Below are 144,179 nucleotides of genomic sequence, written 5' to 3' on the forward strand. Positions count from 1 at the left end.
TTTTCCGGGGCTATCAGACGCCGTTTGAATTTTGACGATCGGCCCAGTAGTTTCGGAGTTAGGAGGGGGGGGCTATGAATAGCCCCCCCCCCCCCAGTAGGGCGTGTTATACGCAGACCCCAGTGGGGCGCGGGTTAAGTTTCAGTGTTTGTGTTCTCGATGGTCATCTCCTTGTCAGTGCCATGCTCCTGGATTACTGGCGGGGGGAGGGGGGGGGGGTAATCAGCATCTTACGAAGATCTCAAGGTCAACCGAACCGACTTTCAATATTCAAACGCCCATCGACAGCTTTCATACCTTATCAACAAGATGGAAAAACCAGTCTGGTTTTTAGCAGTGTGCCAAATTCCCGACTTCTGGGTCATTGACCTGACCTGGAAGGCCAGCCGATGACTTAGGACCTTAAAATTGGGAAGAATCGGCTTCCTCTCGTCACAGGCAGCACGCTCGTTTTTTTCCGCGAAGCTCTAGCTCGATCAGGGGCCAAACGCGAATGGGGGGGGGGTGTCGGTACAACCCCCTTGTGCTGTTGAAGGACGTGAAATGGCCTGTGCCGGCGAGGGTTAAGACTTAAGCTGTACTTTATTTGTACTTAACTTCTAAGTACACTTAGGCAAGCAAAAAAGTATATCATTCGACGCGCCTTGACGTGCTAAGCACGGTGGTGTTTTTATTTATTTTTTCGCTGCCTTAATCAGAAAAAAAGTTTAAGCCAAAAACCATGGAGCCGTCACGGTAATTTTTTTACAATTTAACCCCACAACCTTCCTAAATATTGGTCTACAATTATTAATTAAGGGCTGAATTAGAATCACCAAATGTGCACAGGGGCAAAAATTCCCGGGGGGGGGGGGCACCTACCTACCAAATTTAGTGTTTCTAGGTGTCATAGGAGCCAATCGCGAGGGGGAGGGTCGTATCAATTCCCCCCCCCCCTCTTCCAGGCCGCGTTATGAAAAATGCACTGCCAGGGCAAGGGTTAACGCACAGTATCTCCTAAATTCGATAACGGTTAACGGTCTGTAAATGAACAAAAAAAACATGTATTGATTTTAGGTAAACATTGCCTTCAGGGTCACCGCAAGATCATGATCGAGTGAGCGCTTCTGCCCATGGTCATTATACATAACATTGTGCAAGTTCCTCAGCATGACATCACGACTGTTCTTATGCCTAGTTCTAAAATGCATGTATGAAATTAATCGGGAATAAATCCCATGCTGACATTATAAGCGCTGGCCCTTTTCGCTGCCTAAACTGGGCGATACTCGTAAGACGAATGCCTAGTGTATACTTGGAGCGGAACCACTTTTGAAAAAAACGAACTAAGGTACCTAAGTTTATCCTCATAATGATGATGACGATGATGATATTCTTATTATGTCAGTAAGTACGATTATCTAAACCACTGCAGCGTAACCAATACTGTTCGAGTTCGGAGTGACGCTGCCCGTGCGGTGGCGGAGCTGCCGCGTTTGCACTTCTCTCCTGTGTTACATAACGCTGCCAGAGTCTGTAAATCCCAATCAGTTGTGTAACTTCGACAAGATATCATTTACATAAGTGCGGGGGCTTGTTCGAATAGATAAATTAGTTCAAACGAATTGAGGTGTGAACTGAGATGGTGCGACTCCTAAACAAATACGACAAGCATAAAAAATTACAGCATTTAGGCGCTGGAGGAAAGAATTTAAGCCAAGTATAGATTTGTCTTTAGAGAAAAACCGTATGTTACCTGCCTATGGGCTTGAAAATATTTAATCCGATAACGGAATCTTCGAGCCACAGAAAGCTTAACATTTCCAGCACTTTTGCCACAGATTCATGCTGCTTAGCAATTAAATGCCTCGGCAGTCAAATAGTACGACAGCATATCGATGCATTAACCCTCGCCGGACCTATTGGTTTTCTACATACGCGCTGGCCGAGGGGGGGGGGGCGGGTACGGGGACCCGCAGTTGCTACTGTACACGAACCCCAACTCTAGCCGTCTGTCCTGTCCAGTAACAACCGATAACATTGATATCGACTGCCAGTCCCTGTACAAGAGCAGCTGAGGTTTTCTGTGCGTGCCCTCTGACAGCTTATCGTTGTTCCCTGTGAGGATGCTGGGACAATTTGCTCAGGGTCGCTGTACAGTCTGTCTTAAAAGTACCGCGCAAAGTGGCGGTGGATCCATCGAGCCTGACTGAGGAAGGGCCTGCTAAATTTGGGTCACCGAAGCAATGGACATCCTCGTCCATTCCCCAGCTCAATTGGTTCGGTGACTTTCAAATTAAAGCAGACCTTTCTCGGTCAGGCTTGATGGATCCACCGCCACTTTGCGCGGTACTTTTAAGACAGACTGTACAGTAGCAACTGCGGGTCCCCGTACGACCCCCCCCTCGCCGTTTCGCCCCTGGTGGAGCTAGCGCGTCGCGGAAAAAACGAGCGTGTGCGCCGTTACGAGACGCAGAGATTGGTACCCGATTTTAAGGTCCTAGGTCAACCGGTGACCTCTGAGGTCAGGTCAAGTGCCCCAGGGTACGGTTCAGTTTTTGGTGAATAACTTCGCAAAAAACGGCCGCAGAGCCGCAATTTTGGCAGCATCGTGTTCGCCTCGCTCAGGCGCGTCGAATGATATACTTTTTGTTCGGGTCAGGTCAACTTAGGGTGTTGACCTCAGGTCAAGGTCAGGTCAGCACCCCCAGGTCACGAAGTTGGTCGAAAGAGGTCATGTCGCATATCATTCGATTCGGCAGGTCTTCCTGAGTCCATTGGTGGCTTTTTTGACTCGCTAGCTCAATTTGGTCGGGAGTTATTGACGAAAAACTAATATGACCTTGATGACGTCATAAATGACGTCACGGAAGGTCAACATTGCAAAAGTGACGGATCTAACCTTGCAAGGAGTGCATCAAATCACGATTCTGTGTGCTTGAGATAGTTGGAGATCGTTCCCGGCGCCAGAATAGCAGTTTTCATTTTTCCCCATTGACTTATAATGGTGAGGTCACGAAAATGACCTGACCTCATATGACCTTTAGGAAAAATCCGAGATATACAAGTTGTGAGACTCATAATGGATACTAGATCCTGCAAGTTTCATTTCCCTGTGACATCTCCTCTGGCAGTGAGGGCGTTGCGAAGTTGCGACATCTGAAGACCGTGCAGAGGTTCACTTATGACGTCATAGGTCAGTGACCTGACCTGACCCAAAAATGCGGTTGGTGTCAAAAGATGCGGCTTGGATCAAAGGTCAGGTATGCCAAGTTTCAGCTCTCTATCGCCAGCGTGTTCGGAGCTATCGCGAAAAATCCCTATGGGGGGGGGCGGCACCCGCCCCCCCCCCCCTCGGCCGGCGAGGGTTAACCCTCACCCGTATGGAGGAGGGAGGGAGGGGGGTCGAACGGACCCCTTGGTTCTTTGTGGATAGCTCGCGTAAAAAAGCGGTCGATCGCGACGAAACTTTCAGTACCCTCGCGATAATCCATTTTCACCTACCCTGAACATTTCATGACCCTGACCCAAATCACCTGTGACCTGTGACCTACTTTTCGAGACCATGTTTGGCCGCAATCGCGATTCGTCGTATGTCGGCTCGCATTAGCCGCGCGTTTGCAGTCTTTTCGTGGTTGCAAACGTTCCAATATGTGATATGATGCTGCTCCCATACATTAGGGTGGGTGTCGAGGTCACCTGAAGGTCTGACCTTTGATGATTTCGGTTCACTCCTTCGAGTTCTAATGTTTCTACTTTCTAGGCTATTTTTTGGGGCTGAATTCGAATTTAGCAACCATTTGAACGTCAACGAAGTAGTTTTGGTGCCTTCGGAACATGTTAGGAAGCTGTCAGAGGCGGTTGACACCTACTTCGAATACCCGGCAGGACCCCTACTGGTTGACCTGACCTGACCTGATCCGACCTTGCCTAAATGCATAAAGACTTCATCAGTGACTAAAACGAACATGGTATCCGTGATCAGCACCACGAAAAGTCCCATAGCAGCCACACTTTGCGACGTTCTAACAGGTCCCGATTTTCCCGACTTTTGGGTCATTTACTTGACCTGGAAGGTCAACCAATGACGTAGGACCTTAAAATTGGGTATCATCGGCTTCCTCTCGTCACGGGCAGCACGCTCGTTGTATCCACGAAGTCCTAGCTCGTTCAGTGACCAAACGGCAAGGGGGGTCCAACGTCCCCCCCCTATACGTTCGCGGCTGGCAATACACCAATATGGGCGAGGGTTAAAGTCATTTATGTGAAACAGTATGCAAATTATATTCACGAAAATAGATTACCAATCAGATTCAATGTGCCGGTAAAAATATGAAAGAGATAGATAGAGAGAGAGAGAGAGAGAGAGAGAGAGAGAGAGAGAGAGAGAGAGAGAGAGAGAGAGAGAGAGAGAGAGAGAGAGAGAGAGAGAGAGAGAGAGAGAGAGAGAGAGAGAGAGAGAGAGAGAGAGAGAGAGAGAGAGAGAGAGAGAGAGAGAGAGAGAGAGAGAGAGAGAGAGAGAGAGAGAGAGTGGTGCTAGAGCACCGCGGAAAAACGGGCGTGTGCGCCGTTACGAGACGCAGCGATTGGTACCTGATTTTAAGATTTCAGGTCAACCGGTGACCTGTGAGGTCAGGTCAAGTGACCCAAGAACAAGATGCGGCTTGAAGGAAAGGCCATTGCGGGCGTGTTCGGGGCTCTCACAAAAACCCATGGGGGTGGGGATGGGGGGGGGGTGGTACCCACCCTCGACCGGCCAGGGTTAGACCAGGTAACTAGACCAATAATATTATTTCTGGTTCAGTAAAGAAATGATTTGAAAAAGAGAAAATGACGCTTTAGTGACGCCAAGTCATCACGGACGTATAAATCACATCATGCAATTTCCGCTTCCAAAGCGGCATAACTTTAAACCCCTGTAACATCTTCAGTTTTTAAGGAAACAATCCGTAACAAAGTTCTTACGTTATTTTTGTTCGTCATTTAAATTTTTCTCGATTTCTTTTAATGTTTTGGATTTCGACCAAAAGTTGAAAAAAACTTTTTCGGAGGGGGCGGAGAAATCGTTATAAAATCCAAATTTTGAGCATTTCGAAAAAAATTGGAGTATTTGTCAGAGGAAGCACGGTTTGTGAACCTACATTTGTTTTGTTAAGAATCGAATGAAAACGAAGCAAATATTCAAATTTTAGTGAGGGCTGACGACTAAAAACAACTATTTTTTAGAAGTTTTAGAACTCGAATGTGAATGAAAATAGCACAAATCGTTTTGTCATAAAAAACTGCATCCTACACACTTGTCTAAAACCCTAATTCAAATATTTGACCTCACTTGACCTGACCTTGCGCTGAACTTGACCAAATAAGGTCTAACTGATCTTGGTAAACTCAAAAGCCTCCCTCCCGGATTGTGACGGTAGGAAGTGTAATGTAAATGACCCGGCCCTGACCGGGTCTAGGAGTAGGAACCATTCAGTGTCAGCGGGCACAGTCATGCAAGTACGCCTACAGGTACAGCCAATCACCTGCGGTACTGCCCCCCCCCCCCCCTCTGCTGGGACGCCTACAGCGAGTCACCTACCCCCCCCCCCCCCCCTCCCCCCGGCGCAGCTGCTCAGAGTCGAAGTGGGCCGGGCACGACGCTATCTCGGGATTTCCTCCATTTAAACAGTTTGAACGGCACCCCCGGCCCGTGGAAGCGGCTCGGCCATTCGTGACCTCGACTCAGACGGGGACACAGGTCCGGCCCGCAGCGCCCGCTCGTCCCCCGCTCCCCGCCCCTCTCTCCAGCTCCCCGCCCCCTCTCTCCAGCTCGGCGGCGCCATGGTGGCTGCTCTCCGTCCGTGCGCGCTGCTGGCGGCGCTGGCCGTCAGCGGCGCGCTGGCCGCCTTCGACCCGTACGTGGCGGGCCCGTACACGGCCGGCCACCTGCTCATCGGCGCCGCCTCGCAGACCGGGCTGCCGACGGACGTCAGCGTCTACGTGCCGGACGGCGCGGCCGGCGCCTTCCCCGTCATCATATTCCTCACAGAGTTCCAGGGTAAGTAGCTGACGACTCCGCCACCCGAGGCGCGGCCGGTGAGCTCACCTGCGGCCGCCTGGTCACGGTAGCAGCTGGTCTGTCACCGTCTGGTCACGGTAGCAGCTGGTCTGTCACCGTCTGGTCACGGTAGCAGCTGGTTTGTCACCGTCTGGTCACGGTAGCAGCTGGTTTGTCACCGTCTGGTCACGGTAGCAGCTGGTCTGTCACCGTCTGGTCACGGTAGCAGCTGGTTTGTCACCGTCTGGTCACGGTAGCAGCTGGTTTGTCACCGTCTGGTCACGGTAGCAGCTGGTCTGTCACCGTCTGGTCACGGTAGCAGCTGGTTTGTCACCGTCTGGTCACGGTAGCAGCTGGTTTGTCACCGTCTGGTCACGGTAGCAGCTGGTCTGTCACCGTCTGGTCACGGTAGCAGCTGGTTTGTCACCGTCTGGTCACGGTAGCAGCTGGTTTGTCACCGTCTGGTCACGGTCATTGTTTGAGTTCAGCACAGCAGACTGTCTGAAGTCTGACCTCAGCAGCGTGTGCTGTGCTGACCTCAGACGGTCTGGTGTGCTGAACTCAGTAGCGTGTGCTGTGCTGAACTCAGTAGCGTCCATGCTGTGCTGAGTTGACCCAAGGCTTGTTTTATGCGTTACCAACGGAAATTTAGGATACATCTGAAAGTGCATAATGTCGACTTTCAGCAATCAGAATCTGAATGACCAGAGCGACATTAAAAACATTGTCGTTTGTGCATGGAAGCCGGGGGAAGCCCGGCATAGTAAGCTCTTTTTCATTTTTATTACATACCATACGTGCTGTATAAAATGTTGATATCCTGTTAGCTAGATAAGTTAATTGGCCGTGTTTTCCCAAAAATTCGGTTTCGTGGAAATAGTATAATGTTGAGAAAATCGAGTTTTAAAAAGTGTTGAATTTTCTGGGGTAAGCCCGGCATAGGGGTAACGCCGGCCACCTCCCCAGTGCTTTACAACGAGTTGATGAAACCATTATGTGTCTTCCAAATATTGACGGAAAGTAAAATATTAAGGTACTGATTAGCTCTGGACATCTTATAGTTTATGTCACTACTGGTATTTTAGCTAGCGTCTACCACATATACAGTACAGGTCGATGAAAATTGTGATGCAAAATTGACAAAAAATGTGTAATACAGAATTCCTTAAAATTATTTTTTTTTTATTTTCCTAAATGCATCATATTGCATATAATTCGACTCGGCTGATGAAGAAGAACACAACGACGCCATTTTTGAAGCTCTAGCTTCATTGTCTGTCGCGTTATCCACAAAAAACGTAATTTGACCCTAGTTGACCTCAAGTGACATGACTGTTCCTGTAGCATACAAACATAAACTTAGTCACTTATTGATATAAACTGATGGAGGGTAACTAAAAACCGTTAAAATGGAGTGGATATCTCCCATATTTTACAGTAAAAACCAGGCAAGCAATCGCCCTTCATCAATACCTGATCCAGAATTGGAGGATCAAAAGCATGCGATAGCATGTTTTTGCATCCGGAAATTCCCATTGGTGGGTCGCTGAAGAAAAGTTCGGCCCAAGTTCGGCCAAGCCTGTTTGTCAGTGAGTATGTGAGTATGTGAGTACATATGTGAGTGAGTTTGTCCAAGCATTTTTGGACCTGGAGTCAAAATGGGAGGACCAATCGGGACGAAAGTGGGACCGTTCGACTCGTCTCCGGCGAGGTAAACTTTTGGTGCTGGTCTCGGTTCGCTCGGTGCTTCGTGGCACACGCTATTCCGCTTCAAAGTTTCGGTGACACGATTTTTTTTTTGTCAAGGCTACAGGTCAACCCGAGGTCACGGGCAAAGCCATACTGGCGGGACACATCGGTAACACCTTGAACCAGTTTCCAGGGGGGTCACCGTTTGCGAGGGGTGCAGGCTGCACGTGCTGGGGTCGGAAAACCGTTTTGACGTGAGGTCCTCTGGCTCAAAGAAATTTTAAGCTATCAACCTCAAAATCGGTTCAATGGTAGTCCCAGGCAAGGCCTCCAGAATAATGCAAATTTGGTTGAGCTAAACTCTGTGGTGCATGAGCTATGCACGTGCAAGCCGATTGCACCCCTTCGTACGTTGCCACGCCTGCAGGGTAAACGGCAGCTCTAACTGGTTCAAAACTTGCAGGTCATAAGAAGAATACATTTGATCACGACATTCCGGCGAGATAATATCCGAGGGGTGCAAGCTGCGCGTGCGGGGGGCGGATAACGGTTTTGACGATGGATCCTCTGATCCCGGGAAACGTCGAGCTAGCGACACAAAAGTCGGTACACTGATACACACGCTACAGGGTGTCGCCACACGCTACAGGGTGTAATGAAAATGACTGCACTGGGGTACCTGGGACATGAACTACGCACGCGCAGTTAATTAATATCTTACTGTAGGTAGATATCCACACCAATCTCACGTGCTTCCAAGCATTTTTGGGATGTTTTCGGTTGGTTTCAGGTTCAGTCCAAGCTCAGTCCAAGCTCAGTCTGGGTTTCGGTGGTTTGGCCCGGTGTGTGCCCTCAGTCCGTTCCTCCAATTCTGGCCCAAGGCAACGCAAGAGCGCTGCCGGCATCTAGTATTTACAGGCACTGGAATAGAGCGACAGGCCGAAGAGGCTTTGTCTATGATAACATGTTTATTTTCGAAATTTATCTTTGATCTAGGTGTAAACTAAACCTACTCAGTACCTATTATCTCATGGAAAACACTGGTTTAGTGGCATTGCTCTCGGTCGGGGGTAAGCTTGGCCACTCGCCCGGGGTTACCCCAATGTGCTTGTTTTTATTTTAAAACAGCGATGTTAAAAAAGTCATACTTAAGCCAGCCTGCCTCGTCACCTCTCAGTACAAACACTTAAACGGTCCTTACATAACATTCGTATAAATATTAGGACTGTATAGTGTATGGTATAACATTAACAGTGCAACATATCTCACTTTTTAGCTAAAAACCCTTAAAATATCATTTTTGCTCTATAACTTTAACAATATGCAATTTTTGTTAGCGTTAACTTTTTTGCTTGCGTTACCTTGGCTGCCACGCTGAAAGGACAAACAGTTGAGCATTTTATTGTGAATAATTTAGCCGGAAACGGGGTGGCCGGGCTTCCCCGCGCCCGGGCTTCCCCCGGCTTCCCCTACATATAGTAACTATATCTGGCCTACCTTTTTCCATCTAAGACTTAATCACTGCAATAACTCGCCTCCCTTTCTATATACATAGACAAAGTAACTGACTGTCCTGCTCGGCGCAGACACAGTAACTGAGCTTCCTATACGCCGAGATATAGAGGATTCTTCATGGCTCCGAGTGGAAGATCAGGATATCTTTTCCAAGCGGGTTACTGAAAAACCGAGCGACGAAGGAGCGAAGTTTTTCTGGAACACGCGAGGAAAAGATATCCGATCTTCCACGAGTGAGCCATGAGGAATCCTATATCTTTCTATGTTGAGGTTTAATGAATTAACACGCGCACTGCAGCGGGTCTGAGCCGAACACGAACTGCAGGGGGGGGGGGGGGGGGTTGAAAACAACCCCCCCTGAGATCTCGAAAACGGCGCAACGTAGCGACAAGCGGTAAACGGCGTTGGATAGGTTGAGATGAGATCTACAAGAAATACAAAGATCATTTTTGGGTCAGGTCAAAAACGAGGTCAGCAGAGGTCACCAAACTCAAAATGTTGTGATTTTTTTTAGCGATCTCGACATCCCTCCATATTTCCCGCTTTATCTCGGGAACTAGATGAGCTAGAAAGTTGCAAAAAAAAAACATTCGATAGCTGTTGAAACGCTCTTTCGTTAAGCTGTCATCAGATTTGACCTAAGGTCAACGGTTCAGCCTATAGAGGTCATGTAATGTCAGATCAATATTGCAAATTTTCCGGAAATGCTTTTTCTGCAATAACTTTTCTTCCCAAAGAGATAGAGAAATAATTCCCACACCATCGTTTTTAGCTCGTCAAGGCGCATCGAATGGTAAAAATATGACCTCGAAAGGTCAAATTCAAAAGTTGACCTCACGTCAAGGTCATGACCTGACCGAAATAGGTCATGTCGCTTATCATTCGATCCGCATTGACGAGAAAAACACGATAAACGTCGAACGGAGTCTCTATCTCTATTCAATTAAAAGTTATTGAAGAAAAATCGTTGGTGACCGTTGAATTGCATGCCGGGCCCAAAAAGTGACCTGACCTAAGGTCACAGAAATAAAAATTTCGAAATATACAAAATGTTCCTTATGGTCTTGTTGTGATGCGTGCTACTGAGCCGGCACGAACTATACCGGCGCAGTCAGCTGACAGCTGTTGCCAGCCGCCGCGGCGCCGGCCGGCGCCTGATGGTAGGCTGTGCCGCCCGGCAGCTTCCGGCGTCCTTGAGTAAAGAGTATTGTTGGGCCAGGGGTAGCCAGTAACAGTTGGTAGCATTAGGCCAAATGGGCGCTCAAAAACTACTACCCCATAGGGTTTCCATGTTAAATCGACCTTTTTCAAGCGAGCCTCACACGTAAGCTAAAAGATAAAGTGCCAATATTATTGTGGGGAAAGGTAGCCTCAAGCTTCCTCTACAACCTTTTTATCTAGCATTTTTCGATGCGGAGGCCATAACAGGCCCAAAAAGCATTGGGCGCTGCCCGAGGTACCAAAAGCCCCTCCATGAGAGCATAAGTTCCTGCGCATGCGCACATTGCTTCAACTCTGTACTGGCGTACATTAGTGATACTGCTCACGGACTCGGTCAGCCAATCAGCGTCCCCAATTACATTAATAGATGTCGCTAGCATCACGTGAATCCTGCTTGCGAACACATTTTAAGAATGAAACAGCTGCGCCATTTCCGCCTTCCATTGATTCCTTCCATCTTAGTATCAACTATACGCTTTTCAACTAACTTTAGACTAAGTTTTAAACTATGGTCAGTATGTTATTTCTGGTACATTTAATTTAAAAATAACTGCTTTATGAATTTGGCTTTACTCGTCAGAATGGAATACTGTATTTTTTCCATATTCAAAAAATATATCACCTACCATGTAACTCATCCAGGTAAAATGGGCGCTTTCCGCGTCGTTGGTGTACCCGTTGTTCTATATACCCTGTTGTTGGGCAGTCGTCAGCCGGACTCAATACAGTTAACATCGGGAGTGTGCGTGTGCATCTGGGGCGGTGGAATCGCGACGATAATTAATTTGCTATCGAACCATTATTAACGTAGACTTAAATGTAAAACCATAACATGGCGCGATCGGTATAATTTACTTTTTATCATTAAATATAGCATTTTTTCGTCGGTTTTCGCGCGCGTTTCTCGCAATGACGGAGGAAGGCAAGCCGGTAGACCTGGGAGCCCTCACCCAACTCCTCGCCCAGCAACTGGAGCTGGCTCAAGAAGCTCAGCGACAAAGCCAGCAGCGGGAGGATCGTATGGTGGCCGTAATGGAACGGATATGGGCCGGGCCGGCGGCAGGGGCCGGCGCTGCAGCCGCGGCGGCTACTGCAGCGGCCACCCCAGCCGATACGAACGCAGCCGTCAATCTACCGCCCAGACTGCCGGCATCAGCGACTCCCGCTCCACAGCTGTCGTCATCGGCGTCACTGAAGGAGTTTGAATCCTGGCGACAGAAATTTCACGGCTACAGTCTGCTGACTGGCGTCAACAGGCTAGCCCAGCCCGAGCAGAAGGCAGCCCTACTCGCTCTACTTGATGACGATTGGACCAGGGTGGTCAGGTACGGCCTGCCGATCCCCGAAGACGCTGACATGAACACCATCATCACGGCGATGCAGACGCATCTGCGCCGCCAGCGTAACGTCATCATTGATCGGAGAGATTTTTACATGCGAGTACAGGAAGCGGGCGAAACAGTGGACGATTTTCTCTGTGGACTGAAAGAGATTGCATCGTTCTGTGATTTCTGTCACCACTGCCAGGACAACAGGTTCAGAGATCGAGTCGTTGTCGGCACGCGAGACGAAGAAGCACGCCGCAGAATGTTGGAAGAGCCGGATCTCACGCTTCAGAAGGCAGTGGATATCGCCCGAGCGTCAGAAAATGCCGCCTCCAACAGCTCAGTCATTCGTGAGCCAGCTGGCTCGACCCTGGCGAGGGTCTCTCAGTACCAGCGCAGCCGCGGTCGCCCGAGAGACCGGTCGACAGAGAAGACGTGCCCCCGCTGCGGTGGTGAAGTTCAACGTAGCGCCGGCGACTGCAGGGCCGTCAAGAGGACCTGCCGAGCCTGTGGCAAGGTAGGCCACTTCGCGTCTGTCTGCCGCGGTCGCAGCGCCAGTCGCTCGCGCGCTCCGGCGGCGAGCACAGACCGGACCCAGCGGAGGTCCGATGGAGGCAGACGTGTGTCGCTCGTCACAATGAAGGCGCGAGCGGCATCTGCACCTGCCAGACAGACAGTGGACCAGCAGCACCGAGACTGCATGATCCAAGGCCTGCACACGACGCGTGCTCCGCAGATCCAGATTCTGCTGCATCGGAGTGACGGTCGCAGGCAGCAAACGACATGGACGCCAGATACAGGCGCTGAGGTGTCTGTTATCTCTCTGGAGGCAGCGAAGCAGATGGACATCAACGTCAAGAAGCTGACGCCGCCCTCTGGAAGCATGTTCGCAGCGGACGGACGAGAACTTCCCTGCCTGGGAGCGTGCCAAGTCGCACTGCAGCTGGGAAGCATCAAGAGGACGATAGCCGTCTCTGTGGTGAAGAAGCTGCACAGCTCGCTGCTGTCGTGGCACGACGCTGTTCGACTGGGAATACTGCACAAGGAGTTCCCACAGCAGATCCGTTCTGCCATCTCAGACGAGGAGGAGACCTCCCGACCAGCTCCAGCGGTCTGCTCCCTGAAGACCATGCCAGGGAAGAGCAAGATACCCCGCAGAGTGGTCAAACGAGGCTCTGCTCCTGCACTTGAAGACGCCGGGAAGGCGCAGAAGTGCACCCGCTGAAGCCGACGTGGGATGCAAGCAAAGGCGTGCCATCGGCTGAAGAACGACGGAAGCACTTCTCAGCGATGAAGGAAGCCTTCCCACGAGTGTTTGACGTCACCTCGAAGCTGCGCAAGATGTCCGGAGGCTCAATGGCCATCGAGTTGACTGAAGACGCCACACCAGTTGCCGTCTCCACAGCTCGCAGTGTACCGTTCTGCTGGCGTGACGACATTCGGCGCCAGCTGGATGAGCTGCTGGAGAGTGACGTGATCGAGCCGGTGGAGCATCCGACCGAGTGGTGCCACCCTATCGTGCCGGTGGCAAAGCGGTCGCCGGACGGCACGGTCTCTGGCTGCCGTCTGACGGTCGACCTCACCAAGCTGAACCGATTCGTCAAGAGGCCAGCGTACCCAGTCAGGTCGCCGCACGACGCTGTGGCCTCGATCGGCAGCGGGACAAACTTCTACACGAAGCTGGATAGCAAGTCTGGCTACCACCAGATCCCCATCCGCGAGGAGGACCAGGACAAAACGTGCTTCATCACGCCATGGGGCCGTTTCCGCTACAAACGTGCCGTCATGGGTCTGATCTTGTCAGGAGACGAGTACAACCGAAGAGGCGACGCTGCTCTCGGTGACATCCCTCAGACATGCAAAGTCGTAGACGATATTCTGGCGTACGACTCGAGCTACTCAGCTCACCTGGAGCACGTGTGGAACATCCTGCAGAGATGTGATGACCACGGTATGACTCTGAACCCAGACAAGTGCTCCTTCGCCGGGAATGAGGTGGAGTTCTGTGGATTCAAGATTGACCAGACAGGCTACACCGCAGACAACAAGAAGGTGCGAGCCATCGCGGAGTTTCCGCAGCCGGCGTGCCTCACGGACCTCAGATCGTTTCTCGGTCTCGTGAACCAGCTGGGTGACTTCTCACCAGACGTCTCGGCCGCCGCCGAGCCTCTGAGACACCTTCTGCGACCGAAGAACGATTGGGTGTGGACGCCGCTGCACTCCAAAGCCTTCAGTGATGTGAAGAAGGCGCTGGTCTCGCCACCAGTCCTCGACTTCTTTGACCCGCGGCGCCGGACAGTCCTGGAGACCGACGCCGCTCGCCTACGAGGGCTGGGTTTCTGTCTGCGGCAACAGGATGCAGATGGACGATGGAAACTGATCCAGTGTGGGTCTCGTTTCCTGAACGATGTGGAGTCCCGCTACGCCGTCTGCGAGGTTGAGATGCTGGCAGTTGCATGGGCTTGTCGGAAGTGCAGCCTGTACCTCTCGGGCATGCAGCAGTTCGAGGTGGTCACAGACCACCGACCGCTCGTTCCAGTGCTGAACTCCAAGAGCTTCATCGACATCGACAACCCGCGACTGCAACGGCTACGGCAACGTCTCACGCCGTTCAACTTCGTCGCTGTCTGGCGGCAAGGGAAACTGCACGCGATCCCGGATGCGCTCTCCCGGGCACCGGTGGATACTCCGACTCCAGACGACGAAGAGGCGGAGAAGGAGGAAGCCCACCAGATCGCAAGCCTGATCGCCAGAATCGCCACGGCTGATCCGACCGAGGAAGACTCACTGTTCCCGGACGCTACTCTGCAGAGGGTCCGGGCGGCGTCTGCGCGTGATGCAGAGCTCAGCGCCCTCCGAGACGTGGTCTTGGCTGGCTTTCCAGTCCACAAGTCGCAGCTGGAGCCGACGCTGCGGCCCTACTGGACAGATAGAGACCGTCTCGCCGTGGACGGCAGCCTGTTGGTATGCGGGCAGCGACTCCTGATTCCTCAGAGTCTGCGTCGGGAGACGCTCGAGCGGCTTCACGCCAGCCATCAGGTGTGGAGCGCACCAAGCGTCGGGCTAGACAAGTTGTCTACTGGCCCGGGCTTGACCAGGACATCGCTAACCTCGTCGCAGCGTGCAAGTCCTGCCAGATGTATCTTCCGAGCCAGCAAAAGGAGCCGCTAGTCTCCGAGGCGGTGCCAACTCGAGTCTTCGAGGCCGTCTCAGCGGACTACTTTTCGTGGGCTGGTCGAACGTATCTCGTATACGTAGACCGCCTCTCTGGATGGCCGTTCGTCTTTCATTGCTCTGGAGAGACGTCGGCGAAGGACCTGGTGTCCAGCCTGAGGGTCGCCTTTGCGGCCACTGGGGCACCCAAGACTCTGCGAACGGACGGAGGGCCGCAGTTCGCAGCCCGTCACACCCGCGACTTTCTGCGACGGTGGGGAGTGACCCACGAGATATCCACTCCGCATTTTCCTCAGTCGAACGGACATGCGGAATCTGCAGTGAAGGCAGTGAAGAGGCTCGTGCAGAAGGTCAGCGACCGAGGCAACCTGGACAATGACGCGTTCGCGCACGGCCTCTTGGAGCTGCGGAACGCGCCTCGGGCCGATGGTCGCTCGCCGGCCCAGATTCTGTACGGTCACCCGCTGCGCTCTACCGTGCCAGCCCACCACCGAGCGTTTGCCGAGGTGTGGCAGCGCGCGGCGGAGGAGTGTGATGAGAGGGCAGCCGCTCTGAAGTCCCAGACTGCGGAGCGCTACGACGCGAGCGCCCGCTCGCTGAGACCTCTGCGCATCGGTCAACAGGTTCTCCTGCAACATCCGAAGACTGGTTTGTGGGACCGGACAGGCGTCGTCGTTGGCATCGGCAGCCGCCGAGACTACCTCGCTCGCCTGCCAAGCGGCCGCACCTACTGGCGGAATCGACGATACCTCCGCCCGCTGCGGCCGATGGTGACCACGTCACCCGATGGCAGCCGCGACGCCATCACCGAAGACGGCGACAGCGCCCGAACTAGGACCGCCGACAGCGGGACCCCAGTCGCTGACGAAGTCCCCCGCAGCCGTCCGGGCGGAGCGACCCCCGCGCCTGAGGTCTCTGTCAGGCGCAGCAAACGACTTCGTCGACAGCCTAAGAGGCTGACTGTGACTTGGTCGGACCCAGTGTACGAGTTTGTGTAGCCATCGTGCGCTGGCACGCGTTGGTGCGTTTGTGTTTGTCGGAGGCACCATTTTTGTTCTTGAGACGTGTTGTCTCCCCCACGTCTGGGGGGAGGTGTTGTGATGCGTGCTACTGAGCCGGCACGAACTATACCGGCGCAGTCAGCTGACAGCTGTTGCCAGCCGCCGCGGCGCCGGCCGGCGCCTGATGGTAGGCTGTGCCGCCCGGCAGCTTCCGGCGTCCTTGAGTAAAGAGTATTGTTGGGCAGTCGTCAGCCGGACTCAATACAGTTAACATCGGGAGTGCGCGTGTGCATCTGGGGCGGTGGAATCGCGAAGATAATTAATTTGCTATCGAGCCATTATTAACGTAGACTTAAATGTAAAACCACAACAGGTCTCCTAATATGTTTCTGAAAGTTTCATAGCATTCAGTCAAATGGTGTGGATGTAGCACAGCGTCAAACTTTTTATGAGGTGAGGTCACTTATCGTGACCTGGTGACCTGACCTTGCATGACCTAACACTAATTTTTTCAGAAGTGATGTAAAATTGCTTGATGAACAGCTATACAAAGTTTCAAAGTCGTAGCTTTACTCCTTTTTGAGTTACAGCGAAAAAACCAGAGGGGGGGTTGAAACCCCCCCCTGCAGTGCGCGTGTTAAAGTAATCAATTGAATTTAATTAGTTAAATATTATATTCAAATATATTCATCTAAGCAAACAAAGATTCAGAGAAGTTTGCTTTTTTTCTTAAGTTTCATGCACAAACAACCATCAAAAATTGTTCGGTTATTAACCCATCATCACTTGAACTCTTGATTTTTGGTGGTGAACCCTCGAGACCTTATCTTTGCATCTCAGAGGGATGCATGGATAGCATATTCTATTTGCATCTCAGAGGAGTGCGAGATAGAAATATCCCTGCATAGAAATGACCCAATGGCAAATAAACCTCTACTAGAAAGATATCCCATTAGCATTTTCCCATACATGCAACATTGCACGCTTAAATCGAGAAAGCCAGGCATTAAAATGGCACGTGCATTATACTGCACTTTTGAAACATACGAGAAGTCAATGCTGATTGGTTTCCGAGACATGCAGGAAAATATGTTTTCCTGCACCTTTCGACATTTTCCTGCACCCCTCGACGTTTTCCTGCACCTCTCAAATATATGACGTCATTATGAATGACGTCACATCATTAAGTTGAAGAGCATCATTTTGCTCCTTATAACTTCATTTTATCTATCGTCCATTTTATTTGATTGGCTTATGATATACCTACCTACATTGTGTTTGATGGAAGGATTTTATTATTTGTCATGAATAAAGTGAAATATCACCATATAAAACTTAAACTTTGACGCTAATTCGCAACAAACCATAGCCACGAAAGATTTAACAAGGTTGAAATTGGGGCGTTTTGGTTCCTCCAAAACATTTGCAACGCTCCCATGGTACGCATGTATGGGAAATAGCTTCCTGCCCTGAGCTGGGAAAATTTAATGGTGTCACCTCGTATTTTAATCGAAAGTACCTCGGGCCTACCGGCCCTCGGTACTTTCAATTAAAAAACTCGGTGACACCATTAAATTTTCCCAGCCCCGGGCAGGAATGTATTACCCTAGCCGTGCAGGAAACATTGCACAATGCATGTGATCTTTCCTGCACTGTTTTCCAGCACGGGTTGATGACCTGCAGTTTTGGTGATTTTATGATAACACACTTTTAAAAAGGTGATGTAAATAATGAAATTGCGAGTTTGTTAATGGATAGCGAAACGACGTATATAGGAAATATCTTACTGAACTTGCTCGGAAGAAAAATGGAAACCTCGATCTTCTGATTGTCCTGCCCCTGCCCCCCGGCGCAGACACGGTGCCGGCCGAGATTCAGGAGGTGATGCTGCAGCGGGTGGCCTCTCACGGGTTCCTGGTGATCACGCCCTGGTCGCTGACCGAGTCCGGCGGGCCCACCGAGCGAGCCATCCAGCTAGTAGATGTCATGGCCTGGATCCACAGCACGCTGCCCGACTACATCACCCAGAACGGCTTCCCGGGCGCGGTGCCCGACTTCGAGGTCAGTGGGTTACGGGTGGGAGGTCAGTGGGTCAGCGGGTCAGTGGGTGACGGGTCAGTGGGTGACGGGTAACGGGTGGGGGTCAGTGGGTGACGAGGCACTGGTGGGGGTCAGAAGGTGACGGGGCTCCGGTGGGGGTCAGTAGGTGACGGGTCACTGGGTGGCGTGTCAGTGGGTGACGGGTCAGTGGGTGACGGGTCACCGGTGGGGTTCAGTGGGTGATCGGCCACTAAAATGGCACGGTGGGAAGCTTTTGGACAGTGCATGCAGTGTCCACTACATAGGTTAAGATTTTTGATATTGGTGGTATAGTCTGTCTCCTTACAATACAGCTTAAGAATATAGACCAATGTGAGTGTTTCTCCAATCTCCATAGTATCGGTGAGAAACTGGTCCATCTCCCTTTGGGGAGATGAGGGGGGGGGAACGGCATTCTTCTTTGTTTACGTCTGTATCTCCAAACGTATTGCAGGTATCGTCACCACTCACCACACTTTTAGGACACTTCCGAGCACCAATTTTACACCTTATGACCATTTTTTTCAGAGGCAATACTTTGGCCACAAATGACGTAAGAGTGACGTCATGTTCTGCCATTTTCGACCCCAAAAAGTGTTGCGGGAAAAGCTTGCACACCTGCAGATTTGAGGAACCATATTTTTTTTTTTACCGAAACGTGTATAATTTTCAGAGCTTCCAAACTGCTTTCTTGGATACAAAAAAGGTAATTTGAACCCGAAATGTCGAAAAATCAATTTGAGATATAAACCTTCTGAATGCTCATTTTTTTCTCCAAATTTCGAAAAACTGAATGAAAAATCAAATATGATGACGTCAAAATTTTGAAGCTCAATTTTAAGGCGTTCTATGTAGATCACGTAGCATATAGAACAATGAGCACTATTAGATTCCCCGTGACGAGTTACATCAAAATAAAAATACCGTTTTATGCAAAATATCAATTTTTAGATTGGATCTTTTTTTACCCGGTCTTGACCTGACCTTGCCCTCGACCGACTCCCCCCCCCCCCGAACGGGTGGTAAGGTCTCGGAATAGCCCAACGGTGTGAGAGATAAGTTTAAAGTATCCACTTAGGTCAGGGGCTTTGATGAATCATTTTTGAAAAGACGGATCACTGTAAAGGCGACGTAGCTGCTCTAGCAGCTCGGGGTGTGACTTACTAAAAACAGCCTGTTTGCCGAGATGACTTGCCGCCATTTACCCAAACCACCTAATCACACCCTCCCACCCAAACACACGCGGAATTCCCGATAGCTATCAATGCGAACAGGCTTCGGTCACGTGAATACGCACTGATAAGAGTGTGTGAACTGACGAGTCACCTCGACTCCTTACAGCGGTGCACTGAAAACAAATCGACACAGTGAGGGCATGTTCTGTACTGGTAACACATCAGGCATGTGTTAATCGCACCCAAAACACAATAATGCTGAGTATTCTCACGCTGGGCGGGACCTTCGACACGTTTGATAACACATAAAACAGAAAAATGACACAGTTTTCTCGTGCCAAGCACGCTGGACGAATGTAATGCATCAGTGTATCGAAATCATGTGTTGTCGGGGATGGTAGACGTGTACCCTTGCACAAATACACCGTGTCATCCACCAGTCAGCGACCTCTGAACCTTAACTTCAGATGGGGATAATAGAGGGCGTTTTTCGAGCACCGACTTTTATGCTGGGTTTTTGTAAAAATTTGCCAAAGTGTTTTGAGAAAGGTCAAAATGCACAATACAGCCGAGGGAGTCGATACATGATAAATTGTTTAGAGCAATATGCGCTGATTACATCAAGGGCAAGCTGAAGCATAGCTAATTAACGTCTGCTTGGAGGAAGAAACTCCTCAGTCTATATCAGGGGGAAGCACTCGCCTTGGCCGTATATGGGCCAGAATGTCTAACGATTTCCGCCATGTTGTGTATACCAAAGTCTTGAAAAGTTGATCGCTGCAGTCAAATTGCAAATATGAAGCAGCAGCACTTTTGAGAAGTGTACCTCTCACTAAACTGCACCTCTGCTACCGTAATGCAATTTATATATCTGGTATACACAACATGGCGGAAATCGACAGACAAAAACAAGCCACCAATGCTCCTTCCAGTATATATTAGAGTTCAGTGGTCTATATAGGATATATTTGAAAAATCGGTGGCCGTAAGTTTATCCCGGATGTCTGGACAACTGTATTGTACAGTAGTCACTTGGGGCACCGTCACTTGGCGCTCTGATTGAGCCGTCCACGTGACGCGTTCACCCTTCGGCTGTGAAGTGGCCGACTGGGCGCTGTTCCAGCTCGTGTATGGGTCGGCGGCCTCGTATGGGTCGGCCGGCCGCGTGCTCAGCCCTGACCGCGCCCTGACCATGGGGCATTCCACGTCAAGTGAGACAAAAAATGATCATTTTGAACCTCACCTCTTCCGATTTTTGCGAAACTTTGTGAAACTACTCATCTATACAAGGGCTCCGCCACGGACTTTTGGTTGGGGGGGACGGTCTGCTCTTCGCCCATCGCCCTAGTGTCTCCTCTAAACCTAGGGTACCCCCAAATCCAGTTTTCTCATCGGATTTAGGCCACTTGTTTTTCGTCATAGCCCTGATACGATGATTTTTTAACTAGAAAAATAAAAAATAGAGAAATGGTAGGCCACCTGACCCATGCAATATTACCCAATATTAGATTGTAGTCATTGTACCTTCATCATATTGACACACCAGACAGAAAAAAAAACTTGAAAGACCAGCTTCATTTTTTAATGGTATCTGGCTCATAGTTTTGCGCTGAATCTGAATCCATTTTTAGCATTTGGCGAAGGTCGGATCAGGTTAGGTGAGATCAACAAGTGCGTGTCCCTCCGGCTAGCCAAAGTAGGTGTCAACCACAGACAGCTTCGTAACATGTTGCATTGGTACCAAAACTACTTCTCAATGTTATATGCTTAATTCGACATCATCTCCAAAAAGTTTCCTAGTAACATGCCTAGCTCGAAAAAGTGAACCAAATTCATCTAACGGTAATGACCTTGACCTGATATTCACGTGACCTTGACACCTACTAGAATGCATGTGTCTAATTCACGTGACCTTGACACCTACCAGAATGCATGTGTCTACCGTCATTTCACATGTTGGCTCGGTTTTATGACATAACAAGTCTGGAAACGTACAGATAATGTGCGCTAACATACACCGAATCGGTGGTTCGGCCTGACATGGTCTCCAGAAATAGGCCACAGGCTCAAAAGTCATGGCCCATGGGGTTAGGACTTAGGATCATGAAATTTTCAGAGGATGTGCAAAATTCCCGGGAAATACTAATAGTTTCGTCACGATAAACCACTTTTTACGCGAGTTACTTGTGAAAAACTGAGGGGTGGGTCAATCCGACCCACCATAGTCCATATAAGAACGAGGGTTAACCTCTCAAACACTTTAAACAAACAGTTTCTCTCATCCTACAGTTCTGCGATATTCTTACTTGACCGATGGAAGCTTCCTCTTAAAGAACGACAGCGTTTACCCGAAAAAATAATCTCCGTATTGATTGTTTAATTGATTGAATTTGAGAGATCCTTATTTGATATACCTACTGGATTACCTACTGGATATACCTACTGGATTCATCATCGGACTGGGACGTATGATTGCGAACATTCGTCAGTAGACTCACGTTGATATACCTAACGCGAAAATGCCTGTCGATATTGTCTACTAAAAAATTGAAATCCGTGGCCCCCATAACAGAAAAAGACTTAAAGCACAGGGCGACAATTAGGTTGTCGACGACAGGTTAATTAGACTCTCATCACGTTTTTTTCTTCGGAGATTCTTTGCACTTATGTTCCAAGTTATGTTCTGTATTCGGTGTCAGGAACAAGAGTCGATTTATCTATCAGCGGAGGAGCCGATTATTGGGGGGGACAAAAGATAGTATGTCCCACCCAACATTTTGGTTGGGGGGGACATGTCCCACCCGTCCCCCCCGGTGGCGGAGCCCTTGCATCTATATGTGAAAAGAAGGGAGACATATTTTTGTCCAGATATGACGTCACGTTTCCGAGATTCACGTCATCAAACATTGACTTAGGCAAGGCACATTATCATCTTTAAAGCGTCATAACCATTGAAGTTTTAGACATATCACCACGAGACAAAGTGTGAAATGGAGGGAATAGGTCAGGCTTTAATTTGAGGATAACAATACTGACGTAATTAACTAATTAGTGAACTTAATTAAAATTCAAAAAATAAATTTTGATTTTCTGAAAAATGGGTACCCTTCGATTTTGCTGATTTTTACATATTTTATTCTCCTATACATAAGCTACATCATACAAAAAATCCAGAATGGGCCGACGTCTACGTAACTGTCTTTTGGACTTCGTAATGTCTGACACTCGCGTGTTTCGTTTTAGCAACCAAGGAGAGGCGCTACCCGGAGATGCTTCTTTCTACCCGAAGGCCGAAACCAAAGCAAACCTAACCTGACCTGACGTGACCTGACCTAATCTAACACGCGTAAATATGTACAGCCCTCACGGCAGTTGCCGACTGGCCAAATGCTACCTAGATACGAACATAAGCCCTCACGACAGTTGCCGGCTGGCCAGGCGTGTTTAACACTTCAGGCTGACCCGCTGCGAGCCAGCGACCTTTTGATTTCGAGGTGGGTACACTCGGCACACTTACTACTAATCCACGAAGATAGCTGGTCATCGTAAGCCAGTTTTTAACCCGCGCCCCACTGGGGTCTGCGTATAACACGCCCTACTGGGGGGGGGGCTATTCATAGCCCCCCCTCCTAACTCCGAAACTACTGGGCCGATCGTCAAAATTCAAACGGCGTCTGATAGCCCCGGAAAAACTGTCGAGCGAAACCTAATTTCATTGACCTCGAGGTCACCGATGACGTCACAGGTCAGGTCAAAGTAAAAATTATTAGCATTTTGGTTTGTTCACGTTTTGGGCTCTGGCCGCCGTCCTACAAGTCAGATCAGGCTCATTTTTGGTTCACACACTCGTGAACAGATGCTCTAGATACCCTGAGGGTACCAAACTTGTACTTTGATTTTCAGGTCAAGGTCAGGTCATCACAGGTCACGAAAATATTATATCATGCGTCGGTCACGTGACACATGTTTTATGGTCCATTTAGGCCAAAGATTTCGAATTTGATGTCGTCTGTGTCATTCGAGGTCATTTTGAGTCAAATTTAGCTTAGGTCAGGTCACTTTCAGGTCAAAAAAGGTCAAATTTTGAAGTTATAATTTTTCAACAGAAAAGGTGTCTATTGGATGCAGTTTGAGCTCAGGAACACGATGGTGCTATTTATATTGGCGTACGATGTCAAATACGTGGTGAAAAATTGATTTGAAAAATTAATAATTGTGAATTTTTTGCAATAATGCGTATAACTTGGCCATTTTTGAAGATATTTAGCTGAAACTTGCTAGAGTTAGTCATAATAACGCGTTCTATCACATATATTCCGGTTTTTTTCGAAAAGTCAAAAACTTTTTGGAAAAAATGTAAAAATGTAAATTTTGAATTTTATTGTATAAAATTTTCGAAATTTTCAAAATTTCGAAAATCCGAGATAGCAGTTTGATAGCGCAGTCAATTCTGAGTCCTCTCATGCAAAGAAATTGGATCTAGCTTAAAAACTGAGCCCTTGGGAGCGATTGCCGTGGTTCGATGTTTTGCGTCGAAATCGGCCGAACATGACGTCACTCTGACGTCATTTCCGGCCGACCTATGGTAGCTACGAAGTTCAAATTTTGACACAAGGTGTCAAATTGATGCAGCCGAAGGTACTGAAAGTTTGGCGTCGATACGTCAAGCGGTTTGGAAGTTATTGCAGAAAAACGGGAGGGGGGGCTATAAATAGCCCCCCCCCAGTGGGGCGCGGGTTAATAATGAAATTGGCCATTCTCCGGGCAGCGCCTCTCTTTGGTTGCAAAAAGAAAATACGCCTGACTCTCCCAGCGCTAGGGGAGAAAAGCCTGGTTTAGCCAAAAAAGGGAATTAAAAAAAAAACGGAATTTGAATTGTATGTGGGGCGGTGGGGAACTTAATCGTGTGCCAATTTCATGGCCCTAGATCAATATACCTTTTCAAGACCAAATGAGGTTAAACGTGATCAAAGTTGCTATAGTGACTATTTTGCGTTTATACGCCCATAGCTCTAAGAGATACTGGCCGATTTTCCTATTTCTTCCTTTATGCGACATTCCTAGTGTTATGAGAATCTCCAGTTAATCTTACCATAAATTTGGCAGTTGGTGGCTTGCTAAGAGTAAGATGTCGCCGGTAGAGGCGGGGATCGGCCGACGCGGGAAACGTCATAGTCATATATTGTGTTTGCACCCTGATAATTTAATTTTACCAGTTGATTTTCGTATTTATTTGAACATTAGATTGCCTGTACATTTTTAAGCCTTCACACAAAATTTGACACGAATCGATCATGATCAGCGGTAAGAAGCGCGGTGCAAAGATGGAACCGTCCCGCGCCGGCACAGTCTACCATTCAGGCGGCAACGGCCGGCGCCGGCCGCCGAGCCGCTCCGGCAGGAATGTTTGACTTTACACCGCTATTACTAGAAAAGTTGTGGACCGATTTACCTATTTCTTGCACGGGAGGATTTGCAATTCAATTCTGGACAGATACTGAAAGTTTGACATTAATATAATAATTATGGCGTGAGTTATTGGCGATAAACAGGTGGAGTTAGCGAAATCGGCCCCTTCCGCCGCCCGTGCTACGTTGCACTACTTGTTGCTATATCATCCAAAGTTATCGTTGGCCCATTCTAATTTTCTCGGCACGTGTGCCTTACGTGTAGTGAAAGACAATATCTAAATTTGAGCAAAATGGAAGGGTACCCATTTTTCACAAATTACATTTTAAGAAATTAATTCAAAATAAAATAAATTCAAATTCACCAAAAAAAGTAAAAATTGTCAAATTTTACTAGCATAACTCCTTATGTACACGTTTCAGTTTGTTTGACATCGATAGCTTCAAAAATGTTGAAGCTATAGATCTTTGAAGATTGCAATACACGTCCAATTCTGCTCAAAAAGCAGAAGTTTAGCGACTTGTATCTCTGTAGCCCGAGGGCATATGACAAAATCCTTTCACCCTCAGAGGTTTCACCCAATAGCCAATAAGTATACCAAGTTTGAACAAAATCGCAGAGGTGGCCGATTTTGGCTGTCCCGGTTGACATGGAATGCCCCACCATATGGGTCGGCCGGCCGGGTGCCCAGCCCTGACCGCACCCGAGCGCCCGATTCCACTCGGGGCCCGGCTTTGGCAGTCAGCCTGTCCAGCCCAAGCCAAAGTCCCTTCAACTGCGCCCCGGCAACAAACTACATAATCACCACGTGTTTCCTTCTTTCACTTGCGATTTGTGTTAAATTTAGTAACACATTTACCTTTTATTCTGCAAATGTATTCACACAAGCCTTATGTGTTGAAGACACAATGATATTGTGTTTAAGGACACAACACGACTGGGTTAACACATTTGTAAATTGACACGTCTGCGACGGGTCAAAAAATGCATGATGCAGGGTACACAAGAAAGCCTAGTTAACACGATCTGCCTGTGCGTTTTTAGTCGTTTTTTGTGTCATTTTGTTTTCAGTGTGCGGAGCGGGTGGCTAGGAAATTCGAGCGTTTATCTCGTTCAACCGCATTACTAAAACAAATATGGTCAATACTACACTTTATCGCTAGAAAGAAAAGGGACCGGAGTATGCTTGCATCCTTTGCCAATGCAACATATTAGCCGTTTGCAAGACGGCTAATCTGGCGAATGCACCTAATTTGACCAAATCTGCACCTAATCTCTTTTACAACAAATAGCCTCATATCATTAATTTATTTCTGTGTTTTAATTAAAAATAATGAAAAATAAATTATGTAGCATCTGTGCACCATAACTGACGACTTTTAAGAAACACATTGAACCTCATTTCACCAAATCTACACCAAATCTGCACCTAATCTGCCCCAAATGGCCGTCGTAAAACGGCTATTATGAAGTTGGAATTGAATAACAATGGCAAATGGCACTGAGCTATGCAAGTTACTTCCTTCACAACATATGAGCAGAAAAATACGGTAATACAGGTGCGAATAAATAGATATGCTACCAACACCTGCTTTCATTTACAATTAGGTGTGCTTAATCTTATCGCTGTCCAATACGAATCATTTCATGCATATCTCACTGTTTTGTTTGTGCATGTATGTAGGTGTCGTCATCTAACTATTTCTGAAAAGTAAATTCCAAGCGGAATTTTGTGTTATTCTACGGGGAGAGAGGGCGTCATTTTGAGAGCTCACACCACAACCATGCAACGCTCTCTCGGCCAGGAACGTTTCGAATCAACAAATGATATACCAAGAAATTTCTGAAGGAAGGCAGGTAGCTGTATGTGTGGAAAGCTCCGTGCTGCCGATAGTGGGCCCGCTCTGCTGACGCTGGGCGCCGGCCGCTGACGCCGCCGATGCTCGACCCGCTCCGCTGACGCCGGCCGCTGACGCCGCCGATGCTCGGCCCGCTCCGCTGACGCCGGCCGCTGACGCTGCTGATAGTGGGCCCGCTCTGCTGACGCCGGCCGCTGACGCCGCCGATGGTCGGCCCGCTCTGCTGACGCTGTTGATAGTGGGCCCGCTCTGCTGACGCCGCCGATGGTCGGCCCGCTGGCCGCTGACGCCGCCGATGGTCGGCCCGCTCCGCTGACGCTGCCTCCCCGGCGTGTGTTCCCAGCGCACCACGCTGCTGGCCCACTCGGCCGGCTCACACGTGGCCGTCAGCTACCTGGAGGGCTTCTGCGAGCAGGAGACCAGCGTCAAAAGCCTCATCCTGATGAGTCCCGTAGACGGCTTCGATCCGTTCGGCATCGTGGACGAGTTCTGCATCGTGCCTGGTCAGCGAGTCAACTTCACACTGCCTGCGCTGGTGCTCACCGCCGGACTGGACGCCGAAAAAGGTCAGCGAACGAACCCAGAGCCGGCTGCAGGTGGGAGGGGGGGGGGCGGGAGAGCGAGAGAGAGAGAGAGAGAGAGAGAGAGAGAGAGAGAGAGAGAGAGAGAGAGAGAGAGAGAGGGGGGGGGTCGTGTCAAGTTTACTGATGCTGGAGATAAATGGACGACAAGACTTAGCAATGCTGGGCTTTGACGGAGGGAAGGATGGTTTTACCGCTCGCGTATTCTCCAAGTGTGTTACACGAGTATCCCGACCAACTAGCGCCATCTCTCGGGTGAAGTCACAATGATGTCACATGCTGAACTGTATGGTACAAGCAGAAAGGTTTTAGCCCCCCAAAATCCCCGCCCAGGATCCGCCCCTGCTATGACGTCACTCGAGAGGCCGCGCTAATGGTCGGGATACTCGTGTTATACACTGATCGGGAATACGCTACCCGTTCGGGGCCGGTGCTGGACGCGACCTGGGCCTCGTTTCATAAAAGGAATTACTTACGGCGTTCCGTCAATTATGCCAGATTTGGCGTATTTGATGCCAATTCGGTTTCATAAAGCCGGAGACCGGAGTAATTCACGCCATCGAAAGTACGGAGCTTCATTTACGGCAAATGCTCGATTCCGGACCAATTGATGTCATTTGGGTTTCATAAAACGACGTAATTAACGCCAAATATTTTATCAAGCTCTTGATATCAGTGGTGTAAACTACGCACAAAAATGTTGCGTGATTTTGAATTAATGTGAAGATTCGAAGCTAATTTTTAATATATTTCATAATGTTTAGCCCGGTGAGGAAGAAAGAACAGCCAAATTGAGAAAAACAAACTGCAAATCTTCTGTACCAGTCGCTTTTTGTGGCCACTATCGGAATTTTGTTTATTCGCCGCGCCGCGCCACTTTCGTAGTTAGGCACTTCTGCTTAGCTGGCTTTCTGCTGTTTTTAATATATTGTTTTAATAAAGGATGGTCATCAATATCAATTTTGTTTTTCATACATGATTTTTAAGATTTAAATTCAACATAATTGTTTTATAAATTCTCGTAAAAAATAAGTGTTGATATAAAATTGTAATTTGTAGGACGCTTGATAAATTACGGTAACTACGCAAATGTGCTTAGTTACGGAGGTGTAAACAATTCCAGTTGTGGCTTTGTGAAACGGATTTATTTGCGCTCCGTAGTTCGAAAGGGTGTGTATGGGGTTGGGAACTCGATTTTTGAAGAATGTATAGAAATGATCAGACTATTTTTGCAGAATTTATGGTGCATACAGTTTCCTCATAAAAGCATTATGCTGAGAGAAATGGGGGAAGACAGATAGAAAACATATTTTTTAAAGTTCTTGAAAAAGACGCTCTTGATGCTGTTACGTCACATGTCACCTTCTGCGGTTGACAAATAATGGCACATCTGGCGCACCACCGATTACATGTTATTTCTATATGTGAAAGAGGTTGTTTGTTTCACTCTGCCATTCGCGCTGTTTTTAGCTTTAAATTATGCTAAAGCATTCACGAATGAAAGGTTCAGTGTCAAAAATTGATGCGTCTGCCGTGTACTGTTCCCATTTAACATTGAGCGCGTGGTAAACATTTTGTGAACCTCGAATTTTCTAATGAAAAACATGATGAATCGGAAGATGCTGAAGGGCAAAAGCCTTTCCAATACGCATTTGGCCTAATTTACAATTAAAATTTTAACATTTCTCTAATCTTATTCATAATTGCTTTTTTCTTTTTCATAAAAATAAATTAAGGCGTTGAGAACCGAGGTAATTTCTATCTACCGTGCCTTAACTTACCAGCAACAGCAACCTATCTACGCCCTACGGTGGCAAGGGAGACTGTGAAAGAAGCGTAAGATGGATTCTAAACAATTATTTTGTGATATACTGAAGGGCAAAGTGCAGAGAAAAGCGTACAAGTCCTGTTTTGTGCCAGGCTGTTGCAGTAGCACTTATGAAACTCCGAAAACGATCTTCGTTTATGTCCCGAACAACATCACCCTGAGGAGATGATCGTCTGCAATAGCAAGAAGAGCTGATGGAAGTACTTTGAAATCCACTATCAAGTCGGAGATATTGTAATGATCACTGTGAGGTGAGATATTTTGTGCAAGGGCTGAGTGTAATGCCCAGGAGATGACCTCCATTCGCCCCCTGACCGGTCAGGGTTATAAAATTTGAGTGGATGGCGGTCCGTTTGGGGTTCAGATGTCATTGTATTTTGTTACTGTCAAACAATACATGTTATGCTGGCAGCGAATGTGTGTAACGTCGGTTTTCGAAACAGAAGTTTGAACTGTAACGGCAGAGTGCTTGCTGGTCTCATCGTAAGTATTGTAACAGCATTGTAAGCATTGTCAATATTGTAAGTATTGTCAGCATTGATGTATGGTAATTAGTAGATATCACCTCGCATGATCTCGCCCTCAGATAACCCTCTCCGGTGTCCCTGTCAGTAAATGGCACCTGGATCATTACAGATTAGATAATTTGTCATAATTCTTAAAGAATTGGGCGGTTTTGACTCGTTTACTCGAGGCAGGTCGCATTTCAATATTTTTTTCATAGGCTTGCAATGTAAAGGTCACGACTCTGACCTAACCTCAGGTATTTTAAGGAATTGAATGCTGTAACTGAGCATGATTAAGATTATGTTGAAGTTAGATAAATATAGTAGTCTGATGCTCATGAGTAAGCTATATGAAATATATACTTTAGAGAAGAGTTGTATAATATTTCGAGCACGGCTCGTCTTCAGATACATAGGCCGAATAGGCCGAATAGGCCGAATTCGGCCTATGTATCTGAAGACGAGCCGTGCTCGAAATATCATACAACTCTTCTCTAAAATATATATTTCATATAGCTTACTCATGAGCATCAGACTACTATATATATCTAACTTCACCATAATCCTAACCTCAGGTCACAGATAAAAAATTCTGAGATATACAAACGACACATACTGCAGGTACTGTTTTGAAGACTTGATGAGAGGAAATAACTTCGGGAAAAACTCAAGCTCTGACGTGATTGCAAACTTTTCTGAGGTGGGGTCAACAAACCCGCTCTGGTTACCTGACCTGACCTGACCCGGCTTTTTTCTGAGATGTGCGCAATGAGCATTTAGGAAAAGTCACCAAATATGAGCTGAATGTCTCGCGGCGTTTGAAAATTGTACAAGAAAATCCTGAAAGGCCTCCCCCGTCCGAAATAGGGTTAATGTGTATATGAAGAGTTGCAGATGCCAAACCTACCCAGATCTAAGACTGCAGTTCCCAGCGCCGCTGCAACGTTTTTAAAACAAACATACATACATATAACATACAAACATGTTTATTTGCATCTGTTTTGGATAATAGCAACTCATGGAGCCATCACCCGCGAGAACTGTTAGGATTTGAGATATATTTTTAGTTAGACCATTAGTTTGGCTGTAATGTTTATTAATATTAGTTGGGCGGAGTTTGGTAGTTTTTTTTTATTTAACTTGTGGTATGTTGTGCTGATTGCGGGTTGTTCAAACCTTTCAAATGTAAGGACCTTATTGAGCTCAACCCTACCCCTACACTACCCTCTGGACATTTTCCAAGCCCACAAGCATCACGACGCCGAGATGGCATGTAGCCGGGAAATCACCCTCGCCATCTGCTCTAGAGCTAATCGGTGTGGGGCGGCGTGTGGGGCGCCGCTTAGCCTATGGAGGTGCACTTCTAGTGGATGGGGGACGGGGGTGCACCTGCACCCCTTTCATATGGAAAGTTACTTCCCTGATTACAGCTCCCCGTATTGCACCTAATCAGGGAACGGCCAGCAAACGAAGGAACTATTTCTGGATGACAGGCGAATAGCCGCTCACGCAAAGAGCGGAGCTCCGCCCCGTCCAAAGTGGCCAACAAAGCAGAGACAGAGGCAGCATCACATCTTCCATCAAAGAACTGGTTTCTGGCTTGGAAGATCAGCTCCATCTTTGCATCCGAGTCGGTGCTGTCAGGGATCAGCTGGTCTAATGGAGTGAGACGACTAGCCATCGTATCAGAGCTGCCTGGTCCTCGTAGCATTTGCACCGATTCTTCTCGATCGGACTCTGAATTCTGTCCCTCCTGTGTATTACTTGAGGCATTGCTATGTAGCTAAGTCTTTGGCACAGTTTCATTATCCATGCTTTGCAAACAGTGCCATAACAACGCAGTTAATTAATCACTAAGCTTCTTTGCAAGTTCCAATACAGTTGAATCGCACGCGATTTGAGTGCAAAAATCAAGAGAAGTGCCAACTTGTTCCCGTAAAATATTTTGAATATTGACCTAGAAAATGAGTAATTTCCAGATAAAATAACAGCGAAATCAGTTTTCGCTTGCCAATAAAACTCACAGATATTGAAGCTCCACTATTAAAGGAACATTTTAGTATATGTCATTCTTGATAAAACTTCTTAGCCACGCAATACCAGCGCAAAATAAAGAGACACTGAATAAACGACCAATCACTCCGATTTACCATAGGGAAATACATAGAAAATGTATGCCTCAACTGCGCCAAATATACAGACAGCTATATACCTACATGTGACGTCATGATTAGCCCGACCAATCAGATGCAAGTTGTTTTCAGTCACAATTAATCAATTTTTGAGCTAACTAGGCATTTTTTTAACCCGCGCACCGACGGGGGGGGGGGCGGATATCCGCCCCCCCCTGAGGTTTTTCGCGAATAGCGGGAAAACCGCGGCGCGTAGCGCCGCGAAATTTAGTATGACTATAACCTCATCAATTTTACACATGGTGTGCAAGTTTGAGCCTCCTACCTTTCAAGGTCAGGTCACCAGGTCACTTTGAATGACCCAACCTCAAGTCACTTTTTTGCAACTTTGTCACCGTGCCAGAGCTACAGTAGATGTCGGAGGCCTTTGAAAGTCGCAGGATGTTATTAGGTCATTAGTAGCTACAATTTGTATATCTCGGAATTTTGATATCGGTGACCTAAGGTCAGGTCAATTTCGCGACCTCCCCATTATAAGTCAATGGGGGAAAAATCAACTCCCTGTTTTTACCACTAAAACGGGTCGGAATGGCCCCATATACCATACATGACTTCATATACGATCAACCTTCACTACCTTGAGGTCTGTTTTGCTGTTGGGCAGCTGTGAGGTCATGTGACGTCATCAAAGGTCACCAAAGGTTTTTGGCCAATAACTCCGTACAGGAACAAGATACAGACGCGTGGATGGTCTCATTGTGTTCAGCTCGTCAAGACGCATCGAATGATATACATGATGACCTCGAGGTCACGTGACCTGAGGTCAACCTTTGACCTTGACCTTTCGAGGTCAACATATATATCATTCGATGCGGATTGACGAGGGGGGATCACGATGATGCCCTGAGTTTGTTTCTATCTTGACTAATTCGAGAGTTATTCGAGAAAAACTCTCTCCATATCTAGCGCCGCCATTTTGACTTTTTCGACCCCTGTGACGTCATCTTTGACCTGACCTGAAAATGACCTTAGTAAAAATTGTAGATCTTGACCGTGCGTATCCGATGCCGTTTACCGCTTGTCGCTATCTTGCTTCGTTCTCGAGATCTCAGGGGGGGGGGCGGTCATCCGCCCCCCCCGTCGGTGCGAAGGTGGCGCAGACCCCCGTCGGTGCGCGGGTTAACAAATTTATTTTAAATTAAATCATTAAAAATTCTGAGCTTTCTTATTTTACCAAAACATACAGAGCATGCAGATAGGTCCCAACCCTATTACGGAAAGGTGTAAGTTACGGCAGAGTTTTATGAAACGAGGCCCTGGCCGCGGGGTTTTCAAACACCCCCCCCACTCCTTCTAACTCGGCTCCTGTGCCTCGTTACCGAAGGGTTGTGGTCAGAAAGTAAAACGCTATTTGTTAGAATTGTATTTTTCTAGTGAAAAACAAACCAGAGTTCTCTGACAATGTCGGTGGCACACGGGAAGCGGCATTCGAAAGGGCACGGCTCGCTGTGTAGTTGTAAGTACTTAGATTGCTCTGATCCTCAGGCTCGCTGTGAACCTTGGGGCTCTGATGCTCAGGCTCGCTGCTGTACCATGGGGCTCTGATCCTCAGGCGCGCTGCTGTACCCGGCCCGGCTGAACCCCGGGGCTCTGATCCTCAGGCTCGCTGCTGAACCCTGGGGCTCTGATCCTCAGGCTCTCTGCTGTACCCGGCCCGGCTGAACCCTGGGGCTCTGATCCTCAGGCTCGCTGCTGAACCCTGGGGCTCTGATCCTCAGGCTCTCTGCTGTACCCGGCCCGGCTGAACCCTGGGGCTCTGATCCTCAGGCTCGCTGCTGTACCCGGCCTGCGCTCCTGCCGACCTGAGTAACGACCGGTTCTACAACGCCTTCTACGCCCCGCGCTGGCAGATCAACGCCACCCAGTACGGACACGGCGACTTTCTGGACGACGAGTTCTGGGCGCTCATCAAGGTGGGGAGCTGTACACAGAGTTAGGCGGGGAGTCGCACACAGAGTTAGGTGGGGAGCCGCACACAGAGTTAGGTGGGGGGCTGCACACAGAGTTAGGTGGGGAGCCGCACACAAAGTTAGGTGGGAAGCTGCACAGAGGACGTTAAACAATGTTGACTTCTTCATATGCACTACCAGCTAAAGGTCCACAAAGATACTTGAATCTAGTACCTACTGTTGCTGCATCCCATGAGATAAAGAATCGAATCGATGTTCCTTTTGATGCCGTAAAAGCGCTGGATGCCATTGTTATGTCTATGTGACTGCTGACGGACCGATGACGTGGCTCAGGACACCAAATTCTGCGCCTTCTGCTCGGAGGAGGACTGCGCTAACCGCGCCGGCTACCGCGACTACCAGGCCGGCCAGATCGTCTCCTTCGCGATGGGTGAGTTTATGTCTGTCCGTCTGCTTGTCTTTGGAATTGTTGTTTTGCATGAGTCAGCCTGAGCTGTGTCAGCCTGGTGGGTCAGCTTCAGTGTAAACTCAGCGATATACTTTTCTTGATTATCAGTGAATGGGATGGTAGTTTAAAAAAAATCTCTTTCAACCGGGTTTCACCGGTGGTTTATTATAATGTCAGGTAATTTTTTTTTAATTAAACCCATCTAGCAATCTTAAGTTCAATAGCTTACAACCTAGAGATCAGAGATGCATTGAGTAGTCTGATAAATGCAAACAACTGCAATCCGCTACAATGGCAGCAATTGCAATCATTTGACTCAATTGATACTGCTAGAAACAGGCTGCTATGAAGATCTATTGGTACCTACCTTGACGGAGCGAGGACTAGTTGATTGGAAATAGATACATACATATGTAAGCTTTTCATGCTTCGCGGTTTACGTTCCTGACCGAATGTGACCCCAAGTTATTCAAGGGCGTCTTAGTCATCTTGGCTCTCATTCAGGTTCGTCCGTTCATTTTATATTGTACGTTGCTGCAATAACAAAAACACATCCCATCACTCTGTCCTAAGCTCTCTCCAGCTCTCCCTCCGACTCCCTACTCTGAGTCGTTGCCAAGCAACCGTTGGCATGACAACCAATCTGGGCACTCCGATTGGTTAAAGTTTCCCGCCATACCGGGATCACGGATTGTGAAGGATGCTCAGTTGCAATTGCATGCAACTGGCCTCGGGGCACCTCTCCCGAGGTGGATCCACAATCCACCTACACATATACCTACCATGCAAAACTACTAAAATTCCTGAGGAACCAAAGGATCAAACGGGCATCAAATAGATGCCTGCTATTCCGTCGTGAAAACGGCCATTCTGTGACATTGATTCTCCAAAGGCGGCGGACGTGGCTGCCCTCCCAGTTGAGTGTGTCTCTCCCCTGTGGCTGTGTAGTGTGTACCCTGTGCACTGCCGCGGTGTCTGCTGTGATTGCCAGCCTCGACGGACCCGGCCGGCCACTGCGACCAGCTGCAGTACATCGAGGACCCGGCGCTGATGCCCGTGGCCACCGTCATCAGAAACAACCGGCCCGACGACGTGTGCAGCCGGTTCATGGCCGGCTGCGCCCGGCCCTAGGCGGACTGTCCAGTGCAGAGGCCGAGGGCGGCCTGTGTACAGTGCCACGCTGTCCAGGCCCTAAGCGACCCGTGCAGCGGCTACAGGGCGGCCAGACCGCGTCTGCCCCTAGTGATGTTTAACGTGTTATCACTGAATGAAAACAGAAGGGCTCCGTGCCAGCCGAAAGGTCGCCGTCACATGTGACTTGTCGCCAAGTGTGTCTAGCATATTGCACGAGTGCAGTTTCGTTTTCAGCGTTACCATGTGTGAGGAACTGGGAGATAACGAGCGGTCGTCAGTGCGTTTCCCCATTGCATCATAGGGCATTTCTGGCGAGTGGGTGACCATGTCTTCACGGTTGGGGTGGTTGGCCCGTGCAGTTCGGCTGGTTCGCCGGCGCGGTGGTGGAACTCGGCCAGATAGTGACGGTGACGCGTCACTTCCGTCACCTGTGCAGTCACGTGGCAGCCGTATGTCAGGTGACTGGCGCCGCGATGTGGGCGGGGTGGGTGGCGCCTCCCGCACGGCGTCGGCCCGGCCTCAGCTGGCCGGATCCCAGGGCCGATAGCTGCTCTGGGCCGACTGGCGCGTGCCCCCCCCCACCCCTGGCCGGGAGGGGAGGGGCAGCGTGGACAGCCAGGGTGTGGCTGAGAAAGCCGGCACTGCACTGCTGCTGAGTGCTGAGAGTGTGGACACGTGTCACGCGGTGAGCTGTGACACATGTCACAGTTTGTGATATGGCATTTAAGGATATAAAACTCAATAAAAAATGACAATGCGCAGTGTTGTTTATGCAACATGCATGCACACATTGCACAGTCAACTAAAACGAATGTAGATCGATATGATGGGCGGATGTGTATGGGGACGGATAGTAGGTGGGGGCTGCCACTGACACTGGTACAGCACTGGAGCCCGGTGGTACAGGTCTGTGCGGGACAGGCCAGTCCCGAACTATGAAGGACGGAGCGAGCGCGAACATTACGAGTCTCCCTGCAGCGGCCGCGGGTGCACAGCGGCGCGCCAGCCGGCGGCAGTGCCGGGCCGGGCTGCTGACCCACCGAGCGCCGCTCAGACGGCCCGCGCTCCCCGGCCCGGCCGCGGCCGGCGCGGTGCTACGGTCGCTCACTCCCTGTGGCTCATCCGCTCAGTCCTACCAGTCCTCGCTCAGCCCGACACACTCTCTCAGTCCTACCAGTCCTCGCTCAGCCTGACATATTCTCTCAATCCCAATTCGACATTCACATGTCCAAGCGGGCTCGAACATTGAGGACAGTGCAACTTCATGCCTACACTCACTTGCTCAGTGCTGTATTGATCAGGTGTTTCCTGTTCAGATGCTTACAGTCGCGGCTTCAGATAAAAATATCCAGTTTTAGAGACATACTTTTTGTGCATATGTATTTTCTACAAAACCAGTCGCTTTAAACTAGGTACCAGTTTTTGTCTGAGTAGTATGATCTTTGGTAAGCTCAACAACGACTGGCTCGGTATGTGTACAGCGGTGACACTTCAACAAAGTTCAACAAATAGCGCCTTACATACCTACTATACCAGTTTGGTTTAATGACCGAGCGTTTATGGGTGACATTGCACCTCGGGAACGCCTCCCTCTGACTAGTGAAATGTGTCCCGCCACGTCGCTGCAGGCAGCGGAGTGGCGCCGTCAGAGAACCGCCTGCTGCCGGGCCCGCCTCTTCACCTCGGCGTCAGCGTCGAGCACCAGACAGCGCTCTGGCGTCGGCTCGTTCCACGGCTGCCGGCTGGTGGAGCCCAGCACGCAGAACACCGTGTTCCCCAGCGCCAACAGGCCAGCCGCCGTCAGGAACACCGTCCGCCAGTTGGCCAGCGACGGCTGACGGAAACAAACACGGTCACCAGCGCAGCGGAAACGGCTCCGCTGCAGAGGATCACGTGTGCTGTGCGCGAACCTTCCCGTGCCCAGCACCAGAGCCATCTAGCGGCGCTAGTTACCGTGACGTATTGCGGCACAGCATACCACCAGGCGCACCTCGTGCCGCCATCTATGAATGAAAGCCACATCTTTTGTGCATTACGAGGGCAGTCGAAACATTCAGGCACACATAGGCGGCGGAACGGGGGTGGCACCGTGGCACCGTGCCCGCTTTGATGTTGGCACTTTAACATTAGCCCTACGTGCGTTGCATGGAAAGAATGGGACCAAAAGTCGGCAGTGCCCGCCCCCCCCCTTAATTGAAGGTGTTCCGCCGCCACTGCAGGCACACCGTTGTTAAGAAGTCAAGTGTGAGGCTCAAATGCAGCACAATAGTACTTAACTAAAAATAAAAAAGCCAAATCGTCTAATAACAACGCAGAGTTACCACCAAACACTTCTATTTAAAGAGGACAGAGACAATAACACAGGGTTATAGGAAATTGTCAGAAAGATATAGGTATGATGATCCTTTTGGTCACACTCCCCAGTTTTTTTTTTGTGTGTGTAAAAAAGAAACGCGGCGCACAGTGCCCCGAAACTTGGTATAGCTTATAATACATACATACATACATCAATTGCGCATCGCGCGTGAAGAAACATTAACTCGATCAAATATCACGTAACTTCAAAGGAGTGACATCGCTGGTCTCACACGCCTTTACTGCCAATCCGAGAGTGTTTGGACCTACAGGGGCCCGATGTGCAGATTCGCTAGATCAGTAGGCACGCGCGCGGTATACGAATGCCCTTGCCCACCTGTTGGTTGAGGACGTAGCCGGCCTGGAAGGGCGCCAGCACTCCGGCCAGGGTCGCCACGCAGTTGGTGATGCCCATCAGCGTGCCGGCGAAATTCGGCGCCAGGTCCATATGGTTGATGTTATACCCTGTAAAGATATCGATCGAGTGGCTGTCACATTACTTTATCGGTAACAAAAAAGGTAAGATAACTTCGTGCGAAACATTGATTCTTATCTTAGGGTTTGTGTGCAATTAGATGTGTAACTGTACATGTGAATATAACAAAAAGGCATACCTGTGTACAATGGTAAGCAGAGAAAACAGTGTTCGTTATTGTAATGCGCATGACTGGGAAAGGGGGGACTACAGAGCCCTTTCCGTTTTTCTGCAATGTCTTCTAAACCGCTTGACGCATCAACACGAAACTTGCAGTACCTTCAGCAGCATCAATTTAAAACTTTGTGTTCAACTAACAAATTTCTAGCTACCAATAGTCGGCCGAAAATGACGTCAGAGTGACTTCATGTCGGCCGATTTTGATGCAAAACAGCGATCTCAAAGGCTCAGTTGTTAAGGTAGATCCGAGTTCTTTGCATGGCTGGACTGTGAATACACGTGGCTTTTAAACTGCTAGCTCGGATTTTCCAAATTTTGAACATTTTGGAAAATTTACACATACAATACCAAAAAAATATATTTTGATTTTTTTTCCAATTTTTCTGACTTTTCAAAAATCGGAATATAGTTATGTTACAGAACACCCTCCGATGAACTACTCTAGAAAGTTGTAAGCCTAATGTCTTCAAAAAATGACTGAAGTATACGCATTACAGTCACAATTTCGCAAATTTAGATTGTTCAAATCAATTTTCCAGTACCTTTTTGACATCGTACAGCAACATAAATGGCACCATCGTGTTCCTGAGCTCAAAATGCATCTGATAATTACCTTTTGTCTTAACCAAAAAATCAAAATTTGACCTTTTTGACCTGAACGTGACCTGATCTCAGCTACAGGGTGTTTCACAATAAACGTTACTTTTGATAAGCCTTTAAAATGACCTCAGCTATTCGTATGCCCATAAATTCCATATTCATTTTGTTGCAAATTCTTTCGGGTTTTTTATCCTTACAAAAACTATGACGAATCATCAACTGCATTCTTTATGTACGTGCAATGTCCACACCATCAAAACAGGTCAATTCGCTGTTAAGCTTCAGGGTCCTTCACAATGAATGTTGCTTTTCAAACGACGATGTTTCAGTGACATGTATTACAATATGGCTCATGAGTATTACCCAGGGATGCGGAGCCGGAGCCGGAGCCGGAGCCGGAGCCGCCAGAGCCGGCATATTTTGCCCGGAGCCGGAGCCGGAGCCGGAGCCGTGAAACAATATAGCCCGGAGCCGGAGCCGGAGCCGGAGCCGTCAAAAAAGTGGGCGACTCCGGCTCCTTTTCTTAAGAGGAAACAATTATTTACCTAATTCGGTTGGACAGTACAAGGCGTAAAACAATGTGGTATTCAAAATAGCCTTGTTATACAAATACAGAAGCAACGTGTACCAATCCCATCGCCTTTTTTCTTCCACCCGTATTTAATTGATCGCATAGGGGATTTACTGTATGCCTGGCCTATTCAAATACATTAGCCTGAGGGGTGTGGTAATAACTGGTGTAAGCAAAGTGACCACGGTCAAAAACGAATTACCAAGTCAACATTTTGGGATGGCCTCGTTCAAAAAATGGCTAAGAGCTTCGGTCTAGACAATTATTTTATCGTTGGCATACAGTAAAATACATACCAAACTCGGCCGGTGATAAATTTTCAAGACCTCAGTCCTTACTGATTTTTGAACTCGGCCTTCGGCCTCGTTCAAAAATTCAGTAAGGACCTCGGTCTTGAAAATTTATTTACACCGGCCTCGTTCAGTATTGTATAGTACTGAGTAGAAGCCGGAGTCGGAGCCGCCGGAGCCGGAGCCACCGGAGCCGGATCATTTTACTCGGAGCCGGAGCCGGAGCCGCCATGACATCAAGGGCGGCGCCACCGTGGGGGCAGTGGGGTCAGACTGCCCCCACTGGCAGGAGGCCGTGGGGGCAAGACTATGTTTTTGCCCCCACAAAATTTGGCTGATGCATGGGAACAGAAGACCGGTGCAACATTCATTATAGGCGGTTATAATAGTACGCCTGTTTTTGACGGTCCTCGTATCAAGTGCGTCAGCAGAACGTTCGTTCTCGGACCGTCTGTCGCATATCTCCTACTCCCACTCATTCTCCTACTCATTTTCATTCACCAAAAGGCTGCCCTCGAGCTTGATCTCGAGGAGGTTGAGAAGCAGTTTATCAAAAGTCGGCCAGAGAAGAGATCACCCTCTTTTGGGAACCCTTAGACTGAGACTGAGCTCAGAGAGGTATAACAAAATGTGATAGGTATGTATATCCCGGGTTATCTGGAATTGTATGTGGGTCACCCTAATGGAGCTTATTCTCGTACCTATACCTATCAATCGTATGTGAGAGAATCGCACATATATGCGTACTACGGGGAAAAGGAGAAATAGGTACTGACTATAGTTTTGAGGAACACACCATTTTACATCTCAACGAACAACATAACGTTTTCACAGGTTTGTGTCTCGCAATCTAGTTTTATAGTTTTATTTCGACCGGGCCCGGGGGTAATCCTAACCACCGCAGCCCGGGGTAGCCCTCCCCCCTCCCTGTTTAACTCCGTTAATAAGGCAGCTACGGAAACAAAAATGGTACCAAACGAAAAGTATCTATGAGAAGATTCCAAAGCACCTAAACTTTTTGACCTCAGGCCAGTTTTCAAGGTCAGAATTCAAGGTCAAAGGCAAAAACCGGTATTTATGTAGTCAGCAGTTGTCTCAAAGGACGTGTTCCAGAGGACGGCATGGTGCATAAAATCGGCTAAAAGGGATGTTGAACAAAAGACGAGAATCCGTGGATTCCGATGATGTGCATAACATTCAAATTCAAGGTCACGATCATGCTCAAAATTGACCACAAACTTTGCACTTTTTCTTATATCTTGTATACTAAATTCCGAGATGTTTTGATATGTTTTCAAGCTTAGCGGCCCCCTATTTGTACTTTAACTTACGATACAAGGCTGCTACAAGGTCAAAGTCACAACAGAGTATCCTTGCTAGAGGCTATTTCACTATTCAAGTCAGGCATAATAATTAAGACATGTTTTGCCATACTGAGGCTCTAAATGAATTCCTACAGCAAAATGGATGCCAGAGGCCCAGACTCGTGATCAGCGGCTACGAAATCATCACAAATGACCTTCCATGTGTAAAAAATCAACCAAATGTCACTCGAGGTCACATGAGGTCAACATAAAACTTGACCTTTTCCAAACAATATATATGTCATTCGACGCGTCTCGACAAGATTAATGCGAAGGTACCACTGCCGTAGCTCCAGGACCATTTTTGTTGAAGTTATTTGCGAAAAAAGAAACAAGCCCCAGCTCGGGGTCGTTGCCCTGACCTCTGACCTCGGGTCACCAAAGTTACTTAAGTATCTTTTGTAGGTCAAATGCTACACAACCGTGCTCGTAATTTGTCTTTATTTCTAAAACTCAATTTTTGGCAGCTGGTGGAAGTTCACGTCTGTGACACCGAAGTTTGCCGTGCAGGAGTCTAGAAAAAATCGGCCCTGAGACATTATCAAGGAGGCTAGGTCCAAATTTTTTGCTTCAAAAGATGTCAAATTAATGGGGGATAAGGTACAGCAAGTTTCGTCTTTCTATCCCTAAGCGTTCGTGAGGCATCGCAAATATTCGCCAGGGGAGGCGAAAAACGCCCCCCCCCCTTCCGGGCCCGCGAGGGTCAATGGTTAAACTATACGCCTATGCATGAAACCTGAAACCAAAATAATTTTGAATGACAACATCTAGGGACAAGGTGCTCATGGATTTTGCAGATCGGCGTTATCAGACAACACTCGGGTCAGTTTCAAGCTTGCCCCCACTGGCGAAAATTCGTGGCGCCGCCACTGCATGACATTTCACCCGGAGCCGGAGCCGGAGCCGGAGCCGATTTTTTCTCCGGAGCCGGAGCCGGAGCCGTCTGAAATTTCCACGGCTCCGCATCCCTGGTATTACCACATGAGACAGCAGAACAGTAGGACTGATGAACATACTAGATGCCGGCAGCGCTCTTGCGTTGCCTTGGGCCAGAATTGGAGGTACGGTACTGAAGGCACACACCGGGCCAAACCATCGAAACCCAGACTGAGCTTGGACTGAACCTGAAACCAACCGAAACATCCCAAAAATGCTTGGAAGCACGTGATATTGGTGTGGATATCTACCTACAGTAAGATATGCACGTGCATAGTTCATGTCCCAGGCACCCCAGTGCAGTCATTTTCATAGCATCCTGTAGCATGTGTCTAGTTCTATCAGTGTACCGACTTTTGTGTCGCTATCTCGACGTTTCCCGTGATCCATCGTCAAAACCGTTAACCGCCCCCCCCCCCCGCACGCGCAGCTTGCACCCATCGGATATTATCTCGCCAAAATGTCAAGATTCAATGCATTTTTTCTTATGACCTGCAAGTTTTGAACCAGTTAGAGCCGCCGTTTACCCTGCAGGCGTGGCAACGTACGAAGGGGTGCAATCGGCTTGCACGTGCATAGCTCATGCACCACAGAGTTTAGCTCAACCAAATGTGCACTATTTTGGAGGCCTTGCCTGGGACTACAATTGAACCGATTTTGAAGTTGATAGCTCAAAATTTCTTTGAACCAGAGGACCTCACGTCAAAACGGCTTTCCGCCACCAGCACGTGCAGCCTGCACCCCTCGCAGACGGTGACCCCCCTGGAAACTGGTTCAAGGTGTTACCGATGTGTCCCGCCAGTGTGGCTTTGTCCGTGACCTCGGGTTGACCTGTAGCCTTGACAAAAAATTTCGTGTCACCGAAACTTCGAAGTGGAATAGCATGTGCCACGAAGCACTGAGCGAACCGAGGCCAGCACCAAAAGTTTACCTCGCCGGTGACGAGTCGAACGGTACCACGTTGGTCCCGATCGGTCCACACATTTTGACTCCAGGTCCAAAAAAGCTTGGACAAACTCACATACATACATACTGACAAACAGGCTCAGCCGAACTTTTTTTTTCAGCGACCCACCAATGGGAATTTCCGGATGCAAAAGCATGCTATCGCATGCTTTTGATCCTCCAATTCTGGATAACTTTCAGTTCAGCACCCTTCACGGGTTCTCCACTATGCCACCCTTCCGTCTGACTTTTTCAACCAGATTCTCTGGGATCGCCGTCCGGCCAGGAGTCGGGGCTGGTCTCGTGTTTCCAGTCTTCTGGAACCTTTCTACTACCCGTTTGAAAGACATTTTTGACGGAACATCCTTCCTCCTTTTAAATGGCTACCAAAATTCCGTCGCACAGCGGTCAGACTCCGCAAAGCGCCGTAATGCATGACCACCCATACCGCCTCATCATCTGTACACGGCGAATTGACCCGTTTTGACGGTGTTGGCATTGCACGTCCATACTGATGGAACCGTTGACGGTTTGTAGAAAAAAATGTAAGGACTAAAAACCGCTACAAATTTGCAGCAAAATGCATATAAAATTTACGCGCTTAGGAACAAGTAAGATCTTCATTTAAGCTATTCAAAAGTAACATTAATTGTGAAACACCCTGTATGTACATGCAGCTGAAAATGACCTCAAATTTCTCAGACGATACTGTTTTCGAAATCTATGAGTGAAATGGACCATAAAACATGCGTCACGTGACCGACACATGATATAAGACTTTCGTGACCTAGGATGACCTGGCTTTGACCTTAAGAATTCGAAGTAAAAGTTCAGTACCCTCACGGTATCTAGGGCATATATCAAGGAGTGCTTGAACCGAAAATTAGCCTGTTCGGACTTGTTCGCCGGCGCGGCGGTCAGAGCCTTAATTGTGAAAAAGCCAAAATGCTGATAATTTTTATTTGAACTGGTCTGTGACGTTATCGGTGACCTCGAGGTCCATGAAATTTGGTTCCAGTCGACAATTTTTCCAGGGCTATCAAAAGCCGTTTGAATTTTGATGATCGGCCCAGTAGTTTCGGAGAGGGGGGAGGTGGCTTCGTAGAGCCCCCGCCCCCTCAGTCATTCGCCCTATAGGAAATACCCCAGTCATGCGCGCCGCGCGGGTTAACCCTCGCCCCGTTGGGGGGGGGGGGCCATTTTGGCCCCCCCCTGTGGTTTTTCCTGAATAGCAAGAAAACGGCGGCGCGCAGCGCCGCCAAATTTTCAGTACCTTTCCGGGCATCAATTTGACACCTTCACACCAAATTTCAAGTCTTAGGTCACCTTAGGTCAGAAGTTATTGAGGTCAAACTGAGGTCATGTTCGAGCAAAAATGAGCAAAAAACATGCAATCTTGAAACGCTCACCAAATCTACAGTTATCAAGCAATTTCAAAGTTCTTTATATGGTCTAATAGACAAAAAGCGGCGCTACAAAACTGCTATCTCGGATTTTCAAAATTTTGGGTTTTTGACCCAAAAAAATTCAAAAAATTGATTTTTTTAGAAAAACTAAAAAAATATCCAAAATTTTTCCGAATTTCGAAAAAACCGGAATATATGTGATAGTCCCTGCGCTCTTCTATATACATACCAAATTTCAGATCGATATCTCGTTTTTTGGCCAAGTTATAGCGAAAAAACTGTTCAAAAATGATGACGTCAAATTTTTGAACTCAATTTTTAGCGATTCTAGACCTCGTACGGCAAAACAAAGACCACCATTGAACTCCCCGTGACGAGCTGCATCGATTCAATACCCATTTTATGCAAAAATATCAACTTTGAAATTTGACCTTATTTGACCTGACCTTGACCTGACCTTGACCTGACCTTGACCAAAACGTGACCTAAGCTGGCCCCAAAGGCTGCCTGACCCACATAATCGCATTTGTCATGTAAAATGGACCATAAAACATGTATCACACGACACTTTCATATTGTGACCCCCCAGTGACCTGACCTCAGTGACCTGACCTGGTATCAGTGACCTCAACTAGCAAAATATGTGTTTGAAGAACATTTCCCCATCGATGATTTTCAATGAAATGCATTTTACTCGATTTTACAACGCATTTCTTGAAATGCCTGTAAACGGTGAAAATTGGACCTTTGACCTGACCTGTGACGTCATCAGTTTGACCTAGGTCAATAAAATTGGGTCACAAGGTAGTTCCCTGATAGGGCTATCCAACACCGTTTGCCGCTTGTCGCTACGTTGCGTGGTTCTCGAGATCTTAGGGGGGGCCAAAATGGCCCCCCCCCCCCAACGGGGCGCGTTGCTCGGCAGAGCCCAACGGGGCGCGGGTTAAGTGGAAACAAAAATGGGCGTATAGCCGATTTCACGACGGGCTACCTGGCGAATGCACCTAGTTTGACCAAATCTGTACCATCTCTCTTTTACAACAAATATCTTCATTTCATGAATTTGTTTCAGTGTTTTAATCGGCAGTAATGTCTGATAATCTGAAAAATGAGGTATATACGAGCAAGCATCTGTGAAACCCAAACTGATAACTTTTAAGAAACGCAATGTACCTAATTTGACCACATCTGGACCTAATCAGCACCTAATCTGCACCAAATGTGTACCAGATGGCCGTCGTGAAAACGGCTAATAGTTATCTGCTAGATAACTATTCCCTCCACACTGATCAGCATTCACTTGCTAGCACGTAATGTGACAGGCAAAATGTTATTGTAAGTCATTAGCATCCAGAGAAGCAATGGCCTTCGAAGTTTTCTTGGACGGCCGGCCCAAGAAATCGGCACTCAAATTTGCGAAAATATAAAGGCTTCAAAAGCAGTGTCGGTTCGTAGAGAGATATTCACAAAAACTGAATCATTTTATTTTCGAATTACATGAAAGTAATCGCTCTGCCATTAGGGCCGTCACTATTCACTTTAACCCGCGCCCCGTAGGGCTACCGGCGGACCCTACCACCCGTAGGGGGGGGGGGGCGTTTCGGCCCCCCCTAAGATCTCGGAAATTTACCGGCCGATTTTCAAAATTCAAACGGTGTTCGATAGCCCCACCCGGGAACTACCTTGTGACCAAATTTCATTGACCTAGGTCAAGCTGATGACGTCACAGGTCAGGTCAAAGGTAGGATTTTCACCGTTCACAGGCATTTCAAGAAATGCGTTGTGAAATTGAGTAAATTGGTAGTTTATTGAAAACCATCGATGGAACATTGTTCGTCAAACACATACTTTGCTATCTGAGGTCACTGATACCAGGTCAGGTCACAGCGAGGTCAGGTCACCGGGGTCACAATATGAAAGTGTCGTGTGATACATGTTTTATGGTCCATTTTACATGACAAATGCGATTATGTGGGTTAGGCAGCCTTTGGGGCCAGCCTAGGTCACGTTTTGGTGAAGGTCAGGTCAAGGTCAGGCCAAATAAGGTCAAATTTCAAAGTTGATATTTTTGCATAAATTGGGTATCGAATCGATGCAGCTCGTCACGGGGAGTCTAATGGTGGTCTTTGTTTTGCTCTAAGAGGTCTAGAGTCGCCAAAAATTGAGTTTGAAAATTTGACGTCATCATTTTTGAACAGTTTTTTCGCTATAACTTGGCCAAAAGACGAGGTATCGATCTGAAATTTGGTATGTAGATAGAAAACGGTAGGTACTATCACATATATTCCGTTTTTTCGAAACTCAAAACTTTTTTTGATTTTTTGGCTAATATATAAAAAAATGCTTTTTTGATTTTTGGGGGTCAAAACTCAAAAATTTCAAAAATCCGAGATAGCAGTTTTGTAGCCCTGTCAATTCTACACCATTTATATTTAATAATTTTTCTGTATCTTCAAAGCTATAGGCCTGGCAGGTCTTCGCGCGAAGGTCTTTTTTCGGTCGAAAATGACAGAACATGACGTCATTCTGACGTCATTTGTGGCCAACCTATCATTGCCTCTGGAAAAAAATTTTTAATCACAATGTGTAAAATTGATGCCCAGAGGGGTCCTGAAAGTTTGGTGGCGATATCTCCAGCCGTTTAGGAGATATCGACGGAAAAGGACAGGGGGGGGGGGCCGTTTCGGCCCCCCTCCCTACGGGGCGCGGGTTAAAGCGACCCCAGAGGAAAAAGTCCAAGCGGCTGAGGTTGGGGAATTGGCCAGCCCATGGATGAGAGGTGGTGCGCAAACTATGGTGTTCCCCCAGCTGTCCCCACATGAGACCGACTGACGTGGCTTCTGCACGTGGGGCGGCACCAGCCTGCTGCAACCACCACATGGTACAAACTACAACATATGTATGTAGATGTAGACGTCGGTGTCGACGTGTTTCTGTTGGTAGCTCACAAGAGCTTTTGGAGATGGAACGGCACCTCTGCACAGCCACTGGCAGCATTTGGATTTGGTCCATGCCGGCATCACCACTTACGATCTCGCCAATTACAACCTCGCCTTTGTAACCCGCCCTCAGTTAACCAATCGTTTCAAAAGTTAACTCTCGAAAAACAACTTCTTGCTTTATATAACAAGAATTTGTGAACTGGTGTGGTCGTAGTTGTGAAAAAAAGATTAAAAAGTTTCCTTGTGCCTACGTTCATTTTTGTCGGCAAATCAAATTCCCCTATTATGACTGATTATGACTTCTTATCAATCAAATCTCTGTGCTGCCACTCAAGTTTTCTATGCACAGGGCACATGTTCGAACCCGTTAAGCTTACTCTGCACACGTAAAACCCTTTTCCAACAGGCTTTCGAAAGACAGGCAAATAAAGCCTACATTTGTCTTCTCATCAGACACGAAGTCGTCTTTAATGTTTGAATTTTTTGTGAGCGTTCCTGCACTGAAAACAATTTGATCCGAGGCCGGCGAGTAAACCGATCCGTAACCTGTTTGAACCATGCCCTCCTATCCGCTACCAGTTTTCGCCATGCCCTATGGCCTTGCATGCCCTCTCATGTGTACAGTTAGGTCGTATTGCAGGGTAGCCGTAACCGCAGTCAGCGGACATACCCGATGTCAGCGGACATGTCTGCTGAGAGTTTGCAATCATTGGCAAGTTTCATTTGAACAAAATATATTTGTGCCGAAATATTATCACAAAATGGATTATTTTTACCATGGACGCGCGCATGCGTGTACACTGTACACACGCTTAATTAACAAGGACATTTATCCAAAAGTGCCTGGAAAACAAGGCCGGGGCACGCAAGTCACGGACTACCTACTCGAAACTCCAACAGATAGCCGATATGTAGTGGATCGACTGTCGGCCTTCAATAATTTCAGCAAGGTGTTTTGCTCAGCCTCTCTTTGCTTGCACGTTGCGCCAGTGGTGGCTACATTTAGTCAGTGATGTAATTATATAGAAACCACCCAAAACAGAAAGACTTGTTTCACATCTTTGTGACACTGTTTCATCGAATCCGTCCTAAAGCGACAATAGCATCTTGCAGGGCCTTTTCAACATTACGGAATCGGCAGTCCAGCTGTCCAAGTTTGCTCTCCACAGTCCTGAGCTGTTTGGTTTGGGGTGCATAAGGTGGTGAATTACAGCCCCTTCTCACAGGTGACTGGCATCGTGGAGGCGGTGGCTTGCAGCAAGGCTGACAGCACTTTGGCGGCGGTCGATAAAACATTTTACGCGGTCGCGGCGGACAGGGCTTGGACGGCGCGGCAGATGGAGGCGGCGATCTGGTCACAACACATTTTTCGACCTCGTAGCGCTGTCCGCCATTTATCTCAAACGTTTTTGTATACTGTTCCTTCACTGACTCGCCGGTATTGGGATCGATGTATGTGTTGCACCATTCTTCCGGAGGGCAGTCATCGTCCCCCTCTTGGCTGTCGAATAAGTCTGAGTTTCGTAAAGATCGGTTATTTCTATCTCTTATGTATTCTTCCACGCAAACTTTTGTTCTAGGCATCTCATTAATTTAAATGTGATTTTATGCAAAATGTGTAGAATTCAGTTCAAATTTAGTTTCATTGGGCTATATACAACAATAATTTTAGCAAAACACAGTAGTTGACTTTAACAATTTATAAGCAACGCAAAAAGCCGATGTCAGCATGTTTCAATTTGTCGGTGTTCATCATATGCGCGAGCCATTGATTAGAGTCAGCCTCTACGTTGAATATACAATACATGAAACATCGATTCTGGGCACGCGTGATTACAGAGCGAGCGAAGCGAGAGAAGTCTTCGTAGATTAACGAAAATGTCTGAGTATGAGCGGCCGGCCGGCCGTGCGGACGCTTTTGCGAGGCTTATATCTCAGCAACCACTTGACCGATTTACCTACAAGCGGTTATTTTTGTAGGGTAGCTTCATTCCGTCTACTCGAGGGCAGCGCTTTTCGAGGAGCGTTGAGGCCCGAAGGTTTGGACTTTGAATTGTGAAAAACGCCCCCCCCCCCCCCCGCCGCAAAATGCAAACACCGCAAAACGCGCAAAACGCACGCCCGAAACGCCAACGCAAACGTTGCAAACAAAAAACAATAAACCAACGCACGCCAGCCACAAACCGCAAAAAACGCAAGAACACCGCAAAAATAAAACCGCCCGCGTCGTAGCTTCATTCCGTCTACCAAGTATTGGACTATTCCCGATGCATGAAGGTGACCTCTTATGCACGTGCCAGGTGCAAAACAAAGAGGTGTCAGTTTTGCCACAATTGCAATAACCGCAGGTTGTTTGAAATAGACAAACACTTTTCGTTAGAATTGTGTTTTTCTATTGTATCTCGGTAACTATTGGGCCGATTGCGCTGAAGTTGGCATGTAGGTAGGCACCCACTAGGCAATGCATATCCATGTGTCATAGTTGGGGTGCTCCTGCACGTGCGCACGTGCAGGAGCAGGGGTCGATTCTAGATCTCGCGAACGGCTGAACCGATTACGCTAAAATTTGGTATATGGTTTTGGTTAGGGACCGGTTAGTAGGGTCTAGGGTGTAGTGCAAAAGTCAGTTGGGACCCATTTTGCACGTGCGAACGTGCAGGATGCCGCTTCCAGATCTCGAGACCGGCTCGGCCGATTGCGCTCAAATTGGGCACATCGCTACCGGTTAGTAGGGTGCAGTGCACGAGATGGTTGGAGGTTCTCCCTCGCAATTTCGCACCTGCGAGGCCCACCATCTCGGCCGCTCCGTTGGTCGCCCTAAAAGGCGTTTTACTGGTTATTAAAAGATACTTATTGGATGCTGTTTCGTATGCGTGCACACTGTACGTGTGTCTGTGTTTGCGTGTATTCTTATAAAACTGGTGGAGCCTGACTGCTCCTTGATTACGAGCGAGCGAGCGAAGCGAAGTCTTTTCAACATAACGGAAGAATGTCAGTTTGAGCGGCCCGACCCGGCCCGGCCCGGCCTGTAGCGCTTTTGAGAGGCTTACCTATAACTCAGCAACCACTGGGTCGATTGGCATACGGTCTTTTTTGTTGGGTAGCCCCATTCCTTTTATCCCGTGGTTGACTATTCTTGATGCATTTAGGTGTCCGTCGTGGCACGTGCCACGTGAAAAGCCAAGGGTGTTCAAGCAGTTCTACAGAATTAGCGCTTTTGGGAGGTATATATCTTGGTAACTGTTTGGGCGATTGACTTGCGGTAATTTTGTAGGGTAGGTGCATCCTTTCTTCCAAACATCGGACACTCTCGATGCATGTGGGCCACCCCCAGTGCGCGCGCAAAAGGCAACAAAACGAGGTGTCAAATTTGTTCCCGTTACAACTACTCTGAAATAGCTGGGGCGGTTTCGCTGAAACTTCAATACAGATGGGCAGTGGGCACCCACTAAGCAATCCATTCCCATGCGTTACGGTTAGGGTTCTACTGCACGTGGGCACGTGCAGAGGGCGTTTCCAGATTTCGCGAACTGCTGGGTCAAATTTAGTAAGCAGTTAGGGACCGGTTGGTAGAGCCCCGTGCAAAAGGCATTTTGGACCCAGTGCGGTACAAAAGCCAGTTGTAAGTATCCTCTCGCCCTTCCGCAAGTGCAGGGCTCACTTTCTTGCTCGCTCGTTCTCCCCCCAAAAGGCGTTTTACTAGTTTTTAACATGCGATCAAAACATCCTTTGTGCGGGATGAGTTTGAGAACGTTTGAGATTTCATTTAAGGCTATAACAAAGATTCAATTTTAGCCAGCGCCCCACTAGGCTTTTCGTATAACACGCCCTACTGGGGGAGGGGGGGGGCTATTCATAGCCCCCCCCCCTCCTAGCTCCGAAACTGCTGGGCCGATTGTCAAAATTCAAATGGCGTCTGATAGTCCTGGAAAACTGTCGAGAAAATAACTAATTTTATTGACCTTGAGGTCACCGATGACGTCAAAAGTCAGGTAAAAGCAAACATTATCGATGCCTAGCTTGTTCACATTTTGGGCTTACAAGTCAGATAGGGCTCATTTTTTGGTTAACTCGCTTGTGAATAGATGTTTTAGACACCCGGAGTGTATCAAACTTCCTACTTTGATTTTCAGGTCAGGGTCAGGTCATCACAGGTCACGGAAATATTATATCATGAATCGGTCAGGTGACACATGTTATGTGGTCCATTTAGGTCATAGATTTCGAACTCGGTGTCGTTTATGTCATTCGAGGTTAGTTTGAGTAGAATTTAGCTGAGGTCAGGCCACTTTAGGGTAAACAAGTTAAAATTTTTCAATATGAAGGTATTTATCTGATGCAGTTTGAGCTCAGGAACACGATGGTGCTATTTATATTGGTGTACGATGTCAAATACAAGCTGAAAAATTGATTTGAAAAACCAGTAATTGTGAAATGTTTGCTATAATGCATATTAGCATGGCTATTCTTTAATATATCCGGTTACAACTTGCTAGGATATATCATGGGCATGTGTTCTATCACATGTATTCCGTTTTTTTTTTCGAAAAGTGGGAAACTTTTGGGAAACAGATGAAAATATAAATTTTGAAATTTAATATGAATAATTTCCAGTTTTTAAAATTTTGCGCGCCCAAGATAGCAGTTTGATAGCACAGTGCATTCTGAGTCCTCTCATGCAACGAAATTGGATCTAGCTAAAAAAACTGAGCTCCTGAGAGCAATGCCGTAGTTCAATGTTTTGCGTTGAAATCGGCCGAACATGACGTTACTCTGACGTCATTTCCGGACGACCTATAGTAGCTACGAAGTTAATATTTTGACTCAAGGTGTAAAATTGATGCAGCCGAAGGCACTGAAGGTTTTGCGTCGATATGTCTGGCGGTTTAGAAGTTATTGCAGAAAAACCAGAGGGGGCTATGAATAGCCCCTCCCCTCCCCCAGTGGGGCGCGGGTTAACTTTTTGAGTTTCATTACATAATTGCTGGGCTTCTGAAATCATTTGAAATCAGCTAATATGCATTAATTTACGTTATCCGGTAGCTTGAAATGCGATAAAGCTTGAATGGCATAAGCTATTGACCAAAAATAGAAAAGTTAAATGTGGTCGTCTAGCATACGCCTACCATGTTAAATATTTGTATAGGTGAATTGTATCGATAAAGATGGGCCATGTTCGTGGCGCCACTGATAGGGCACCTCTGCTGACACGTGCAGCGTGCACTGACCTGAGAGGACGGCTCCGTTGAATCCCACGGTGATCACCATGAGTGTGAGAACGAGCACGTCGCTGCAGCCGGCGAACGACACACCGACCAGCGTCAGCGCTGGTATGTACATTCCTGTGGCGGGGCGGGGCTGTAAGTCGACAACAACACCTGGCCGATAGCGTGGTGGGAAGTAACAGATAGAACACACGCGTGGTTAGATAATTCAGACAGTGAATATAGGAGAGAGAGAGAGAGAGAGAGAGAGAGAGAGAGAGAGAGAGAGAGAGAGAGAGAGAGAGAGAGAGAGAGAGAGATAGAGAGAGAGAGAGGGAGAGAGAGAGAGAGAGAGAGAGAGAGAGAGAGAGAGAGAGAGAGAGAGAGAAAGAGAGAGAGAGTGAGAGAGAGAGGAGAGAGAGAGAGAGAGAAAGAAAGAAAGAAAGAAAGAAGGAAAGAAAAGAAAAGAAAAAAAGAAAAAAAGAAAGAAAGAAAGAAAGAAAGAAAGAAAGAAAGAAAGAAAGAAAGAAAGGAAGAAAGAGGGAGATAAAAAACAAGAAAGCAAAAATGAAAAACCTAGTGTTCGCAGCATATCAATATCGGATTCAGGGCGGTATTTCACTGGACTCTGCTATCATGGTGCTATCGCATTTCGCGAGCCGACGTCACAGATTGTGGTAATGTTGGAGATAGGAGTTTGTTGATGTCTCCATGGAAACCCAACTTGACACGTGTGATAGCAGCGTACTGCTATCGGCCGTGAAACAGGGCCCAGGGTTCAATAAGAAATGAAGTTACTGTGCAGTCTATCTAGTCGGAATTTCATCCGCCGGAATCCGACCAAAGGTACATGAACATATGTTTTACACGCACTGACGTTCATGCTGCACGTAACAAAGCTGAGATTGGTGTCTGAGCACCCTCTCTCTCCGAGAAGCTCGGTACAGTCGGTCGATCCACTCACCGATCGAGTTCCACAGCTTGCGGTTAGCGGAGAGACTGAGCCGGCTTCCCCTGGCCAGCCAGTCGGCCACGAATGACACGCCGAGCGCGAACACCACCTTGGCCAGCTGGGGCAGCGCCGAAAACATGGCGTTCTGGCCAGGTCACAGGTCAGAGGTCACAGGTCAGAGGTCACAGGTCAGAGGTCACACAGGTCAGAGGTCACACAGGTTAGAGGTCACACAGGTCAGAGGTCACACAGGTCAGAGGTCACACAGGTCAGAGGTCACAGGTCAGAGGTCACACAGGTCAGAGGTCACACAGGTCAGAGGTCACAGGTCAGAGGTCACACAGGTCAGAGGTCACAGGTCAGAGGTCACACGGCCAGGTCACAGGTCAGAGGTCACACGGCCAGGTCACAGGTCAGAGGTCACACGGCCAGGTCACAGGTCAGAGGTCACACGGCCAGGTCACAGGTCACAGGTCACAGGTCACAGGTCACAGGTCAGAGGTCACACGGCCAGGTCACAGGTCAGAGGTCACACGGCCAGGTCACAGGTCACAGGTCACACAGGTCAGAGGTCACACGGCCAGGTCACAGGTCAGAGGTCACACGGCCAGGTCACAGGTCAGAGGTCACACGGCCAGGTCACAGGTCAGAGGTCACACGGCCAGGTCACAGGTCAGAGGTCACACGGCCAGGTCACAGGTCAGAGGTCACACGGCCAGGTCACAGGTCAGAGGTCACACGGCCAGGTCACAGGTCAGAGGTCACACGGCCAGGTCACAGGTCAGAGGTCACACACATACGGCGTTCTGGCCAGGTCACAGGTCACAGGTCACAGGTCAGAGGTCACACACATACGGCGTTCTGGCCAGGTCACAGGTCAGAGGTCACACGGCCAGGTCACAGGTCAGAGATCACACACATAAATAAAGCTCCAAAGGTTATCGCAACAGGTAACTAATAATATCATACTGAACTTAGTCAACAACAGAACTTATGAAAGGCAAAACACTATTCAAAAATCGAGAAGACGGACACTGGACCAGCGGATATGTCCTAGTGTCACAGACCGGACAGGCCCATTGTCACAGACCGGACAGACCCATTAAGTCACAGATCGGACAGCCCCCATTGTCACAGACCAGACAGCCCCCATTGTCACAGATCGGACAGGCCCCAGTGTCATAGACCGGACAGGCCCCATTGTCTCAGACCGGACAGGTCTCATTGTCATAGACCGGACAGTGGTGGCAAGTGGGCAGATCGCAGAGGTCGCCGCTACCGCGCCATAGGTGGCGGGCAGCGGCGGCGGCGCGGTGCAGCGCGGGGCGGCGGGGCGACCCCTCACCGTGTTCAGCGGGTAGCGCAGCGCTGTGCTGATGTAGGTGGGCAGCTCGGTCATGATCAGGTAGTCGCCCCAGTTCTGACAGAACTGAGTCACCATCAGCGCCTGGAACGGCCGACAGCTCAGCGCGCGTCTCCACGGGAACGGCACCGAACTACTCCGCTGGAACGGTACAGTGCGCCGAGGGTCAGATAAACCTTCAATGATACGGTCCAGGCGGAGGGTCAGACACTCAGACATATACCTCCACTGGCATTGCTCAGCGCGACAGACAGGCGGACAGCGGCGCGCGCATGGTAGCTGATAAGATGTACCGGTCGTGTGCACACTGTGCAGCAACTATACCAAAACAACTTCACTTGATCATAGAAATAAATGATCAGCAGCAAAATAAAAGTTCAACTGAACTAGCATTGCCATTTTATTTATCGTATACTACGAGTGAGTACATAGTTAAACATACAAGCTGACAAAGCACCTTGCAAACAGGATTTGTTCTGAGCATCAGCCGCAGATCTGCCTATACCTAATGCGCATTTACCTTCTATCTGGCGGTGTATGTAAGGTGTCTCTGTCTATCCGTTGTATCAGGGGCTGGTAGTGGCTTTCTAACCTGTCTCGAGTGGTAGGTCAATGAGTAGATGATGCGCTAACCTGGCCGGAGCCCTGGTAGGTGAGTGAGTAGATGTAGATGCGCTAACCTGGCCGGAGCCCTGGTAGGTCAGTGAGTAGATGTAGACGCGCTAACCTGGCCGTATCCCCGTAGGTCAGTGAGTAGATGACGCGCTAACCTGGCCGGAGCCCCGGTAGGTCAGTGAGTAGATAACGCGCTAACCTGCTCGGAGCCCTGGTATAGGTCAGTGAGTAGATGACGTGCTAGCCTGGCCGGAGCCCCGGTAGTTCAGTGAGTAGATGTAGACGCGCTAACCTGGCCGGAGCCCTGGTAGGTGAGTGAGTAGATGTAGACGCGCTCGCGGAAGGAGATGCGCGGGTGGTCGGCCGGGGTCTCGTACACGAGCAGCGTCCAGGCGACGCTCCAGACCAGCGTCACGGAGCCGGTCACGTAGAAGATGGCCTGCCAGCCGCCGGCCCAGCGCCAGCCGGCCAGCGGACCGGCGCTCAGGATCGTCACCGCCGTGCCCAGCTGCTTACCTGGCGACACACGGCACACGGCTGCTTACCTGGCGACACACGACACAGCTGCTTACCTGGCGACACACGACACAGCTGCTTACCTGGTGACACACGGCACACAGCTGCTTACCCCGCGACACACGGCATACAGCTGCTTACCTGGCGAAACACGACACAGCTGCTTACCTGGCGACACACGACACACAGCTGCTTACCTGGCGACACACGGCATACAGCTGCTTACCTGGCGACACACGACATACAGCTGCTTACCTGGCGACACACGACACACAGCTGCTTACCTGGCGACACACGACATACAGCTGCTTACCTGGCGACACACGACATAGCTGCTTACCTGGCGACACACGACACAGCTGCCTACCTGGCGACACACGACATACAGCTGCTTACCTGGCGACACACGGCACACAGCTGCTTACCTGGGGGCACACGGCACACAGCTGCCTACCTGGCGACACACGGCGCAACTGCTTACCTGGCGACACACGATACACAGCTGCTTACCTGGCGACACACGGCATACAGCTGCTTACCTACCTGGCGACACACGACACAGCTGCTTACCTGGCGACACACGGCATACAGCTGCTTACCTGGCGACACACGGCATACAGCTGCTTACCTGGCGACACACGACAACACACGTCTGCTTACCCGGCATCTGGCGACACACGGCATCTGATGCTGCTTAGTAGCTACCTAAGAACACACCTTGTACATATGTGGCACATCACTGATCATGCTCATATTCACTTCCGATATGACATTCGCGACACTGTTACATTTGGATCGTGGAATGGGATTATATAACTTGCAGTGCCAGTTAATTGCCATACTTTGACTCGGGAGCGATGACATTAGGGATTTTTATCGTCACTGGGCTACGTAATTGTAACAGAAGCCAAAAAATGCATCTTGTTTGCACACACAAAAAAATGATGGTGTGCCGCAAAGGAGAATGAGAGTGTATATTCATATCTTCTTTCAACTAGAATCAAATGAATGTGCTCTGACGAAAATATGATCAAAGGATGTATTTTATAATGTAGAGAAATTTCAAAAATGTATAAGGAGTAACACATGTTATGCCTAGTGTAGCCTGTAAACAGCTGTGACGGTTCAGACGGCTGGGCAGCACCGCCAGGCAGCAATGTCCGCACAAAACTGTCCCAGTTTCGCAGCGCTGAAACTGTTACATTACACGGTGTCAAGGCTGTTCACCTTTTTGTATCACCGCTCATATAAACAGAGTCGGCGGCTGTGGGCGGGCCGGGCGGGCCGGGCCGACACCACGCGCCGTCCTGCAGACCACACACTGCAGACGACGCCGCCGCCCATGGCGTGTCAGTCGGTAAAACACGGCGCCCGGCACCCCAACTCCGGCGCGCGCCCAGACGCCGCCCAGCGCGCGCTGATGCCGCCTCCCGGCCGGTGGCGGCCCTGCAGTGGACGGGCGTTTTTGCGTGCGACACATCCTGTGACCCGGTGCCCTTGTGTGTGTCTCCGGCGCCCCGTTTCCTGCTGGACTGCGGCCGACAGACGATACTCGAGCGCGGCCGACAGACGCAGCGCGGCACTCGGGCGGCCCAGCCGGCGGGGCGGGCTGCAGTGGCGGCGACTCGACCCAGGTCTGCCCACTGCACAGTGGAGGTGAGTCGGCCCAGGTCTGCTCCAGTGGAGGTCACTCGGCCCAGGTCTGTGACCGGCTGCGGTGCTGCGCCCCGACCAGTGGCGGCCCGCTCGGACGCCATGGCCGGCCGCGCCGCTCCACCGGCGCCGGCCGCGCCGCGCCGGGCGCCGGCCGTGCTGCTGGCTGCGCCGCGCCGGGCGCCGGCCGTGCTGCTGGCCGCGCTGCTGGCCGCGCTGCTGTGTGCCGGCGGGGCGCGCGGCCTGCTGGTGCGGCCGCAGGTGGCTCACCTGTCCTCTGGCCGGGTGCTGGTGCGGCTGCACGGCGGCCACCAGCGCTGGACGGTGGTGGCCGCGCCGTCGCCGCTGCCGGCCGCCGTCACCTGGCTGGGGTCGGCCGGCGCCGGCGGTCGGCGGCGCGCCGCTGGCCGCTGCCTGTACCGCGGCGCCGTGCCCGGCCGGCCCGACAGCACAGCGGCCCTCTCGCTCTGCGGCGGGGTCTGGGCCGTGATCGCCGCCGACGGCCGCACTGTCACCGTGCAGCCCGCCGAACACGTGCGCCACACACGCGGCCCGCACGTGCTGCGCTCGCTGAACGTGGCGCGACTCGTGGCGCATCACGTGTCAGCGCGTCGGCGAAAACGAGGTCTGCTGAGCCGCGCCAGGGTCGAGCCGTTCGAGCAGGAGCGGACGGCGGAGCAGCGGGAGGAGGCAGAGCAGCGGGAGGAGGACGGTGAGCACGGGGTGCTGATCGGCGACCAGTGGTTCCCGGCCGGTAACGCCACACCGGCCGGCGCGTACCGGCTGCCGGCGACGGCAGCCGACCTGGCGCGGCCGCGCTGGCTGGAGCTGGTGGTGGCCGCCGACCAGTCGGTGGTCGCCTTCCACGGGCGCCACCGCGTGCTCGACTACGTGCTGACGCTGCTGAACGTCATGTCGGCCGTGCTGGAGGACAGCTCGCTGCAGGCGCGCCTGCGCGTGGTCGTCACCAGGATCTACCTGATCGAGAGCGGCGGCGAGCTGGTGCGGCCGCGCGCGCCGCTGAGCTCACTGCGCGCCGTCAACCAGTGGGCCGCGCGGCTGGCCGACCCGCGCGACGCCGTCATCTGGCTGACCCGCAAACACCTGGGCGGGCCGGCCGGCTACGCGCCCGTCTCCGGCGCCTGCGACCCGAGCCGCAGCGCCTCCATCAACCGCGACCAGGGCCTGAGCAGCGCCTTCGTGGTGGCGCACGAGCTGGGCCACATGCTGGGCCTGACGCACGACGGTGAGTCGGACCAGTGCGACTGGGCGCCGCCGCTAGGCAGTGTCATGGCGCCGCTCATCAGCGCCACCTACAACCGCTTCTTCTGGTCCAACTGCAGCCGGCACGAGTACAGCAGCAAGGTGAGCTGGTGGACGTGCCTGTACAACCGGCCGGCGGCGGCCGACGCCCGGCCCGTCAGCAGCTCGCTGGACCGGCCCCTGTCGGTGGCCGAACAGTGCCAGTTCGAGTTCGGGCCCGAGTACCGGCCCTGCCGGCTGCGCTCGGTGCAGCGCCAGTGCGACCGGCTCTGGTGCGCGCCGCCCGACTCGAGCCGGTGTCTGAGTCGGCGCGCGCCGCCGCTGGACGGCACGCCGTGCGGCGCCGGCCACTGGTGCGTGGACGGCCAGTGTCGGCCCGTGCACCGGCCACCGGCGGCGGCGGCGGCGGCGCCGGCCGGCTGGGCCTCCTGGGGCCGCTGGGGCACGTGCAGCCGCAGCTGCGGCGCCGGCGTGCAGCGGCGCCGCCGGCAGTGTCTGCCCGCCGCCGGCCGCTGCGCCGGAGACGCCGAACAGGTGCGGCTGTGCCCGGGCCTGCCGCGCTGCTGGGAGGAGCCCCGCGCGGCGTTCTGCCGGCGCCAGCAGCCGGTCGGCACCTGGCTGGTAACCCACTCGGCGGCGCTGCCCTGCCATTTCTGGTGTGTGCGCTCGACTGACGGCCGCACCCAGCACGGCGAGCCCGTGCCTGAAGGGGTGTCGTGCGGCACCGCCGACCGCCCCGCCATCTGTGTCCGGGGGGCGTGCCGCGCGCTGGACTGTGCCGGCACCCGCCTGCTGCCGCCGCAGAGCCGCCCGGCGGAGAGCTGCGGCGGCTGTGGTTCCGGCAGCTACCACAGGTGTCGCGTCGAGCGGCGGGTGCTGACGCTGGTCCCGGTTACCCAGTACAGCCTGGTGGCGCGACTGCCCATCGGCGCCACCGCCGTCACCATCGCCGAGACGGCCGCCTCGCCGCACCGCGTGGCGCTGTTTGTCAGGGCGCTGGGCCAGTACCTGCTGAACGGGCCGAGCGGGGTGCGCCGGCCCGGCTGGTACGAGGGCAGCGGCGTGCGCTTCACCTACCAGACGGCCGGCGGCCGGGAGACGCTCTCCCTGCCCGGGCCGCTGCCGCACGAGCTGGACGTGCAGGTGCAGAGCGCGCCCTTCGCCGGCCCGATCGTGCTGAATGTGACCTATGTTGCTACTCGGCCGGAGGCTGGGCTCGGCCTGGCTGCGGCGCACCGGCCTCTGGTAGAGGCGAGCGTGGCAGACGCGGCGCCGAGCGAGACGAGCGAAACAGACGCGGCGCAGAGCGAGACGAGCGGAACAGACGCGGGGCCTAGCCAGACGAACGGTATGGACACGGGACTGGGGAGGGGAGAGGGGCAGACACGGGAGCGGGGAGCGGAGCCGATAGAGTCGTCTCAAGTGTCGAGTAAATCGCGCCACTAGTGAGCGATATGGCCGTATCAGCAGTACTTACCTGCTCTCCACAGCAGCGGGGCAGGTCCATGTCCCGTCTGCCGCCGCTCCCCGTCTCCTCGTGATGTCTAGTCTATTTGTAAGAATAACATGCAGGTAACCTGTCTGATTCTGATTCTGAGGTAGTTTATTCTTATCACGTGAGAGATCAACCTTACGTCAAAGGCTACGTCCATCGAATTCGTTGTTTGGGGCCACTGCGGACTGCGTGTGTGAGTGAATCGTGAGAGTGTCTTTTTTACTGTGTATTTTGCAGAAGTAAAAAAGACATGAAAAAGGACCCTAAATTTGATCAAATATACACAAATTTTTAAATCAATATATTATTCAGATAAATATCGCATGCAGTGACAATCACGTATAGCTGCATTAAGAGTTACCCATGTATCGGTGAATGTCCGGAACTCACCCACGTAGACGAAGGTGCTGATACGGCTCCTCTCGTTGGGCGGCACCCAGCGCGCCAGCAGGCAGTGGATGGACGGCGTGGTGACACCCTGCGGAGGGGACACCAGTCGGTCAGACGACACCAGCCGGTCAGACGACACCAGCCGGTCAGACAGACACCAGCCGGTCAGACAGACACCAGCCGGTCAGACACAATCGGTCAGACACCAGTCGGTTAGACAGGGGACACCACCCGGTCAGATGACACCACCCGGTCAGCCACAGTCGGTCAGATACTAGTCGGTCAGATACTAGTCGGTCAGATACTATTCGGTCAGACAACACTCAGTTAGACACCAGAGTATGTAGACAGACACGGGCACGGCTAGACACAGCGATGGCAATGGCTCGAGCAGTGAACAGCGGCCATTGTCCCAGACGTTACAGAACAGAGGGGCTGACGGAAAAGTGAAATTACCCACCCTGGTGTACCCATCGGGACGCACCCATCGGTAGGCCGCTCACCACCTCGCCGGCTAGGCTTGCAGATGCCAATATTATAAAATATATGGGGGCAATTAGTGTAGTTCGACCTAAGGTAGATGTGCCCTTCCATGCAGGACGCTCAGCGCTGTCGGCCGCTGAGCCTCCGCCGGGGCCGCGGCGTCCGGCGTCCACTCACACTGGCGGCGCCCTGCAGGAAGCGGATGGTGACCAGGGCGGGCACGCCGCTGAGCGCGCACACAGGCGTCAGCAGAGTGAGCAGGCCGGCGGCGGCCAGGCCGACGGCCAGCACGCGCACGGCGCCCAGCCGCTCGGCCAGCCGGCCGGCCGGCACCTGCGACACCAGGTAGCCGCCGAAGTAGGAGCTCAGGATGACGCCCTGAGTCAGCTCGCTCCAAACGAACGGGCCGTCCTGCCGGCCGGGGAAGCAGAGGAGGGGAAGGCGGTGCCACACATCAGTCAACTGGGCATCGCTTTATCTCTGGCAACGGCTGAGAAATGTCTTGGAATGAAGCTTTCATTTTTAAATAGAAGACAACTTTTTGGGATACATAGTGTCTTATATGGGCCGCTAATATCAGCAAAGTTTCGGCATGCCCCGTAGTTTTGAGGTTGGTCGTGCTGACTGCAGTCGTTACTTTTGGCGGACACGCTGCACAGAGTGGGCAGCGGACTGACCTGCTGCAGGTCGTTTCCGATGAGGTAGGTGCGGTTTCCAGTACAGAGCAGGTCGCCGCCGCCGGCGCTGTCGTTGTGGGGGGACAGCAGCCTTAGCGCCGTGCCGTTCACCATCGCCACAATGGCCATCGACATGTTGACCCGCAGCGAGAACGCCACGAAGAACCCCAGACAGCCGAGCACAGCCAGAGTGTGCCGCGCGCCCCAGCCTGCAGGCGCGGTGCAGACAGGGGTCGGGGCCGGTCAGGCCGGGCCATCGAGTGACGTGTTGCGCCGCCACAGGCCAGGCCGGGACTGCTTCAGGTCAGCGGGGGTGGGTGTGCGCGATGAACGGCCAAACACGATACGCTAAGAGTTGCTGAAGAAGTGAATATTTTAAACGGTGCTTGAGTGACGCTCAATTTCTGTAATAGCCGTTTTCACGACGGGCTATCCGGCGAATGCACCTGATTTGGCCAAATCTGCACCTAATTTCTTTTACCTGGCAAATATCTTCATTTTATCAATTTATTTCAGTGTTTTAATCGATGATGCTTTCTGATAATATGACAAAGCAGGCATATAAGCAATTAGTACAACCCTAGCTGATAGCTGCTAAGAGACACACTGAACCTGATTTGACCAAATCTGCACCTAATTTTGTACCAGATGTGCACCAAATGCATGTACCACATGGCAGTCGTGAAAACGGCTAATATGATGCCTGATAAGCTCGAATTAACCCCTAACAATTTCCTCGACTCAAAAAGCGTTTGGCTTGGCAGCCTCAGGAATGCTGGCTGCCTTTAGACACCATTACCGAAAGCGTTCTCTCGTGAACCATATCCCTGTAATGGTGTTTGCATTGGGACCATCTCGGCCGCTGGGGATGGAACTGCTCAGGGGTAAGACCGAAGACGGTTTGCACGCGCGTTATCGTTGCAGTGGCAGTACGGAAAGCGGCGGGCGTCACCTCACCGTACTCAGCTCACCGGACCGACTCACCGGACCGACTCACCGGACCGACTCAGCTCACCGGACTCAGCTCACCGGACCGACTCACCGGACCGACTCACCGGACTCAGCTCACCGGACCAACTCACCGGACCGACTCACCGGACTCAGCTCACCGGACTCAGCTCACCGGACCAACTCACCGGACCAACTCACCGGACCGACTCACCGACCGACTCACCGGACTCAGCTCACCGGACCGACTCACCGGACTCAGCTCACCGGACCGACTCACCGGACCGACTCACCGGACCGACTCACCGGACTCAGCTCACCGGAACGACTCACCGGACCGACTCACCGGACTCAGCTCACCGGACTCAGCTCACGGTACGGACTCACCGGACGGGGTGAGCAGCTCGTCGGCACAGCCGTCCGACACTGCGCCGTAGTAGGCGTGATTCTCGTGCAGCAGGCACGGCTCGCGGTCGGCGCCCCGGCGCCCGCCGTCGGCGCCCCCGCCCTCACCAGAAGAGCTGCGAACACAGCACTGACATTCAGACAAAACTGATATTCATCACAGCCGTCGGTTCGACGTCAAGTACAGACACACACCACACATGAACACATACCTATAGAACAACATACTGACACACCACATCCACCCTCACCACCGGCTGACCGGCTGGGGCCGTCCGGCGTCCGGGAGCCCTACCGGTCCAGGGGGCTGCTCGGCGGGCTCCTGGCGGGGTCGGTACTGACTGACCCCAGTGGCGTGATTACCGTCAGTTTTGTTTTCATTTGGAGAGACGCTTTAACCCTCGCCTGCACATGCCATTTTCCCATCCTAGAACGCACATGGGGGGTTGCCCCCCCCCCCCCTGCGCCATTTCGTTCCTGTTGAAGATAGAGCTTCGCGGTAAAGACCAAGAAGATTCTTTGGGAAGAGACGAATCCAATGATACCCTGTCTCATGTCAGTCATTGACCTGGCTTTCAGGTCAGGTCAAACTAAACAAATGTTGCTGTTTTGTGTCACCGTTGGATATCAAGTGCGCTGCTCATCATATACATACCGATGACGCTGCCGTATTGTGGTGCCAAGCCAACCAGAACCTCTTTGTCACATCCAATAATTCTCTACAGGTTACCAAAATTGGCGCGCCGTTGTTAAGCTATAGCACGGAAAAAGAAAAGAAAATGGGGGCGTTAAACGCCCCCCCCCCCCCAGCAGCTCGCGGGTTATCCAGTGATCCAGTGATCTCCAGTGACCTCAGTGAAAGATCTTACGTTGAGCTACCTATTGCTTTTCCCGCGTCTTTCTAACTTAACTACTTTTCGGTATAATCGAGCGTGGCCAAATCTCCCCCCCCCCCCCCCACATACACACACTGACACACCACCACCACCACCGTCCACCACTATATGTGTACTACCAGCATGGCGAAACTGGCTGAGACCAGGGGGCAGGGTATGGGTCGAATTGTAAGTCTAGCCACGAGACACAGTTGTGCGGGTCAGCAGTCGGGCAGCAGTAGCACCCACCTGTTCTGGCGCAGTAGCCAGACCATGCTGTGCTGCTGCAGTCCTGTTTGGGTTTGTCTGGCCACCCGGTCCGTGTCGGGCGTCTGTCCGTTGCTCTCAGTTGTTGCCGGCGGTGCGGCCGGCGGTCGGGGGTGCGGGCCGGGGGCCGGTGACACCGGATGGATCTCCCAGTCGCGGTGGCAGCGCCCACTCTGACCGTCTGACCGCCGCCGTCGGTCTCTGATCGCGTCGCGGTGCCGCCGGCTGATAGGCACCCACCCGCCCCCGACCCCCGACCCACCCCGACCCCCAAGCGGCGGCTATCAGCCGCGAGCGGCCAGCGTACCGGGCGCACCGGCTGCGCACTGCTCCGTGGGCTCACGCCCCACACTGCTCCGTGGGCCCACGCCCCACAATGCCCCGTGGGCGCTCGGCGGCTCGCCCACACTGCTCCGTGGGCTCACGCCCCACACTGCTCCGTGGGCCCACGCCCTACACTGCTCCGTGGCCTGGGCGCTCGCCCCACACTGCCCCGTGGACGCACGCCCCGCACTGCACCGTGGGCCCACGCCCCCCACTGCCCCGTGGGCCCACATTACCCCTTGGGCGCTCGTCCCACACAGCCCCGTGGGTAACGGCGCGCGTCAGGTGCACCTCATATAGCGCGGTGGGGATGCACCCAGTCAGTTAGTTGTTTGTACGGGGTGACACTTGCCGGCGTGAGTGCCCGGAAGTCCATAGCGCGTAGTACCTGCGGGGTGGGGGTGGGCGTTGGAGTGGGGGACCGCTGATTATTTTTCTTCCGGCCCTGGTCGGAGCGTTAGAAGGCGCCCAGTGCTGTTAGCGGACTGTGACTGCGGTGCAGTGTTCGCCATGGGCCGGGCCAGCCCAATGGGCCATGGGCTGGGCTGGGCTACGGGCTGGGCTGGGCCCTCAAATATGAAGGATCGATGGGCTGTGGATGGGCTGGGCCAGGAACAGTTAAGTGGAGTCAGGGGCTCGCAACTGAGACAAAAACTATAACTACATATAGCTTATTACTGCGCAAGACTAAAAAACGAGTCAATAAAGCACGCATGCAATGTGCACTGTGTTACCGATTCATTTATGTATGTACCATGTATTATCGCTGTTTGAATTTCTTTTTTTAAAAGGCGCTTAATTATTTTATGCTTAATTCTGTCTCTCTGGAAGTCTTAATTTAACTGTGTCTCGCGAAAGACCTCGAGACTTTTTAAGTTGACCTTATTCTTCTCTCGACCGTGACATTTTTGAAAGCAGAGGAAAAAATATTTCATTGTGTTAACTTTGGCTTTGTTTGTGAATCGAAAATAAACATTGCTTCTGTAATGAAAATACCTCTCCTTGTTGCAGTACGCAACAATTCATGAAATATTTTTCTTAAGTGCTTAACGAGTGCTGTTGCTGTTTATATTAACGTAATACTTGCTTCAAAAGTACTGTTTGATTATTACATGATGTAATGTTTGCTCCGAAATAATTTTAAGGTAGCTACTCTTAAGATTCAGCGTTTGCCTGGCAATTTCAAGCCTTTTCACTATTTATAATAAACGATGAGTTATAACGTAAGTGAAAGGCCTACGCCAGCACCTCGGCGAAGTTTGCAGCCGCACAATCGGCCCACTCCCATGCCCCGTCACAATCGAAGCTGGCTAACGGTTTCTGAAGCCGCAGAAAGCGTGGAGAGTGTGAATGCTGCAATCACTCGAGAGGAGCAGATCTTCGAAGAAGAACGCCTGGAACAAGCAGTCAGGGAAGCTGAACTGGAACTCGAACGAGTCAAGGAAAGGCATCGGTTGCAGCTGTCTAGGATCAGAAACGGCGACACATCGTCTACAATATCCGACCGTGAATACGAAACCGATCGTGATATGTCTCGACCGACGAAAGCCGAGCCGCGTGTCGTCTCTCCGATTTTGCAACAGCAACGAAGCTCGACCCCGACGCGTCTTTACATACAAGAAGCGGTGAAACTCGACTTCACCATATTCGACGGGAAGTATGAAGAATTCCCATTTTTTGAGGCTCAAGTTGATGAAGCGGTGCGCCTACGCTACTCGGAGACACAGATTCTCCGACACCTGAAAGAGAGGTTGCGGGGAGTCGCATTCGAAGCCGTGCATGGTGCGCTTCTCACCGGAGGGAGCTTTGGAGATGTATGGACCATATTAAAGGAACGATTTGGTGATCCTCAGATAATTGTGAACCGAACAGTGAGGAAACTGATGGAAACACCGCCGCTAAAAGAAGGTGACATTGACGCACTGGAACGGTTCTCGACCGACATATCAAACGCGGTGGCCATCATCAGGCACGTAGGCCAGTCCAGCGAGCTGAACAGTCTGCAAGTGATGCAGGTGCTGACGAGCAAGCTACCCCGAGACAGCCGACACGAGTGGGGAAGTTACGGCAGAAGCAAGGTGGAAGGAGGCACACTGACCTGCGATTTATTTGCTGCCTTCCTGAAAGCGCATATCAAGGATAGGAGATTCTGCAGTGGCGCTGGTTACCGGCAGCTCGCCAGGGACGGTTCAGACCCAAAACGAAAGGGAAATGAACCGAAGATGGCCCGTCCTCGTCAGACGACCTGTGCAACAGAACAGCTGAAGTGCTTCTTCTGTGAACAGCCACACTACATTCAACGTTGTGATAAATTCAAGACGCTGAGTGTGGACGAGCGTCATCAGTGGATCAAGGAACGACGTCAGTGCCTGCGGTGCCTCTCCACAGGTCATTCGACCTCCACGTGTCACAGAAGACGACCTTGTGGCCTGGGCGGGTGCAGAGAGCTCCATCATAGAATGCTGCACGGCGCGGCCGCGGAGACGTCTTCTGAAGTGATCGGCGCTACTCAGGATGCCACGCCCTCCTGCATGCTGATGAAGACATGTGTCATTAATGTGGTGACGCCGAACGGAAAACGCCGCTGCCGAGCTTTCCTGGACGAAGGAAGTTCTGTTACTCTGATGGACAAGTCACTGGCTGACGAGCTAAAGCTTTCAGGGCCAAAGAGCTCCATGGGCATCAAAACAGTCACTGGGGTCCAGACAGTGGAAACAGTGACGGTCAGCATGCGAATCGAAAACCCTGAGAACGGCAGGAAGTTCCGACTGGCAAACGTGACATGTGTGCGCGATTTACGTCTGTCACCTCCAGCCATCAACAATAAGCGCCTCAGGATGCTGTATCCAGAGCTCGAACAGCTGAACCTGCCGGAGCTGGACGAGGCTCCAAGGATTCTGATCGGCCTTGACCAGGCGGAACTGATAGCCACACGAGAAGTGCGCAAAACGAAGAAGAACGGGCCGCTTCTACAACGAACCCTCCTGGGTTGGACTGTAACAGGGAGAGTGGTCATACGAGAAGACAAGGCAGAGCAATTGCCTGAAGTGAACTTCCTTCATACAGACGATCCGTGGAGCACAGAAAAGTTCGGCTGTAAATATCAGTTCGAGACTCCATTCAGCCCAGAAGACAGGAAAGCGGAGAAGATCCTAAACAGCGAGGTTTACCACGACGGCACGCGCTGGGTGGCTCCGCTGCTGAGGCGCGATCGTGCCGCGCCATTTCCGCCCAGTCGGCAAATGGCTACGAAGAGGGCCAAGGCCTTCGAAAAACGAATGGAAAAATCTGAACTCCGTGGAGAGAAGCCAAGCATCGGTGAAATGACGAAAGCTCGGATGGCGAAGATGATCTCTGATGGTCATTTTCGTAAGCTGACCGCTGATGAAGCCTCACAGGAGCCAGAGAATGTGTGGTACCTGCCGTTGATGGCTGTGACTAACCCAAACAAGCCGAACAAGGTGCGTCTTGTGTTAGATGCGGCCGCCAAAAGCCACGGGATGAGCCTCAACGACTCACTGATGCAGGGCCCGCTGAATATGAACTCACTGGCCGGTGTCCTGATCCGCTGGCGCGAGAAGCGCGTGGCTCTGACGTCAGATGTAGTGGCCATGTTCAGCCAGATCCTCATGAACGAACAAGATCGACCCAGCCTTAGATTCCTCTGGCGAGACGACAGCCGGGACGGGGACTTTGACGTCTATGAATCTCCTGTGCTTATATTTGGCGCGGCGTGCTCACCGAGTATCGCGAGCTACTGTTTCCGGCGCACAGCGACTGATTTTGGCGACGGCGATCCGCTGGTGACCAGAGCGATAAATGAAGACAGCTACGTGGACGATCTGATGACCGGAGCGGCGACTGAAGCCGAAGCAGTGCAACTAATCGGCCAGCTGACGGAAACTCTTCGACGCGGGGGCTTCGAACTGGGCCCATGGACGTCCAATTCCCCTGCAGTGCTCAGCCAGCTGATGCCCGAACAACGCTGTGAAGATGACTTCAACGTGGGGAATGCGGACGATCATCGAGCTCTGGGCGTCGTATGGAAGCCCAGCTCTGACATGCTGACCTACCGGACGCATGTTCCTCCAGAAACGGCAACGAAGCGGACAGTCATGTCCACCGTTATGTCGGTATTTGACCCCCTAGGATACCTAACTGGATGGCTGCTTCGTGGAAAGCTCCTACTTCAGCAGATCTGGAAACGTGACCTCTCGTGGGATGATAAAATTCCGAAAGATTTGGAACAAGAATGGCGGAAGTGGACTGATGAGCTGGAACGGATCAATGTACTACGGCTGCCGAGGCACCAGTTCAACAATACGTGCGCCTCTGAAGTAGAGCTGCACGTGTTCTGCGACGCCAGCGAGAAGGGCTTTGCCTCTGTACTGTACTACAGATGGAGAACCGAAGACGGAGGCATCGAGGTCAGCATTGTCGTGGCCAAATCGAGAGTGGCGCCGACAAAAAGACTCACTATTCCCAGACTGGAGCTGCAGGCGGCCGTGCTGGGGGTGAGAATGGCCGCCGACCTGATGAAAGAAGCACGCATCAAGATCAAATCGGCAACGTTCTGGACGGACTCTAAGAACGTTCTGGCGTGGATAAAGTCGTCAGTGAGACGCTTCCACGTTTTCGTAGCCAACCGAGTGGCGGAAATTCATGACGTCACGAGGCCGGAGGACTGGCGATACGTGCCAACCAATCTGAACGTGGCAGACGCGGCGTCCCGAGGCCAAACTATAGCAGATCTGCTGCCTGGCGGTACGTGGGCCGGCGGCCCCGAGTTCCTTCATCAGGAGGAGGATCGGTGGCCGGCTACTGACGTCAGTGAAGATGAAGTGCTGACAAATGACCCCGAGACCAAGGTTGTGCTGACTACCGCCGCCCTGCCTCCCCTCGATCCCTCTGCCGCGCAGCCCGACCTGATCCGCTGTTCACGATGGTCGGTGGCAGTGCGCACAATGGCAAGGGTGCGAAGGTGGCTGCTCCAACACAGGGAGGGCACGCAAGGTGAATTTACGCCCAATGAGCTGGATGAAGCCGAAAAGCAACTGATCAAGGCGGTACAGCATGAGCAATTTCAATCCGAGCTGCGGGATTTGAATGCGGGTCGACCTGTGAACAAGAAGAGTAAGATCGCAAGCCTTTCACCCGTACTGATTGACGGCATCATCTGCCTGGACAGTCGCTGCAAACGATCGCCGGAGTTGAGCCCGACTGCCCGACAGCCGCCCATACTGCTGGGCGGTTATCGCTACGTAGAGCTGTACATCAAGCACCTCCATGAACAAATGGGACATCGCGCACACGAAGCTGTTCTGGCGGAGCTCCGGCAGCACTACTGGGTACCGCATGCGCGCCGAGCCATTCGCACGGTGGCCGGCGGGTGCCAGACCTGCAAAGTCCAGAAAGCCCAGCCCCACTCAGCCTGCATGGCGCCGCTCCCAAAGTCGCGGGTCACGATGCTGCGAGGCGCCTTCTACAGCACCGGAATGGATTACTTCGGGCCCATACTGTCGAAGAGAGGTCGCGCGACAGTCAAGCTCTGGGGGGTAATCTTCCGATGTCTAGCCACCAAGGCCATTCACCTGGAACTGACCGACAGCCTGGATACGCACGCGGCGCTAATGGCGATATCCAGGTTCCAAGCCCGGCGTGGAAATGTTCGCGAAGTCTGGTCGGACAATGGGGGAAATCTGCGTGCCGCGGAGAAGGAGCTGAGAGCTGTCCTGGAAAGGCTGGATCATGATGAAATCAGAAGAAAACTGGGAGTCGAAAGAATAGAATGGAAGTTCTCCCCGCCAGCAGACCCTGAGGCCGGCGGCGTCTGGGAAAGGAGCGTCAGAACGGTGAAGGAAACCCTGCGAGCCATTCTGAAGGAACACAAGCCACGCTACGAAGTACTGCTCACGCTGTTCTGTGAAGTTGAGAAGGTCTTAAACTCGACGCCACTATTCCATGTCCCAGTGGATCCTGATGACGACGACCCACTGACTCCTTTCCACTTCTTGATTGGGAGAGCAACTCCGAGCTACCCGACAGGGAGTCACCTGGAGCACGTGGACCTGAGGAAGCGGTGGGAGCACGCGCAGTGGCTCGCTGATGCCTTCTGGCAGCGGTGGGTCAGAGAGTACCTGCCGACACTCGCGAGGAGGCCCAAGTGGAGACAACATCGCGCGAATGTGGAAGTGGACGACACAGTGATCGTCGCAGACAACCGACATCCACGAGGACTGTGGCCGAAGGGCGTCGTTGTAAAGGTGCACAGCGGTGCTGATGGCATCGTGCGCTCGGCAGAGATCCGCACGAAACATGGGATTCTCCATCGTCCCGTGCGGAAACTTGTGGTGCTCAGCGTTCTGCCGCGATAGGGCTATACGTATTACGTATGGTTGATGGCCGTTGGTTATGTGCAAGCGTACACATGCTGGTCGCGCGCGCGTTTATGAATCGTGTCGAATGTCCGAAACCGTGAGTGATTTCGGAGAGGCCGGGATGTTACCGATTCATTTATGTATGTACCATGTATTATCGCTGTTTGAATTTCTTTTTTAAAAGGCGCTTAATTATTTTATGCTTAATTCTGTCTCTCTGGAAGTCTTAATTTAACTGTGTCTCGCGAAAGACCTCGAGACTTTTTAAGTTGACCTTATTCTTCTCTCGACCGTGACATTTTTGAAAGCAGAGGAAAAAATATTTCATTGTGTTAACTTTGGCTTTGTTTGTGAATCGAAAATAAACATTGCTTCTGTAATCAAAATACCTCTCCTTGTTGCAGTACGCAACACACTGTGCATGCGGCTCGCAAAATATTGTCTCTTTGCTACCTTTGGGTACCTGTGCGGTGTCAATAATTTTTAACCCATTCATTTTTGATGGGTTGGGCCGGGCTGGGCTTTGACGCTTTTGCCATGAATGGGCTCGGGCTGGGCCGGGCTGTGAACCCATGGGCCTGGGCTGGGCTGGACTAGGATTTTGCGGCCCGTGGCGAACACTGCTGCGGTGTGACTGCAACTGTGACTGCAGTGTAACTGTAACTGAGGTTGCAATGTGTTTGTTAGTGTAACTGTGGTGTAACTGTATGTGCCTGATACTGCGGTGTGACTGCGACAGCGGTGTAACTGTAACTGCGATGTGACTGTAACTGTGACTGCAGTGTAACTGTAACTGAGACTGTAATGTGACTGTGAAAATAGTTACTGTGGTGTGACTGTACCTGAGACTGCGATGTGACTGCGACAGCTGTGACTGCAATGTGACTGTAACTGCGACTGTGGTGTAGCTGTGACTGCGATTACGGTGTGACTGTGACTGCGATTACGGTGTGAGGTTTATTCCAGCAGATTTGGTGGTTGTGTGAAGGCCGTGATCGGTGCTGGAAGGGAAAAAATGCGTGATGCTGCACGTAGGGGGAGGGGAAGTAACTGGCTACGAAAGGCTTCCAAACGACTTTTCAACTCAGTAGCAAACACCATGAGTTTTCCTCTAAATGTATTTCCTGAGATTCTGACGCACACCCCTGTTCTCTGAGCATCATGAACACGGCGAGCGAGCCGGGCCAAAAAGGGGAAAATCGTGCAATTTGTTGCATCGTGATAATAACGCGAGCCTGCTAATTACTATTAACTACTTTTTCGGTGTTGCGAAAATCGGTGGCATGACTGAATCACCCGGCATGAATGTACCTTATCACAAGGTCGGCTTATCAATAAAAAAAAAAAACATATTTAAGCCGCAACCCGTTGGAGAGGGGGAAAAGCCACCCTGTGTTTTTCGCAACTAACTCAAAAACGGCCGCGAGCTTTGATTCATCGTTTTCAGTAACTCTCTGGACATCAAGTTCATGCAGCTCCTAAAAAATTGGATTCTTTGTCTTCTGAAGCCGTTAGCTACAGAGTCAACCTGAAGTCGTGTTCGTCCATTTTCGGTTAAAAAAGCTGCTCAACAGAAAATCCTATAACCAGTAAAACGCCTTTTGGGGCGACTACGGAGCGAGCGAGAGGGTGGGCCTTGCACGTGCGAACTTGCGAGGGGGTACCTCCAACTTCGGTCCAAATAATCTTAGGTCACCCTAGGTCAGGAGTTATTGAGGTCAAACTGAGGTCATGTTCGAGCAAAAATGAACAAAAAACATGAAACATTGAAACACTCACAAAAGCTACAGTTACCAAGCAATTTCACAGCTCTTTATATTGTCATGTAGACAAAAAACGGCGCTACAAAACTGCCATCTCGGATTTTCCAAATTTTGGGATTTTGACCCCCGAAAATTCATAAAGTTAATTTTTTAGAAAAGCGCAAAAAAATCCCAAAAATTTTCGATTTTCGAAAAAATCGGAACATATGGTATAGTCTCTCTGTGCTCTTCTATATGCATACCAAATTTTAGATCGATACCTCCTTTTTGGCAAAGTTATAGCGAGAAAACATTGAAAACACTGATTAGGTACTTTAAATTTTTTAACTCAATTTATAGCAATTCTAGAGCAAAACAAGCGCAAAACAAAGACCACCATTGAACTCCCCGTGACGAGCTGCATCGAATCGATACCCGTTTTAGGCAAAATAGCAACTTTGAGATTTGACCTAACTTGACCTGACCTAGACCTGACCTTGACCTGACCTTCACCAGAACATAATATAAACTTGCCTTAAAGGCTGCTTGACCCACTTAATCGCATTTGGCATATAAAATTGACCATAAAACATGCATCACATGATATTTTCATATTGTGACCCTCAGTGACCTGACCTCTGTAACCTGACCTGGTATCAGTGACATCAAATAGCAAAATATGTGTTTGAGGAACATTTTCCCAACGATGATTTTCAATGAAATGCATTTTACTCGATTTTGCATGCAACGCATTTATTAAAATGCCTGTAAACGGTGAAAGTTCGACATTTGACCTGACCTGTGACGTCATCGGTTTGACCTAGGTCAATGAAATTTGGTCAAAAGGTAGTTCCCTGTTGGGGCTATCCAACACCGTTTGCTGCTTGTCGCTATCTTGAGTGGCTCTCGAGATCTTAGCTAAGAGGGGGGGGGGGGGGCAAATTGGCTATCCCCCCAACGGACGGCAGACCCCAACGTTGCTCGGCAGACCCGAACGGGGCGCGGGTTAATTACCCTCACCCAAAATAAAAGTAAGGTTTTCGACGCGCCTGGGCATGGCAAACACGATGGTGCCAAAACTTTTTTTCTTTCTTTTTGTTTTGGTGAAATTACTTACCAAAAACAGAAACTATACCTTGGGCACTAGACCTGACCTCACGAGTCACCGGTTAACATGAGACCAGTCGAGGGTTTAAGTACAATCGTTAACCCGGCAGGCGGTGGGCCTCCCGGCCACCTTCCGCGCGTTGAGGGGGGGGGGTATTTTTTACCCCCCCCCCGTATCTCCGAAAATACTGAACGGATCCGTAATATTCAAACGGTGTTCGATAGCCCTGTCAAATTGGCGAGGGAAACCAAATTTCATTGACCTCGGGGCCACCAATGACGTCACAGGTCAGGTCAAAGATAAAATGTTTCACCGTTCACGGATCTTCTAGGGAATGCACTATGTATAACACCGAGTAAAACGCATTTTGTCGAAAATCAGCGATAGGGCGTCAGTTGCCTAGTACATATGATGCTATTAGAGGTCACTGATAATACCAGGTCAGGTCACAGGTCAGGTCACCAAAGGTCAGCACATGAACCCAACTTTACTAAGGTTGTGCGATGCATGTTTTATGGCCAATTTTTCATTACCAGCTCAATGGTGTTTCAGGGACGGTTTAGGTCACTTTCTGGTGGAGGTCAGGTCAAGGTCAGGTCAAAAAAGGTCAAATTTCAAAGTTGATAGTTTTGCATAAAGTGGGTATCAATTCGATGCAGCTCGTCATGGGGAGTCTAATGAGGGTCTTTGTTTTTCGCTAGGAGGTCTAAAATTGTTAAAAATTGAGTTTGAAAATTTGACGTCATCAATTTTGAACAGTTTTTCACTATAACTTGGCAAAAAAAGAGGTATCGATCTCAAATTTAGTATGTGGATAGAAGGTGATAGGGACTATCACATACTTTCCGGTTTTTTCGAAATTCAAAAAACTTTTTGGATTTTTTGGCTGTTATATCAAAAAATCTATTTTTTTATTTTTGGGGATTTAAGTCCAAAAATTTCAAAAATCCGAGACAGCAGTTTTGTAGCTCTTTTAATTCTACACCTTTTATGTCTGAAACATTTTTCTGTATCTCTAAAGCTGCAGGCCTGACAGCTCCTTCCGCGAAACCTTTTTTGGGTCGAAAATGGCAGAAATGACGTCACTCAGACGTCATTAGCGGCCAACCTAGCATAGCCTTTGAAAAAAATTGTTCACAATGTGCAATAGCTATTTACGGGAGGGTGCTGAAAGTTTGGTGACGATCGGCGCAGCGGTTCTGAAGATATATCGAAAAACCTAAAGGGGTGGGGGCAAAAAATGTCCCCTCCCCACCGCCTGGAAGGTTAATCGTTTAGACAGATTCCGGAGCAGGCTGAGCTGCTCAGTGCTCACCTTAGAAGGGTGGCTGCTGGCCATGCTTGACCTCTGTATAAACGGAATATATACAATCATTTTTTAGAGCTATTTATCAATAAAACAAACATGGAAGAGCAATCCCCACTTCAAATAACCAAGAGGGAGCATATGTACTACTCACATCTCATTGGATGAGTAGGTAACAAGGATACTGAATGACTCCCCAAGCGTTCGCTCATTCTCATTACGTGCCGAGAACCATTGTTGTGTGATATGTTCCCGAGTTGGATCAGTTACGCGGTACGGAGGAGAGACGAGCCATATCTCTAATGTCGTGCCGTGGCCTGTTCGGTGGACACAGTTGCCGGGGTCTGAGCCACCGACTCCGTCTGCTGATACAGTGACCGCTATCCCCCCCCCCCCCCCGCCTCGTTACGTCAGCACACACGGGACGTCCGCCGCGGCGCCGCTGTTTGCTTGTTCTCTCGTCCCGGCGGCGCTATTTAGTTCCGTGCGCACTGCACCGTCCACCGGGCAGCGTGTGTATGTATAGGACAATGGACATGTACGGACTGAGTGCACCGTCCGAGCCGCGGGCACAGCTCACCGGACTGGCTGGGGGACCACCGAACTGGCTGAGGGACCACGGGACTGGCTGAGGGACCACGGGACTGGCTGAGGGACCACGGGACTGGCTGAGGGACCACGGGACTGGCTGAGGGACCACGGGACTGGCTGAGGGACCACGGGACTGGCTGAGGGACCACGGGACTGGCTGAGGGACCACGGGACTGGCTGAGGGACCACGGGACTGGCTGAGGGACCACGGGACTGGCTGAGGGACCACGGGACTGGCTGGGGGACCACCGGACTGGCTGAGGGACCACGGGACTGGCTGAGGGACCACGGGACTGGCTGAGGGACCACGGGACTGGCTGAGGGACCACGGGACTGGCTGGGGGACCACCGGACTGGCTGGGGGACCACCGGACTGGCTGGGGGACCACGGGACTGGCTGAGGGACCACGGGACTGGCTGGGGGACCACCGAACTGGCTGAGGGACCACCGCGACCGGACTGGCTGAGGGACCGCCGGACTGGCTGAGGGACCATGGGGCCACGGGACTGGCTGAGGGACCACCGCGACCGGACTGGCTGAGGGACCGCCGGACTGGCTGAAGGACCACCGGACTGGCTGAGGGACCACCGGACTGTCTGAGAGGGTCCATCGCAGCAACTAAGGCAAATATCCCAAACAGCCCCGTCCCCCGCATCCACCAGTGCTGACAAGTTTCTGGCATATGGGTTTCACGACGGTGCATCCGAGACACCAGCGACATCCTTATGATGAAACTTTGTATGGGACCATACGAAGTGAGATAGGTGTCGCCACATGTCGCTCATCGCGCCGTACCGGCCGTCCTCAGATGTAGGTGTGCAGCAGGTCGCGATGTCACTAGGGGGCAACTGTTTGATCTAATTTGATTAGATCCGAGAGGTCCGCCGCTTGGGTCATATATGCCCCAAAAGCAACATCTTAACATTTTTTCTAAATGGAGGCAAGTGGCACTTTGAGGAACTTGTGCTTGTGTTTTGTTGGATTTGTGGGTTCAGCGACGAGCGTCGGAGCCGCATAAAACTTGTGTGAGCTCGTCCACTGAAGTTTCTGGAGCCAAAGACGACGGGACTGCACAGCCGCCTGTCACTGGCAATGGCGCGCCGTCCAAAAAAGTAATATTATGTTATGTTTGCATTTTACTATCTATTGAATGATCGTCCACCTGGCATCTAAATTTGTCTGAAAAAGGCATGGTGTATATTTTTGCCCTTCTTGTCGCCATCGGATAACTTTTTTTCCTCGATAAATATCCTTGGGTCATAAATGACCCAGCCGGCAATAGTGTTGTCAATTTTCTCGTATGTTGAATACAAGGGAAGCAATTGATGATTATACGATTATTTATTTCTGGGGGTTGTGATCAGATCACAGTGGCGGATCCAAAGGAGGGGGGTCATATGGGTCACTCATGACCTCCCCTGGGACCCGGGGGCACCACCGACCTATCAGGGGCACCACAGGCCTAGTGTTGCGATGTTGGGATATCATGAGCGGACCGGTTGTCCGGGGCCGTGACGCGGGGCGGGCCGGCGACTCGGCCGGCCGAGGGGCACCACGGGCCTGTCAGGGGTACCACAGGCTTGTTAGGGGCACCACAGGCCTGCAGGAGCACCATCGGCCTAGCAAGAGCACCACAGGTCTGTCAGGGGGCACCACAGATCTGCCAGGGGCACCAGCTAGAGGCCTGCCAGGGGCACCATCGACCTCACAGGGGCACCACCAGCCTCGCACATGCACCTTGGGCTTGTAAAGGGCTCCACGGGCCTGTCGGGAGCACTGCAGGCTTGTCAGGGGCACCACAGTCCTGCCAGGACCCAGGGGCACCAGCGGCCTAGCAGGAGCACCACAGGCCCGCCAGGGGCACCACAGGCCTGCCAGGGGCACCACAAACCTAGCAATGGCACCACAGACCTGTCAGGGGCTCCACAAGCCTGTCAGGGGCACCTCAGGCTTGTCAGGGTCCAGGGGCACCACAGTCCTTCCAGGGACACCACAGGCCCATCAGGCCTATGGTGTCCCCTCAGGAGCACCAGAGGCCTAATAGGGGCACCACAGGCCTGCCAGCGGCACCAACGGCCTCGCCAATGAGACGTTGCAAAGCATTGCAATGCAGTGCCTCTTAATATTGTTTGGCTGAGACCGCTATACAGTATACACAATAAGGTATCTAGCTAAATCGGTTTTCGTGATAACTCCTTATTTGTGACTATGCCAATGCCGGTTGGGTCATTTATGACCCATACTTATAACTTGAGAACCGATGGAACAATTTTTTTTAAGCTTGCACAGTTTTCTTACTGGGACCCGTGTGGCTAACATTTGTTAAGGACAACTAAAGAATCAAAAAATAAAAATTCCGGCATTAATGGGTTAAGAAACGCGACGAACAAAAAAGCGGATAGCTAACAGTCGGCATTCTGGCGACCGGATGTCACAGCGGTCCAGGTAGAGGATTTTCCGTTCACCATGACCCGCTGCCGTCCGCCCTGCAGATATGAGGCAAACCAATGATAAACCGTGCCAGTTACAAGGCAGCAGTGCTGAACTGTATCTCTAGCAGCAGAGTGGTTAACGCCTGGTTGGTTCGTCGGTTGCGGGCCCACGGACTGGGCCACTGCCCAGTAAGTGGTTCGTTGTTTGGAATTCTTTCATGTTTGCTTCATGTAGTTTGCATGAGACTTACGCCAACCTAATAACAGATATGTGGCCGAAAATATTGTGTTCATTTTTAATTAAATACTGAGTTAGAGTACTTCGTTTGTCATGTGACATCCGTGGCGGGTCGAAGACGAGATTTGGCGCTCACTTTCAACCTGGTTGTCTGATCTTGCAAGCCCCTTTTATCGACTATCTTGGTCACTGCGCTGCTGTGCAAGGTATTTTCTTTCATGGGCCGGGAGAAAAGCATCGCTGGACGACATTTTCGTATTAAATGACTATGTTAATGATGTTCTCTTTTATCCCTCGCCGGCCGAGGGGGGGGGGCGGGTGCCGCCCCCCCATAGGGTTTTTTTCGCGATAGCTCCGAACACGCTGGCGATAGAAAGCTGAAACTTGGCATACCTGACCTTTGATCCAAGCCGCATCTTTTGACACCAACCGCATTTTTGGGTCAGGTCAGGTCACTGACCTATGACGTCATAAGTGAACCTCTGCACGGTCTTCAGATGTCGCAACTTCGCAACGCCCTCACTGCCAGAGGAGATGTCACAGGGAAATGACACTTGCAGGATCTAGTATCCATTATGAGTCCCACAACTTGTATATCTCGGATTTTTCCTAAAGGTCATATGAGGTCAGGTCATTTTCGTGACCTCACCATTATAAGTCAATGGGGAAAAATGAAAACTGCTATTCTGGCGCCGGGAACGATCTCCAACTATCTCAAGCACACAGAATCGTGATTTGATGCACTCCTTGCAAGGTTAGATGCGTCACTTTTGCAATGTTGACCTTGCGTGACGTCATTTATGACGTCATCAAGGTCATATTAGTTTTTCGTCAATAACTCTTGATCAAATTGAGCTAGCGAGTCGGGAAAGCCACCAATGGACTCAGGAAGACCTGCCGAATCGAATGATATGCGACATGACCTCTTTCAACCAACTTCGTGACCTGGGGGTGCTGACCTGACCTTGACCTGAGGTCAACACCCCAAGTTGACCTGACCCGGACAAAAAGTATATCATTCGACGCGCCTGAGCGAGACGAACACGATGCTGCCAAAATCGGCGCTCTGCGGCCGTTTTTTGCGAAGTTATTCACCAAAAACTGAACCGTACCTTGGGGCACTTGACCTGACCTCAGAGGTCACCGGTTGACCTAGGACCTTAAAATCGGGTACCAATCTCTGCGTCTCGTAACGGCGCACACGCTCGTTTTTTCCGCGACGCGCTAGCTCCACCAGGGGCGAAACGGCGAGGGGGGTCGTACCCGCCCCCCCCCCCCCCTCGGCCGGCGCGTATGTAGAAAACCAATAGGTCCGGCGAGGGTTATATCATTTTTGAAGCACGCAAGCAAATCTCATGCTGTTTTGAATTTCAAGAACGTGACGTTTTGAGCTAGACACCTTAGATTATTCGGAACATGTCTCGATCACCCAACAGTACTTCAAAACTGAGGAGTTTGATGCATGAAAACATTCGATAAAATGAATCTGACTTTCTGCCTGCACTGCTATTAGCGTTATGAGCGACGAAACACTTATCTCACCAGAGGATGGACGCGCAACAATGGGTGGAAGCACACCTCGCTGTTGCAAGTGCGTATCTAACCCGTGTAGAACCTGCCGCTGCGTGAAACTGGGAAGACGGTGTGCCACCTGTCGATTCGGAGACAACTGTCCGAATTCAGTAACGAAGCTCACACAATTATGCGACATTGCTACAGAAATCGCTACTTTGAAGCAAAACAGTCGGGTTCTACCGCACATCCCAAAAGGAGCGCGTATCGCGGTAGCAGACGAGCTTGCTCACCTTATCAACGACGCTGTCGAACAGGGCACTGAGGAAGCGTGGCGCAGGCTCACGTGCTTTGGATACTCTACGCTCAGTATCAACAGAGAAGCGCGAACAGCAGAAAAGACCTCTTTGGCCACACAAGTGCGCCTAAACCTATCACAGAACAGTGACACCAACAAGGTCCGTCCTTCCAAACCATCCAAACGCTCACATGCACATCGCCCGGTGGGCGAGATGACAGCGATGTCACGACGCGTGGCCTCAAAACTGACGGACGGCGATACCCGGGGAGCGCTACGAGCTCTGACCTCAGATGACTCCTTCGCATCTCCAACAGAAGAAATCATCAAAAGGATGCAAGAAAAGCACCCAGAACCGCCCACTGACCTGCGAAACGTTCCGCCACCTGACGACATCCACGTGCCGTTAGTGGCTTCCGAGGCCGACGTTTTGAAGGCGATCAACTCCTTTCCGCCGAGCTCCAGTGCAGGTTTGGATGGGACTCGCCCCGCCCACCTGCGCTCCCTCCTCACTAAACACACCGCCGAGGCTGGAGCTCGCCTACTCACAGCTCTGACAGCGCTCACGAACTTGGCGCTCAGCGGCCGTCTTCCGGAATGCGCAACACCAGCTTTCTTTGGCGCGTGAGGCGCCAAAGAAAGCTGGTGCGTCGTTGATTGCTCTTCGAAAGAAGGACGGCGGCCTGCGTCCCATCGCTGTCGGCAGTGTGTATCGCCGAATCGCAGGCAAGGTCGCCGCCACGGCCGTCTCGGCGGCCATCGGAGCTCAGCTGCGACCAGTACAGCTTGGTGTGGCCACGAGGAACGGCTGCGAGGCGGCAGTACACGCCACCAGAGCATACATCGACGAATGCGAAGCGTCCGAAAACAGCAGAGTTATCGTGAAGCTGACATCTCCAATGCCTTCAACACCGTGCGCAGAGATGCGATGCTGAAAGCTGTGAAAACTCGTGCGCCAGAGATATACCCGTTTGTATGGCAGGGCTACAACAACGCCGCGCCACTTTTCATCGGCGACAGTAAAATCCTTTCTCAGACAGGAGTCCAGCAAGGCGATCCGTTGAGCTCCCTGCTGTTCTCTCTGACAATGGATTCTGCCACCAGGGCTCCAGACACAGAAATAAACACCTGGTACCTGGATGATGGAACGCTGGCTGGCCCACCATCTGACGTCATCTCCAGTATCAAACAAGTGAAGGCAGAAATGAGCGAAGTGGGGCTCGCCATAAACGCAGGAAAGTGTGAAGTCACCTTCCTGGGAGGCTTCACCGACGATACCAAGCTCAGCGCCCTGCACATGCTGCAAAGTGTTCTTCCCGACATCCGGGAAGTCCCCGTGGATGAGTTAGAGCTGCTTGGTGCGCCTGTACATGACGCTCAAACAAGACGTGCGCTTCTACAAGGCCAGCTCCTGGTAGAGAAGCTTATCAAGCGCCTTCAGGCTCTGGACGAGGCACATCAGGCGTTCTTCCTACTGAAGAACTACGTGTCCCTTCCTCGCCTGTTGTACCTTCTTCGAAGCTCTCCAGCCTACCGCCACCCCGCCCTGCTCAACAGGATTGACGAAGCAGTTCGCCGTGGCATTGAAGTGATCACAAACGTCCAACTGCGTGACATTTCATGGCGACAAGCGACATTGCCAATCAGCCTCGGTGGGCTAGGCGTAAGGAGAGTAACAGACGTTGCCCTTCCTGCTCACCTCGCATCTCAAGTAGCATCCGCTGACACGATCGCATCCATTAACGGCTCCGCCGCTAATCGCGTCAGTGAGCTAACGAGGTGCTTGATCTCAGAGTGGGAGCGTCGCACAGGCTTGCCTCCACCGGAAGCGCACAGGCGGCGCTACCAAAGAGAATGGGATCGAGCTGAGACAGCAAGAATCAGCGAACGGCTGCTGGAAGACAGCAAAACCGATGTTGACCGAGCCCGACTCCGAGCTGCCGCACAACCACACTCTGGTGCCTGGCTGAACGCCTTCCCAGCCGCCAGCGTGGGCACGCTGCTCGACCCTGACACCCTGCGGACGGCCGTCGCCCTGCGGGTGGGAGCAGATATATGTGCTCCTCACCGCTGCCGCTGTGGAGCCGACATTGACGAGCGAGGCCTGCACTGCCTGTGCTGCCAGATGAGTGCTGGCCGGTTCCCACGCCATGCGGAACTCAACAGCGTCATCAAGCGTGGACTATCAACCGCTGGAATGACGTCTGTTCTCGAGCCGGCCGGCTTAGACCGCGGAGACGGACGTCGCCCTGACGGCATGACAACCTTCCCCTATGCAGAAGGGAAGTGCCTCGTCTGGGACGCTACCTGCGTCGACACGTTCAGCGCTTCGTCAGTCAAGGCATCCGCGGCCCGTGCGAGCTCAGCTGCAACCGTCGCCGAGAGGCGTAAGCGCCATCGCTATGCCGACATAAGTCGACGCTATCTGTTCCGCCCTGTCGCCGTAGAGACATCCGGAGCGCTCGGCCCGGACAGTTACTCCTTCTTGAAGGAGCTCGGCCGCCGTATTGTGAAGACCACAGGAGACCGACGGGACTTTGAACGCCTCATGCAGCGCGTGTCTGTGGCGGTGGTGCGCGGCAACGCCACAGCCGTTCGACTTGCGAGCGTCAATGTAAGGCCGAGTCACAGAGCCAACATTGAGCCAAAATCACTTCCATGGCCACCCACAAACTCAACTGGCACCGAAGCAAAGCTCCCACCGGAGCTACCAACCACCACGTCTCCTACGACCAGACCAGCAGAACAGGAGATACTGGATCCATTGAACATGGGACTTCCCAACAATGGTATAAGCATGTGCCAGCACGTGGGCAAGAGCGTCAGTCTGGCTGACATTAAGCGGCAGCTGAAGTCGAACCGGCGGATCGGCGCCTGCGACAAGAAGGGGCCGACCCCGTGCACGGCACCCGCGGATGGGGAGGAGCGGTCGGTGCCGTCGGGCGCGCAGCTGCCGCACGGCGTCTGGCTGTGTATGCAGTGCGGCCACCAGGGTTGCGCGAGGCACGCCACGCAGCACTTTAACACGCCGCGCTTCGACTCGCACACGCTGGCCGTCAATGCCGCCGCCGACTGGGGCGTTTGGTGTTTCACATGTAACGAGAAAGTGTCACTGAAGAGTAATAAGAAACTTCACGAAGCTGTGCAGTTTGTCAAGAAAAAGCAGGGAACTCTACGTCCCGGGGCCACGCCATCCAAGGAGGACACTCCGCCTCCCAAGTCTTCCAAGGGCGCCTCCGCTAAGGAGAAACAGGCTCAAGCGGACTGTGATAACGAGTCACTTCCGAAGGTCAAGGGTCTGATCAACCTGGGCAACTCGTGTTACCTGAACTCGGTGCAGCAGTGTCTGAGCCAGTGCCACTACCTGACGCACTACCTAGACATCAGCAGCCGCCCAGGACGAAAGGTCACAGTCAGCGCTGACGGCGAGACCATGGAGCTGGTGCTGCCGCAGGGCGGGCCCATCACCGCCTCGCTGTGCGACTTTCTCAAGAAGATGCACATCACGGGCACCGGCTCCACCGTCTCCCCCAGTCATCTGCTCAGAAAGATCGCCCTGAAGGTGCCCCAGTTTGTGGGCTGCGACCAGCAGGACGCACACGAGCTGCTGCGAGCGCTCATGGAGCAGGCGCGGCTTGAGGATCTCCGGCGGCACCAGAAGCAGATCCTGCTCGGCCTGGGGCTGCCGGCCAAGGCCGACCCCAAGGAAGTACCCGACGACATGAAGGCGCGTGCCAAGGCGCTGGGCCACCAGGTATCGCATACGACCATCGACTCCATCTTCAGCGGCCAGCTGGTCAGCCTGGTGGTGTGTCAGGCCTGCATGGCCTGCACACACCGCATGGAGCCCTTCCTCGACCTCTCGCTGCCCGCCGCCGAAGATATCATCTTCAGCCTGCTGTCGGAGCTCGACCCGCCGCCGGCCTCGGTCAGTGGGGATTCGACGGAAGACGAGCTGAACGAACCGCCGGCCTCAGTCAGTCCGGACCCGCCGGCTGACGAGCCGCCCGCCTCGGTCAGCCCCTACCCGCCGGCTGACGAGCCGCCTGCCTCGGTCAGCCCCGACCCGCCGGCCGACCTGGCCGCGGAGGAGCTCTCGGAGCGGCTCAGCGCGCTGATTGTGGACAGCGCCGGCGCCGCGGCCGCTGCGGACTCGTGTGGGGACGAGCCGGGCCCGCTGACGGTGAACGGCCGGCCGTCGTCACCGGTGGAGGCGGACGCGGCGCCGGCCGGGCTGGTGCCACTGGTCGGGGAGAGTGCTGACAAAGCCCCGAACGGTGCGCCGGAGACGGCGGGAGCGGACCAGGTGGGGGAGAAGCAGAGCTCTGTGCCGGCGGAGAACTGCGGAGAGGCTGTGGAGGCGCGTGAGAACAGTCTGGGCGCTCCGAACGGTCACTGCGGAAGGGCAGCCGAGGAGGCCCCGCGGGAGGGCCAGTCGCCGTCACCCGGTGAGGTGCCGGGCGGTGTGCCGACGGAGGCAGTGGCGAACGGCCAGAGCTCAACGGCAGGGGTGGCGGACGGCGGCGAACTCCAGTCGGCGCCGAACGGCGGGACCTGCGCGCCAACCGAGTCTGCCCCGGCCGAAGGGACGGGGACCCCCTCACCGGCGGCCGATCCCTCGGACGGCCCGCCGCCGCCGCTGAGCCGCTGTGAGTGGCTCAGTCGAGCGCTGACCACCCTGGCGCCGCGCTACCAGGCGGCCGCTGGCGAGTGCAGCCTGCTCACCTGCCTTAACCAGTACACGGCGCCCGAGCTGCTCACCGGCAACAACAAGCTCGGTTGCGACAACTGCACCGAGCTGCGCAATAAACGGCTCACGGCGGCTGAAAAAGCAGCTGAGAAGAAACTCGGCACAGTATACAGCAACGCCAGCAAGCAGCTGCTCATCTACAGTCCGCCGCCGGTGCTGACCATCCACCTGAAGCGGTTCGAGGTGTGCAGCTTCAGCCTGCGGAAGGTGAACCGGCACGTGCAGTTCGGCGAGCGGCTCGATCTGGCCCCCTTCTGTTCCTCCATCAGCCAGGACCTGCCTCAGATGCGGGCCGGCCAGCGGCGGGTGCTCTACTCGCTGTTTGGTGTCGTTGAGCACAGCGGTCGACTGACCAGCGGCCACTACACAGCCTACGTGCGCGTGCGCCGCCGTCACGACCAGCTCACCGTCAACCCTGCGCGACTCACCACACTCGTCACCGACGCGTTCGCCGTGGCGTGTGAGCGGGCGAGGCAGCGCGCCGAGCAGACCCGACCGGAGACCACGGACGGACCGTCCCCGGTCAGGCCCGCAGAGGAGGGCCGGGAAGACGGGGAGGGCGAGGACCCCGCCGCCGCGCCACAGGAGTCACAGACGGATCAAAAACAGCCCGCCCCGGAGCCCGAGACGGAGCCGGAGCCGCAGCCGGAGGCCGGGCGGTGGTTTTACGTGAGTGACACGCACGTCACAGAGGTGACTCTGGACAAGGTGCTCAAGGCGCAAGCTTACATGCTGTTCTACGAGCGAATTGTGTAAGCGACTGCGGTAGCTTGGGATGGTGCTCTGTGCACGGGGCTGTGACGGCGCGCGAATCGTGTCCCTCAGTCTGACCGAGGTGTGATTTCGGAAAGGTCGTTTTTGAATTTGCTTTAATGTGTGTTCATATGCTAATAAAATTCAGTGGGTTAACGCCTTGAAAGGCAGCTGCAAAATCCGTGTGGATGCTGTCAATTCGACTCCGGCTAAAATCAAATCCCGTCCAGTTTTTAAAAGGCTCTAGCTCGAGGAACTACGCCACTCAGCCGTACTGAGAGCTGATGGCCATCTAAAAATCACTGAATATTTCTGCTCACATCCTCAAAGTGAACATGCACAAACATTTTTTCTTACACATAAAAGGTTTTGAGTTAATACCTGTATTTTAGCTACAATGCATGGACGCCACCGCTTTTCGCCAGTTCCTCAGCCATAGGTATGCATCGTGCAGTCTGTTTGCGGGGACAGTGTTTCGTCAACGCTGAACCTCTGGCCCAATGCATCCAGTCCTTCATGCATATGAAAACAGACATCCGTCATTTTCTGTCCTCAGGACGAGCACATCCCCATCCCCGCTCAGACAGCGTCCTCTCCGAGCGGGGGCTATACCACTGACGGACGATATACCACTGACAGCACATCCCCATCCCCGCTCAGACAGCGTCCTCTCCGAGTGGGGGGATATATGTACCACTGACGAACGCTGGCGCAGGCTACATGATGACGCCCTCGGAATGCCAGCTGCCTCTGGTTGGGCTCATAATTCCGGCGTGGTGGTGACTGGATCGTCTCCGGGGCCCGTATTAGCCCCTGAGTGGCCCATAGAGCGGCCACTGTCGCCGCTGATTTCCGCACTGGGACGGCGCCGTTTGGAGACGGAAATGCCGCGGCTCGGTGACCGGCCGGCCCGCTACGAGCGACATCAGCCGCCGCCGACCGCCGGCGCTCCACTAGAGCGGCCCGTTCGGACCGGCTGCGGACGGCTCCCGGCCGCTCGGAGCCGTGCAGCGCCGGTCGTCAGCGGTGTGAATGGCGCAGAGAGTGGCTCTGGAACGGCCCCAAATAGCCACATCCCAGCGGAGATTATGGAGGATTCGCATCAGCAGCACACGGTTCCCTCAGCTCTTTAAACTAATGCTACCCAAAGTGAGTTTGTTTAAATCCTTTCCAAGTCATTATTTTATTGATTAGAGGTCAGTTTATCAACCAAAAATAGCCGGATCCAGTGAATTATGGGCCTAAGAACATAGACGTGGGACCGGGTCGGGGGGTGGGTAGCAGTGGGTGCAGCTGCCCCACAACTCTGGGGCCGTGGGGGCGCTGCCCCACAGCTTTTCGCAGGGCCAGGAGCCGTCGGGGCAGCTTGCCCTCCCCAAATTAGGGGTTTGGGTCACAAAGGAAAACTGAATGGTAGAAAACATTGAAGTAAAAACTCCTCCACTTTCCCTGGTTCGACAGCTTACATGTACCAAACAGATTTAAGCGAGTGTGCTCTGTTGCCGTCTCCGTGGTTGTCTGTTGCCTGTCTCAGTCTCTGTCTCCGTCCGGTGCCGGTCCCGTTTCTGTCTCCGCGGGTGTACGAGTGTGCTCCGTTGCCGTCTCCGCGGGTGTACGAGTGTGCTCCGTTGCCGTCTCCGCGGGTGTACGAGTGTGCTCCGTTTCTGTCTCCGCGGGTGTACGAGTGTGCTCCGTTGCCGTCTCCGCGGGTGTACGCGTGTGCTCCGTTTCTGTCTCCGCGGGTGTACGATTGTGCTCCGTTTCTGTCTCCGCGGGTCTGCCGCTGCGGTGTGGCTGGCGCCGGCCACAGCACACATCTCACATCGGTCGCATACCGTGCGGCGGTAAAACCATTACCAAGCCGGAGCCGGCCGTGGGAGCGGGCCGGGCCGGCGGAGCCACCGCCGCCGACCGGGCGGGGCGGGGCGGGGCGGGGGGGGGGGGGGGGGGCGCCCTGGGACGCCTGTCGCGACACCGGCCGGGCCGCCGTGACGGTCTGGCTGATTGTTGACGGAGCGTGGTCATTTGGGGATGAAGTCCGATCAGTAAATCCCTAGACAGAGTCCGTCCCACACCCCTCCCCTAGACAGAGTCCGTCCCACACCCCTCCCCTAGACAGAGTCCGTCCCACACCCCCTCCCCCGGACAGAGTCCGTCCCACACCCCTCCCCTAGACAGAGTCCGTCCCACACCCCTCCCCTAGACAGAGTCCGTCCCACACCCCCTCCCTCGGATAGAGTCCGTCCCACACCCCTCCCCTAGACAGAGTCCGTCCCACACCCCTCCCCTAGACAGAGTCCGTCCCACACCCCTCCCCTAGACAGAGTCCGTCCCACACCCCCTCCCCCGGACAGAGTCCGTCCCACACCCCTCCCCTAGACAGAGTCCGTCCCACACCCCTCCCCTAGACAGAGTCCGTCCCACACCCCCTCCCCCGGACAGAGTCCGTCCCACACCCCTCCCCTAGACAGAGTCCGTCCCACACCCCTCCCCTAGACAGAGTCCGTCCCACACCCCCTCCCTCGGATAGAGTCCGTCCCACACCCCTCCCCGGATACAGTCCGTCCCACAACCCCTCCCCCTAGACAGAGTCCGTCCCACACCCCTTTCCCCCTGATGTAGTGCGGCGCTTATCCGGCTACCACAGGAAAAGGTCCATCAGCAAATGACACCAGGGCCCAGTTTCACCAAGTGGGGTAATTTCGGCATGGGGTAGATTTCCATTCTACCCCATGGGGTAGAATCCAGTTTCACCATGCTCAAACTACCCCATGGGGTAGTTTCGGCGTCTCTTGTGAATGTTTGCTAAGCAAGCAGCATCAGCAAAACAACGGAACGTTTTGATTGGTCGAGAATTTCATTTCACGACGGCGTGAAATGAAGAACACATTTGATTTGGCTTCTTGTATTTGTCTACCAATCACCTTGGTAACGATGACACCATGGCACCTCAGTTTCCAAGATTCACACCTTTATTGAGAAAGGAATGCAATGCACAGCCGCGAATCTTGATGGATAGGTTACAGAACAAAGGCATGTTTTATTATCGAATAGTATCGAATGTTTTAAATTTAATTAGTGTTTTAGTAAATTAGATGTTTGATTAGATGTTTTAGATTAGATTAGATGTTTAGTGTTTTATAATTAGAATGTTTTAGTAAATTAGTGCATGTTTTAGTATCGAATACACCTTGCTTGGTATTTTTGACGACTTTTAACTACGAATCTTTTGCATCAGATGCTATTTATTTCTAATGTGCATTACAAAATGTGCAAAATACATACCACTTACAGATGCACGGCACATTTAACACAACTTTATTGAGATATGCACAACAGCGACAAAAATGAAAAATAGATATGGAAAGTAGGTATCGAATCCACTTGGCCTGGTGTTTTTAACAACTGCTTATTACGAATTACTTGCACCATATGCTTTTTATTTCTAATGAGAATTACCTAGTTATGCATGACACATCCTCTTGCTGATTTAGGTACGGCATTTTTTATCTTGATTTCAGTTGTAAGCGTCTTGACATTTGCTGGATATTTGCACATTGACCGTAAGGCGTATAGGTACCTCAAATGATAATTTTAATAGATCATACAAGTTGAAGTAGGTACTATGATCATTTCAACAAGGCACAGCGTCAGCATGTAACCACCGTGAAGAATGTGCATTTTTATTGTTTATATTTCAAGTCTTCCTCATCCGGTATTCAAGGTCACTGTTGAAGGAAAACCTTTAATAGTTAAAAAGTAAAAATTCTGGCATTCAGCTAGGGCGACATCAATAGTGCTATTTTTGGGTGTTGCAGATCACAAGCATAGGTGGCGCAGGCTACATGCAGTATAAAATACTTGGATGAAACTTGAAGTATGCTATGAATAATGCATACTCAAACATGACAGGTGATTGGACTTCAATAAATTATGTTCTTATTACTATTTTACTGTCAATTCTTGCTCACAATTGGTATCATATTCACAGATTACCCCACGAATGTCTGCCGTAATTTTGATGGGATATTTGGGGTAGAATTGCCGGCAAACAGCTGATTGATTGGCTTGTTCAGATGCTCACGGACCGTGAGCATCTGTTTGCATGGCAAATTTGGGGTAAAATAAAAACTACCCCATGGGGTAGTTTGGAAGTGGCCAATCAGAACCTACCCCACTTGGTGAAACTGGTTTGGGGTAGTTTCGGCGAAACTACCCCAAACAGAGCTTGGTGAAACTGGGCCCTGCACTGTCAATAAAGGACAATTTAGATCACAATGCATATGTCGGTCATAGTTACTTACCTTGTGACAGACCTTTTGAAACTAAATTAACACCAATTTACTTATAGAGAAGATTTCATCCAATCAGAACGATTGCATGCTGTCAAATCATACCTGATAATAAATTAAATTGATGGTTAAAGATCCTAATGTAATTCTCACATACAACATTTATGCACAAAGTTGATTCCAGTACTTACCAACTCTCATTTTGTTGAGCTCAGATGAAATCAGTGGACACCATCTACATAGTGACTTAAGGACAAATCAGTGACGCTGCTTCTGTGACTTGTAGTCTACTGCTAATGTGTCTGAAGTATTATTATCTGACAGCCCTATCAAAAGGTACAGTTACTATGTAATGGATATTTAATTGTCAGAAGACGAGTGAGAAATGCATTAACCCGCGCCCCGCTGGGCTATTCAGCCATACGCGCCCTGCTGGGGGGGGGGGGCAGATTCTGCCCCCCCTGTCTAACTTCCGAACCGATGGTCGTAGAAAGACGGGGAAAACGGCAATCGAAAGCTCTCAACGAGGCGAATCTTAAGAGCCCAAATTTTTTTGCTTAAGTAGGTCAGAGGTCAGGTCAAGGTCAGGTCAAGGGTACAAAATGCAAGTTTCTACAGTATCGGCCTTGCACCGTAGTTGCCGAAGAATGGACTGAGACTGATTGCCCAAAACGCGTTCTTAGACTACCAAGACAATATTCGTTGCATACAATGTCATTCAAAGGTCAAGGTCAAGGTCAGGTCAGGTCAGGTCAGGTCACCAAAAACAAAATATAGAAAAGGGCATGTGCAACACATGTTTTATGGGTCATTTTACTCATAGAATTCAATAGACACGCTCAATTAGTGATATGGACCACCTCTGGATGAATTTCAGGTCGAGGTCAGGTCAAGGTCAGGTCAAGTGGGGTCAAATTTTGAAGTTGGTTGTTAAGGCCTAAAAGGGTGTCTATCTGATGCAGTTTTTCACGGCGAGTCGAATGGTGCTATTTTTGTTTCCGTACGAGGTCTAGAACTTCCAAAAAATTCATTTTTCAAAAATTTTGTGTGTCGTGACGTCATAAAATTTTGAATAACTCCTACATTTTTGAACCGATTCTTTTCAAAATTGGTATGTAGGTGCACATAGACCACTTCTCTGACATATATTCCGGTTTTTTCGATATTCTCAAAATTTTGGATTTTATAATTATTTTCCCAAAAAAGTCGGTTTTTTGAAAAAATTTGGGCCAAAATCCAAAATTTTTAAAAAAAACCGAGATAGCCATTTGATAGACAAAGTAGAATCACGTATAACCTTTTTTGTTACGTCTAGATTCCTTTAAAAATGAAGATGTTAGCGGCGTTTGAAATTTTGCGATTTTTTAGGCGAAAATGGCGAACATGACGTCACTAAAACGTCATTTTCTCAAAAAATTTCCGACGGATTTCGCTCAAATTTTCAGGGAACGTGTCAAATTGATGTATGATAAGGTACTGAAAGTTTGACGTCGCTGGCGTAACGCGTTTAGAAGTTATTGGCGAAAAACGGGAGGGGGGGCAGATTCTGCCCCCCCCCAGCGGGGCGCGGGTTAACCGTGGTCGACAAGCGACACCGTCTCCGAGGCCCTCAGCGTTTGCTATTAACCGCAGCCTGCAGTGCTGGAGTCGTCTACTGGGTGGCTGGTCGCTGAGCTGGCCGCTGAGCTGGAGTCGTCTACTGGGTGGCTGGTTGCTGAGCTGGTTGCTGAGCTGGTGGCTGGTGCTGGAGTCGTTTACTGGGTGGCTGGTCGCTGAGCTGCTGTATACGTATATCTAATGGGTGGTCGATGGAGCGGTTTCGCCATCTTCTCACATAGTTGGTGACACCGAGACAACGAACGTTACCTCACTCAGCCTAGCCTTTCAGGCGGTGGAGGGGGGACATTTTTTGCCCCCCCCCCCCCTTTAGATTTTTTCGATATATCTCCAGAACCGCTGCGCCGATCGTCACCAAACTTTCAGTACTCTCCCGTGTATAGCTTTTGCACATTGTGGCCAATTTTTTCCAAAGGCTATGATAGGTTGGCCGCTAATGACGTCGGAGTGACGTCATTTCTGCCATTTTTGCAAAAAAAAGTTTCGCGGGAAGAGCTGTCAGGCCTACAGCTTTAGAGATACAGAAAAATGTTTAAACATAGAAGATGTAGAATTCACAGTGCTACAAAACTGCTATCTCGGATTTTTGAAATTTATGGATTTTGACCCCCAAAAATCAAACAGTAGATTTTTTAAATATAATAGCCAAATAATCCAGTAGGTTTTTTTAAATTTCAAAAAAAGGAATATATGTGATATTCCCTACTGCAATCTATCCACATACAAATTTGAGCTCGATGCCTCTTTATTTGGCCAAGTTATAACGAAAAAAAACGTTCAAAATTGATGACGGTAAATTTTTGAACTCAATTTGTAGCAATTCTAGACCTCGTAGCGCAAAACAAAGACCGCCATTAGACTCCCCGTGACGAGTTGCATCGAATCAATACCCCTTTTTTTTGCAAAACTATCAATTTTGAAATTTGACCTTTTTTGACCTGACCTTAACCTGACGGTCTGACCTCCACCAGAAAATGACATAAGCCGCACCCGATGGTCTTATCAGTGGCGCAGGAACTTCTTCCAGACTGGGGGGGGGGGGCTGAACCATGATAGAGATCAACCTAGGGTACCCCCAAATCTAGTTTTCTCACCGGTTATAGGCCACCTATTTTCAGACCTTGGGCTTTTCAACAACAAAAAAAACGAAAATATTTGCAAAAAGTGAGGTATTCCGTCTTAACTGAGTGAAAAACCTTCCGTTTTGGCAGCATGGAGTTTAACCCGCGCACCGACGGGGGGGGGGGCGGATATCCGCCCCCCCCCCTCCTGAGGTTTTTCGCGAATAGCGAGAAAACCGCGGCGCGTAGCGCCGCGAAATTTGGTACGACTATTTTCTCATCAATTTTACACATGGTGTGCAAGTTTCAACCTCCTATCTTTTAAGGTCAGGTCACCAGGTCACTTTGAATGACTCAACCTCAAGTCACTTTTTTGCAACTTTGTCACCGTGCCAGAGCTACAGTAGACGTCGGAGGCCTTTGAAGGTCACAGGATGTTATAAGGTCATTAGTAGCTACAATTTGTATATCTCGGAATTTTGATATCGGTGACCTAAGGTCAGGTCAATTTCTCGACCTCCCCATTAGGGGAGAGCGGGGCCAGTTGAACCACTTTTTATATATTGACATGCACAGCGAGATCTAGTTGTGATATCGAAAAATGCACAATGCCATGAAAAAATATGCTCTTTTGGCTTTATTTTAAGATATGTAAAATTATGTTTCAAACATATTTTGCTGCCAAACGCATGCTTATAAAACAGCTCTACGCCCGTTTCAAATGACCCCGATGCGAGGGTCAATTGAACCAGCCCATGGGGTCAATTGCACCTATCCTTAACAATGAGATGTTTTCCTCTTTAAGGCCACTTTTTTAAGAAGATATTTTGTCCGGTTTACTTTTCCAAATGCTACATTCAATAGGTCGTTGGAAAGCTAAAAGTGCAAAGTTCCTCATAATAGGTGACATAAAGTACATAGACTATGGTAAAATGGGCGGATGAGAAAAATGAGAAATATATCAGGCTATAGTGTGCTTTCAAGCAAAAGGCTGGAGAAAAAGGGGTCAAAAATTGAGCTCTATTAAACTATTATTTCAGTTTAAAAGCTCATTTCAAAGGTGGACTATTTCCTTTAATGTTTACAGCCCCTGAACAATAACCATTGCAAAGGTCACCGGGGTCCATTGAAACGGCCTGTGGCCCTGTTTCAACTGACCCTCAGAGAAGCGTTTCAATTGACCCCATCCGCTCCCGCCATCTCGCACGCTCCGTAAAGCACATGTCAAACGAGCTGGAGGGACGGCATCATGCTGAATGAAGGGCCAAATAAGGTGTTATTCCGGAGCCAGGAGTTCTTCTTTCAGCAAACAAAGGTATATGAGATATCACAAAATATTCATAAGAACGATTTCTCCCAAACGCCCCTCAAAAACACAAAAACAAGTGTCAAATCAAAATTACCGTCCGTTTGCCGCCCAAACGCCGTTGACAAAGGAAGTGGTCGAGCGCGAATGCGCAGTGGTGTCGGCAACGCCATATGTTGCATACTGTTGAAAATAAAGCCATGTTTCATCTGACCCCGTGTTTCAACTGGCCCCGCTCTCCCCTATAAGTCAATGGGGGAAAAATCAACTCCCTGTTTTTACCACTAAAACGGGTCGGAATGGCCCCATAAACCATACATGACCTCATATACGATCAACCTTCACTACCTTGAGGTCTTTTTGCTGTTGGGCAGCTGCAAGGTCACGTGACGTCATCAAAGGTCATCAGCGGTTTTTTGCCAATAACTCCGTACAGGAACAAGATACAGCCACGCAGATGGTCTCATTGTGTTCAGCTCGTCAAGGCGCATCGAATGATATACGTGATGACCTTGAGGTCACGTGACCTGAGGTCAACCTTTGACCTTGACCTTTCGAGGTCAACATATATATCTTTCGATGCGGATTGACGAGAGGATCACGATGCTGCCCTTAGTTTGTTCCTATATTGACTAGTTCGAAAGTTATTCGAGAAAAACTCTCTCCATGCCTAGCGCCGCCATTTTGACTTTTTGACCCCTGTGACGTCATCTTTGACCTGACCTGAAAATGACCTGTGTAAAAATTGTAGACCTTGTCCGTGCGTATCCCTTGCCGTTTACCGCTTGTCGCTATCTTGCTTCGTTCTGGAGATCTCAGGGGGGGGGGGCGGTCATCCGCCCCCCCCCCCCCCCGGTACGAAGTTGGCGCAGACCCCCGTCGGTGCGCGGGTTAAATCTGCCAAATGAGTTGCCGAGCCAGTGAAAGAGGTGGATTTTTCACTTACATGCATTCTTCCTTTGTGACCCACAACCCCTAATTTGGGGAGGACAAGCTGCCCCAACGGCTCCTGATCTCATGAAAAGTTGTCAGGAACCGCCCCCCACGGCTCCAGAGCTGTGGGGGCAAGCTTCCCCCACTGCCCCCTCCCCTGGTTCCCCCGCCTATGTATGAATCTATGAAATCATGTTGGTAGATTTCCTGTTTCGATTCCTCCAGCTGGGGGGGGGGGGGCTAAAATACATTACGAGCCCCCCCCCCCCCAGCCAAAAAGTTGGAGGGGCCCAGCCCCCGCTAGCCCCCCGGTTCGCGCGCCACTGGACTGGGTCTTGTAACCAACACCATTGAGTTGGAAATAAAAAATTAACCATAAAACGTGCATCGCACAACCTTAGCAAAGTTGGGCTCATGTGCTGACCCTTGGTGACCTGACCTGTGGCCTGACCTGGTATTATCAGTGACCTCTAATAGCAGCATATGTACTAGGCAACTGACGCCCTATCGCTGATTTGCGACAAAATGCGCTTTACTCGGTGTTATGGCGCATTCCCTAGAAGACCCGTGAACGGTGAAACATTTTATCTTTGACCTGACCTGTGACGTCATCAGTGACCCCGTGGTCAATGCAATTTGGTTTCGTTCGACAAATTTGACAGGGCTATCAAATGCCGTTTGAATTATACGGATCGGTCCAGTAGTTTCGGAGATACCGAGGGATGACAAAAAAAAAATGCCAGGCATATAAGCAATTAGTGCAACCCTAGCTGATAGCTGCTTAGAGACACACTGAACCTGATTTGACCAAATCTGCACTTAATCTGTAGGTACCAGATGTGCACCAAATGTGTACCAGATGGCCGTCGTGAAAAGGGCTAATGATCCATTATCAGTCTTAGACTCAGTTGGTCAGTTCACGTTTTATGAACATTTCAGAAGCGTTTTACGCTGTCATTTCTAGCTCACTAGGAGCTCTGATAAGCTCTGTGCTATTTGTCACCGATGTCTCCGCCTCGCCGGGGTATTGAAAGCCAATCTTCCCTGTCAGATGAGTGTCGATATTGCGACCGTAACGGCGATGAGAGAGAGAGAGAGAGAGAGAGAGAGAGAGAGAGAGAGAGAGAGAGAGAGAGAGAGAGAGAGAGAGAGAGAGAGAGAGAGAGAGAGAGAGAGAGAGAGAGAGAGAGAGAGAGAGAGAGAGAGAGAGAGAGAGAGAGAGAGAGAGAGAGAGAGAGAGAGAGAGAGAGAGAGAGAGAGAGAGAGAGAGAGAGAGAGAGAGAGAGAGAGAGAGAGAGGGCAAGGAGATGACAGAGTGGGAGAAGGTGACTTAGAAAGGATGGAGGTGGCTGTGTGGGAGGGAGGAGATGACTGCGTGGGGAGGCAGCTGGGGCGCCGCGCCGGCCGCCCTCCCTGCCGCCCCCAGTCGTCCTCCCTGTCGCCCCCAGTCGTCCTCCCTGTCGCCCCGGTCGCCCTCCCTGTCGTTCCGAGTCTCGCAGTCTCGTAAATCGGGTCCGGTCGCGGCGGGACAAATTGGGCGGACAGCGTCTGCCACTTGGCTGAGCTGTGGGGTGTTAAATACACAATGGGACGAGCTGGGAGGGCCGGGCTCTGTCCGGCGCCGGACCGCGGGAAATCGGCCAGAAATGGCGCGCCGCCGGAGCGCGGGAACCCGGCCAGACATGGCGCCAGCCGCCGACAGACGGCCGTTCGTTATGGATTGGCCGGAGCATCTGAACAGAGCCAGTCGGCCGGACAGATATCGACTGAGCCGGTGACAAACACTCGGCTGCGCGCAGGACGCGCCGTGCTGGAACGACGCGCAATAACTCGTGTGCGGCGCTCAGAGTGACAAAAATGAACGCCAATTTAGCGTGTTATCACCATCATTGGCTCTGAAATGCAGTGTCGTCCCATTGAGGGGGAGGAAAGGGAGTCTGGTCGACGCTCGCGGATATTAAATAAATGAAGAGGGGACTGTTCCCCACTGTGCCGCGCTCAGATACAACTGTGGCTTCGAACGAAAAGGCATAAGATGAATACAGGGAGGAGATGCATTAGGCATGTTCAATCTACCTACATACAGTGGAACTGCTAGCTTTTTGCTAGTCATTAAATCAAAATACAAATATGTTATGAAATTTGGCTTTCATGGCAAATATTTTGGCTTAGAATTATACGGCAAACTTAGATAACTAGAGTCAAAGAGTAGTCTTCTACCGTCACCACCGTCACCACCGTCACCACCGTCACCACCGTCACCACTACCGTCACCATCATCACAACCACCATCACAACCGTCACCACCGTCACCACTGTCACCTCCACCACCGTCACCACCATCACAACCGTCACCATCGTCACCACCACCGTCCCCACCACCGTAAGTGGACGTCCACACAGTGTGAGTGAGAGGTGCCATAAAGGCATCAGCATGTGCTGCGGCCGCGGAGACGGACGACGGCTTCATTTTAGTGCGGTTCCCACGGAGTAAACTGCGCCATTAGAGGACCCAGCACCGCCCGGAATGCGGGCGCCGCCGCCGTCGACAAACGGCTCTGGCCGGCCGGGGGGCGAGGGACTGGCCGGAGACCCTCTCACCCCCCCCCCCCCCTCCCCGGCTCCATGATTGTCCTGCTGCGGCGGGGAGCTGCATTAGATCTGGGGCTGGGTGAGTACCCGGCGGACTGAGTGGTGGTCGCGCAACGGCAGCTTCGCCGCGCCGCCCCATCAGCTCTAAAAGGGCGCAGACATCTGCACCGGTGGCCGGTGATTTGTCGGGGAGCTGGTCGCCTGGCATGTGTACAGCCAGGACGCTCAGTGGACGACAGTAAAACAGTCGAGTGCGCCCTCTCCCGTGTCTGATACTTACGGACTCGGCTCAGAGCCTGGGAGCCCGCCGCGCTGGTACCGTCTTGGTGCAGTCTCAGTCCATTTATTTGCCTCACCTGCTGCAGAGGCATGTCCACACCTACCTAAAGAAATGCTAGTTTCACAAATTATAAGCTTCTTGACGAATTGGCTAAGCAAAATTCAGCCGTTTTCACGAAGGCTATCTGGTACCCAGTTGTTGCAGATTTGGTGCAGTTTTGGTGCAGGTTTGGTCAGGTTAAGTTCATTGTGTTTTTTAAAAGCTGTGAGTTTAGGTTGCACAGATGCTTTAGACCTCATTTTCACATTATCAGGCATTATTCCCAATTCAAACACTGAAAGAAATTCATGATATGAAAATATTTGTTAAAAAGATTTGGTGTAGATTCGGTCAAATTAGGTGCATTCGCCAGATAGCCCGTCGTGAAAACGGCTTTTGTCGCCATTACATTGGCCGGCACAGAAGAAACTGGCGAGAATCGCTGACCCTTCGCTCTCGCTCTGATGGGCGACATTTTGCTGCAGTGGCTCCATTCGCGTGTTGTCAGGCAGGGCCCCGGTCAGGCACTGCGCTGAGTGCGCGCGCCTCCGTTGTCCGCCGCGGACACGGCGCTCTCGGTGACTGCAGTTGGTGCTAGGCACATCGATCACCGGTAGGCTGACCCGCAGGGCACGCAGTCACTGCGGCGCAGCCTACCCACCCGGGCCGGAGCGGAGCGATAATTACCGACAACTCCTGCCGCGGTGACTGGACGCCGCAGTAAATAACGCGGCAATCTGCGCGCTGTATAACGATCTCGGCACCACGGTGCTCGCTTGCAGAGTTGGTACCGCGCAATTTGCACCAGACACGTGAGGGCCGACTGGTGCCGGCTCAGACGACCGGGAGGCGACAGTTCGGGACACAATATCAGGGCAGTTCCGGACAGATTATCAGGGCAGCTCCGGACAGAGGATCAGGGCAGTTCCGGACAGAGAATCAGGACAGTTCCGGACGCAATATCGGCAGTTCGGGACACATCAGGGCAGTTCGGGACAGAGAATCAGGGCAGTTCCGGACAAACATCAGGGCAGTTCGGGACACAATATCAGGACAGTTCGGGACACAATATCAGGGCAGTTCGGGACACAACATCAGGGTAGTTCGGGACAGAGGATCAGGACAGTTTTGGATAGATTATCAGGCAACTCTAGACAGAGTACCTATTTGGGCAGCTCCGGATGAGTACTTTTTAAATACAGAATTATTGTACTGGGACACATCGAGCTTTTACTAGACCGAGGGGCCCTGATTTAGATCTGATGAGCCGAGCCTCTCCTATATAGAGTTGCTGACAGCTCCAGCCGAGCGGCGTAATTAATGAGGATGATTACTGAGACACCTACAGTTGCGCATTTACTGCGTCTCAGCCGTTCCTTTTAATCGGCAGTTGTGTGGAGCTGCCAGCAGAGGGCCACGGCCGTCGACCGGTGATCAGTACGTGATTAAATGCGGCCGACTTTCATCCGGGGCCGGCCTGCAGGGCCGATCGTCGCAGTGGTTCACCGTGCGCGTAGGTACGGCGGCGCGGGCGGCCCAATCTCGCCCATCGGCGCTGTTATATCATCATACCCGCATTGCTAACGTTACCTATTGAGATACAAGGGTATTAAATCTGCCCGGCCGCGGTCATTCATTTGCGGCAAGGCCGAATATCGGCCCCATCTGCCGATGGTCGACAGGATATCATCATCGGCCATAGCGGGCGGCTGAGCGGGCGGCGCCGATTGGCCAGCCGGCCGTCTCGGTGGCGCCGATTGGTCGGCGGCGGCAGTGACCCGCCGCGGGGCACACATCAGTCAGAGCGCCCGGCCGGCGGACGCGGCGGGCGGCCGGCCGCAAAAACACAAACTGAAACCGAGCCGGGCCGCTGCGCAGCCGCCCGAGCACCTAGCCGTCCCGGTCATATCTCTTTATTTCGGCGGAGGGGGCTCTGAGAGAGTCACGCCCCGAAATGAGCCCATTTGCATGAGTGAAGACAATTGGTGCCGGCGCCGGCGGCGGCCCCGTCCTGACTGAGCGATGGCTCGTTTTGTTGGTTGGCGTGCCGACGGTTTGTCGGCGCTCTCCATATCGGAGGATCATCGACACGTGCAGCAGGTGCCGGCCCTGGCCGTGGCGGCGCGGGCGGCGCCTGTGCTCGGCCAGACGGGGACGGGAAGGTCCTGTGGCACACACCGTACCACACTATGAGGGAGCACACGGTACAGAGCGGCGGCACAGCGCGCAGGTTACTCTTATTACGAAATTTTACATCCCTGGCTGCATGTGAAGTACCCGTACAGCCTTGTATGGCTCTTAAAACAACAAACGTAAACCACTTTCACAATAATTTTACTGCTCGTAAAAGCTCACAAGTCTCTGATAACGGCGCGCCTTTTTACAATATGTCCACGGTGGCTACTTGTGGCTCCAGGCACGGGTGATGACTAATAGTGTGTCCCCGGTGTCGCTGATATTCACTGATTACAGGGCTGGGCCCGGCAAGTGGCCCCATTACGGATGATGAAGTAGGCATTACGAGAGCTGAGGTATCGCGAAACCATTCCATTAGTTGACATCCAACGCTTGCTCATACCGTGATTTCCAGTCACGTTTCGCACGCTGATTACAATGGCAATAAACGGACGCCGGACCAGACAAAAAAGGTTACAGGACAATTTGCCGAACTGCATTTTGCCGAATGCTTATTCGCCGAATGTCAATATGTCGAATGCATTTTGCCGACGTGTCTTTTTGCCGACGTGTCAAAAGGGCGAAGTGCTAAAAGTCGAAATGCAATTTGCCGACATGCCTTTTTGCCGACGTGCAATAAGTCGAAAAAGTCAATTTGCCGAAATGTCAATTTGCCGAAATGTCAATTCGCCGAAATGCTAATTTGCCGAAATGATAATTAGTCGAAATGTAAATTTCCCGAAATGTCAATTTGCCGAAATGTCAATTTGCCGAAATGTCAATTTGCCGAAATGTCAATTTGCCGAAATGTCAATTTGCCGAAATGTCAATTTGCCGAAATATCAATTTGCCGAAAAGTCAATTAGTCGAAATGTCAATTCGCCGAAATGCTAATTTGCCGAAATGTTAATTAGTCGAAATGTAAATTTGCCAAAGTGTCAATTAGTCGACATGTCAACTTACCGAAAAGTCAATTAGTCGAAATATCGATTTGCCGAAATGCCAATTAGCCGAAATTAACCTAACCTAACCTAACCTAACCTAACCTGACCCGTAAGTATTAACTTTAGGACCGAGTCGCTTTTCAAAGGTAAAGAAACCCACTTACATGTCACCAAAGTATAAGAAAAACATAACCAAACCTTACCTAACCTGACCTACTGATTTTTTCCTACCCGTTGAAAAGGAAGAAGATACTCACATGAATAGATTGCACACAATGACAAGTCAATTATTTTTAGGTTAATTGTGCATCAGGCTTCAGGCCTTCGGCCTGAAGCCAGATACACAACAATTTAACCCTCACCGGACCTATTGGTTTTCTACATACGCGCCGGCCGAGGTGGTAATTGCTGAAAGGCGATTTCCCGAATGTCATTTTGCCGAATGCATTTCGCCGAATGTCATTTTGCCGATGTGGTTTTTGCCGACGTGTCAAAAAGTCGAAATGCCATTTGCCGACATGCCTTTTTGCCGAAATACTTATTAGTCGTTTCGCCCCTGGTGGAGCTGGCGCGTCGCGGAAAAAACGAGCGTGTGCGCCGTTACGAGACGCTGAGATTGATACCCGATTTTAAGGTCCTACGTCAACCGGTGACCTCTGAGGTCAGGTCAAGTGCCCCAAGGTACGGTTCAGTTCTTGGCGAATAACTTCGCCACAAAGGGCCGCTGAGCCGCAATTTGGCAGCATCGTGTTTGCCTTGCTTAGGCCCGTCAGTTGATATATTTTTTGTTTGGGTCAGGTCAACTTACCCTAGACTGAGACTGAGACTGAGGTCAACTTATGGTGTTGACCTCAGGTCACGGTCAGGTCAGCACCCCCAGGTCATGAAGTTGGTGGAAAGAGGTCATGTCGCATATCATTCGATTCGGCAAGTCTTCCTGAGTCCATTGGTGGCTTTCCCGACTCACTAGCTCAATTTGATCGGGAGTTATTGACGAAAACTAATATTCATGAATGACGTCACGCAAGGTCAACATTGCAAAAGTTACGCATCTTACGTTGCAAGGAAGGCGTCAAATCACGATTCTGTGTGCTTGAGATAGTTAGAGGTCGTTCCGGCGCCAGAATAGCAGTTTTCATTTTTCTTCTTGACTTATAATGGTGAGGTCACGAAAATGACCTGACCTCAAATAACCTTTAGGAAAATCTGAGACATACAAGCTGTGAGACTCATAATGTATATTAGGTCCTGCATGTTTCATTTCCCTGTGAAAGCTCCTCTGGCCGTGAGGGCGTTGCGAAGTTGCGACATCTGAAGACCGTGCAGAGGTTCACTTATGACGTCATAGGTCGGTGACCTGACCTGACCCGAAAATGCGGTTGGTGTAAAAAGATCCGGCTTGAATCAAAGGTCAGCTATGCCAAGTTTCAGCTCTCTATCGCCAGCATGTTCGGAGCTATCGCGAAAAAAATCCTATGGGGGTGCGGCACCCGCACCCCCCTCGGCCGGCGAGGGTTAACCTAAAAATATTTGACTTACCTTTGCCTGTACTCTCTCCTAAGGCATTGCTTTCGGCACTGCACTGCCTCGCCACGAGCAATTTGATGTTTATTTCCACATGGTATTGGTGCTTTTAAACTTGCTTGTGCCATGAATAATTATTAGTTATGAAATCAAGAGGTCAAAGGATACCTATCATGTGATTTGCTTCTTACTTGGGGATTGCACCAAAATTAAATTGGTGATCGGTCCTAATTATATAACCACCACCTAACCTAACCTAACCTAACCTAACCTAGGTTTGCAGATTGACATTTGGCAAAGTTATATTTCAACTAATTGACATTTCGGCAAACTGCCATTTCGGCAAATTGACATTTCGGCAAATTGACATTTCAGCAAATTGACATTTCGGCAAATTGACATTTCGGCAAATTGACATTTCGGCAAATTTACATTTCGGCAAAATTACATTTCGACTAATTGACATTTCGACTAATCGACATTTCGGCAAATCGCATTTCGGCAAATTTACATTTCGACTAATAAACATTTCGGCAAATTGGCATTTCGGCAAAAAGGCATGTCGGCAAATGGCATTTCGACTTTTAGCATTTCGACTTTTTGACACGTCGGCAAAAAGCACATCGGCAAAATGACATTCGGCGAAATGCATTCGGCAAAATGACATTCGGTAAATCGCCTTTCGGCAATTTGTCCGGACACCGACAAAAAATACATGCAGTATTGAAGCTGAACTCCAAGGTACTAATGAGTTATGAACAGCGAACGATGCCGATCTGCTAATGCTGCATTATACTCTTTTTACCAAGATTCGCATTGAGAAACTGAGGATTGGGTTCTGAATGCTTTCCTTGCGGTTGTAATGTAAACAGTTAATTAGCAAGTATAAGCGGCAAATTTTTCTGAACTGTTGATATTTACATATGCAGTAATTTTAATGGAGTCATTTAGAGCGATGGTTTTAGCTAGCTTTGAATTGCTAACTCGACTCTCAGTGATATTGCTGAACGTCAACCCGATCAACCAAAGGAAAAATAGGACTTAAACGACAGCAGCTCGTTGGATTTATTGTAAGGTCATTGAGTTTGATTATGAAGGAGTATGAAAAACAACGGATGTAAGGGCTAAAAAATCGTAAAATCAATTTCATGAGTTAACCCTCGCCCTGGCAGGGCATTTTTCATAACACGGCCTGGCAGGGGGGGGGGGGGTCGATGCGACCCCCCTCGCGATTGGCTCCTATGGCACCTAGAAACACCAAATTTGGTAGGTAGTTGGGCCCCCTGGAGTTCTCGCCCCTGTGCAAATTTGGTTGCTCTAGGTCAATATTTAGGGGGGTTTTGGGGGGTATAAATGTAAAAATTTCGCTAAAAACAGGTCAAAAGTTTTCGCGTTTAACTTTTGATCTAATTAAGATAGAGCAAAACGAAAAGCACCGATGAACTCAGCACGTCAAGGTGCATCGAATGATATACTTTTTAGCTTGCTTAAGTGTACTTAAAGTTTTTCTTAAATTTTAAGTAAACTTAAATTAATAAATTAAGTTCAAGCTAACCAAATTGCATCATATCGCATATCATTCGATTCGGCTAATCACCAGCAACACAATGATACCATTTTTAAGCTCTAGCGTCATTATGTGCCAAGTTATTGGCAAGAGCGTCATTTGACCTCAGTTGACCTCATTTGACCTGACCCATGGATAAGTATGCCAAACAAAGAAGCACCAAGTGACCTGCTGTTAAGTACTATGGTTTTAAAGCACAAAAGTGATAGAACGAAGCGGATATCTCTAGTATTTTCCGAATTTAGTATTTTCCCATAGGCTTAACATTACGACGTAATGACCTCTAACTGACCTCAGGTCAGTGACCTCAAAAACCCGAACTATATGTTATACAACTCGGTGAACTTAACACATCCTGAAAGTTTGAAGGAAATCAGTCCAAAACTGTGAGTTGGACAGGTGCAAAAAGAAAATTGAAATTTGACCATGACCTTGTACCGGTTTTTCTGACCTGGTGACCTGACCCAAGGTCATTGGGACCTGAAACTTTCAGGTCATATGTAACAAGGTTGCCCCATAGGCTGTGCCAAATTTGGCGGCGCGTTTTTACGCTATCTTCGAAAAACCTTAGGGGGGGGGGGTCGCATCGACCCCCCCCCCCCTGCCAGGGCGAGGGTTAAGATCTTCATACGTGATATTGATATCATGGGACACATTTACGATTTGTTTCAGCATTGCAATACTGGAACACTCTTCAGAACAAATCCATGGCTTGTCTTTCTAGGCACATACATTAACATGAATTAGCTTGTGAAATCTACCCATACATGTATAAATATGTAGTTTACCTTTCACCGTGCATACAATGTAGTCAGTTTTGCGGGACTCTTTTCACCATGAAAAGTGGTTTGGTTTGGCTCGTCTGAGTGAGCGATCCTCTCTAATTATCTAACTAATAACTATCTTTAACGTGTAGGGTTAAAGAGATATTAGTATACTTAGCGTCGCGAAAAGTGATAAAAATATGCACAAAAATAGTTGGCAAAAGATTGATGAACCACAATGGCTGCGCAAACATAATGTAACGGTGACCAAAGCGCGGCGTCGGCCCCCGCTGCCGGCGAGTACGGTGGCTCGTCGCGGTGGACTGCCGACCTGTGCTGCTGCTGAACAGCCCGTCCTGCAGACCCAGCGGCCGCCAGCACAGCAGCAGCCGGCTGCCCAGAACAGGTCATAATCACACGACACTCCCGTAAAGGCATTATCAGGGGCTTTCTCAAATTTTTGGATTTATTCAATGTAACGTATAGAAGAAGGTGACTGATGCCCCAAAAGTTGCCTAATTTTCTAATGGTGGCCCTCCAAAGTTGATCTGTCTGCCATCCAAGAACTTCAAGCTTCTAGCGTGCAGCGACCCTTCAACATTGCGTAGCGAAATATAAGAATATTTAGTGACGACTTTTTATCTCTATTTCCAGAGCTTGGCAACACGCGGCATCAACCGCCCGGAGTCAGTTAGGCGTCACCTGCGAGCGACGGTTATTCAATATTGGAGTTCTTGAATAAATTGTTGGCTTAGCGTATTATGTATTGCTTGCTTCGAGGTGATATGGTTAAAGCGTGTGGAGTGAATACGCCAGCACCGGCTTGCCAGCCTGAGCCCCACTTGGTTCAGCGAGACCGTACCAGGTAAGGATAAACTGAAGGATGATGCATGAAAAAGAACTAGAAAAAAGATAGCAATTAATATTTGAGCAATGCATTATTCAAAATATATCGTCAATGTCCACAAATTCAAATCCCGTCTTGTCTCAAATGAGTGAGCCTTGTCTCAAATGCGCCACGACCTATGCCATTGTAGCTATCGCATGATACCTGATTATCTACAAATAGTGCTGAACCACTCAAACTGACGTACATGTACGTACGTGACAATTCAAATGGCTGGAACTGAAACAATCAGGCATTATAGAGCGTTTATGCGTATCATTAGGATCAGCAGAGCCTTAGCGATCCAGTAATAGCAAAAAAGCAGATCCCTGTCAGTTTTCGAAGCCCTGATAATGGCGGTCCGGCGCTGTGGCCACCGAGCCAGACGCTGCTTGCGTTTTCCCGGTGCCAGGTTGATAAATGCATCGATTAAGCAGCCAATGTTCTGTGATATGCTGTTGCATTATTTCATAATTGTTCTCTCTAGACACGATATTATTCATATTGGCCGTTTTCACGACGGAATAGCAGGTATCTATTTAATCCCCATTTGATCCTTTGGTTCCTCAGGAATTTTAGTAGTTCTTTTTAGTAGGTTCCCCAGCTTTCGAATGAATGGTGCGTTAGTTTGCTATTTTTCTATTAAATATCACATCGATTTACTTTATCTAAGGATTTATCACTAATATCAACATAAAGCGTAAGCACAATTATAAAATTATGAAATTATTAAATACTAGTACAATAGTTAAAAAAAAGATACTGAGTTGCCAGGCTACAAAGAATATATTCATTTATTGCGCACGACAGACATTTAGAAAGCAGCGCCCTGTTTTATTGCACGCTGCTAGCCGCTTCCATTGGGTTTTGCAGGCCGACGTTATTGGTTGTTACACGTATGATGTCACGCGACTTGTGGCCTGTCACGGCTCTTTAATGATCTCCACTAAATGAATGCAACAATGGCCTTTTAAGTTGATCTCTGTGGCCATCTGTCTATGGAGCGACCAATATGAAAGTTGGGTGAATTTACCGGGGTTACATGACTATGAGCAAGCAAATGTGTATCAGGAATGGATTTATGGTGGAGAATTGCGCTGGACCATGAGTGCTCGAACGCTCCCAATTCCACGCCGGTTTGGCTTTGGAGCCGAGACAGACGATGCGGGTCAAGGTCACCGCTGGGGTAACGGTGGATTGGGTGCGCCCGAGCACCCGTAACGCGGCACAATTCTCCATCTATGGATTTTCCTATTCGCTCAGCATTGTGATAGGCGTTCGTAATAGCATTTACTCTGCTCATGTACCTATCCCCGGTTATTTAAAAGAAGTTTTTGTGGGGGAATATCACGGCTTTAGGTACTCGGTGGCCCTATTCACGACTTTCAAAGAATGCTCCGATAACTAAACACCGCACAGACCTACTGCATTCGTGAATCTGACAGAATGTCTGTGGAATTACATCCCCCCTCACCACACCCCTAAAAACTCATCCAGTGTCCAAAACCACTTTTATCGACTCGCCAAAAAAAAAAAAACACACACACACACATACACACACAAAGCATGGGGCATGTCAGCTCTCAGTTCATTTATCATTGTCTTTAGTCTTTACCATGGTTCAATTGCATTGCGCGATTTGAAGCACGTGAGTGCCTATATAGTATATATGTAGAAAATAATATCTACAGCAAAACATCCAAAATTACAAAGGCTACAATGCTTAAAAAGTAGGTTCATCAAGGAAGCCCATTTTTACTTGCGTTGTGTTCCCAACCATGCGATTCCAACGCGGGCTATTCGCAACGTCTGTTAAGGCACGTTAACAACTGACAAGCCGCCACCGCTGCCACTTATTCATAGATGGTTGATATCGCAGCTTGGGCGTCAGCAGCGCGGCCCACAACGCGTCGGCGCCAGCGCACGCAGCTGTTGGCACTCGGCAGCCGGTGTTGCGACTTAACGGCCGGCCGGCCCCATGAAGGAGAAGCTCTTGGTGAAGCTTTGTGATCGCCTCATAGCCGCCTTGGATGTCATCTTTCTTGGCAGATCCATCCGTTCAGATGGTACGGTGCAGTCTGGATAAAGGACGAAGTCCAACGCCGCTAACCCCGCGACCGCCACCCCACAACGTGGCCGCAGACCGAACGGGCGTGAGGGCCGTAACGGCCACCCCGCCATCCGGTAGGTGGCTGAGCAGCCGGGCGCAGCGGCGCCTGGGCGGCGGCCGCGCTGAGATGAAGTCCCAAACCGCCATGTCGCCATCACCGTCATCACCATTGCTGCAGCTGTTCCCAACCGCCTCAATCGCCGCCGTTTTGCCAGCAGTCGCGCCGCGGAATGGCAGAAGCTCCAGAGTAGCCTCCAGCGCCCCTCTCCGCACGTGTGCAGGTGCACTGCGGCCGCCGGGTCCGACGTCCAGGCAGAACATGATATTTCCATGCTGCTCCGACGGTGGGCTGGTCCTGTTTGGGCGTTCCTCCACTGTGACGTCGGTCACGCCTGCCCCGGCCAGGGCGCAGAGGCCGACGTGTCACCATCCGGTTGCAGTCCTCAGTCGGGTCGCAACGTGTACCTCTTCCGCAGCGTGGAGCGCGCTCCCGCTGGGCAGCGATACAGCCAAAAGTAGCATAGCATGCGGGCGGCCAGCGCTGCGCCGGACAGCGGACCCATGCCGGGGGTATGCCGGTCTCGGCCATTAGCGGGGTCGTCGGGGCCGAGGCTGTACATACAGCTGGTGACCGCGTGAGCCGCCAATCGAAGCTCACGGCTTATAAGCTCGACGCGGGCATCACACGCCGTCCCGATGGGAGCTCCACGATGCCGCCGCGAACTCCAGCGCGGCTCGCAGCGCGAAGACCAGTACGGACGGCCGGGGCAAACGGCGTGCGGGAGTCGCAGGCGACGTTCTGCGGACAGAAAGGGTTGGGCACAAGCTGATCGGCAGGACACTCTTGAGCCGAGCCTTTGATGTGATTACAGATGATCCAGAAGCATGCACAAAAATTCATGACACACTATTCTCATTTATGTATTTGCTACATATGATATGATATACCAGCTCATGATCAGTGACGCATTCTGGGCAATATGTTCTAAAGTGAAGTAACTGAAGTTACAGCTTAAAAGATTAAAAAAACAGCTTAAAAACACACACACACACACACACACACACATTCGATAGCTTATGAGAATAACATGCCTTGTGTGCTTAATGCAGGAAAATATTTTTTCACTTTTTTAGAAACAGCAAAAGAGTTGTCAACAAGCCATGTCAACTATCTAAACAATTTTTATGGAAACTGCTCTAGCTAGCTTAAAGTTCCACAACGTTTCCGGAGCACCGTACCCAAACTCAGTTCATGTTACAAGAAAAAACAGTAATAATGCCTCCTAATTTTGAATGAAATATAGGTATGAGTAATTTGATTTGGAAAGCAACAAATTTCCGCACATCATTTTAGCAAAATTACTATTTTCTTCAGCCATCAGGTTACACAAAACTATAGCAAACTTTATGATCTAGTTTACAAAAAACCAAAGCCCCGATTTTAACAAATGTAGATAAAATTTAAACAATTTTAAAAAATGTATCGTGGAGAAAATGAAAAGTGTAGATTTGTAAAGCCGGGATATTTCAATTTCACGGATTAGGCACTTAAAGAAATATCTTCACCTTTCTTTGAGCCACCAGCCTTCACCCAAGTTTTACACGAATGTAGTGAAGCAGACAATGTGGCAACTCAAAATTGTGATGGTTTGAGATAATTATGATGGTAAAAGAAAAATAACACAAGGTTCCTTACCCTCGTTTTTTCACATGGGTTCAGATGAGGCTTCAACTGTTGCCGACCTGAGGAGCTATAGGGACTTGAGCTTTCCAAAACTCAATTTCTAAGGGCACTGAGCAGTGTTTGGCTTTCACACGAATGCGATAGTAAGTTATATGAAGTTGACAAAGCAAGCAAAGCAAAGCATGATGCCCCGCGCGTCCGCCCGCGACCACGCCCCGCGTCCGACTCCCGACCGCCGCGTGACCCGAGGCTCCCGGCGGTCACGTGACCTACCGGCCGGGACTGCAAACGGCCTTCACCACCATTCTTGTATGACGTCATATCCTACTGAGGTGCTGATTGGTCGGAATTAGATACATGAAGGTAATTATCTGCCGTAGTAATTTTTGTTTCATTGTTTTGCGTGTTTTCTTATATGAAATGTAATTAAAAAATTTGTCATATTTTAATCACCATTAAAACATAACTGAATAGGTATAAAAGAGAACTCGATATATACTTTCCTTGTTTTTAAGAATTCCGGAATTAGATACCCGAGGGAGCAAAGAGGGAGCAAGTTGCCACGCTGATTTAATACCTCATAGTCGAAAGGTGGGCTACTAGAACCAAAAATTGCTGTGTTTGTAAATAAATAAGTGATTTGAGGGCAAAAAATGCCCAGATTTAAACTTCTAAAATTATTTTGAACATAAAATATTTCAGTTTGAGGGATGTTAAGGCCTATTAGCAACAGATGTATTGTTCACCTGCTGGAAAAAAATGAACATCCTAAATGCAAAAAAAGTGGTGCTAGAGCCCTTCATTTCTCCTATCATATAAACTTGTTGGATTTGTAGCGTGACTGCACAGATTGAGGCTGTGGGAACGAGCTAACGCCCGGGTGGAGGAAGGAAAGGACAGAGACAGGAGGGGGATGGGAGGGCGGAGCGAACATCTGCCGCCAGCATAACACCCAATAACGCCCCTGACGGCCTAATGGCGGCACAGAACACTTTCACAATTAATAACACGCTCGGATAATGGGTCGACGTCGACTGGCGGCGGTTGTGGCGCGCAGGGCGGCGGCTGTGGCGCACAGGGCGGCGGAAGCGGCCATGAATGCGCCATAATTGACCAAAGCGCCGCGTCCGATGGCTCCCCACGCCGCGCCGCGATGCGACACAGCGGTCACAACGAGCCGGCCGGAGCGGCCAAATATTTTGTCACCCGGCTGACGCGCGGTGAAAAGGCCGTGGGCGCGTCGTGCCGAGCCGGCCACACTTCAAAGGACCGGCGAGCGGGGCCGCCGAGCCGGCCGGCACGCCGAACGAATCGGCTCACTATCGCCGCCGATGGGTCTCGAATTATCTTAATCGGCCGACGCACTAGGCCTAATGGCCCGATTCGGCTTTTACATCTGGCCGTGGCGGCTGCGCGCCGGCAGCGGGGCGCGGCGACAACAGCGCGCATTTGTCCGGCCGATAGCCGATCGCCGGAAGCCGCGGCGCGGCGCCGATGGCGGTGATCGCGGCGCGCGCACCGGTGCCGCTGCTAACAGCGCTCCGCTGTTTCCGCAAACGGTCGCCATCGGTCGCTGTCGGAGAACAATGGCCGGCGGCCCGACCCGACCCGGCTCTCACTTGTCTCGTTATCACTGGAGGCGGGCAGAGGTGATTTTTTGTCGGGGACCACACACGCGGCGCAGGTAGCCGAGGCGGTAAAATTATACGGCCGGTCTGCGGCCGCGCGGCCGGCGGCGCCGCGCCACCATTCGTTTGTCGCCGGTGATTAGCGTCGCGGCAGCCGCCCCGCAGCGCTGACAAAACAGGCCATCACCTAAACAATGGGCTAATGATGGGGCGGCGATCAGCGCCGCGCGGGCCGGCCGGTGGCCGAGCCGCCGCCGCCGCCGCGCCGATTGTTATGCGCCCCGTCGCCGCCGAGTGAGCCGCATAATTGAATATCGCCTGTAATTTGAGCGCCCCAATGTTTATGAATATTTGCGCCGACGCCGGCGGTCCCGCCGCCAGCTCCTCCGATGAGCAGCTTGATCCCATTTAATTGAAAAACAACTGAGCGGCCCGTATAATCGGTGGGCGGCGCGGGTCGCCTAACATCGGATTGTCCGGCCGCGCTCGGGACGTGTATCTAATTGGGCCGGACGACTCTCGGTCGGCACGCTAATTGATTTGGTAGACGACATACTGCGCCACCCGGACCTGTTGGCGACCAGGAGCGTCATTCAGAACTGTTAGCGAGAAGGAGCGTCACTCTGGGCCCAGTTCATAAAGAAAAGCCAGTCGGCATGTGTTACTTTTCCAAAGTGCGACATTTCAGCTTGGGACACTTTTGGTAACATCGGTGCCGGTGTGCAAGGGTGGTTATATGAACCCTATCTGTCAGGTCCCCCTTTCCGATTAATGTCCCTTAGCAGCACAGGGGCTCTATATGAACTGAGCCCAGATCTTTTAGTGACCTGCGCAACACTTGGAGCTGCTGATGAACGGACGGGCGGACGGACGGACGGACGGACGGACGGACGGACGGACGGACGGACGGAGAGACGGACGAACGGACGGAGAGACGGACGGACAGACGGACGGACGGACGGACGGACGGACGGACGGACGGACGGGCGGACGGACAGACGGACGGGATGGTGAGACCGGCGAGGTTTACGGTCGTAGCCGCGCCGGGAGCAGCCACCATAGCCGGTTTCCTGTTGTTACTGCTGATCGGATAACGTATCGGATCGCGCGGTGAAACCGGCCGGCTGCCGTCTCTTTGGCTGTCGGGCTGTTGATGGGGAGTTAATGTGGCGAGACGCCCACCTCTGATCTCCGCACCCACAAACAACAGGCCTCGGATCTCCGCGCCCAAAAACACACCTCTGATCTCCGCGCCCACAAACACTCCTCTGATCTCCGCGGCCACAAAACCTCAGATCTCCCCACCCACAAACAGACCTCGGATTTCCCTACCCACAAACAGGCCTCGGATCTCCGCGGCCACAAACAGACCTCTGATCTCCGCGGCCACAAACACACCTCTGAAGTGGGAAGGAACGGGCGCCCGTTTTTTTTTTTGGGTGGGGGGGGGGATATATCGCAGTCCAATGGTAAGACGTTCTTTGATTGGTAAGAAATCCGTAGCATGTATTAACAATCTATTGTAAATTCAGCAAGACTCAGGCAATGTCCAAACCTTTTAACCCGCGCCGGGCCGGTACTCCGCGACTTCCGCGCCGGGCCGGGGGTGTCTGAAGTCTGAACATCCCCCCCCCCCCGTCTAAATCGGCTCCTGGGCCACGTAACGACACGCGGTAAGCAGCATTCGAAAGAGCGTCAACAATAATGACGAAAGCACTTAGGTCATTTTCTTGGGTCAGGTCAAAGGTCAGGTCGCGAGAGGTCATCATAGGTCAAATTTAGTTCATTTCAACAATTTTGGAAACTAGATACGTGAAGAATCATTAATTTACTTCACACCATTAATTTTGGAAACTGCCAACGACTATAACTCGCGAACCAATAGAGCTACAGCGCCGCCGCAGAAGAGCGAATTCGTCTGAATATTGCTCTCAGATTTGACCTCAGGTCAACGGCTTAGCCTCCAGAGGGCAAAACTCTAAATAAAGTCGTTTTTGTAAAAAAAAAACGCATTTTTCTGCAAAAACGTTTGACCCAAGACAGTGACTATATTAATGTTGCCAGCATCTTGTTCCTCTCGTTTAAACGCGTCGAATGAACTATAATTTGACCTTTAAAGGTCAATTTGAAAATTTGACCTTTGGTCAATGTCATGACCTGACCAGAAAAGGTCATGCTGCATATCAGTCGATCCGTGTCGTCGAGCTGAACACGTCTGAGGTATTTTCATCGCTCTAGCATGTCTCTATCAAAAGTTATCGTCAAAAAATCTGCTGGGGACCTTTCATGACCTGATATGACCTCAGGGACATAAGGAGAGGTCACGGGTGCTATTTTTCGATTTAGCTTGTCAAGTTCACCTATGGCTCGATGTAAGAAAGTGTTTGGAATGACGTTCCTTCAAAAGAGGCTCTTTTCAATTTTCTTCCATCGACTTATAAGAGAGGTCGCAAAATTGACCTGACCTTAGGTCACCGATGTCAAATTTCCTAGACATAGATTTTGTACATACTGTTACTTTTACGTGTATCAATCTCTGAAAGTTTCAAGGCGATAGTTTAGTCGGTGTAGTTATGACGAGGATTCAAGCTTTTCTGAGGTGAGGTCACTAAAGGTGACCTGGTGACCTGACCTTGAGAGCCCTATGTCTGATTTTTTTTTCAATATATGTAGAAAAGATGCATAAACAGACATTTGAAAAACGGTGGCGCTACTCACCGCTGTTTTTGAAATATCTGCGAAAAACCGCAGGGAGGGTGTTCACTGTTCAAACACCCGCGGCCCGGTGAAGATTAGCATTTGCTAGTGTGCTGGATATGCTATTTTTAAAACGACACTTTGGAAAACGACCTCCATTTTTAGACACATGACAAAATGATCTGTCATTCTAATCTCTCTTGAACATGTAATATAAGCCGTAGTCGCCACGCCATATGTGGAAGGCTTTTGGTGTCAATACATACAATACATACATACATACATACATACATACAAAGGCAGTGGGCAGGTGCCTGTGACTTTTGACCGACTGCAAATTGTCTTCTGACAGAATATAACTACTGGCTTGGAGATCGACACATAGCCATAATAATTAACAGTATTATGCTCTTGTTTTTTTTTTATTACAGATATGTTAGCAATTTTGAGTTCGCATCTGCCAGCAACATACCAATTTCTAGGGAGCCATTCTGAACTGAGCCTCCGAAATATCAGACAGCTAAAAAAGTATCCGAGTAGCTGCTCTGTCGGACGATATTTCAGCACAAGTCCGGTCACAACTAATTGGTTTCCGAGTGTCTGTTTACTGCCTAGGGTTTTCAGCGCGTCATTCACCCGAGGACCCTAAAAATACACCAGCCTCTCATACTACCAACTGCCTCATTACTGATCTCTAATTGGCTTTGTTTCCGCTGATTGAAGGCACCGAGGAATTCAAATTTATACGAACTTACACTGAGGCGCCCTGAATGTAGGAAGGTGAATGGCTCATGAGCGGCATTTATGGGCCCATTCGACGCTTGTTAGTTCAGCCGAGCAACAAACAGGCATGTTTAGCGTGGTCAAAGAGTCGTAAATGTTTTGATGGCATGTTAGTGTATGAAACTCATCTTTCCTGCCAGACCGATACAACAGGGAGGCAGCTATGCTCACCGAACACTGAACACTGACGAGGTATATACAGAGGCCGCACTGTCTCGGATCACCAGCATAGGCCTCTGTACACCAGAGGTCACTGTATAGAGGTAAAGGACTCCAATTAAATTTTGTTTCTCCATCGCCATTGAAATGAAGCCGCTTTGACCGTGCTGCCTTTTTCGACAATTTCACTGAAGTTCGAAAAACCCAGATTTACCCTCACACATGCACTGCTTTGAAAACACGGTCAGTCTGCCTCTCGAAGAGTATGATGTTTTTCTAACAGTGTTTCGGAATCGGAGTCGGAGTCGGAGTCAAAGTTGCTCAGAGTCATGACAAAGAGCCAGGAGTCGAAATCGGCTTAACCTCGACTTCGGAATATTTATCCGGTACACATGAACCTTGAGATGTTCCCATATTGAGAAATGTTATTCGATTCGTATCGTTGAGCGTGGTTGAGCTGAACACATTCATCTTGATTTCAGCAACTCTGGCATGTTTCTATCTAAAGTTATTGTCAAAAAAGAAAAAAAACTGTTGGAGGCGTTTAATGGCCTGAGATGACCTCAGGGGCATGAGGGGGGGGGGGGGCACAGGTGCAATTTTCCTATTCAGAGTGTCATTTTCGCCTGTCCTGATGTTTGAGGGTGTTTTCGGCTTAAAGAAGAGCATTTCGATTTTTTCCTCTGACTTGCAATGGAGAGGTCACAAAATTGACATGACCCTAGGTAACCGATATCAAATTTCCAAAATGAGCAAGTTGTTGGTACTGATCCCCTCATACAATAGCCTGAGTTTAAAATTTCTGGGATGCATACTGTAGGAATAACTGAGCCACAAAGTTTTTTAGAGGCATAGCCACATACTTTGACCTGGTGACCTGACCTTAGGTGACCTGATGTCAAAATTTTCACACACGATGGAAAATTGATGTATCGTAAGACATACTAAGTTTCGCAGCACAGCGCGGCGCGGTTTTCTTTACACTTGTAAAAAACTGGCAGGTGTGGCCAAAAACACCACCCCCCTAGCCCCCACCCGCATCCGGGAAAAGGTAATGTCCTAAGCCATCGGTTGATCTTCCAGGTCATGTCAATGATCTAAAAGTCGCGAAAATGGGGACCTGTCAGAGCTTCGTAATGTGAGGTTGTTATATTTATTTTTCGGGGTGCTGAGCAGCAATTTCATGTCAGTTTTGATCACAGATGATGTCTTCATGCATTTAGGCCAAGTTGGGTCAGTTCAGGTCAGGTCAACCAGTAGGCGTCCTGCCGGGTATTCGTAGTAGGTGTAAGCCACCAATGACGGTGCGTAATATGTTACGAAGGAACTAAAAACTACTTCGTAAATGTTTAAATGGATGCTAAATTCGAAAACAGCTCCAAAAACTACCCTGGAAACATGTAAGACTCGGAAAAGTGAACCAAGGCCATCAAAGGTGAATTACCTAACATGACTTTGCCGTGACCTGGCATCCACCATATTGCATGGAACCTACAACATTTCACGTAATTGAACGTTTATAACCACTAAAGGACTGCAAACGCGCGGCTAATGTGAACCGACATACGCCGATCGCGATTCCGGCCAAACATGGTCTCAAGAAATAGGTCACAGGTCATTTAGGTCAGGGATCAGGCCCAGGGTCATGAAATTTTAAGGGTGTGTGTAAAATTGATTAACGCGAGGGTACTGAAAGTTTCGTCGCGATCGGCCGCTTTTTACGCGAGTTATTCGCGAAAAACCGAGGGGGATCCTTTCGGCCTCCCTATACGGGCGAGGGTTAACAATAAGCATGTGATTTTTTCCCGATAATTTCCATCCGTTCGTTTTGGGACTAGATATTAGAACAGTGGTGACGTCATGCTGCCGAGCTTGTATTGCAATGTAACGTATAAATATCATGGACGGAACCGCACTCGATTATAACCTCGGCAACAGTGAAAAACAAAGTTTCCCCCAAATTCGTCGACACTTTGTCCCATCGTACGGACATTGGGTGCCTGCTGCCACTAGTGACGTCATCATAGTTTATTGATTTTTCAAGACACAATTTCCGGGTGCTTATCAGACGCAATTTGAAATCGAGTAGGTATTTTTTTCGGTAAGAAATTCTTGGCCAGGCGCTAAAGTCAGCCCCCGTTCACGAGCTCCGGAATCCCTTTGCCGTGACGTCACCACGGCGGTAGAATCTCCCTTCACCCATTGGCATGCATGCAAATTTCATCATCTTTCGAGCGAGCTGGAGAAAAAAAGGATTATATGTCATCAAAAGTTGTACCAATGTAACAATGAGTTCGCCACATTACGATAAATGGGGCTGAAACTAAAAATAGGACTATATCGAGCCAAAATCAGCAATTCAAATGACCCATTCATTTGAACGCGAAGGATTTCCTCTGATGACGTCACCACGGCGCCTTTATTTCCCTAGTGAGCCAGCCTGAGTAGTAAAGGAATCTTGGCTAAAGCTACCAAAACTCACGTGAAAACTTCGAAAATGAACTTGGAGCCAGCGTCCTTTTGAAAAAAAAAACGAACTTATGGTACCGTTAATTTGGGTCTGCAATGATGTGCTCTCTCACACCTGAAAGGTAACATGCCTACAGCACAACGGCAATACCTACCACCGAACAGAAAATCAGAACCTCCACCTTCCCATAGTCTGCTCTGCCGCCACCCCCTCCCAGTACCCCTTTTCTCGGGCCCCATTCCTCGATCCCTCTCTTCTGCTGGCCACACCCTCCCCGGCCCCCTGCCCGGCCCCCCGCCTGCTCTGCGGGTCACCACTCGCCGGCCCCTCACTCTGCGGGTCACCCTCCTCCCTCCCCCCCCGCCTGCCCTGCGGGTCACCCTCCTGTCCTGCGGGTCACCCGTCCCCCCCCCCGCCTGCCCTGCGGGTCAAACACCGACACCCAGTGGGCGGTCGGCCCCCGTGGCCCGCTGCGGCGCGGCGTGTTTTCGTAGGTCTGTCCGGTGATGAGGAGGCTGGCCGGGGATCGGAGATGGCTGGACAGCTCCGCTGACCGCCCCCCCCCCCCCTCTCTGTCACCGGGGTAACGGGTGGTAATGGTGCCGGTCGTTAGTGGGGTCGGACCCCCCACGCGGCCGGCGGCGCACGCTCAGCTGTGACTCAGGAATGTTTCGCCCCGCGGGCGGTGTTTAAAGGAAAAGGGCCACCTTTAACATGGGGTTTGAAACTGAGATAGCCATCTTGTAGCCCGTGTCCGAAAACCCCGAGAGTCAGCCTCCTTACCACCGATTTCGGCCTCCATTCGTAGGTATCGGCAATTTTAAAAGAAAATATGCCGGGAATGCGTCCTAATCCCAAGAATGCGTTCTTATCCTGTAATACAGCCACCCGCGGCGAGGCTTTGGTTTTTAACCAATCAGCTGCAATCAGCTCAGCTTTAACCAATCAGCTTATCTGACACAATCCGACGAGACTGTCTTCTGAAGGCTGATTGGCTTGAGTGTGACGTCATCGCTATGACATCATACAGAAGGTGCGGTAGAGAGTACAAACATAGTACCAATATGTTAAATAGTTTGAAATACTTTTTTGCGAATTATGCACTTCTGGCACCAGATTAAAAAAAAAAAAAATGAAAAATAATAATGTCAAAATGAAAAGCAACGATATCTTCATATTTCACGGAGGTGGCACTTTTCCTTTAAGCAGAGCTGGGCAAGTGCGTTCCTTTAGTGCGTTCCTGCGTTCTTCCGTACGTACGCACCGCCCTTTTTAGGAACGCAAGAACGCAGGAACGCAAAGTTTTTCAAAGGAACGCAAGTAAGAGGAACGCACTACCCGAAATTTTAAAGCGTTCCTGCGTTCTTGCGGAACCATCCGAAAAATTATATTGCTGCCAATGAACTCTGTGTCAAATGTTTGAATCTCGAGTACGTGTGTTTGCCGGGAGGCGCCACTTGTCGGTCGAATCGAGGAAGGCTTGCTTAGATTTAGTGGTGATGTTTACTATTCGATTCGGTTTCAGGCATTAAATGTGTAAAGATTTTTAGTGGTGATGTTTACTATTCGATTCAGTTTCAGGCATTAAATGTGTAAAGTAAATATGATAACTTTTACTATGATACATCTTTTAACTTAACTATTGTTTTTAAGCAGGTCGTATTTTTGTTGAAAACCCTACGGATGATATTGGTAAAACGTATTTCAGATATTCGATTCGGAAAAGAGATGTCGAGTTGCTTTTCGGCCCCACGTCGCCATTCTGGGTATTCTGTGATCGATTCGCCCCGTGTTTGGTTGGGCCCGCGCCGCGTGGTTCGGCGGTATTTTTGAGGGAGGAACGCAGGAACGCAGGAACGCTAACGCACCGAACGAAAAAAAATTGAGGAACGCTATTCCAGGAACGCACTAACCGCGGCCGGAGGAACGCAGGAACGCTAACGCACTACCGAAAATCGAGGAACGCGCCCAGCTCTGCCTTTAAGCCACCAGCCAGCTGACTGCAGTGTCGGAACCATGCCTACGGAGCCATATACCTGCTCTGTGAATGAGGCTGGACCCTATATACGGCCTTGGCTGGACCGATTTACACAGCTTCAGCGCGTGCAAATCAATGTTCGCGCTTCCCATTGAAAAACTCTTTCATATTTTTCGCTTTCAATCAAGCTAGCACTGCAATTTAGGAGCAGAAAATGGGCCTGTCCCAGTGCCTCCGGCACACGCTCGTTTTCCACGAGGCTCTAGCTCTATCCGGGGCGAAACAGTACCCCTCCCCCCGGCTGGTGCGTCAGTAGAAAACTAATTGGTCCGGCGAGGTTTAACCCTCGCCGGCCGAGGGGGGGGGGGGGCGGGTGCCGCCCCCCCCATAGGGTTTTTTTTCGCGATAGCTCCGAACACGCTGGCGATAGAGAGCTGAAACTTGGCATACCTGACCTTTGATTCAAGCTAGATCTTTTGACACCAGCCGCATTTTTGGGTCAGGTCAGGTCACTGACCTATGACGTCATAAGTGAACCTCTGCACGGTCTTCAGATGTCGCAACTTCGCAACGCCCTCACTGCCAGAGGAGATGTGACAGGGAAATGAAACTTGCAGAATCTAGTATCCATTTTGAGTCTCACAACTTGTACATCTCGGATTTTTCCTAAAGGTCATATGAGGTCAGGTCATTTTCGTGACCTTACCATTATAAGTCAATGGAGAAAAATGAAAACTGCTATTTTGGCGCCGGGAACGATCTCCAACTATCTCAAGCACACAGAATCGTGATTTGATGCACTCCTTGCAAGGTTAGATGCGTCACTTTAGCAATGTTAACCTTGCGTGACGTCATTTATGACGTCATCAAGGTCATATTAGTTTTTCGTCAATATCTCTTGATTAAATTGAGCTAGCGAGTCGGGAAAGCCACCAATGGACTCAGGAAGACCTGCCGAATCGAATGATATGCGACATGACCTCTTTCGACCAACTTCGTGACCTGGGGGTGCTGACCTGACATTGACCACCCCAAGTTGACCTGACCCGGACAAAAAGTATATCATTCGACGCGCCTGAGCGAGGCGAACACGATGCTGCCAAAATCGGCGCTCTGCGGCCGTTTTTTGCGAAGTTATTCACCAAAACTGAACCGTACCTTGGGGCACTTGACCTGACCTCAGAGGTCACCGGTTGACCTAAAGGACCTTAAAATCGGGTACCAATCTCTGCGTCTCGTAACGGCGCACACGCTCGTTTTTTTCCGCGACGCGCTAGCTCCACCAGGGGCGAGACGGCAAGGGGGGGGGGGTCGTACCCGCCCCCCCCCCCCCTCGGCCGGTGCGTATGTAGAAAACCAATAGGTCCAGCGAGGGTTAAGTACCTATAGGTATGCCTTATACATACATAGCAGTTCGTAGGGATCTAGTATAGTAGACTAAACTGATGAAAGCGAGGGCGCAAATACCAGGGTGTCTATATTATCACAGTAGCTGGTTCTTACTCTCGCTTGTGTCCCGTAACACATTTTTGGCACCGTAAGGCAGATCTTTGCCCTTACTTCCAGCATCTTATGGTGATTAAACTTACTGAAAAAAAACGAATAATCTTCTTTGATTTTTGCATTTGGTTTTCAAAGCAATTTGTTCCTCCACCTGTACTTAAATGCTGGCATGCTTCTACAAACTAAATCGAGATCAAATAGGAAGGCACTTGCATTAAATTAAGGGAAATTATATTTATTTGGAACATTCACGCTGAATAAGAAACTATGCGTTTTACGGATCTGCTCAACAAAATTACAGCTTTCAGAGGAAGGCAGGCATCAATTATACGTCTCATATCACGTGATATGCTATTTAGGGCTCAAATGTTCCAGCACCCTGTCTGTGAAGTGCACTTAGCGGTAAATGTTGAATACGCACGTGATAAAACGCATAGTCGTTACAAAGGCACCAGCTCATCAGCAGTGGGGTGCGTGCACCAGCCCACTTTGGCGCCCACTCGGAGCGGGCGTGTCAGGTAGCCATCTTGGTCGGACCACGGCGCCGCCGGCGGACCGGCCGCGACCGGCGAGCCCGCCGCCGCCTGCACCGCTCCTAATGGACAGTTCCCGCTACAACGAGCCGCGGCCGGCCAGGAAATTAAAACATAACATCTCATTACGCCGGCCGTAGGGCGACGAGCTGTGCGGCTCGACGGCGGCCGCGGATTGGTTTTATGGTCGCTAATTTATGGCTCGGCATAATTTGCTATACGAGACAATGGTTAATAATTCAATTATTTTCAAGGTGTGTGGTAAGTGAGCGAGTTGCCGTTGGCGGAGCGGTCCGCTCCGACACAGGGTCTGGGCGGTGGAGCGGTCCGACACAGGGCCTGGGCCGTGGGCGGTCCGACACAGGGAGTGAGGGAGTCCACTCCGACACGGAGTCTGGGAGGCGGTCGTAGCCAATGTAACGTCCAGCCTTGATGCTAGTGTATCACTGAACGGGGCACACTAGACGCTTTACATCGTACATTGTAGATTTTACAGATTTTAGATTGTAGATTAAAGGGATGGTGCTATGGGGCGTCTGAGAGCATTATCAATGACGAGCGCGCCTCCGCTGGATGATGGATCGTGGATGGCTGCTGCGTATGAAAGTGCAGACTCTATCTGACATTGGCTATTATTTATAACATATAATGTTACGATGGGTCATACCGAGACTCCACCTACAAAAGGGTGATGGTGTCGGTTATTCACTTCTGTTATCTGTTACCACGCAACTGTCACCACAGTTGTTACCACGCAACTGTTACCAACTGTTACCACGCACCATACGATGAGGCCGCAGGCCCGGTTTGACCGCAGAGCTGGTCCCCCACTCGACATCCCGGACGGCGGCGGCGGCGGCGCAGTGCCCAGCTGCGCCCAGTTCACTGCAGCGTCCAGCTCCGCGGACAGCTCCGCGTCCAGCTCTGCGGCCAGCCCCGCTCCTCTGACTATCGTCTGTGCTGATGAACATGATTGCTAGTCTTCGACCGGGTTAACGCTGTGCTGAGCGCAGCTGGTCTGGCAGACTGACTCAGCTGGCAGCTTTTATATGACAGACAGCACAACAGTGAAATTGGTGTCATTTTCCGTCGCCTAATTACTATGGTCGCTCGCATATACATACACAGAGTAGCCGCACGTAGCCACCTACTAAGCGAAACATTCTGGCCTGCACTGTCAACATGGGTGGAGCTTTTCCAGGGAAGTTGGTAGGGCAGAAAGTCGTCAAACCCTCACACTGAATTTATTCCTATCACTACAGAAAAAGATTAATTTTCAAAGCAACAAAGTCTTAGAAATCAGCTAAAGTTGGTGGGTAAAAACGCTTATTGGTGAGGCAGAAATACCAAGTTGGTGGAGCGGCTAGGAAGCTCCGACCCTGGCAGGTCCAAACTCTAAGCGAATAAATTCGAAATTAATGTTTAGATCAGTTTGATTAATCCATGCATGGTTCTTAAATGCATAATATTTTGGCACCCTAATGCTTTAATTGATCATCATTTCGCTAATTGTGTCATTCACCGAACCATTTTCATAGACTACTTTTTCATAGACTACTTTTTCATAGACTACTTTTTCATAGACTTCTTTTGATTTTTTTGTTGTTGTTTGAGGTAAGTTGGGTCAAGCTTGATACACAGAGGTCTATGGTTGGGTTTTCTATAGCCCATTCTCAACTTCAAGAAAAGAACAGAGTTTCATTATAACATGTTGTACGGTTGATTAATTATTTTTCACGAGAAAAGCCTGAACCTCACAAAGATATAGAAATCCCGTAGATGGAGTAGTTATACATGGGAAAAACATCCATCTCTGTGTCTGCACAATGTGCCTATAAGTAAGGTAGTTTTGTGAAATTTTTAAAAGAATCTAATTTCTTTTAAATTTCTTTAAACAAAAATCTTAACAAAATAAGTTTTCAAATTTGTTTACAGGCAACAACTGAGACAAAGCCTTCCTCGGTAAATAGGCAAAGAGCAAAACAAACTGATTTCTTTTGATTGCAGTGCTCTCTGAGCGACCCCTTCTCTCCTCTGCAGGAGGGCGGGGCTGCTCTCCGCTCGCTGACCTCAACTGCCTGCGGCTCGTCTCCCCGAGTCCCGGCCGGCCAGTTTTGTTTGTCTTGTACGCGCCGCACGCCTCTCCTTTTTGTTGCCCACCTCTAACCGTCCTAATAACAGCGGCGTGGCGCTGCCGGCCGGCCGAGCACGGCGCGCCGGCCGTTTGTGCGTCTGATCACAACGTTACGGCGTTTTTACTGCGTCGGTAATTATCTGTGAGGTCGGGTCACGCAGCGGCCGCGTCCAGTTGGAGCGGCGGTGCCTCGGGCCGGGACTGCGACAGTCGACACCACCGAGAGCAGAGGGGAGTGGAAACAGAGGAATAGAGAAGGGAAGGGAGGAGAAGAGAAAGAGAAAAGAAACAATGGGAATTAGCAGAAAGCATTGCGAGATCTCACAGAAAAGTGAATGCATGAAGATGGACACTGGACAGGGTACCAAATGAATTCTACCCTCTGGCCCGAGGTGATCTCTGGTGTCCTCTACACTCTGGCCTGAGGTGCCCTCTGGTGTCCTCTACCATTTGGCAGTGTCCTTTAGTGCTCTCTACCCTCTGACCCAAGGTGACCTCTGATGTCCTCTGCCGTTTGACCAGCGGTGACCCCGCGGCCCTCCACCTCCCGCTGGCCCTGCCCTCTCCACATGGCTCGGGAACGCAGCGCAGCCAGAGTCCAGCTCCGGCGGCGGCCGGGGTCCATCCCGACATCCCTGGCCAGATTGAACTCGAAATTGCCGCCATTTTTAACCCGATATTGGTTTCGGAGTGGCCGGCTTCGCTGAATTATTGGACACGTTTTCTCTGGATCGGGGGTGGCTCCGGCTGCGCGCTGGCGCCCATGATGATTGTATTGGTCGGCGGGCCGGCCCATATTTTACGGTCAACATGAGCGTCCGTCCCGGGAGGCCGGCGCGCACACAGCGAGGGCATGCCACCACCAAATTATGGCCCGCGGAATTAACGGCCGGCCTCTCCGGAGTTTTTGTGGCGGGCGGCGGTTTTTCTGGCGAGCCGATGGAGATGGGAGGAGCCAGCGTCCAACATGGCAGGGCCTATGAAGAGTTCAAATTCCACAGCGCCACATAAACTACCCGGCCTATGGACGGCCTGCCAGTGAGCGCCCTTTCAGTGACATTGTAGTCTCGGAACACATTTTTTTCTGGCCCAAAGTGACCAAAAGATTTTTTTTTGCCGTCACAGGGGAGCCCACTGGACAAATGACACTGCGGTTACCATGGTGATCAGTGCGGACATCTCTCCCGCCACAAAAACGGCGCGCCGCGCCCGCTGGAACGGCCCGTCCGCAACAATAAAGGAGCCCCGACCACTAATTTCGACCGGAGTTACGAGCGCCGGCCGGGACAGTTGGAGAGATAAAACTCGCCGCGGCCGCCAGCGACTACAAATGAACGGGCGACAGTTGGTGTCGAGTGCCGGCTAGCCGGCCGCGATGTAACTGTCCGCGCTGTGGCCGCGAGTGATTCGTCTGGGGCGCCGCCGGCCGCGGCAGACTGGCCGCGCCGCAGCCATTTTGAGCGGGGGTGAAGGCGCCCAGTTCGGAGATGATCCCAAACGGCCGGCCGGCCGGACAGAGTCTGTCTCGGGCAGTCGATCGGGGCCCTGATGGCGCCGCCAGGGCGTCATCGCTCTGAATTATGGACATGTTTTGTCGCAGAATGCTTCTAAAACTGGCGTTTATTTATCTAATCGAACCAATTAGGGTTTTCATGTGTGTTTTCGCTTCTGAGATGAAATTTATCGAGTGTTTAATGGTATAATGATATCGCGTGTAAATAAGTTACGATATTTTACGGATAACTTGCAAGTCATGATTATTTGGTTATGATAATGCTGCCAAAATCATGTCTTCCTTTCCATTTTTTTTTTGTCGCCACCATGCATTGAACCAGGCGACAATTATAGCCGGATTGTCAAGTCTTAACTACGGCAGGCATGAGACGTGAAATAGGAATGAATAGAAATTAAAAAGTGAAATCAAGAGCCACAAAAATCGCAAATGTACTTACACTACACAATCACAAGCAGGAAAAGAGTCGTCCAATCGTAGCCATGATCACTCGACCTTTTGTGGCCCATATGACAAGTAATAACGTTGATGCTTACTTCTTTTAAAAAGTATTTTGCCTACGAGAGATCTTTTTGCACTGCACTTCATATATCCGCGGCCAGTGCGACTGCAGGTAGAGTCGAAGCCATGCGAAAACATGCCCCTTCAGCGCTGACTGTGCTTGGGGAAGCCTCTGCGCAAGGCAGAATGTCTTAAATTGACACAGTACTGGTAATTTACTCGTACTCGTATGTCCAGAAAAAGCACACAATTCCACGTAACTACCCCAAGCCATTTCTCTTTTGCAGATACCAGAAATATTAGGAGCTAAGTTATTCAACGGGTGGATAATCCTTAAGGACGTGAGCCAATGTGTGCTTAACACATAACGCCATGGGATAAAACAATTAAGGTAAATGCCAAAAACGTGTTATCATATAGCTTCAACATGTATTTAACCATATTTTATGGTTAAATGAGCCACCATGAGCCAATGATCCAGATTCCAGCGGCATTGACTGCGGGAGCGGAAGGGGAGGTGACGAGTGTCCATCTCCCTTCTCAGGCTATCTCAGAAGCTGAGCAGCGCGTCGAAGCACGAGGGATGATGTTGGAAAACTCTCACCCGCACGCGTCTAAAGGAATGAAAGTCAAATTATCAGCTAAATGCTTAGTAAAATCTTAATTCTCAACGATAAACTATGCGTGTACTAGAGGCAGACCGAGTTTAGAAAAAGTCACTTCGCATGTGAGTTGTGACATCAGCGCACAGTGACATATTTTCAGAATGGTGTGAACTCATGTGTGGTTTCAGGTTTTGGCTTTCTGAGGCTACCATTGGCCCGCTCGTCGATGATGGCCCGCGCCCTGTGACCGGTCACTGACTGAGGAATATGACAGTAGGTATAGCCCCGGCCGACCCGGCCGTTACCGCCGCTGACAACAGGCCGTTACCGCCGCTGACAACAGGCCGTTACCGCCGCTGACAACAGGCCGTTACCGCCGCTGACAGCAGGCCGTTACCGCCGCTGACAACAGGCCGTTACCGCCGCTGACAGCAGGCCGTTACCGCCGCTGACAACAGGCCGTTACCGCCGCCGAGAGCAGGCCGATACCGCGCCGCTGACGATCTCGGTGGCCGGCCGTGCACAAAACGGACCGATCTGTTGCACGCCATAGCCGGCCGGCCGGCGGCTCATGCAACATGCACACCGCGGCTGCCGAGAGAGGCCGACCGGCGATCGCCGCCCAGATGTGCATGAATGATCAGACAAACCCCCTTCAGCCGGTGACTCCGGGCCCTGTAGTTTCCCGTGGAATTTTGCAACGCTCGTTAAGCGGTCTAAGCGCCCCCCCCCCCCCCGTGTGCGAGTGATAATTGGATTGTTTGTAGTGACAGTGATGTGATTTTAGGGTGCGCATTATGACGTCAGTTACTAACTATCCAGCTTTGCGTATGTACGAGTATGCTCAGTATGTATGTGCGCACAGTCGGCCCTCCGACTGTCCATCGGCCCTGCGACTGTCCGCCGGCGGCCCACCCGGCAGCGGACAGAACTGTCGGCTGATGCACGGCGATCGGTGGACATCAATCATCACCCCCCCCCCTCCCCAGCTCCCCAGCCGGCCAAACGTCTCCCCCAGGTGCGATAACTTTTACGGCCCGCTGAGTGAGCGGGCGCCGCCGTAGTTTTTCGGCCGTTTTAAAGCCGTCAGTCATAAATAATTCTGGGCCGCCGTGGGTGGTCGGCGGATCAGCACGTAGTGACTCGCCTTCTCCTCCCTCTGCCCCGCCCCTCCCGCGCTCTCTCCTTCTCCAGCCATGTCACAGCAGTGCGCGGCCGGCCGTCTCGATCCTATCTGCGCCACCGACCCTCAGCCTCTTTTAGCCTGTAATGATGAGTCTGTGTGTGTGTACGTCTGGGCAGGGGGGGGGGGGGGGGCGCAGAGGCGGACGGCTCAGATGACGCGATAGGGATCGATTAACGGTCCTGCTTCATGAAGACTCTGCTGGGCGCACAGTGCTCCGCGTTGGCCGCTGCCGCGCCAAAAATGGCGCCTCTCGGCCGCAGGGTTGTATACGACTCAATCAATAGCAATCAATTCAATCACGACAAATTTGGGAAACCAATCAAATCAATCAAGTCAGAGCAGTTTTCGGGCATTGATTCAATCGACTCAAACGCGACAATGAAAGGAATCAATCAACTCAATCAAACGACTCAAACCAAGACATACATTAGGTTTTTTGCCCCACCAACTTGGAAAAGTGTCCATAGCAGTCTGATATACCTACCTACCTACCTACCTGCAGAAGAAACATAAAAATATTGTCATTTAAAATTATAAATTGCCATGCCATTCAAAGTTTCTATGTAATTAGGAAGGATACCTATGTGATGGACAGATGGGATCATGATATTGAGGTTCAATGGGTAGAATTGGAGCAGAAGTTTCATTCAATGGGTGCAAAATAACCCAGTAGTTGACTCGCCCCTTAACCCGAATCACCACCTTTCACCTAAAAGCTGTCAATTTAATTTTGGCCATATTCCAACTCCATTTACACTAAATATCAGATATTGCAGTTGAAAGTTGGCTGCTCGGATTTTGGCAGTGTTCGTGATTTGGCCATTCACCCTACACCATGTGTATTTTAATGGATAATATGCATCAATAACATATTAACCATAGGGAAATAGAAATAAATATCTTACCTGCATGTGACGGTTTCGGTTAGACAGAGACTGACGGGCAGCCTGAAAAATCTTTCCACACAATGTGCATTTGAGACGTGGGATGTTGTCAGATTAAGAAGGAAGAGATTTGAAGTATTTAGCGGTCCACGACTCTGGACGTGGTATGTCAATGCTAGGTACCTATGTGAAGAATTCAAAACATTTTATTGCAATACAATTTGAAACTGTTAGGACTGGGGGATAGGGATGAGGATTAAAAATATATTTAAAAGGAAATGGAGACTCTGGAACCACAGGATAAGTTAAGGACAAAGGAAGTAGGAACAAGAGGAAAATTTAAACGCGAAAACGTCACGGTGCGAGAAAACGTTTTGCCCAAGGCCATCTATAGAAGGTACAGTCACTCCCCCGCCGACCAATCAGAGACAGATCCTGAGTGACGTCACCCCTGATGCTCGAAAGGGGTACTCCATTCCTTTACAACGTAAAAATGACTAACTTCATTTGAAGATTGTTGGTGACACTCTACACATATCGCTCAACCATTGATGTTATTGGAAAGTCCAACTAATTTTCTAGCGATAAAAAAGAGCAGCAATATGCTAAGAAATGGCCGGTTTTGAAGATATAGACGATTTAAAAACCCTCTGCAGTTGCAGGAAAGCAACGTAAAAACGCATCGAGCTTATATTTTTACTATGAATAAATCATTTTTCAGTAAGTTTTTAGATATGGTATCGATTTATCCAACAATTTTATTACAATATTTTTATTACTTAGAACTTTATTTCAAAATAATATTTTCAAAAATGGCAACTGTTGGCAAGTAGCTTTGAAGCGATTGTGGCGCGCCGCGCCATTATTGTCCTGAGGCCCCCATATGATGTCATCAAAAGTGGAGTGACATGGGCCTGGTTTTGCCAATAAGTATGCTAAGCTTTTATAAATCCCACATAAATCCTTATTCTAAGTCTTTTGATTTTTTAGTAAGATGACGTCATTGATTATCATGTAGTATGGTAGATCATCATAAAATAAATCGGTTGTACAGCACCAATTTCGTTTTAATTATTATTTCATTTGAAATAAAACCACTTAATAATATTCGGTAAAATATTTTAAGGAAAATGAAATATATTAAATATGTTATGCTTAGGCACTCAGGAGAAAAGGATCAACAAACGTTCTGCTGCAAATTAAACAATGCAGCAAATTAGCTATAAAACGTAATTACCGAGACGAAAACGGCGCTTTTGTTTCAGTTATTTTTGTAGGGGTTTCAGATATCTATAGAGTTCAGTGGGTTGTTTCTGAGGAAATGTGGAGATGTGAATTATTAATCAATCACACTTTATTAGTATATAGGGCCTTGCACTGCATTATCTGGATTAAAAAAAAGTTTCCTGCTGCGTGCAGAAAGGTAGGCAGGTGCATCGCCAAGTTCTATCACCAGGATTGAAGCAGTTATTGCAGTTGAAAGTCAAAGTTGGCTGTTCATGTTTAGGCCCTGTTCTTTATTTGGCCATGTACCCCATATTGCAGTTGTGATGACAAGCAGTTTTCAGGGTAGTTTTGTGATCTTTGATGTCATCAATTGGTGTCATTATTTTTCGTCAACTAAAACATTTGAACTTTCCATTCAATCGACTCAATCATACGAGTCAACTCTAATTTTCGGGAATCAAATCAGTCAACCAGTCGCTAAAGTCAAACGAGTCAGTCAACCAGTCATCTCGAAAAGTCAATCGACTCAATCCAATCAACTCAAAATACGCGTTGAAACAAATCAATCAATTCAATCGACTTGATTGGTATACAACCCTGCTCGGCCGGCACGTCATTAGCATGTGGCGGCAAAAACAGCAGTGACGGCTCTATGACCGGCGTGTGCTGAAGGAGCAGCAGCCAGCGGAACAGGCCCGGCTGTGGTTTTAACTGCGACAACAGCAAGTATAACATCTTTTCTTAGCGGTTGTAGTGCAGGCCTAATGCATCAAAGCATCAAATGCATTAGGCCATACGAGGAGTTTGAGAAAAGTCTCACTCTGTGCTCTGCGTCGCTCATATATGTAATAGGTATATTCATATTGCTAATGTTGCCTTGTCTGACCATACAAAAGTACTGGACACTGATTCAGCGTTACGTTTCGTTACCTATAGCCCTCGCACGACCAGGCCATTTCTCATAACACGAACGACCAGGGGGGGGGGGTTGTTACGACCCCCCCCCCCCTGGCGTTTCGAAACGGAAGGTCGTAGAGCTTAGCGGAAAAAACCAACGGATTGCTCTCAACGAGATCTCGCGATTGGTTGTATATTTTTTGGTCCTAGGTCAACATTTGACCTACTTTTGACCGGTCAAAGGTCAAATTTTCGGAAAAATAGACTTTTTTCAACTTTCGGCGGCGATTGCGGCAAAACGGTGGGAGATATTGACTTGAAACCTTCACTATCGTGTTCCTTGATCAATTCTCTATCGTTTGGTATGTATTTCGTTTAACTAGCTCTAAAAATGGCGCGTTGGGAGCGCCGGAAGTCGGCAAGGTCACAGTCGGCGAAAGAAATTCGAAAAATCAAAATTTAAATTTTTGAAATCTGATTGTATTTTTGGATTTGGGAGGTCCATTTGCTCCCTATAGAAGCTAATATTGCTGCATATTCCCATTGAGGTGACAAGAATTAGCAAAATAGTGGTTCGGGCGCTTTTCAAAAATAGTACCGGACGCTGTTCCTCTTGTGACGTCATAGCTCCGTGACCTGACCTGACCTGGTCAAATTTCTTATACCATATGATAGCCAATACTTGCCCCAACATGCATGGGAAGTTTCATCACGATCCATCAACCGATGTCCGTACCACCGGCAGGAAACCTCGGGCGTTGGCACTCAGTTTGTGAAAATCCGGCCGGAGGCTGTACCTCTTATGACGTCATAACTCCGTGACCTGACATGACCCGATCAATTTTTTTTCGGCAAAAGATGCGCAAAGGTTGCCCCAGAGGGTATTGAAAATTTCAGCCCGCTACGACAAGCCGTTTAGCGTGCACTTCGAAAAAACCTCAGGGGGGGGGGGTTGATACAACCCCCCCCCCCCTAGGCGTTCTAGGGATAGTGTTCTGAACTATAACAGGAACCCTGCAGGCAATCGTCATAACCGTGCACGAGCTTACGTGCACAGCCGTTTGATGATTGACAAAGGATCAAACATCCCATCTGGCCTCAAAGGACACACGATATTTGTATAGCACCAACCAGTCTTTTTTCCACGCATTCGACCGCCCTGGCGCCTCCAAGTGTCCACAGCGAATCCCCGGTGTCAGCATTGTTCTGTTTGCAACAACCCACAGTCACCAGTGACTGGGTCGATTGCGCTGAAGACTGGTATATCGTATGATATTCATGGCTCGGTCCAATTCCTCGTACCTCGAATATATACATACCGGGTGGCCCAGAAAAAACGTTCCGAACTTTGGAGGCCTATATATTAAATTCGAGTGCAAATAACGAGACAAATTTTTCAGCAAGTTTGCGTCATTTCTTTGCGCATTGGTATGCCAAAACATAACACTATACCATCATTTTCAAGCTGGCAATCTTGAATTGAATTAAGCAAGACGTTTTTGCTTTTTTTGCCGATGTCAAACGATAGTGATGATTGGGTTAGACGTCCCATGTTAAAAAAAGAATATAAAAATAGAGCACGTGAATGAAACCAACACGTATGTTCTTATTTTAAATATTTGTGTCTCACTTATGTGCCAAATATTCACACACTGAGCCAAAATGGTGCTCATGGATGCCATTCGTTTTAACACCAAATAATGATTCGAGCAGGAGTGGCACGGTGCATGGATTACTGCCGATTGCCCTCCTTTCAGTAGATCAAACAGTAAATCGACCGGATAAGGAAAACAAACTAAAGCAGACTGGTTCCTGTCCCAGAAGACCACAGAATATTTTATGAAAAAACGACATTGCCAGCAGATGACAAAAAAGAAAACAGGTTGAAAAGCTACCTTTTCCCAGGAATGTCAGCCAGGAAAGCATTTGAGCCACAAGATGGTTAGAAAACTGGAAACTTCTTCCGATGCCGCTGGCACAGAGCCATCGTGGTTGCCTGAGGGAATGTGCCATCCTGAGACCCGAACCATCAATGAGACTAGCTGCCAGTAGCAGTCATGGCTCTAGGCCGCGGTGCCGCGGGGTGAAAGTGACCCGTTCACTCCCATTTTTGAGTAAACATCGGAGCAAAAAAGTAATTTTTACATGGCATGCTTGAAACACGAACCGTTTAAAAAGTGATTTACCGAACACCATAAAAAGCACACCGTTTACTGAAAATGTGTGCCGCATTGACTATTCGAAGTTTCAATGTTGTATCTTTATCACTTTCTGAGAAATATTGATTTAAAGTTGGGAACGTTTTTTTCTGGGCCACCCGGTACACTCGTACATTCCGCGGCTGAGGTGCTTCCACTCGGGCGCACGAGTGGAAGCACCTCAGCGGCGGACCGGTGGCACTGTAATTTGGCACGAAGTCTACCAACTTGAATTTTTTTATAAGTTAGCTTGGTTTTTGGCATTTGAAATTTCTATCCGCGTCTTTCTATCCCTCTTAGTTTTTGAGTTAGAGGTGGGTGGTAACATATGCCCCCCCCCCCCCCCACTAGGGCGAAGTTGGCTGAGACCGCCACTGGGGCGCGGGTTAAGCATAGACGATAGACATACATATGTAGAGCTTGTTATTGACTAGCTTGAAAGTGTACCAACATACGCTTCATACCAATCGAACATTGACTAATAACGTACATGTGTAATGTGTATGAGCTGCACATATGTAAGCATGCACACATGTGTTTGTGCATATGTGTAGACTGTAGATATGTTAAAGTGACTATCCCACCTTAACATGAGTTTCTAGTTGTGATAGCCAAATTGCGGTCCCTGGCTGGCAACTACCGGTTTGGGCACTCGCAGCATCGACCGATGCTTTAATTCGGCGATATCTAATTTCGAATTCTGCAGTTTTCGGATTCTAAGGGTCTAATGCATTTGAATGCCCCTTTAGACTTTGTGACGTCAGCGCAGATCAAGCGATTTTAAAACCTTATACTAAAACCTTTACTAAAACCTGACAATAGTTTCTTAGGTGGTAGGTATACTCGTATCCTGCATTGTGCGCAACAACTGTCGCACTTTATACCAAATTATTGCTTCCAAGTGACGTCATAGGAACACCGGGGGCTCCAAAAATAAACAAAAATAAAAGTATTATATCTGAAATATCTGAATATCTGATATTTAGTAGATATTCACTCTTACTCTTTCTGAACCACGGTATACATCACTTATATGTCTATTCATTACTTTTTTGAAGATGGGAGGGTCCCTTTAACTGTACGCACACTCCTTTCTTCGTGGTTGGCAAATTCCGGTTAAATGGTTAACCTCGGTGATGATTCGAAGACGAATGAGACACAACCAGTTTTTGCTTGCCACCTATGTGGACACGTTCTTCTCCATTGATGTAAGGAGTCACGCATTTACCTATCACAAGACAGAAGAGTTATTCCGAAACTCACGCTGCATCACCTCTAGTGTACCACTGCGGGACTCGGCTGCAGGGCCGCGCCCGGCTCCCAGCTGCGCCGCTTCACACAGGGCTCATTGCCAGCCCATTACTGCAACTGGTCCAATTTGCATCCTCCGCTCGGCGCCGCTGCGTTTCGCCGCGTATTGCCGTTGGCGGCTGTTGTGCTGAGCCGTCTGTTTGGCTGGCGATCTACCCGCAGTACACGGGCGATAGATCACCATTATCACCGGCGGCACTGTGGCCTACAATGGTAACAGCGGCGGCCTGCCGGCACGGGGGACACGGGGAATGGCGGCGGCACCAGCCCGGCACCGGGGACAGCCGGGCGCCGCCGGCACGCGCCACGGTGTGGCTCTGGCATCATATCATCATCATATCATATATCTAGAAATACATCCATCAAATTGGTATTCAGCGTTCCACGTCATGTAACACAAGTAAAAGCAGTTTATATCAATCCACATTTGCATCCCCTTTAACCCTATTAGTGGCAGGCTTCCTGGCTACCCCTATTAGTGGCAGGGGGGGGGGGGCTGTTTACGACCCCCCCCCTTGATATCTCGAGATCTAACGGGCCGATTTTCAAAATTCAAACGGCATTCGATTTCGCTCAACGTGATCTACATTTCTAAAAACAAAAATTAAAAAATGTCAAGAGGGGGGTAGAGGGGGGTAAAAACGGGCAAATTGCAGATACATTTAGACTGTTTATCACGGCCAGGTTTCTGAACCAATCCTAACGCAACTTTTGCCGATCGATAGAGGATGAACCAGGAATTCACATGGATCCTAAAAATATGCATTTTTAAAAATCATAGGCGGATACAGATCATTGAGATTAGGGGTACACAAAAAGTATAGTAAATAAGGTTTTTGTTGGTACTGTTTCTAAAAAGGGTGGTAATGGTCTTGTTATGTTACAATTTTCTTATGAGAGAACGACTACAATTGTATTGGTCATGCATAGGCGGTGTCAGGGCACCTATGTTGGGAGGTTAAACATAACCCCCCTTTTTGGACGCCTGGATCCGCCTATTATAGCAAAAACGTGTCAAAAGAGGATGCACAATAACTTTGTATATGTTATCACATGATACCTTTCATTCACTGTTCGTAAAACTGGTACATACAGTTATAATACATCAGCACCGTGATCTTAGCCCAAATGACTCGCTTCACGAATAGGACCCCCCAATTCCCAGTGCTCTGGAGCCGCCCCTGGTAAAGTTATGAACTTGAAATTTTCAGGGAATATGCCCAATTTAGTGTTAGGAAAAGTCAGAAAATTTCAGCATCGTAGCTTCAGAGGTTTCGGAGATATTCCCGAAAAACCTGAGGGGTGGATAAAAACAACCCCCCCCCCCTGCCACTAATAGGGTTAAAAGGCATCTGCGATACACTATCTACAGGGTCTTTCATAATGAATGTTACTTTTGAAAGAGCTATTTCTCAGGACATATATGTTCCTCATGTAATATGTACCATCACATGAAACAGAAACACATTAGCGTTTTTGCACACACAACTTTCATTTTAATGCTCCTCAGGAATTTTGCTTTGTATTGCCCTTAATTAATACACACGTTTCGGCCTTCTGACGAAGGTGTCGCAGTGTCGCACCCCGCGCCTCACAACGTCTGGGTCCAGGCTTCCAGAAAACCTCTCCACTGTGGTTCGCAGTGGATGGCTGCAGGAGCGTTTTGTCTCAGATCTGCCAATGCGACTCCCAAAAACCAGTAGTCCAGCGGGGAGAGGTCAAGACTCCGTGGTGGCCATGGTCGCTCGGTGAGGCCAAGGCCATCTATAGAAGGTACAGTCACTCCCCCGCCGACCAATCAGAGACAGATCCTGAGTGACGTCACCCCTGATGCTCGCAAGGGGTGCTCCATTCCTTTACAACGTAAAAATGACTAACTTCATTTGAAGATTGTTGGTGACCCTCTACACATATCGCTCAACCGTTGATGTCATTGGAAAGTCCAACTAATTTTCTAGCGACAAAAAAGAGCAGCAATATGCTAAGAAATGGCCGGTTTTGAAGATATAGTCGATTTAAAAATCCTCTGCAGTTGCAGGAAAGCAACGTAAAAACGCATCGAGCTTATATTTTTACTATGAATAAATCATTTTTCAGTAAGTTTTTAGATATGGTATCGATTTAATCAACAACTTTATTACAATATTTTTATTACTTCTAACTTTATTTCAAAATAATATTTTCAAAAATGGCAACTGTTGGCAAGTAGGTTTGAAGCGATTGTGGCGCACCGCGCCATTACTGTCCTGAGGCCCCCTTATGATGTCATCAAAAGTGGAGTGACATGGGCCTGGGTGAGGCGGCTGATAACGCGCTCTTCGAAATTCTCGATCAGCCACCTGGCGCAACAGCTGCAGTGGTGTGCACTGTGGCACCATCCTGCTGGAACCACAGACCGTCTCTTTGAACCTTATCCCTGACCTGAGGCAGAAGCATTCCTTGAGCAGCCTGAGGTAAGCCACCCCGTTCAGTGTTGACCCAGGGGAGAGCCAATGGATGAAGACTTGTCCGTCGACCGTAATCCGTAATGCGTTCTAGTGGTATCGACATCCTCTGCTTTTGCGTGAAGGAAACTTGGCGTTGTGATTTTTTATTTTTTGGGACAAAATCCTAATCAATTTGCAACAATACGCTATATAAAATTCACGCGGAAGTAATAAATTAAGAGCTCCTAACTAAATGTTCAAAAGTAACATTCATTATGAAAGACCCTGTAGACAGGAAAAGAAGACGCGATTCTCGCACTTAGCGGCTGCCCATTACATACTCTCACCGCTCGATTGAAGAACGATCGACGGGCAAACTCTGTGCGGGCCCGCGGCACCTCCAGCTTGCCGTCACGTGTCGCTTTCGTTTCACGCACAAACACATCAGAGCGGCATGGCGACCCAAGGCCGTGAGAAGGGTCGGGTCACGGGTGATGTCCTGCCGACCTCTCCGCTCAGGCCGGGTTTGAAGCAGGTCGACGCGGAGTGGCCACGGTGCCGCTGTTTCTGCTCGCACCTGTACAAACTCCAGTTCACATTAGAACACAGCTGCTACTCGGGACAGGACAGACGGCTGGAGTTGGGGTTCCTGTGCTCGTACCTACAGTAGCAGCCGCAGGTCCGCGCGCCATAGGATGCCACTCTTAACCCTATTCCTGGCGGGCTCAGCCGGGACAAGAAACTGGCGGGGGGGGGGGGGGGGCCGATTCGGCCCCCCTTCAGATCTCAAAAACTACACATCGCAGCGACAAACGGTAAACGGCATCGGATACGCACGGTCAAGATCTACAATTTTTACTAAGGTCATTTTCAGGTCAGGTCAAATATGACGTCACAGGGGTCGAAAAAGTCAAAATGGCGGCGCTAGATATGGAGAGAGTTTTTCTCGAATAACTTTCGAATTAGTCAAGATAGGAACAAACTAAGGGCATCATCGTGATCCTCTCGTCAATCCGCATCGAATGATATATATGTTGACCTCGAAAGGTCAAGGTCAAAGGTTGACCTCAGGTCACGTGACCTCGAGGCCATCATGTATATCATTCGATGCGTCTTGACGAGCTGAACACAATGAGACCATCCACGCGTCTGTATCTTGTTCCTGTACGGAGTTATTGGCCAAAAACCTTTGGTGACCTTTGATGACGTCACATGACCTCACAGCTGCCCAACAGCAAAACAGACCTCAAAGTAGTGAAGGTTGATCGTATATGAAGTCATGTATGGTATATGTGGCCATTCCGACCCGTTTTAGTGGTAAAAACAGGGAGTTGATTTTTCCCCCATTGACTTAAAATGGGGAGGTCGCGAAACTGACCTGACCTTAGGTCACCGATATCAAAATTCCGAGATATAAAAATTGCACATACTGGTACCCTAACTAAAGCCTGAAGAGAAGAAATTTATCGGTCAAAAACTCTAGCTCTGGCGTGATTGCAAACTTTTCTGAGGTAGGGTCACCAAACCGCTTCTGGTGACCTGACCTGAGGTCAGATCAACTCAAAATTTTCAGACATGTTGCGTAGAAGCCTTTTAGGAAAAGTCAAAAAATTTGAGCTTCCTAGCTCAACGCGTTTGGGAGAAATAACCAAAAAACCTCAGGGGGGGCTCCTGAGGCCCCCCCCCCCGCCAGGAATAGGGTTAAATTTGAGAAAATACTTCACTTACTGCACTATTCAGCAGCAGCTCGTACCTAAGCAAAAGCGTTCCCTTTGCGTTTCATAATGGTTAATACGAGCACTATAGTTACAGGCGTTTCTGATAGTCATAGTTAGTTGGCCCCTGAGTATCTGTCTCTGTCGGCCGAAGGTAGGAGCCGATCGTGGGAGCCGGTCGCACGCGGCGCCGGCCTGCACCCCGAGAACAGCGGTGCCGCTCTTTCCCCATGGTGCAGTGAGGGTTTATCAGCGCCGTGACGCGATACCCCGGCGCCGGCCGGGAGAAGAGGGAGGGCCCCGTGGCGCTGCATGACGGGCTGGCGGGGCAAGGGGAGGGCGGCAAGGTGGCCCTGCGAGAGCAGGCTGACTACTTGAGAGCAGGCTGGTCCCTGTGAGAACAGGTTGACTACTGAGAGAGTAGGCTGACTACTGTGAGAGTAGACTGACTACTGTGAGAGTAGACTGACTACTGTGAGAGCAGGCTGGTCCCTGTGAGAGCAGGCTGACTGCTGCTCATCTCATCTCTCTATACTGTATTAAGGACATCCGAAATATACTTGCGGCTATTAATGCCTTTCGTCAAGTGCGAGAGTAGGCTGACTACTGTGGGAGCAGACTGACTACTGTGAGAGCAGGCTGGTCCCTCAGAGAGCAGGCTGACTACTGTGAGAGCAGGCTGACTACTGTGAGAGTGGACTGACTGCTGTGGGAGCAGGCTGGTCCCTGTGAGAGCAGGCTGACTACTGTGAGAGCAGGCTGGCGCCTGTGGGAGCAGCCGGGTTCCTGAGAGAGGCGTCGGTGTGCCACCATCTACCCCCGGTGGAGGTGTGAGGTCCCGGGTCGGTTCAGAGACTGCAGGTGGAGGTGTGAGGTCCCGGGTCGGTTCAGAGACTGCAGGTGGAGGTGTGAGGTCCCGGGTCGGTTCAGAGACTGCAGGGTCGGTTCAGAGACTGCAGGTGGAGGTGTGAGGTCCCGGGTCGGTTCAGAGACTGCAGGTGGAGGTGTGAGGTTCCGGGTCGGTTCAGAGACTGCAGGTGGAGGTGTGAGGTCCGGGGTCGGTTCAGAGACTGCAGGTGGAGGTGTGAGGTCCCGGGTCGGTTCAGAGACTGCAGGTGGAGGTGTGAGGTCCCGGTTCGGTTCAGAAACTGCGCTGTTTGGTCGGACTGGGCGGACTTGCGCTCTAAAAAGAGCGCTTAGCCGCAGAGTCGTCCGAGTAGTCGTAGACACACACATCAGATAAACAGTGCTGTGCAATAAGTGAACCAGCTCCGCCTCCATTTATAAACACTGGTGTGACTGCTAACTGCCCAATTCTCGTGCACTCATGTGTCATCACTTTCCAAGCAGCTTGGACAAACGTGAGGAACTGAACTTCACTATCAGGCAACTAAATCAGTGATGCAATCTCTCTTGATGTGTTCCATTCTAGAACTAAATAAACTAGACATAGGGATAACACACTTGACTGCATATAAGCAATGACATTGTTATTTTGGACACTTACCTAATCATTCTGCCGAAGCGATAGAAGTTTTTAACATTATCAGCGACTTCGACTCGACTTCACGACCTCTTCACGCCTCACGTTTTTGTTTTTACTTTTTTTTCTGTTTTAGGGCCCTGGTGATATCCTTTTCGGTATCCTTGCACAGGCTTATGTATATTGATGGAGACAAGTAGAAAAACACGGAACAAATAGTGCATGGACGCGTTTCGATTATTAAATCTTCATCAGCATGACATAATCACAGAGAAAACAAGATATAGCACACAAACATTCGAGCTCGTCACAGTGCAATCGTCTTGATTTTAAAAATTAATGCATATGACATATTCGCTACTAATCCACCTGTAGGAGAATATCCACGAAAAATGATAGCAAAATAGATCACTGACATACATATGACACATGGATAACAACAAATTTGTACAGAACGATCATGAACAAGTAGGTACTTATACAAACTAATGACGTGTCTTCTTCAAACTATACATCGCCGCTGGTTTTGCCCATTTCATCGAACCCACCCTAATATTAATCGTTTCGTTCATTGCTATAAATGCCGCCTCTGTCGCCTTCCGATTGTCTTTGTTTTTACATAATGCTATAATTTCCGCCCCGCCCCATCTTGGTAAATGATGTGTTTTCTGAGCATGAATTACTACCGCGCTATGTTCTGCGTTGTTCCGCATGTCCCGCTTATGTTCCTTTAATCTAACGTCTAAGCCCCTCCCGGTTTCCCCTATATATGATTTGTCACAAGAACCACAAGGAATCTTATACACTAAACTTTTTTCTTCTCCATTTCTTTTTGTGTGGTTTTTTAGTATATCCCCTACCTTTGTTCCCGAAGAGAAAGCGATTTTAAATCCAGTCATTTCAATCTGTTTCGCTATCATCTCGGCTGGTTTCGAATTGGGAAGTGTTATATATCGTTCGGTTTTCTTCGTCTTTGTTGTCGCGCTTCGCTTTCGAATATTGATAGCTTTTCTTTTCAAGTTGACTAGAAATCCTTTGGGGTACTTTAACTTCGTGAACGATGCCATGATGTGCTGAATCTCTTCATCTATAAACTCTTCACTACAAATGCGATACGCTCTAAGGAAAAACCCCAAAACAATCCCACTTTTAACCCGATCATTGTGTCCAGAATAGAAATGTACGTAAGACTCTTTGTTTGTAGGCTTTCGATACACTTTAAATTTTGGCTGACTCCCACGTATGATCACAGTATCAAGAAATGCAATCGTCCCGTTGCTTTCTTTCTCAAGTGTAAACTGAATCTTTTCCTCTACCGAGTTAAGTCTATCAAGTTTGTCCTCTAAGTTCGTTTCTTTTGGCACTACTACGAGGATATCATCAACATAACGCAACCAAATTACGCTACTGCCCATGATGCCCTGATAATGGTGCTTTTCGAGCCACTCCATGTACAAACATGCCGCCACCGGACTCAGTGGTGACCCCATGGCTAGTCCCCTATGTTGACTATACTCATCAGACTGAAATTGAAATCCCCCAAAGTTAAGGCACATTGCAAGTAATTTCAAATAGTCATCTTTTGGCACAGGTAACTGTTCGGAGTCCATATTCGCTACTACAGATTTGATCGCCTCTAACGCACCGTCTACCGAAACGTTGGTAAACAAAGACTTCACATCGAAACTAGCCAGGAACTTATCTGATAAGTCCATGTCCTTGATCTTGTCCATGAGATCCTCAGTGTTGCGGAGATGTGCGTCACTGATCGTGCCCAACGTGCTTGAAAGAGGCCTGGCCAAGACCTTCGCGAGTCGGTGTGGAGCACTGCCGATCCCTGACGTTATCGGTCGCATCGGAACATTCGTTTTGTGTAGCTTCGGGAGACCGCGCATTCGTGGTGCAGCAGGCGCCTCTTCTAGCAGATGGAGAAGATTTTTCCCTTTTTCGGATTTCTTGAGTACCTGTCTTGCTTCTTGATTGAACTTCTTACTAATTTTGTCCGTGTATCCCGAAGGTTTCTTTTCGTATGTTTCAGTGTCTTGGAGTAGGTCATTCATTTTCTTTGTGTAGTCATCAATGTCCATAATCACCAATCCACCTCCCTTATCTGCCTGGGTGACAATCACGGACGAATCCTTGGCTAATCTTCTCAACGCTTCCATGTATCTCCTTGGCAACTTATCAGCCTCCTTATCAGCCTCCTTATCAGCTAGATTAGTAGCGAATATGTCATATGCATTAATTTTTAAAATCAAGACGATTGCACTGTGACGAGCTCGAATGTTTGTGTGCTATATCTTGTTTTCTCTGTGATTATGTCATGCTGATGAAGATTTAATAATCGAAACGCGTCCATGCACTATTTGTTCCGTGTTTTTCTACTTGTCTCCATCAATATACATTTGTCTGACATGAACACCGGAACAAATAACGCAGAAAAGCATGAATATCTCACAAAAAGAAAGCTCTCAAGCAGTTTCAATCGTCTTAAATTTCTGAATGATTGCATTCTAGAGCAAGTATTGCCGAAATCGGCTCCTCAACAACTTAAGAGTAAAGATCATCCATTTAGCACAACTGCCCGTAGCTTTTTAGAAGAAGCGTGCTCAGAGATAAGGGACAAGATATACATTCTACGAGATGAATTGAAAGGAGTGCCGATATCGACTGAGCTACGAACGAAACTGAAGAACCTCAACGACAAACAGCAGACGAAACTCAAACGAAAACTGAAGACTTTGTGCGACAACAGCCCATGGAAGGAAGCTGGAAATGTAGAAATCGTCACGAACCTATCATCACGAGCACTGAATGACAACGAAAAAGAAGCACTAGCCCTCGGAGTAAAGTTTGATACGGGGAAGGACAAAAATCAATATGTGGATCATGTTCGTCGCAACACTAGATGGAACGATGAAGATGTAGAAAAGGGTTTTATTCAAGGCGTGCTGTTATGCTGTAAAGCTCTAGCTGATAAGGAGGCTGATAAGTTGCCAAGGAGATACATGGAAGCGTTGAGAAGATTAGCCAAGGATTCGTCCGTGATTGTCACCCAGGCAGATAAGGGAGGTGGATTGGTGATTATGGACATTGATGACTACACAAAGAAAATGAATGACCTACTCCAAGACACTGAAACATACGAAAAGAAACCTTCGGGATACACGGACAAAATTAGTAAGAAGTTCAATCAAGAAGCAAGACAGGTACTCAAGAAATCCGAAAAAGGGAAAAATCTTCTCCATCTGCTAGAAGAGGCGCCTGCTGCACCACGAATGCGCGGTCTCCCGAAGCTACACAAAACGAATGTTCCGATGCGACCGATAACGTCAGGGATCGGCAGTGCTCCACACCGACTCGCGAAGGTCTTGGCCAGGCCTCTTTCAAGCACGTTGGGCACGATCAGTGACGCACATCTCCGCAACACTGAGGATCTCATGGACAAGATCAAGGACATGGACTTATCAGATAAGTTCCTGGCTAGTTTCGATGTGAAGTCTTTGTTTACCAACGTTTCGGTAGACGGTGCGTTAGAGGCGATCAAATCTGTAGTAGCGAATATGGACTCCGAACAGTTACCTGTGCCAAAAGATGACTATTTGAAATTACTTGCAATGTGCCTTAACTTTGGGGGATTTCAATTTCAGTCTGATGAGTATAGTCAACATAGGGGACTAGCCATGGGGTCACCACTGAGTCCGGTGGCGGCATGTTTGTACATGGAGTGGCTCGAAAAGCACCATTATCAGGGCATCATGGGCAGTAGCGTAATTTGGTTGCGTTATGTTGATGATATCCTCGTAGTAGTGCCAAAAGAAACGAACTTAGAGGACAAACTTGATAGACTTAACTCGGTAGAGGAAAAGATTCAGTTTACACTTGAGAAAGAAAGCAACGGGACGATTGCATTTCTTGATACTGTGATCATACGTGGGAGTCAGCCAAAATTTAAAGTGTATCGAAAGCCTACAAACAAAGAGTCTTACGTACATTTCTATTCTGGACACAATGATCGGGTTAAAAGTGGGATTGTTTTGGGGTTTTTCCTTAGAGCGTATCGCATTTGTAGTGAAGAGTTTATAGATGAAGAGATTCAGTACATCATGGCATCGTTCACGAAGTTAAAGTACCCCAAAGGATTTCTAGTCAACTTGAAAAGAAAAGCTATCAATATTCGAAAGCGAAGCGCGACAACAAAGACGAAGAAAACCGAACGATATATAACACTTCCCAATTCGAAACCAGCCGAGATGATAGCGAAACAGATTGAAATGACTGGATTTAAAATCGCTTTCTCTTCGGGAACAAAGGTAGGGGATATACTAAAAACCACACAAAAAGAAATGGAGAAGAAAAAAGTTTAGTGTATAAGATTCCTTGTGGTTCTTGTGACAAATCATATATAGGGGAAACCGGGAGGGGCTTAGACGTTAGATTAAAGGAACATAAGCGGGACATGCGGAACAACGCAGAACATAGCGCGGTAGTAATTCATGCTCAGAAAACACATCATTTACCAAGATGGGGCGGGGCGGAAATTATAGCATTATGTAAAAACAAAGACAATCGGAAGGCGACAGAGGCGGCATTTATAGCAATGAACGAAACGATTAATATTAGGGTGGGTTCGATGAAATGGGCAAAACCAGCGGCGATGTATAGTTTGAAGAAGACACGTCATTAGTTTGTATAAGTACCTACTTGTTCATGATCGTTCTGTACAAATTTGTTGTTATCCATGTGTCATATGTATGTCAGTGATCTATTTTGCTATCATTTTTCGTGGATATTCTCCTACAGGTGGATTAGTAGCGAATATGTCATATGCATTAATTTTTAAAATCAAGACGATTGCACTGTGACGAGCTCGAATGTTTGTGTGCTATATCTTGTTTTCTCTGTGA

The 144,179-nt window shown here is 50.0% G+C and overlaps 4 protein-coding genes across 4 annotated transcripts; 3 read left to right on the top strand and 1 right to left on the bottom strand.

The window, feature by feature from the left end:
- Positions 1-5,659: 5,659 nt before the first annotated feature.
- Positions 5,660-35,826, top strand: LOC122387585 (chlorophyllase-2-like). The gene is made up of 6 exons (XM_043377928.1): positions 5,660-6,019; positions 17,800-18,005; positions 26,810-27,032; positions 33,341-33,486; positions 33,817-33,913; positions 34,923-35,826. The coding sequence occupies exons 1-6, from the start codon at positions 5,803-5,805 to the stop codon at positions 35,060-35,062; spliced, it is 1,029 nt and encodes a 342-aa protein (XP_043233863.1). The 5' UTR covers positions 5,660-5,802; the 3' UTR covers positions 35,063-35,826.
- A 605-nt stretch (positions 35,827-36,431) lies between these two features.
- Positions 36,432-64,436, bottom strand: LOC122387578 (putative inorganic phosphate cotransporter). Its single transcript, XM_043377917.1, has 11 exons — positions 64,218-64,436; positions 63,076-63,209; positions 61,741-61,949; positions 61,241-61,474; positions 60,581-60,668; positions 55,556-55,779; positions 54,631-54,789; positions 53,298-53,430; positions 52,358-52,471; positions 37,758-37,885; positions 36,432-36,899 (listed from the first exon to the last, which is right to left on the bottom strand). The coding sequence occupies exons 1-11, from the start codon at positions 64,241-64,243 to the stop codon at positions 36,711-36,713; spliced, it is 1,638 nt and encodes a 545-aa protein (XP_043233852.1). The 5' UTR covers positions 64,244-64,436; the 3' UTR covers positions 36,432-36,710.
- Positions 64,437-68,059: 3,623 nt separating this feature from the next.
- Positions 68,060-82,555, top strand: LOC122387998. Its single transcript, XM_043378729.1, has 2 exons — positions 68,060-69,171; positions 82,444-82,555. The coding sequence occupies exons 1-2, from the start codon at positions 68,060-68,062 to the stop codon at positions 82,553-82,555; spliced, it is 1,224 nt and encodes a 407-aa protein (XP_043234664.1).
- A 406-nt stretch (positions 82,556-82,961) lies between these two features.
- On the top strand, positions 82,962-85,670 carry LOC122388006 (ubiquitin carboxyl-terminal hydrolase 45-like). Its single transcript, XM_043378742.1, has one exon. The coding sequence runs from the start codon at positions 82,962-82,964 to the stop codon at positions 85,668-85,670; it is 2,709 nt and encodes a 902-aa protein (XP_043234677.1).
- Positions 85,671-144,179: the final 58,509 nt, after the last annotated feature.

The sequence above is a fragment of the Amphibalanus amphitrite genome, unplaced genomic scaffold (assembly GCF_019059575.1).
Source record: "Amphibalanus amphitrite isolate SeventyFive unplaced genomic scaffold, NRLGWU_Aamphi_draft 000017F_arrow, whole genome shotgun sequence".
In the NCBI taxonomy this organism is placed as follows: Eukaryota; Metazoa; Arthropoda; class Thecostraca; order Balanomorpha; family Balanidae; genus Amphibalanus; species Amphibalanus amphitrite.

Excerpts from the sequence above, each read along its gene's own strand:
- LOC122387585 (XM_043377928.1), top strand. The coding sequence starts at position 5,803 with ATGGTGGCTGCTCTCCGTCCGTGCGCGCTGCTGGCGGCGCTGGCCGTC. Across the intron at positions 6,020-17,799 it reads ATTCCTCACAGAGTTCCAGG|ACACGGTGCCGGCCGAGATT; the intron begins GTAAGTAGCTGA and ends CCCCCGGCGCAG. Across the intron at positions 27,033-33,340 it reads CGGACTGGACGCCGAAAAAG|GCTCGCTGCTGTACCCGGCC; the intron begins GTCAGCGAACGA and ends TCTGATCCTCAG.
- LOC122387578 (XM_043377917.1), bottom strand. The coding sequence starts at position 64,243 with ATGGTCTGGCTACTGCGCCAGAACAG. Across the intron at positions 61,950-63,075 it reads CGAGCTGCTCACCCCGTCCG|GCTGGGGCGCGCGGCACACT; the intron begins GTGAGTCCGTAC and ends CCGCGCCTGCAG. Across the intron at positions 53,431-54,630 it reads TGCGCTACCCGCTGAACACG|AACGCCATGTTTTCGGCGCT; the intron begins GTGAGGGGTCGC and ends TGACCTGGCCAG.
- LOC122387998 (XM_043378729.1), top strand. The coding sequence starts at position 68,060 with ATGAGCCTCAACGACTCACTGATGCAGGGCCCGCTGAATATGAACTCA. Across the intron at positions 69,172-82,443 it reads GTTCTGGCGTGGATAAAGTC|AAGGGAAGTGCCTCGTCTGG; the intron begins GTCAGTGAGACG and ends TCCCCTATGCAG.
- LOC122388006 (XM_043378742.1), top strand. The coding sequence starts at position 82,962 with ATGTGCCAGCACGTGGGCAAGAGCGTCAGTCTGGCTGACATTAAGCGG.